This window comes from Lagenorhynchus albirostris, chromosome 4 (assembly GCF_949774975.1).
Source record: "Lagenorhynchus albirostris chromosome 4, mLagAlb1.1, whole genome shotgun sequence".
In the NCBI taxonomy this organism is placed as follows: Eukaryota; Metazoa; Chordata; class Mammalia; order Artiodactyla; family Delphinidae; genus Lagenorhynchus; species Lagenorhynchus albirostris.
The window spans coordinates 73,617,370-73,739,265 of record NC_083098.1 but is presented as its reverse complement, the minus strand read 5'-3'; the positions used below and the strand labels follow the sequence as shown (position 1 = coordinate 73,739,265).

General features: G+C 37.7%; 2 protein-coding genes across 2 annotated transcripts; both read right to left on the bottom strand.

The window, feature by feature from the left end:
* Window positions 1-669: 669 nt before the first annotated feature.
* On the bottom strand, window positions 670-48,213 carry PDCL2 (phosducin like 2). Its single transcript, XM_060147275.1, has 6 exons — window positions 48,190-48,213; window positions 32,542-32,662; window positions 31,864-31,954; window positions 13,125-13,268; window positions 4,301-4,509; window positions 670-827 (listed from the first exon to the last, which is right to left on the bottom strand). The coding sequence occupies exons 1-6, from the start codon at window positions 48,193-48,195 to the stop codon at window positions 670-672; spliced, it is 729 nt and encodes a 242-aa protein (XP_060003258.1). The 5' UTR covers window positions 48,196-48,213.
* A 1,399-nt stretch (window positions 48,214-49,612) lies between these two features.
* NMU (neuromedin U) lies at window positions 49,613-87,841 on the bottom strand. The gene is made up of 11 exons (XM_060147274.1): window positions 87,652-87,841; window positions 78,689-78,747; window positions 69,399-69,446; window positions 64,258-64,317; window positions 62,809-62,838; window positions 62,670-62,720; window positions 61,009-61,083; window positions 58,014-58,067; window positions 57,377-57,416; window positions 51,306-51,350; window positions 49,613-50,198 (listed from the first exon to the last, which is right to left on the bottom strand). Exons 1-9 carry the CDS (start codon window positions 87,758-87,760, stop codon window positions 57,381-57,383), a joined length of 522 nt encoding a protein of 173 aa, XP_060003257.1. The 5' UTR covers window positions 87,761-87,841; the 3' UTR covers window positions 49,613-50,198; window positions 51,306-51,350; window positions 57,377-57,380.
* Between the last annotated feature and the right edge of the window lie 34,055 nt (window positions 87,842-121,896).

Below are 121,896 nucleotides of genomic sequence, written 5' to 3'. Positions count from 1 at the left end.
ATAATATATTTTTCTCACTTCTCTTCATGATTTAGAAACTTACATTGTATGACTTACAATGTCATACAGTTCTAATGATTCTGTTGCCTAACTGTGAGTATACTTAGTAAATCAATATTTTCTAAATAATAGAACAACTATTAAAAACTACAATAATGAGTGGAGAAGTTTCTTGTGTACTTTTCAGAATCTTTAAATTGCATTTTTTCTATTGATTGGTTAATTTTTTTTAATAGGTAAGAGATTTCGAACAAAAGTCATATGGTCATAAATTTAAGTATTTTCATTCAAAGCCCCTAAATAATAGACTTTAATATTGATTGAAGTAAATTAAATGAAATTTCATGGTTCTCTTTCATCATTTTTATCCACAGGCCTCTTTGGAAGTGAGCAGGCAACACAGAGGACTTGTAATATTTTCGTTTTTGTCCAATAAGGATCCGAAAAAAGATAAATCACAAACAAATATTAAGGGTTCAGTACAAATTCTAGTTTTGTTGGAGGCAATGAATATTCTAAAATACCTGAAAGTTTTTATAATGACATATAAGCTATAATTCTAATATAAAAAAGAAATTTATTTATGAATTTTCTGATCTTTGATTATAAAGGCAGTGGCAAATAAAATATTCCATATATAAACACTTTAAAGCTATTTATTAAATATTTCTATTTGGCATCATCATTATCACTGTTTGAGCTATTAGTGTCATCATAAATAGAAGTGTTTCTAATTGAAGATACCATCACATCTACAATGACTCTTTTGGGGTTTTCTTCCAAATCAGTCTGTATTGCTCCAACTTCTGCTAGCTTCCATTCAAGTTCTGCAATAAATAATCCATCAATAAATCAGATAAAAATCTTGGAACATCTATATGAAACAGAAGTTGACTCTAATAAAATTAATTTGGAAATGATGACATATTTAGAACTAGATTACAATGAAAGTACTACAATATCAAGATACACATTGGATACAGCAAAGTTATACTTAAAGGGAGAAATTATGGTTAAAATGTTTATTTTAAAATGACTGAAAATAGTGCTTTGAAAGTACAAATCAAGAAGTTAGGAAAAAAATAAAATAAACCCAAAGAAAGCAGAATGAGGCATATAATGAAGAAAAGACTTTAGCAAAAGTAGAAAACAAAATCAGTAGAGGTGACCAACAAAATCAAAAGTTGATTCTTTGAAGAGACTAACAGACACAATTTGGGCAAAAATGATCACAAGTAAAGGAAAGAAACCAAATAATATAAAGATTTTACATGGGGAATAACCAAGATAAAGATTTTAAAGCCATGAGACTACTATGAGAAAAAAAGTATGCCAATACATTTGAAAATTTTAGTGGGAAAATTTCAACAAAAATGTGAATTATGAAAACATATTCAACAGGGAAACTGAAAAGAATTGAACTGATAACCAAAATCCCCCAACCCTGCAAATTCCTTATTTGTTAAATTTATTCCTAAGCACTGTATAAATGAACAGACCATTTATGAGGAAAATTACAAAATACACTTATGAGGAAAATTACAAAATATATTACATTATGAAAAGTAATACAATTGACCCTTGAACAACACAGGTTTGAACTGCAGGGGTTCACTTATACGTGGATTTTTTTCAGTAAATGTATATTATAGTACTACATGATCCATGGTTGGTTGAATTCACAGATGCAGAACCGCAAATATGGAGGGCCAACTGTAAAGTTATGTGTGGATTTTCGACTGCATGGGGTCAGTGCTCCTAACCCCTGTGTTGTTCAAGGGCCAACTGTAAATATATTATATTTATGAGGAAAACTACCAAAAAATGAAAGAAGACCAAAATAAGTGACATGCTATATCTTATTCATGGATAGGAACATTCACTATTATTAGGATATCAAGTCTCCAACAATTAATCTATAAATATAATTCTAATAACTAACCAACAGTATTTCTCACAGAACTTGACTAATTCCAACATTTATATAAAATTTTGAAAAAGACTTGCCCTACTAGAGACAACTAGATTGTTACAAAGGTACAGTAATTAACACAGTGCTATATTGATTCAAGAATAGACAAACAGACCAGTGGAACATAGTAGAAATTTCAGAAACAGATTGAAGCATTTTTTTTAATCCTGAAAAATGACACTGGAAATATTAAAAGCCAGTGGGGGAAAAACACATCACATACATTAGGATGGTTACTATTTTAAAAAACAAAACAGAACATAACAGGTGTTGGTGTGGACGCAGAGAAATTAGAACTCCTGTGTACTGTTGGTGGGAGTGTAATATGGTGAAGCCCCTATGGAAAACAGTATGCTGTCGCTCAGAAAATTAAAGTAGAATTATCATATGATCTAGCATCTCTACTTCTGAGTATACATTCAAAAGAACTGAAAACAGGGACTAGAACAGGTTATTTGCACGTCCATGTTCATAGCAGCATTATTCACAACGGCCAAAGACAGAAGCAACAAATCTTTCCATCAACACATTAATGGGTAAACAAAATGTGCTATAAAAACATACAATGGAATATTATTCAGCCTTAAAGCCTTAAAAAGGAAGGAAATCCTGACCCATGCTACAACATGGATTAACCTTGAGGACATTATGCCAAGTGAAACAAGCCAGTCACAAAAGGACAAACACTGTATGATTCACTGAGAGGAGTCAAATTCAGAGGTAGAAAGCAGAATGGTGGTTGCCAGGGGCTGGAGGGAACAGAGAATAGGGAGTTATTGTTTAAGGATATAGAGTTGCAGTTATGCAAGATGCAAAGAGTTCTAGAGATGGATAATGGTGACGATAGCAGCACAACAGTGAAAATATATCAATACTTAATGTCACTTAAAGATATACTTAAAAATGATTAAATAAAATAACATTATTTATAAATTAAGTCCCAGGTATGTAATGTATACCACAATAACTACAGTTAATAATACTGTATTGTATATTTTTAAATGGTTAAAATGGTAAATTTCATGTTATGTGTATTTTACAATTAAAAAAATTTTTTCAAATGTAACAATTTAAAAAAGCATGGACCAGATAACACACTATTCATGATAGTGATTGCTTAGTGAGGCAGAGAGGGGAACAGGATTAGGAATGGAAATACAGGCAACCTCAACAATATCTGTACTGTTTTTTTCAATAATAAACAAATAGCTGAAGCAAACATGAACAAATGTTCACATTTGTTATTTTTGGTAATGATTACATGAATATTTACTATATTATTTACTATATTTACTATATTTTACTATAATATTTACTATATTATTGTCTGTATTTCTATGCAGTTTTTAAATTTAGAGGATAAGGTACAAGCTGAAAAAACAAGGTAGTAAAACAAAGAGGGGCCTTAGAGACTGGGAGAAGGAAAATTCTGGAACAATCAAAATACTGGAGGCCTTAGTAAGGCCAAAAGCAGTTTTAGGGGAATGAGAGAGTGAAAGGAAAGCTGTTAAAAATAGCTATTCACAATGGCTTTAATACGATTGTCTGAGAGAAAGATTTTAATAATACAGGATTAAAGCAGTTCCAAGAAATGACTAACTGAAGAATATGGTCTTAGAACTAGGTTAGAAAGTAAACATTATTAAAAAAGGTAAAAATATAAAGTCCTGTGCTGTGTACTGTCAAAAAGAAAATAGTAGTAGGCATAGTCCTTGTACCTGTTAGGGAGACAAAACTCAAAGGGAATTGGTTAACCAACAAAATCTGACAGTATGTAGGTAAGTGGAAAATAAGTTGTATAGAGAATATATGCTATAGAAATTCAGTAGAGAAGATGAAAACAGATTATAAATTGGTCCAGAATCACATAATGGAATAAATGGTAACCTAGGAGACCCATGAAGGAATAGGGTTTGGATGGAAGAAAAAAGTAGGGTAAGGTATTTGGGGTATAGAAAAAGAGTATGAAACAAAGTATAAAGCCATAAATGAGTTAAGTGCATCTGGGGTAGTGGTTGAAGACCAGCCTGGCTGGAGCAGCAACTAGGAAGCACTGAGAAGTATAATTGTATAGATGGGCTGAAAGTTTCAAGCATATGATTCTGAATTTTTAACTTATTTGAAACAAGGAACCATTAAGGATTTAAGCAAATGAGTGTTATGACAGTATTACTGTAGGAAAATTAATCTGGAGGCATCTAAGAAGAAAAAGAAGCAAGAGAAAATAAGAAATAAGAGGAAAAACTTCATGTTTTATGAAAATAAACTTTCATGATATATGTTAATTTATAGAATTTTTACAAATGAATTTAAAAGTAACATCATTACCTTCTAGCTTGAGATTTATCCCTCCACATTCTATAATTCCAATGAATTTGCCTTCTATCTGACCATTTTTATAAACAAAAATTGTTGGTAAACAATTGTCGTGGTAGTGTTGAATACAGCTATTCACAATGGCTTTAACAAATTTAGTTTCAGGAAACTTTCTTGCTAGGAGACTAAGATGCTGGTTAACCAACGAACACATTGGGATGCTAAACAGAGAAACAGTACACACAATGTTGTTAAAAAACAAGACTACTCATCTCAATCTAATAAAATAAGTGAAACATCTCCATGACAAAAATATATCTTTAGATATTCTTTTAATATAAGAGCATATCAATTGCTATCCTCTATTTTTACCTTTAGTAAGGATGAACTATAGAGTTCTCTGATTTTTAAAAAAATATATTTATTTATTTATTTGCCTGCACTGGGTCTTAGTTGTGGCATGCAGGATCTTCGTTGCAGCATGAGGGATCTTTTAGTTGCGGCATGCAGTTTCTTTAGTCGCGTCTTGTGGGATATTTAGTTGCGTCTTGTGGGAGCTTTAGTTGCACCTTGTGGAATTTTTAGTTGCATCCTGTGGACTCTTTAGTTGCATCTTGTAGGATCTAGTTCCCTGACCAGGGATTGAACCCAGGCCCCCTGCATTGGGAGCACAGAGCCTTAGCTACTGGACCACCAGGGAAGTCACAAGTTCTCTCATTTTTATTACAAACACCGTCATAGCCTGGGAATGAAGCTTGCTACCACGGGAATTTGCTGCCTAACTGAAGCTAACCACATCTGACTTAGCATCAATTTAATCGAGCCAGTTCCTAGTTTATAGCACATGGAGGGGGTTGGGGGGCAGTGGGGGGGGAGGAGAAAGAAAGAAAAAAGAAAAGAAAAAAACAGGACATATCTAGGGACTCCTTAGCAGCTCTGAATTGAAACAAGGGGATCCTAACTCTTCATCAAGGGTTTATTTCCACATGAGATCATCACATCTGAAGTTATTTCAAGCTTCCTTGAATTCCTTTACTCTAACAAACTTCATCCATCCTTCTCTTTGACATGCCACATCCTGTTCCCCATCATCCAGAACTATTCTTCATCAGAAATTTAAAATTGATTGGAAATGTAACCAAAACCTACAATTCTTCCTGCTCTATCACTTAACTCTCATTACACTCACACGTTAATTAGTCCCTTTTCTCTCAGTCTATCACTCACTCACAGATTTATCAAATACTTTCAAAGCTAATCCTCTGCTTTATCCCACACTCTTTCCATTTCCTATGGGGCCTTTATTTGTTATTCTGCTTCCCTCTCTTCCTGTTTTCTTAACCTTTCCTTCTCCACTTTACATAAAATTACTAAATTTTTTAAAAAGTCCCTTTTAACTCTCCCTCTAATAAACTACTCTCTCTCCTTCTGGTCACAGCCTAGATGAAAAAGGTAAAAAAAAAATCTCTATGTTCTGTTCACTTCCCTTGTTAAAGAGTTCTCCTTTTTTGACTTCTGTGATAACACTTTCTATTAATTTCCTTTTTACTCCTTTGACTTCCTTCTTCTGTCTATACCTCAAATGTAGATATTCCTTGTAATTATGTCCTAGACCCTTTTCTAATTCTAGACACATTCACTGGGCAGTCTCACCCATTCTGATATCAACAGCTGATGAACTTCATCTCCCCTCCTCCCTCAAACAAACAAACAAAAAAATCTGATCTTTATCAGTATTTTCTTTAAAAAAAATAAAACACTGAATTTGATACATGTATTTCTCCTTTGTATGCATTTTCTCATCATTCATATAGAGCATATTTGAAACAACAGTGTAAAGAAATATTTGTGTGAACTGATGTTAATTAGGGAAAAGTTCTTTATACAGACAAAATTAGTACTTTTTTCTCTTGTACTACCCTTTATATGTCCTTTCAAAATATATATATAATGTTTAATTGGTCTCTTGTACTATACCATAAAAGCATCTTATTCCCCTTTGTATTCTCAACTCCTAAAACCTGTCACACCTGTAGTTGAAGTCGAAGCTCTATTAACTGAGTGGCTCATGCCAGGGCATACTGCATGCCCCAGGCAGGTGGTAACCCTTCTGGACTTTTGTCTGTTTTTTCCCTCTACACCTATTTATGCCCATTGCACATTTTATTATAATTAACAAATAAATAAAAATAGGACAACAAAAATCATTGTAGTTCTTAAGAAAATCAAATGCATGCTTTGGAAAAACTTGATAAAGCTGAACCACTAAGAAAAAAATTGCAGTTTAGTTCATTGTAGGCCAGACAAACATAAATGATAGAGGAAGAATAAGGATTTCTGCACTCAAATTGCTTCACATGTACTTTTGAGTTCTTGCTCCATTTTTAAACAAACCCTGAAAACTGAAATCAATGGTAATGTGCTAGGTCTTATCAATATTTGGGGGAAGACTTGTATATTTTTTAATTTGGCTTTTCTTTATCAGTTTCTGGCTTTTATCCTCAATATATTTTGCTAAACTTGTTTCACAAATTAAAAAAAAAAAATCTCAACAAAGTGGGTATAGAGGGAACGTATCTCAACATAATAAAGGTCATATATGGCCAGCCCACAGCTTATGTCATACTCAACAGTGAAAAGCTGAAAGCCTTTCCTCAAGATGAGGAACAAGACAAGATTGCCCACTCTTACCGCTTTTATTCAACGTAATATTGTAAGTCCTAGCCAGGGCAATTAGGCAAGATACATAAATAAATAAATAAATGGCATCCAAATAGGAAATGAAGAAGTAAAATTGTCACTATTTGCAGATGACATGATATTATATGTAGAAAACCCTAAAGATGCCATAAAAAAAAACTGAATAAAGAATTCAGTAAAGTTGCAAGATAAAAAAAAATCAATCCACAAAAACCAGCTGTGTTTCTATACACTAATCATGAACTATCAGAAGGAGAAATAAAGAAAACAATCCCATTTATAATTGCATCAGAAAGAATAAAATACCCAGGAATAAACTTATCCAAGGATGTGAAAGACCTGCATATTGAAAATTACAAGACATTAATGAAAGAAATTGTAAAAGAAACAAACATGAAAGATACTTTGTGCTCATGGATTGGAAATTATTTTTGTTAAAATGTTCATAGCACCCAAAGCAATCTACAGATTCGATGCAATCCTTATCAAAATGCCAATGGAATTTTTCACAGAAAGAGAACAAATAATCCTAAAATTTGAATAGAATCACAAAAAATCCAAATAGCCAAAGCAATCTTGAGAAAGAACAAAGCTGGAGGCATCTTGCTTCCTGATTTCAAACTGTATTATAAAGGTATAGTAATTAAAATATTATGGCATTTGCATAAAAATAGACACAAAGATCAATGGAACAGCATAGGGAGCCCAGAAATAAACCCACACCTTATATGGTTAATTTATGACAAAGAAGGCAAGAATATACAATGGGGAAAGGACAGTCTCTTTAATAAATGGTGTTGGGAAACTGGACAGCCACATGCAGAAAAATGAAACTTGATCCCTATCTTACACCATACACAAAAATTAACTCAAATTGGATTAAAGACTTGAATGTAAGACCTGAAACCACAGAACTCCTAGAAGAGAACATAAGCAATGACGTAGGTCTTGGTAATGATTTTTTGAATCTGACACCAAAAGCAAAAGCAATGAAAGCAAAAGTAAATGAGACTACATTATACTAAAAAGCTTCTGCACACCAAAAGAAACTATCAATAAAATGAAAGTCAACCTACTGAATGGGAGAAAATATTTGCAAATCATATGTCTGATAAGGAGCTAATATCAAAATATATAAAGAACTCATATAACTCAATATCAAAAAAACAATCTGATTTAAAAATGGGCAGAAGATCTGAATACACATTTTTCCAAAGAAGACATACAGACGGCCAACAGGTACATGAAAATATACTCAACATTATTAATCATCAGGGAAATGCAAGTCAAAACCACAGTGAGATATCACCTCACACCTATTAAAAAGGCTATTATCAGAAGGACAGGAAATAACATGTTGGCAAGGACATGGAGAAAAGAGAATTCTTGTGCACTGTTGGTGGGAATATAAATTGGTACAGCCACTATGGAAAACAGTATAGAGGTTCCTCAAAAAATTAAAAATAGAACGACCATATGATCTAGCAATTCTACCTTTGGTTATTTATTTGGAGAAAAAAAACACTAACTCGAGAAGATACATGCACCCCCATATTCACTGCAGCATTATTTACAATAGCCAAGATATGGAAACAACCTAAATGTCCATCAATGGATGAATGGACAAAGAAATTGTGGTATATATACAATGGAATATTATTCAGCCATAAAAAGAACAAAAATTTGCCTTTTGGGACAACACGAATGTACCTAAAGGGTATTATGACAAGTGAAATAAGTTAGACAGAGAAAAGCAAATGCCATATGATATCTCTTATATGTGGAATCTAGAAAGAAAGAAAAAAAAAGCTCATAGATACAGGGCACAGACTGGTAGCTGCCAGAGGTGGGAGAAATGGATAAAGCGGGACCAAAGGTAAAAAAGTCAAAGCAGGGAATCACACAAAAATAATTTTAACTTAAATATTTTATTTTCATCTGACATATATAAATATACATTAATTTAGTAATCTTTGATATTGGCTCATGAGCTGCTCATCTATAGCTTTTCTCATCTAAACTATACCATAATACATTGTACCATAATACATCTGTATTTTCTCAGTGCACTCAGGCCAAAAAATCTCCCTTTCCTCTACAATATCTAATAAGTAATCAAGTTATATTGATTCTACCTCCTTATCTTATACCTATCCTCTCCTCTCTTTCTCTACTGCTTTCCTCCTTTCCTGTCTCATCTGAGCAACTTCAGATTGTCCTAAGTGGTCCCTGTGTTTCCAGTCATGGTTCCCCAAACCCATCCTAGACCCTACTGAAAAAGTTGGCTCAGCAGGAAAATCTCATCATGCAATAAATGCCCTTCCCTTGATTGTAAAATCCTCCAATGGCTCCTCACTGCCTTCAGGATAAAGTCTGGGCTCCTCAGGGTAGCTTTCAAGGTTCTCTGTGGTCTGGCTCCTGCCTATCTCTCCAGCATTATTGTCTGCCTGCCACCATATTACTCAAGGTCCTCTAAAGCAAGATGATCCCTCTTATTTCTGTACTTTTGTTCAAGCTGCATACTCCATCGGAAATACCCCATTCAGTCTGTCTACTTCCTCCAGCTCTGTAAACTCGGGGAATCTTTTCCTAATTTTTGAGGCCAAGACCAAGAATTATTTCACAGAAAGTCCTGTACTTCCACCCTCCAAGAGTTGAACTTACTACTCCCTCTTCAGTGCCTTTACTCTACTCTGTATAGAATTCAATCATAGCACCTAAAAGACATTATTATTACATCTAATTGTCTCCCTCTACTGAAATTTCTTTAATGGGAGATAGATTCCTTACATGCCTTTGCACCTCCAGCATCTACAAAATCCTCAGAATTCAGCTTAACACTAAGAGATGTTATATATCAATTTATGTAACAAAAAGCTAAGAGAAAAACAAATTAAATGCATTATATGTTTAATTTACATTTCAGAATATATGTATACATATATATCCTGATAAGTATAACCTGCTACAAATCTAGATACTGCTTTATTTTAGTGGATAGCATACTAAAGGTAATATTAGAAAAACATGTACTGCCTAACTTAAATCAGTTTTCCACACAAAGCAATGACATAAATACTTTATAAGCTTCAGTTTCCCTCAAATAAGTGAAATGCACCCACAAATATCTAATTTAGAAGAATTTTATGATTACTATCACAATGAGAGCTGAGTCAGTGGTATGACCCACTTATGGGGTGGGTGGTGTTAATGGCAGAAGGCAGGTGGGCATTGGTGGTAGCAGTGAAAAGTACAGAATTAGGAGAGTATGGCACAATAGACTGCAGTGCAGGGAGAAAGTGGCTACCTGAAGGCAGTTCTGACAGCAAGCGGTAGGGAAAAGACTTGGTGTTGGGGTTCAAGGGCCAAAATTGAACCTCAGAAGATCTGTAAAAACTAAGGGAGACCTCTGACATCCAAAAACAAGTTAAGGGCCTAGTTATGAAATTTGAGGTTCAAAATATACAGTTGGGTACAGGAATAATGTAGAAGCCCCAAATTAGAACTTGGACACAGGCGCAAGATTGAATAAAATCGAAAACAAGGCTGACTTGAAGTTAAGCCACTAGGTTCACTGGCCCAGAGTGAACTAGATCCCTTTAAGGTAACCTAAGCAGGCTGAGCCCATAAACTTAATGGCAAAGAGACATTAAAATTACAGAACTTAGGAATCTAGTTAAAAAACAAACTCTTAACCTCCTGTAAAATTTTTAGAAGGCAGCTAGAAACACAAATTTATCAGTTATACTTTACATTATTAAAAAGTTATTAAAAACTAGACTTTTCTAAAGAACATGTGTAACACAAATAATTGTTTTCTGTTTTATAACTTTGATTATAGATTAGTTTTCTTAATTTTGTACCAACACATTAATACATTTTCTTAATGTCAAGAAAACTAATTTTATTTTTTCTTGGCTGCGCTGGGTCTTAGTTGCGGCACGCGGGATCTTCGTTGTGGCATGTGGAATCTTTTAGTTGCAGCATGAGAACTTTTAGTTGCAGCATGTGGGATCTAGTTCCCTGACCAGGGATCGAACCCGGGCCCACTGCATTGGGAGTGTGTGCTCTTAGCCACTGGACCACCAGGGAAGTCCCAAAACACGTATTTTATGTAACTATCTTAGATTGCCCCCCCAGGAACTTTCTGAGAAGGTCATAAATACTTAAACTATTATGAAAACAGATTCTTACTCTTTGAGTCCATCAAAGCATAACAGTTTGAAACAGACTAGATGAGACTAAAACACATTCAACCTCTTTTATGAATTTTTGAAAATTATTGGTCAAAACTAGTTATTTATCTAGATATAACCATTAAAGTAAATTTTATACTATGGTATGAGCATTCAAAACTAACATCTATTCTGCTAATCAGAATGGGTCTCAGAAAAGACATTCAGTGAATCACTTCAGCATATAACATTTATCACACACAGATCCCAGTATTATGTCAGTGTTCCTCATACCTATTTGTGAAGAATGAAAATCAGCAGCATTTACACACTTGATTTTACCATATAAGTGGTATAGGTAAAATGGGAATTGATTCTTTTTAAGGCTTTAAACTACTCAAAAATTAATTATCAATCTTTTTAGTTACAATAAAAGTAATGTCTTCTTTTATGGGGCATGGTGTCCTATTAAAATTTGTTTGAGAAACTGGTGAGTTGGTGAACAGCAGGGTTCTAATTTGCCTAAGTTGCTCTGTTCAGAATTTCTCTGAGGATCTGAAGAGAGAAGAACTTTTTATACAGAGAATGAGATGAGGACATGAGGGCTACTGTCATGACCTCTGTTCTTATTTGGCTTGGAGCCCAGGCAGAGGGGCTGGGACCAAAAGCTAGAGGGGCTGTTTCCATGAGAGATGTGTGAAACTATGGGAGCTAGCAGCTCCTCTGGCCGGGAGTTAGGGAAAAGTCCACTCTTCCTGGTAACTGTTACAGCAGGCTGGTGAGGCCTGGGGACATATGGGTTATACTTAATACAACTAGGCACTCTAAAATTATCTGTTTTGGGGGAATAAGGGAATGCAAGGGAATTATTCAGTTAAAGGAGACTTAAGAGCTGAATTCCCTAGCAGTCCAGGGGTTAGGACTCAGTGTTTTCTCTGCCGTGGCCCCAATATCTGGTCATGGAGCTAAGATCCTGCAAGCCATGTGGCTCAGCCAAAAAAAAAAAAGAGAGAGACTTAAGAGACTTGATATATCTAAATGCACTGCATGATCCTTGATTGGACACTTGTTCAGAAATATATGTATTTATGAAAGATTCTGAAGTCAGTTGGAGAAATTTGAGTAAGGACTGCCTGGGTATTAGGTAAGAAAATGGTTATATAGAAAAATGCCCTTATATTTTGAAGATGCATGCTGAGGTACTTCAGAGTAAAGCATCGTGTAATTTATTTTGAAATGGTTCTACAAATACACACACGTACACATATAAACAAAACGATACAAATATGGCAAAATGTTCATTGTTGAATCTACCTGGCTGGTGTTTAGGGTGCTCATTTTATCATTCTTTTTACTTTTCTGTATGTTTGAAATTTTCTATAAGTTTTTTTAATTAACTGTCAAAGAGTACTTATTTTTCTAAGAAGTATAACAAGTTCTTTAAATTAGACATGAAAATATATTAAAATACCTAATTTAATCCCTGAAGCCAATGACTCTACACATATATTCTTCTCTATTTATTTTTGGCTGTGTTGGGTCCTTGTTGCTGCGCGTGGGCTTTCTCTAGTTGTGGCGAGCGGGGGCTACTCTTCGTTGTGGTGCCTGGGCTTCTCATTGCGGTGGCTTCTCTTGTTGCGGAGCATGGGCTCTAGGCACGTGGGCTTCAGTAGTTGTGGCACGCAGGCTCAGTAGTTGTGGCGCACGGGCTTAGTTGCTTCGCGGCATGTGGGATCTTCCCGGACCAGGGCTCGAACCCGTGTCCCCCACACTGGCAGGCGGATTCTTAACCACTGTGCCACCAGGGAAGCCCATATTTTTCTTTTTTTAATTGAAGTATGGTTGATTTACTTTATTTTTCTTGATTAATCTTTGTTATATGCTTTATACAACATTAAAACCAGAAATACGTATATTAAAAATTAGTATATTAGCCTTTTGCAAAAAGCTATGGTAATTACCTTGATCTGTATAGGTGAATTATAACCCACACATCCTTTTCTGCATTTGTGACTTCATTCACATACTGATTTCCAGAAATTTCTCTTAATTCCCCAAATTTTTGTTTTTTCTTAAGAGCTTTCCATTCCTGTAACCGCTTTTCTCTAGTTAAGAAAAAGAAATTAAATTACATAAGAATATTGTTATATTCTTAAGGCCATCCCCATATACAATAATAATTTAGAGCAATGAATGTAATGCTAGTACATATCAAACACTTTAAAGAGTAACTATTAACGGCTTTACAATGCCAGTTTCTCTTTTTATACGGGTATTTGCTTTATCATGGGTATTGTAAAGTATAAGAAATTAGCTACTGACTTAATTTTTGTTTAAGACTAAGTCAATCATAGCTATAGAGAGTTTATTTAGACATTGGGTCAACAAATTCTCATATACGGCTTAAATAAAGGGAGAGTATACATAATAACTAACATTTATTGAGGGCTTACTATGTTGCTAGGTGCTGTTTTAAGTGCGTTAACTAATTTAATCCTTGCAAAAACTTTACGAAGTTAGCACTATTACTATCCCCATTGACATGCTCTTAACTATCATGCTAAGCTGACTTTCAGTTCAAAGCCTTTGTGAATATACGCAATTAATTGTTATAAATGTATTGCAGGTAGAGAGGTGGTAGAGAAAGAGTGATTGAGTATGGACTCTAAGGTCAGACTGAACTGGCTTTAAGTGCCAGCTCCCACTTACTAGTGGCGTGGACTTGGGCAAGTTATTTAATCTTTCTAAGCTTCAGTTTCCCCCAATGTGAACAAAACTAAAATCTGCTTGCATGGGATTGTTCGGGATTAAATGTAAACATGTAAATTTCTTAGGGCAGTGTCTAGCACACCATGAGCCTTTCATAAATGTTACCTAGTTATTCATCTATAGAGAACCTTAAAACTTTGTTAAACAAATCTCAAAATTTACATACTTTGATTTAGCTGTTGAATACTTGAGTTTATGAAGCAAATCCAAATGGTTCTGACATATCTGCAAGTATGTTAAAAGTTACTGACTGTGTATCTCTAAGTACCTGGAAGTACTTACTCCCCTTCTTTCTCTGTGTATTAACTATATTTTCTTGTTTTCTGTACAGTAAGTCCTCTACCTATGAACAAGTTCCATTCTGAGAACACATTCATTAAATCCAATTTGTTTGTAAGTCCAACAAAGTTAGCCTAGGTATCCAACTAACACAATCGGTTATATAGTACTGTACAGTAATAAGTTTATAATACTTTTCACACAAATAATACATAAAAAACAAACACAAAAAAATAAAACATTTTTGATCTTACAGTACAGTACCTTGAAAAGTACAGTAGTGCAGTACAACAGCTGGCATACAGGGGCACTTTGGCATCTTTGAAAGTTCTCAACTTGAAGGTTTGTATGTAGGGGACTTACTAGATTCAGCTCTGGCATCTGGGGTCTTCCTGATCCTAGAGAGACTGCCCCTCTCTGAGCTAGCTAGTTCCCAAAGATAGCAAACACTCACCAGAAAGCACAGTCCTCAAATGCAAACCAACCAATCCAGAGCCCAGTCCCTCAACTACCTCTTTTACTGGGCTGAGCCACTATCCCCCTGCCCAAATCATCCCCTGGGCTTGGTACCAGACAATTAGAGATAGACACTACAGTCCAGAGCCTGCCAAATTTTTTCCAACTAGCCAATCCTAAGTCTGCTTACCCTGCCTAGCTTGTCTTTCCCACAGAAACTACATAAAGGCTCATATCCATCTTAGCCTCTCCCTCCTCCTGCCTCTTGACCAACTGGTGCTTCCCTGTGTGGCCCTGCATTGTGGGGCATGCCCCCTACTCTTGAGACCTGTGAATAATAATGGCAATTATCTCCTGATCTGTTGGCTCCACCATACCTGAATATATACAAAATCCTGGGTCTATTTTAAAACACTGTGTCCTTATTTCACATATTAGAAACATGTCCAGTAAGACCACTCACTTTATATAACAAGTAATCCAAGCAAAATTAAGCCTAGAGGAGAATGTCAAGAACAGTAATCCAAGTCTAGGGCCCTCTCAGTTTTCAAACTGAAGGTCTTCAATTTTCCATCTACTGGCCCAGATATTCAGAACTGACAGTCACTCCAGAGAGCTTTTGGGAGCCCTATTTTGTTTGCATTGAGTATTTGGCATCACTATCATTAATGTCCCTCAGTTTGATCTCATTGGCTTAATATGTTTCAGAATTTTCAAAAAGTTTTTGTTCCAATGATGGCACTATGCCCTACTTAATGGTGCAGCTATCAACTACTTTTCTTCTTCCTCCACTCTTCCACCTTCTCCTCATTTTTCTTTACTGTCAACAGAATTGGGCAGGGAAAGACATAAAAACCTGGGTTAGCTTTGCCATCAGGAAGTGACAGAGTGTTCAATGGCCTGCATTTTTCACCTAACAGTCATACCAGCTGTGATTCAGTCTCATAAACAGAAAGCCCTCTAGCTATTTTAAGCAGCAAGAAGCTTAATCTGAGGAATTAAGTGCTTTACAAACTTAATGGAAAGATGAAGGAGGAGGCTCCAGACTGGGCTACCAGGAAGACTCCCCGAACAACTTTGCAAAACTGGTCTGCCAAGGGAACAGCTTTCTCCGCTGCAATCCAGAAACTGGGGAATCTGGAACTAACGTTCCAATTGTGCCCTAGTATCCCCTACTCTGGTGATCAGAAAACCCCTGTAACAGTTGTCTCTAGGAACCTATCTTCTTAGCAGAGACTGGGAGAAAATATTTGCAAGAGCCGTATCTGAACTGGACTGTTATTTGAAATATACAAAACTCTAAAAACTCCACAATAAGAAAACAACCTGATTTAAAAAATGGGCGAAAGGTCTTAACAGACACCTCACCAAAGAAGATATACAGATGATAAATAAGCATATGAAAGGATGCTCCACATCTATGTCAACAGGAAAACAAAATTAAAACAATGAGAGGCCACTACACACCTATTAGAATGGCCAATATCTGGAACACTGATAACACCAAATGCTGGAGAGGACTGGAGAAACAGGAACTCTCGTTCGTTGCTGATGGGAATGCAAAATGGTACAGGCACTTTGGAAGACAGTTTGGCCATTTATTTTTTTTTTTTTACAAAACTAAACATACTCTTATCATTTGATCCAGCTATCAAGCTCCTTGATATTTACCCAGAGGTGTTGAAAACATGTCCACACAAAAACCTGCACACAGATGTTTACAGCAACTTTACTCATGATTGCCAAAAGTTGGGGACTTCCCTGGTGGTGCAGTGGTTAAGAATCCACCTGCCAATGCAGGGGGAACACGGGTTTGATCCCTGTTCTGGGAAGATCCCACATGCCACGGAGCAACTAAGCCCGTGTGCCACAGCTGCTGAGCCTGCGCTCTAGAGCCCGCAGGCCACAACTACTGAGCCTGCGTGCCATGACTACTGAAGCCCACGCGCCTAGAGCCCGTGCTCCACAACAAGAGAAGCCACCACAATGAGAAGCCTGCGCACCACAACGAAGAGTAGTCCCCACTCACCGCAACTAGAGAAAGCCCGTGCACAGCAACGAAGACCCAATGCAGCCAAAAATAAACAAATAAACAAATAAATAATTGCCAGAAGTTGAGAGCAACTAAGATGTCCTTCAGTAGATGAATGGATAAATAAACTGTGGTACATCCAGATAATGAAATATTATTCAGTGCTAAAAAGAAATGAGCTATCAAGCCATGGAAAGACATGGAGAAACCTTAAATGCATATTACTAAGTGAAAGAAGCCAATCTAAGAAGGCTACATACTATATGATCCCAACTATATGACAGACTGGAAAAGGCAGAACAGTGGAGACAGTACAAAGATCAGGGGTTGGCAGGGGAGAGGAATGAATAGGCAGACCACAGAGGATTTTTAGGGCAGTGAAAATACTGTGAATGGTACCATAATGATGGATATATGTCATCATACATTTGTCCAAACCCAAGAATGAACTGTAATGTACATTATGGACTTCGGGTGATTCTGATGTATCAATGCAGGTTCATCAATTATAACAAATATATCACTCTGGTGGGGAATATTGACAATGGGGGACGTTATGTTATGTGTGGGGCAGGAGGTATATTAGAAATCTATACCTTCCATCAATTTTGCTGTGAACCTAAAACTGCTTTATAAAAAAGTCTTAAAGGTTTTCTTTTGTCATTGCTCTTTTGTTTTGGCTTTAAATGAGGGATTTGCTTTAAATCAGCACTATCAAGACTACTACAGAATTTTCTCTTCTTAACAATAAGTAAAATTTTAAAAGGCTACAGGTTCCTTTTTCCTTAGATCCAAAGTGAGAGCAGAGATACTGAAATAATACTAGAATTTGGTGACCAGAATTAGAGTTGTACTTCTGATGTGGAATATGCAAGGGAAAGAAATTCTGTGTGTAATATCTCTTTAATCTCTGTGGCAGAGACTGTTTGGGTGCTCATCAGTATAGCTTCCTCTTCCAGGACTCACAGGAAGACTATATTTGCCAGCATCCTTGGCAGTTAGATTAGGGCCATGAGACTGGATTACGTCCAGTGGAACATGTGTGAAAATGATATGTACATTTCTAGGACTTATTTCTGAAATGTCCCATCCCATCTTTCATACTGTCTTCCTGGTCCACAAGCCTGGATGTTAAGGATTCTGAGATGATGAAGCCCCTAATGAAATGTTCATTGCAGCACTATTTACATTAGCCAGGACATGGAAACAATCTAAATGTCCATCAACAGATGAATGGATAAGGAAGATGTGGTACATATATACAATGGAATATTACTCAGCCATAAAAAGGAACGAAATTGGGTCACTTGTAGAGATGTGGATGGGCCTAGAGTCTGTCATATAGAGTGAAGTCAGAAAGAGAAAAACAAATATCGTATATTAACACATATATGTGGAATCTAGAAAAATGGTACAGATGAACTTATTGGCAGAGCAGGAATAGAGACGCAGACGTAGAGAATGGACTTGTGGACACAGTGGGGGAAGGGGATGGTGGGATGAATTGGGAGATTAGGTTTGACATAAATACACTACCACGTGTAAAACAGATAGCTAGTGGGAACATGCGGTAGAGCCCAGAGAGCTCAGCTCTGTGCTCTGTGATGACCTAGATGGGTGGGACGGGGTGGGGGGGTGGGAGGGAGGTCCAAGGGGGAGGGGATATATGTATACATATAGCTGATTCTTTTCACTGTACAGCAGAAAGTAACACAACATTGTACGGCAATTATACTCCAATTAAAAAAAAAAAAAGAGCCCAGGTCCCTAGTCATCACCTGGAGAAGAGCTGCTCAGAAGAAGCTTGTAAAACATGCATCCTCTGTGAGTAAGGAACTTTCTTGTGTGAAACCACTAAGATTTTGCACTTGTTTGTTACAGCAGCTAGCATTATCTTAATAAATTCTGCTGACGTGACTGTATCAATAGATTTGTGATTATTGAACGATCCTTGCATTCCCTGAATAAACCCTAATTATTCACTATATATGATTATTTTAATACACTGTTTTATTTGCTAATATTTCATTTAAGACTTTTGCATCTATGTTTCAAAAGTGAGATTAATCTAAGGCAGTATTTATCAAGTTGAGGCATGTGGACATCCCACATGAGAATTACTTGGGAATGGCAGGTTCCACAGACGGGCATATTCCTGAGACTCAACCCAAAGTTACTGAATATTACCTCTTGGTACTGGTCTCAGGAATGTGTATTTTTAACTTCATATTATGGATGGTCATTAACACTTACAGTAGTAAAGCGACCCCAGATGTGTGCATCTTCCATCAATAATTTCTATGGCCAATTCTCTTTCATCTCAACCCCCACTAACTCCCCATTTCAAGGGCTATTTTGAAGCAAATATAAGACATCATGTCATTTCATCTGTAAATATTTCATTATATATCTCTAAAAGACGAGGATACTTTAAAATTTTTAATTCACATGGCATAATCATATCTAAAACAATGGTAATTCCTTAATATATTCAGATATTGTTCAAATAATCCTATTTTATCCACTTAAAATTTTTATTTAATTGTTACAAAATATCCATAACATAAAATTTACCATGTTAACCATTTTTAAGTGTACAGTTCAGTAGCATTAAGTTCTGGCCCCATTTTTAAAGTTTGTTTATTCAAATGGGAATCCAAATTAGATTTATAGAGTGGTTATTATATCTCTTAAATCTCATTTAATACATAGATTCTTTTCCATCTATTTTTCCCCTAGAAATTTCTTTGTTGACGGACACTAGATTGCTTGTCCAAACTTTCCCATGGTCTGAATTTAGCTTATTATATTATCATGAAATCAATTCACACAAGAAATCAAAATTTTTAGTAGTAAAGCTAGGTGATTATTTTGACTAACCAACTTAAGATCCATGAGTCTATTATTTCCCGTCTGTACTAGCCTTGTCTGATTGTGACAGTAAGATTATATTATCAATAAATGTAACAATGTCATATGCAATTTATTAGTAAGCTTTTCATCTTAATAAAAACATAGGGATTATCTGTGCCTTGAAAAGTAGAGAAAAATCAGCTATACAATAAATTTTAGGAAGCAGGTTATCTTCTTAATTATGCTTTTCTCTCTCTTATTGTATCAATTTTGGAAACTATTTTTTCATTTTAAAAATGATGTATATGATCATGTATCAGATACTCTCCTGTGTCTGGCTTCTTTAATTCCATATAATGTTTTCAAATTTCACCAAAGTTTGTGTGTATCAGTAGTTTGCTTACTTTCTTACAGAGTAGTATTCCCTTTCATGAATACACTACAGTTTGTTTATTCATTCATCTTGCATTCATTTATCATGTTGATGGACTTTTGGGTTGTTTCCAGTTTCTGGCTATTATGAATATTCATGTACAAGTCTTTGTATTGACATATACCTTCAATTCTCTCAAGTAAATATCCAGGAATTTAACTGATAGGTTATGTGTTAAATGCATATATAACTTTAGAACAAATTGCCGAACTATTTCCCAAAGTTATCATATTATGAGAATTCCAGTTCCTCCAAAATCTTTAGTTTTAAATTGTAACATAATTCATATACAATAAAATTCAACGATTTATAGTGTATAACTCAGTGATTTTTAAAATAGTCACAAAGCTGTGCATCCATTACCACTATCTAGTTCCAGAATAGTTTTACTGTACTAAAAGAAACCCCATATCCATTTGTAGTTATTCCCTATCCCCCCATCCCAGGCCCTGGAAATTAATAATCTGCTTTCTGTCTCTATAAATTTTCCTATTCTGAATATTTCATATAAGTAGAATCATATAAAATGTGACCTTTTGTCACTGGCTTCTTTCCTTAGCATAACATTTACAAGGTTCAGTCCTGTTGTAGCATGTACCAGTTCATCATTTCTTTACATGGCTGAATAATTTTCCATCATATGAATACACCATATTTTGTTTATCCACTCACCAGTTGATGGACAGTAAGTTTCTTTGTACTTTTTGGCTACTGTGAATGCTGCTGCTATGAACATTCATGTACACGTTTTGTGTTTTTGATTCTCTTGGGTGTACATATCTAGGAGTGGAATTGCTGGATCATGGTAATTCTATGTTTAATATTTGAAGAAATTCCAGACTGCACCATTTTACATTCCCACCAGCAATGTATGGTGGTTCAAAATTCTCCACCTGTTCACCAACACTTTTGTTATTTTTCTGTCTTCTTTATTATAACCACCCTGGTGGGAGTGAAATGGAAACTCACTGTGGTTTTGATTTGCATTTGCTTAATAACTAATGATATTAAGCATCTTTTCATGTGCTTATTTTCCATTTGTATACCTTCTTTGGAGAAATGTCTATTCAAGTCCTTTGCATGTTTTTTAATTATTTGTTTTTTTGTTGTTGAGTTTTATGAGTTCTTTATATATTCTTGTTAGTAATTCCTTATCATATATCTAATTTGCAAATATTTTCTCCCATTCTGTGGGTTGTCTTTTCACTTTCTTGATAGTGTCCTTTGATGCACAAATATTTTAAATTTTGATGAAGTCAAATTTATCTATTTTTTCCTTTTTGTTGCCTTTTGTTATTTTTGGTGTCATCTGAGAAATCATTTCCAAATCCAATGGCATGGACATTTTCCCCTGTGTTTTGTTTGAACAGTTTTATGGTTTTAGTTCTTACATTTGGGTCTTTGATCCATTTTGAGTTAATCTTTATATATGATATGAGGTAGGAGTCCTACTTTATTCTTATGCATGTGGATATCCAGTTTTCCTAGCACCCTTGGTAGAAAAGATTTTCCTTTCCCCATTGAATGTTCTTGACACCGTGTTGAAAAATCATTTGACTATTTATGAGAGAGTTTCCTTCTGGTCTCTCTATTCTATTCCTCTGGTCTGTATGTCTATCCTTATGTCACTATAACACTGTTTTGATTACTGTTGCTTTGTAGTAAGTTTTGAAAACAGGAAGTATTGGTCTTCCAACATTGTTCTTTCTCAAGATTGCTTAGTTTCCAGGATCTGGATGTGTTTCTTTTTATTCATTATGCCTTTAATTTTAGACTACTTGGATTAATTTAAAATCCATATACATTTAAAGTATGTAATGTAAGTGCCTGACATTAAGCTTTTGATTACTGAGGCACCTATTTCAAAAGACATCCATCTTGAAAACCATACTGCCAACTGTATGACACAGCTACTAGCAAAACAACCAGATAAGGAATTAGGCTGCTCCCACCCATGAAAGTCTTTCTTTCAGAGAGCCCTGGGTAACCTAGATAACTGACCACTTGAGTGACCCCTCTTCTCCCTTCCTGTGCTCTAATTCCAGCTCTTATGCTCTACATTAGCCAATAAAGAGTCAACCCGTGAAACCTAGATACCCCATCAATGGACTCTAATAAAGGCACAGACCCAGGTCCCACTCCCACCCCTCCACCAGACCTGGCTGAGTGGCCCTCAGGCATGCTGTGTGTTCTTCAGGATTTCTGAGGAATAAATCTTGTTCCTCGGAGTTCTCTCAAAGTTTCTTGCTGAAGTGCATCCTACAGTCATAATACAAACCACAGGAACCGGTCCAATCACAGCTATGAGTAATACAGGAGGTGAGTGCCTCAGGCATTCCTAGCCAATAGCATCACTACTGATAGGCTGGGACTGACACAACAAAGTAATTACTGAAAAGGAAGGACTTACTTCTGCCATTTAGCTATTTTCTGTATTTCTATATCTTACATGCTTTTTGTTCTTCAATTCTTCCATCATTGCTTCTTTTTGTATTTTTGTATTGTGGTATACCATTTTGATTTCCTTTCTCTTTCCTTTTCTGTATGCTTTTAGTTATTTCTTAGTGATTACCTTAAGGATTAAAATTAATATCTTACAATAACCTACTGTGAATAATGCCAACTTAGCTTCAATAGCATACAAACACTCTGCTCTTATACATCTTCATCCCTCCCTCTTTATCTCATTATTGTTACAGACTACATTGTTATATACTGTGTCCATTAACACTGATTTATAATTATTGTTTTATAAACTTGCCTTTTAAATCATATAGAAAAAAGGGAGTTAAAAACCAAAAATACAGTAATATTGGCTTTTATATTTACTTATACAGTTACCTTTACCTATGATATTTATTCTTCGTATGGTTTTGAGTTACTGTCTAGTGCCCTTTAATTTCAGGCTGACAGACTCCTTTAGCTAATTTTTAGGGGAATTCTAGTACAGTAAGTCCCCGACATACGAACCTTCAAGTTGCAAACTTTAAAAGATGCGAACGTGCATTTGCATGTCCAATCACGTAAGTTAGTTCATGTGTCTTGTGTACATTGTCACAGGCATGCATCCTCTACAAGTGGTTGTACTTTTGGTACTTTACTGTACAGTACTGTATACAGTACAGTAGTACAGTATCTTTATTTCAAGCCCAGGATGTCCAGAAACAAGCGAAAAAGCAGCAGTGATGTAGCTGGTACTGCTAAGAAGTGCCAGCTGTTGTTCTATACTACTGTACTTTCCAAGGTTAACATTAAAAATGTTTCCTTTATTTTTTGTGTTTGTTTTTTATGTTTTGTGTGAAAGGTTTATAAACCTATTACAGTACAGTACTATATAGCCAATTGTATTATTTGGGTACCTAGGCTACCTTTGTTGGACTTATGAACAAATTAGACTTATGAATGTGCTCTCAGAATGGAACTCGTTCATAAGTAGGGGACTTGCTGTAGTAACAAACTCACTTAGATTTTATCTAGGAATGTCTCAATTTCTCCTTTATCCTTGTAGCATAGTTTTGCCAAATATGGAATTCTTGACTGACAGGTGTTTTTTATTCCTCTTGCAGCCTCTAAGATTTCTGAGGAGAAATTGGCTGATAGTCTTTTTAAGGGATGTGTCTTTGTGTGGGTCTCTGAGTTTATCCTACTTGGAGTCCATTGAGAACCTTGGATTTGTAGATTTATGCCTTTTGTCAAATTTGGGGAGTTTTCAGCCATTATTTCTACAAATATGATTTGTGCCCCTTTCTTTCTCTTTTCCTCTGCTGGGACTCCCATACCATATATTCTAGTTCACCTAGTAGTGCACCACAAGGCCAGTTAGGCTCTGTTCTCTCTTCTTTATTCTCAGATTCAATACTTTCAATCGTCCTATCTTCAAATTTTCTCTATTTTCTGCTGGTTCATATCTGCTTTTGAAGCCCTTTAGTGTATATTTCAATTCAATTATTGTACTTTTTAGTTTCAGAATGTCCTTTTGGTTCCTTTTTATAATTCCAATCTCTTTATTGTTATTCTCATTTTGTTCATATTATGTTCTCCTGTCTTTGTCCATGTCTTCCTTTAGCTCTTTGAGCACCTTTAACTAAGTTGTCTTAAAGTCTTTGTCTAGTAAGTCTGACAGTTTGGCTACCTCAGGTATATTTTGTATTGATTTATTTTGTTCCTTTGTCTGGGCCATACTTTCCTGTTTCTTTTTACACCTGATTTTTTTGTTGTTATTGAAAACTGAATATTTTATTCAATTGGTAACTCTAGAAATCAGATTCTTCTTACAACCCATGTTTTTGTTTTTGTGTTTTTACATTGGGTGTGTCTGTGCCAGGATCAGCCTCAGGTGAAAGCATAAGGTCTTCTCAGGTCTTTTCTGAGCCTTCAACTTTCCCAAGGCTTTCTACATTCCCCCATATATATGGTTGTTTTTGAATGTTAAAAAAAAAGAAACCAGAAGTGGCTCCTTAAAATCTCCTGGAAGCCACTTGAGCCAGTGAGGGTTGACACAATGAATGCCAGTCTCTGGGTCTGTACCTCTACATTCAGAGCAGCAATCTGCAATCAGATCACAGAATCCTGATATTTCAGGACAAAGTCCTTATTGCCTAACCTGGCTCCAGCAAGAAACACAAGATGCTGTTGAAACAGCTGCCTGCCATGGGGCTGGGGGGTGAGGGATGGATAGCTGTTACTACACCCAGAACTGAAATCAACCAATACTAACTGAAATTTACCAGCCAAGCTTTATGCTGTAAGCTACAAGCGTTCAAATACACTCCAGAGTTCCAAAGCCATAATTTCAGACCGTTTCTGCCAGTACAATTGCTACCTAGGTGGACAGATGGATTCTTGGAGCTTTCTACTTCACCTTTCCTGCTGTCCACTTGGCCAGTCATTTTTGGAAAATCCCTCAAATTTGGGTTTCTATTTAAACTTTCACCCACTCATTTTAGCATCTAGCAGCAGATCTTGCCCATGGAGGATTATTACTATGGTGTTTTAATGATGATCTTTCTATTTCCCTCATTCTGTCTACACTTATTAATTGGAATTCTTCAGTGAGGAAGAACTGTTACTTCCTCTAAATTTGTTCATGTACTCATTTACTTATCTATGTCACTATAGGATAAGGACTCAAGGATAATTATTTTATTACTTATTTTATAATTCAATATTATAGTAATTAATTTTGTTGTTCAAGTTGTTCCAACTCTGGCCAATCTGAGATCTTTCAGTATGGCTCCTGTGCCTTGAAAAAAGTTTTTAGCACTGCCTTAACTTTCTGATACTACAAAGTGCCCCAGACTCATACTGTTCTTTCTCAACTCACACTGTTGAATAAAGCAATACATTAAGAATCACTGGTTCCGGAGGAGACCTTCAAGATGGCGGAGGAGTAAGACGTGGAGATCACTTTCCTCCTCACAAATACATCAGAAATACATCTACATGTGGAACAACTCCTACAGAACACCTACTGAAAGCTAGCAGAAGACCTCAGACTTCCCAAAAGGCAAGAAACTCCCCACATACCTGGCCACGTGGCTGAAAGGGTCTTGGTGCTCCGGCAGAGTGTCAGGCCTGTGCCTCTGAGGTGAGACAGCCAAGTTCAGGACATTGGTCCACCAGAGACCTCCTGGCTCCACATAATATCAAATGGCAAAAGCTCTCCCAGAGATCTCCATCTCAATGCTAAGACCCAGCTTCACTCAAAGACCAACAAGCTACAGTGCTGGATACGTTATGCCAAACAACTAGCAAGACAGGAAGACACCCCATCCATTAGCAGAGAGGCTGCCTAAAATCATGTTAAGGTCACAGACACCCCAAACACAACACCGGACATGGTCCTGCCCATCAGAAAGACAAGATCCAGGCTCATCCACCAGAACACAGGCACCAGTCCCCTCCACCAGGAAGACTACCCAACTCACTGAACCAACCTTAGCCACTGGGGGCAGACACCAAAAACAATGGGAACTATGAACCTGCAGCCTGCGAAAAGGAGACCCCAAACACAGTAAGTTAAGCAAGGTGAGAAGACAGAGAAACACACAGCAGATGAAGGAGCAAGGTTAAAAACCCACTAGACCAAACAAATGAAGAGGAAATAGGCAGTCTACCTGAAAAAGAATTCAGAGTAATGACAGTAAAGATGATCCAAAATCTTGGAAACAGAATGGAGAAATTACATGAAATGTTTAACAAGGAACTAGAAGAATTAAAAAGCAAACAAACAATGATGAATAACACAATAAATGAAATTAAAAATTCTATAGAAGGAATCAATAGCAGAATAAGTGAGGTAGAAGAATGGATAAGTAACCAGGAAGATAAAATAGTGGAAAAAACTACCACAGCGCATAATAAAGAAAAAAGAATGAAAAGAAATGAGGACAGTCTCAGAGACCTCTGGGACAACATTAAATGCACCAATATTCGAATTATAGGGGTCCCAGAAGAAGAAGAGAAAAAGAAAGGGACTGAGAAAATATTTGAAGAGATTATAGTTGAAAACTTCCCTAATACGGGAAAGGAAATAATCAAGTCCAGGAAGCACAGAGAGTCCCATACAGGATAAATCCAAGGAGAAACACACCAAGACACATATTAATCAAACTATCAAAAATTAAATACAAGGAAAAATATTAAAAGCAGCAAGGGAAAAACAACAAATAACACAAAAGGGAATCCCCATAAGGTTAACAGCTGATCTTTCAGCAGAAACTCTGTAAGCCAGAAGGGAGTGGCAGGACATATTTAAAGTGATGAAAGAGAAAAACCTACAACCAAGATTACTCTACCCAGCAAGAATCTCATTCAGATTTGATGGAGAAATTAAAACCTTTACAGACAAGCAAAAGCTGAGAGAGTTCAGCACCACCAAACCAGGTTTACAACAACTGCTAAAGGAATTTCTCTAGGCATGAAACACAAGAGAGGGAAAAGACCTACAATAACAAACCCAAAACAATTAAGAAAATGGTAATAGGAACATACATATCGATAATTACCTTAAACATGAATGGATTAAATGCTCCAACCAAAAGACACAGGCTCACTGAATGGAAACAAAAACAAGACCTGTATATATGCTGTCTACAAGAGACCCACCTCAGACCTAGAGACACATACAGACTAAAAGTGAGGGGATGGAAAAAGATATTCCACACAAATGGAAATCAAAAGAAAGCTGGAGTAGCAATCCTTGTATCAGACAAAATAGACGTTAACATAAAGACTATTACAAGAGACAAAGACGGACACTACACGATGGATCAAGATATCAATCCAAGAAGAAGATATAACAATTGTACATATTTATGCACCCAACATAGGAGCACCTCAACACATAAGGCAAATGCTAACAGCCATAAAAAGGGGAAATCAACAGTAACTCAATCATAGTAGGGGGCTTTAACACCCCACTTTCACCAATGGACAGATCATCCAAAATGAAAATAAATAAGGAAACACAAGCTTTAAATGATACATTAAACAAGATGGACTTAATTGATATTTATAGGATATTCCATCCAAAAACAACAGAATACACTTTCTTTTCAAGTGCTCGAGGAATATTCTCCAGGACAGATCATATCTTGGGTCACAAATCAAGCCTTGGTAAATTTAAGAAAATTGAAATCATATCAAGTATCTTTTCTGACCACAACTCTATGAGACTAGGTTATCAATTACAGGAAAAAATCTGTCAAAAGTACAAACACATGGAGGCTAAACAATACACTACTTAATAACCAAGAGATCACTGAAGAAATCAAAAAATACCTACAAACAAATGACAATGAAAACATGATGAACCAAAACCTATGGGATGCAGCAAATGCAGTTCTAAAGAGGGAAGTTTATAGCAATACAATCCTACCTCAAGAAACAAGAAACATCTCAAATAAACAGCTTAACCTTACACCTAGAGCAATTAGAGAAAAAAAAACAAAAAACCCCCAAAGTTAGCAGAAGGAAAGAAATCATAAAGATCAAATCAGAAATAAATGAAAAAAAATGAAGGAAACAATAGCAAAGATCAATAAAACTAAAAGCTGGTTCTTTGAGAAGATAAACAAAATTGATAAACCATTAGCAAGACTCATCAAGAAAAAAAGGGAGAAGACTCAAATCAATAGAATTAGAAATGAAAAAGGAGAAGTAACAACTGACACTGCAGAAATACAAAGGACCATGAGTGATTACTACAAGCAACAATATACAAATAAAATGGACAACCTGGAAGAAATGCACAAATTCTTAGAAAAGCACAACCTTCCAAGACTGAATCAGGAAGAAATAGAAAATATAAGCAGACCAATCACAAGAACTGAAATTGAGACTGTGATTAAAAATCTTCCAACAAACAAAAGCCCAGGACCAGATGGCTTCACAGGTGAATTCTATCAAACATTTAGAGAAGAGCTAACACCAAACCTTCTCAAACTCTTCCAAAATACAGCAGGGGGAGGAACACTCCCAAACTCATTCTACGAGGCCACCATCACCCTGATACCAAAACCAGACAAAGATGTCACGAAGAAAGAAAACTACAGGCCAATATCACTGATGAACATAGATGCAAAAATCCTCAACAAAATACTAGCAAACAGAATCCAACAGCACATTAAAAGGATCATACACCATTATCAAGTGGGGTTTACGCAGGAATGCAAGGATTTTTCAATATATGCAAATCAATCAATGTGACAAACCATAATAACAAACTGAAGGAGAAAAACCATATGATCTTCTCAAGAGATGCAGACAAAGCTTTTGACAAAATTCAATACCCATTTATGATAAAAACCCTCCAGAAAGTAGGCATAGAGGAAAAACTTACCTCAACATAATGAAGGCCATATATGACAAACCCACAGCCAACATCATTCTCAGTGGTGAAAACTGAAACCTTTTCCACTAAGATCAGGAACAGGATACGGTTGTCCACTCTCACCACTATTATTCAACATAGTTTTGGAAGTTTTAGCCACAGCAATCAGAGAAGAAAAGGAAATAAAAGGAATCCAAATCAGAGAAGAAGAAGTAAAGCTGTCACTGTTTGCAGATGACATGATACTATACAGTGAGAATCCTAAAGATGCTACAAGAAAACTACTACAGATAATCAATGAATTTGGTAAAGTAGTAGCATACAAAACGATTGCACAGAAATCTCCTGTATTCCTATATACTAATGATGAAAAATCTGAAAGAGAAGTTTAGGAAACACTCCCATTTACCATTGCAACAAAATAGCTAGGCTAAGGAGACAAAAGACCTGTATGCAGAAAACTATGAGACACTGATGAAAGAAATTAAAGATGATACCAACAGATGGAGAGATATACCATGTTCTTGGATTGGAAGAATCAACACTGTGAAAATGACTATACTACCCAAAGCAATCTACAGATTCAATGCAATCCCTATCAAACTACCAATGGCATTTTTCACAGAACTAGAACAAAAAATTTTACAGTTTATATGGAAACACAAAAGACCCCGAATAGCCAAGAAATCTTGAGAAAGAAAGACAGAGCTGGAGCAATCAGGCTCCCTGACTTCAGACTATACTACAAACCTATAGTAATCGAGACAGTATGGTACTGGCACAAAAACAAATATAGATCAATGGAACAGGATAGAAAGCCCAGAGACAAACGCATGCACATATGGTCACCTTATCTGTGATAAAGGAGGCAAGAATATATAATGGAGAAAAGACAGTCTCTTCAATAAGTGGTGCTGGGAAAACTGGAGAACTACATGTAAAAGAATGAAATTAGAACATTCCCTAACACCATACACAAAAATAAACTCAAAATGGATTAAAGATCTAAATGTAAGGCCAGACACTATCAAACTCTTAAAGGAAAACATAGACAGAACACTCTATGACATAAATCACAGCAAGATCCTTTTTGACCCACCTCCTAGAGAAATGGAAATAAAAACAAAAATAAACAAATGGCACCTAATAAAACTTCAAAGTTTTTGCACAGCAAAGGAAACCATAAACAAGACCAAAAGACAACCCTCAGAATGGGAGAAAATATTTGCAAATGAAGCAACTGCCAAAGGATTAATCTCCAAAATTTACAAGCAGCTCATGCAGCTGAATATCAAAAAAACAAACAATCTAATCCAAAAATGGCAGAAGACCTAAATAGACATTTCTCCAAAGAAGATATATAGATTGCCAACAAACACATGAAAGGATGCTTAACATCACTAATCATTAGAGAAATGCAAATAAAAACTACAATGAGGTATCACCTCACACCAGTCAGAATGGCCATCATTAAAAAATCTACAAACAATAAATGCTGGAGAGGGTGTGGAGAAAAGGGAACCCTCTTGCACTGCTGGTGGGAATGTAAATGGATACAGCCACTATGGAGAACAGTATGGAGGTTCCTTAGAAAACTAAAAACAGAACTAAAGGAACTAAGATTCCTTTTCTAAGAAACTAAGGTTCCTTAGAAAACTAAAAACTACCATACGACCCAGCAATCCCACTACTGGGCATATACCGTGAGAAAACCATAATTCAGAAAGAATCATGTATCACAATGTTCATTGCAGCACTATTTACAATAGCCAGGATATGGAAGCAACCTAAGTGTCCAATGACAGATGAATGGATAAAGAAGATATGGCACATATATACAATGGAATATTACTCGGCCATAAAAAGAAACGAAATTGAGTTATTTGTAGTTAAGGTGGATGGACCTAGAGTCTGTTATACAAAGTGAAGTAAGTCATAAACAGGAAAACAAATACCATATGCTAACACATATATATGAAGTCTAAAAAATAAAAAAGGTTCTGAAGAACCTAGGGGCAGGACAGGAATAAAGACGCAGACGTAGAGAATGAACTTGAGGACACAGGGAGGGGGAAGGGTAAGCTGGGACAAAGTGAGAGACTGGCATGGACTTATATATACTACCAAATGTAAAATAGACAGCTAGTGGGAAGCAGCAGCATAGCACAGGGAGATCAGCTCGGTGCTTTGTGACCACCTAGAGGGGTGGGATAGGGAGGGTGGGAGGGAGATGCAAGAGGAAGGGGATATGGGGATATATGTATATGTATAGCTGATTCACTTTGTTATAAAGCAGAAAGGAACACACCATTGTAAAGCAATTATACTGCAATAAAGATCTTAAAAAAAAAAAGAATCACTGGTTCCTTTTATTGGAAAATAGTATTGTGAATCAAGAGCTGAATTCTAGGTGTGTTCATTGCTACCAGAGTATTGCTGCTTCTAACACAATTCACTGATTTTTTTTCGTGTGAAAACAACCTTGTATTCCTGGGACCAATCCCACTTGATTGGAATGTATTCTTCTTCTTTTAAATTGCTGGACTTAATTTGCTAATATTTTGTCAAAATTTTTCGTACCTATATTTATAGGAGATATTTTTCTGTAGCATTCTGTTTTTGCAATTTCTTTGTCAAGTATTTGTATCAGGATAAGTTGGGAAACCGAGGCACCTGTTCTAATTTCTGAAAGAATTTGTTTATGACTGGTAATTATTCATTAAATGACAGAAACCCTTGACAAACATCAGGCTAGAAGGAAAACCATGGCCCTCTTTTTATTGGCCTTCTATTGATATTTTCCACTTTATTCACATGTAACTTGATGAAGTTCTACTGTATATTACTGAATAGTTTTTTATTTAAGCAAAGGCAAAAAAGGTAAAAAAATCCATCTTATATAAGGTGAGTTAATTTTAAAATGTTAAAAGTTAGTTTTGTTCTTTGTAAAATACAGTCTGTAGACAAAAAAGGACTTTTTCCTTAGTTTCATTCTTACAATACTTCATTCAAAAACTCATAAATTATCCAAATGAATCACTGTACCTATATATTTCAATAGCTCTCATATCTTCATCATCAAATTCATCTTCAGCTTCCTTCAACTGTGCAAGAGTCATCTTTTCGTATGGTTTAACTAAAACAAAATAAGTTGTAGATAACTGAGTTATTTAAAAGCCAATTTTACTTTAGAGTCACATGTCTAGAAAAAACAATATATTAGATAAATGGAGATCAAGAATATCTTTAATGTTGCAGTTTCTCCAGCATATAAACTATATTGTGGCTGACTGCTTCAGGTTTGTTTAAAGTGCTATTACTCCCTCAGAGTTCACAGAACTACCAGGCTGCATTTAAAAGCAGATGTGAAAATCAATTAGACCTCATAAATTTAGACTTCCTCAAGTACCTGGAAACTTTAACAAATAATACATTTTATATAGAATGATCAAAACAGAAAGTAATCACAAGGTAGAGAAATATGATAGAGGGAAAAAAAGCTCACTAGATTAGATACCAGGGCATTTCAGCTCTGATATTAACTAGCATGTAACTTTCAACACATGAATTAGAAATTTTAGGGGTCAGCATCCTAATTTCAAAAGTATGGGTGGGATTTAAATTATTTCTAATGTCATCTCTCCCTCTAAATTCATGAAATACATGATCACTGTCATAACTGTATTATTCCCTTCACCCAGCCCACCAAATGCACAACTATACCCATTGCTTCTTTCTGTAAACGTAAAACCATTTCTTCAATTTCATCTTTTGGCTCTTCTTTTGGAGGAAGAATGCCAAAATCTCTTAAAATGTCATTCCATTCTGTATCTTCATTTGGATCCTATATAAAAAAAATAAAAAATCTATTAGCACAGTTGTGCATTTTAATATCTGTAAAATCGATTTCCAACCATGTAATTGTTCATGAACTCTACAGGTAAACTAGAAAATTAGTTTCAAAGAATAGAACAAAATGGCCTACTTTTTTCCCATTTCCCATTTCCGTAATGCAACTACATACTTTGATAAAAAGAATACATCCTCTACCCTCAAAGTTACACTGAGATGTTTAATAAAAAATAAATCTGAAAAACATATATCAAATGTTAATGAAGAAACTTTTAAGTCACGTTAAATTCTCTGAAGACTATAATAGGCAAAACCAATTCACATCATGCAAAATACTGTTTTCTTTTTCTACATAAGCATTGAAGACCTCAAGGTGGACTTGCTTCTCTTCAGCTATATAGCTTCATGGAATTCTTACTCCCAAGTTAAATCTTAGAAGAGGTTAGGAATCATTTCATAGTTCAATTTTTGTCTAACCATAATTTCTTTCTTTGAAACTTAATCTTGTTTTCCATGTTACTTAGGCTTTGATGTTTTATTTGCTGCTCTTCCTGAAACTGTCTGTCATATATCAACTATATTGTCTTTCTAGTCTGCTGTCCCTTTTCTCTGAGCTTTTCAGAGAAAAGGAGAACTTAATTATATACATGAGTAAATACTGCTGCAAACAAAGTAAAGGATAGCCTTGAATGAGCTCCACATCCGGGTATTCACATCCTGCATAATCCCCTCTCCTTGATTATGGGTGGGAACCATGGTATGCTTCTAATCAGTAGAATATGGCAAAGGTAAAGGAATATAATTTCTTTGATTTCATTCCATAAGATCGTAATTTCCATCTTGCCAGCATTCTCTCACACTTGCTGGCTTTGATAAAGCAAGCTGCCATACTGTGAGGTCCCCCATGGAGAGAACTATGTGACAAGGAAAATGTAGTCAACAATCAGCTAGACGCTGAGATCCTCAGTCAAATAGCTCCAAAAGAACTGAATTCTGCCAACTACCATGTAAATAAACTTAGAAGGGGATCCTTCAGATGTACTCTGTTGTACCTTCAGATTCAACCCCAGCTCTAGCTGACACTTTAATTGCAACCTTGTTGGAGACTCTGAAGCAGATGGCCCAGCTAAGCAATGCCTGGATCCTTGACCCATAAAAACTCTGAGATAATAAATGTGTTATTTTAAGTCACCAAGTTTGTGGTGATTTGTTATGTAACAATGGATAACTAATACAAGTATCATCTTATTTCTCCTCTTCATCCTATTCTTTGGGCAAAGTTTTGGTTTTTTATTCACACTGGTCTTTACTGGTCTCTCTATCCACAAAATCTTCTGATCTTCATTCTTTCTATATGTCTTAAAACAATTAAGTCACCATCAGCAGGAGTTCTGCACTTGGTAATGGCAGACTAGATAATTTGGATCAAGCCTCTTACTGAGAACAGCTAGTAAAACTGGACAAAATAGATGAGAATTAATTTGAAGGCACTGAAGAATCAACAAAGCAGTGAAGAGAATTATGGTAAGAAAATCCTGGATGAGAAGTAGACCCAGAGAAAGAAGCTCTATGTTTGGGTCCATTCCCCTTCAATCAACTACCAATTCTGAAAGAGGCCAAGAGGCTGAGAAATTGAATAAAGGTGCACAGATTCGAGCATAGTGACCAAAGACAGAAATCAATAAGAAAATGATAACTAGGAGATCATCATATATTTGGAATTTAAAAAAAATTCGAAATGACCAAAGGGTCAAAGAAGAAATCACAATGGAAATTTAAAAGCATTAGGAATTGAATGATCATAAAGCCACGTATCAAAAATATGTGGGTTGCAACGAGAGCAGTTCATGAAAGGAATTTTACACCCTGAATTTAACATATTAGAAAATGGAAAAGGCTTACAAATTAATATATAAGCATCCAACCTAAAAAGCTGGGAAAGAACATCAAAATAAACCAAAGGTAGAAGGAAGGAAATAATAAAGATGAAAACAGAAATTAATGAAATAAGAACTGAATATATAATAGAGTGGGTTAACAAGGCCAAAAATTGGGTCTTAGAAGAAGACTAATAAAATAAACACTTGCCAAGACTGATAAAGAAAAGAAGTGAGAAGACATCACCAGTATTAAAAATGAAAAAGGGGAACTCCTGACAGATAATACAAATATTTAAAAAGAGAAGCCTCTCTATTGTGTTTTGCTCATATTTTTTTCTACTTTAAGGTGGAAGCTTAGATCAAACTATAAACCTTTTTCTTTCTTTTCAAGCACACACAGAATTTTATTTTTAGAGTCCTTTTTTAATTAAAAAAAATTTTAACATCTTTATTGGAGTTCTTTTCTAATCATAACCACTTAAAGCTACAAATATTCCTTTAACAAATTATTTAGCTGCATCCTACAAGTTTTGGTATGCTGTATTTTTATTATTATTCAGTTAAAAATATTTCTAATCTTATGATTTTTTGCTGACATTTTTGTTTGGAAGGATACTGCTTAATTTTCAAATATTTTGGACTTTTCTAGGTATCTTATTAATAATTTCTAAGTTACTTCTGCATGGTCGGAAAACATACTTTAAGGTTTTGATTTTTTGAAATACATTTACTTGTTTTATGACCCAGCATATGGCATATCTTAGTGAATGTTCTACATAGTGTGAAAAGAATGTGTATTTTGCCACTGATGGGCTTTTTTCTCCACAAATCAATAGATTGTTGACAGATTTGTTCAGATCTTCTACTCTGTGATTTCTGTATCTAGTTGTTCTATCAATTACTAGGAGGAGGGGTGTTAAAATCTCTAGTTATGATTGTGGATTTGTCTACTTCTCCATCAGTTTTTGCTTTATGTGTTTGAAGCTTGATTATGCAAATCCTCAGCTATATTTATGATATTTTCCTGATGAATTTCTCCTATCATTATAAAATGTTCCTTTTTATTTCTAGTAGTAATCCTCATCTTGATGTCTATTTTGTTTGTTACTAATATAGTTTATACCCCTTATTCCTAAGTACTGTTTAAATAACATGTCTTTTCAATCCTTTTACTTTAACCCATCTGTTTCTTTGTATTTAAAGTGTGTCTCTTTTAGCAATATGTAGCTATGTATTGCTTTTTAAACTATTCTGATAATCTCTACTTTTTAATTTAAGTGTTTACTCCATTTACACTTACTGTAATTGTCTTTTTAATTTTTATAGGAGTATAGTTGCTTTACAGTTTTGTGTTAGTTTCTGCTGTACAGCAAATTAATATAATTGTTAATATTAGATGTAGAGCTACTATTTTCCTGTTTTTAATTAGTATTGTTTGCTTTATTGTTCCTCTGTTCCTTTTTTGCCTTCTTCCGGTTAATTAAATATTTTCTAGAATTATGTTCTTTGCAACTGGCCTTTTAGGTATACATCTTTGCATTATTGCTTTAATAATTGTTCTAGAAATTATAATGGTATCTTTAACATATTACAGTTAATATTGTAGTATTTTACATAAAATATGGGAACCTCACTTATTTCCATTTACCACTAACCCATCCTTTGCCTTACTGCTGTTATATATATTAACATTTACAATATATTTGAACCCCTAAAATACAATGTTACAATTTCTACCCTCAACAATTATAATGTCTTTTAAGAAAACTGAGAATAAATATATTTAGTTTTTAGAATTTACCCACATATTTATCATTTAAGGTGCTCTTCACACTTACTTTTAGATCAAGTTTTCCACCTGATGTAATTTCCTTTCAGTCTGAAGAAACTTCTTTGCATTTCTTACCCTTCAGGTCTGTGGAACCTAATTCTCTTAGTTTTCATATTTCTGAAAATGTCTATTTTTTCCCAGTTTTTTTGACGGATAGTTTAGCTGGATATAGAATTTTGGTTTGAAAGTTTTCCCTCCAGGATTTAAAGCATTTTAAAAAGCCTTCTGGCCTCCAATGTCTCTGATGAGAAGTCAGCTGTCAATCATATTGCTGTTCTCCTGTATATACAAAACATACACACCTTTACATTATGTCTTTTCTCTGGATGTTTTCAAAATTTTATCTTTTGATTTCAGAAGTGTGTCTCTGTGCTTGGTGTGGTTTTATTTGTATTTACCCTCTTTGGAGTTCCCAGAACTTCTTAGATTGTTAAGTTTATGTCTTCCCTCAAACTCTGGACAATTTTATCCATCATCTTTTTAATTTTTTCCTGCCCCCCCACCCCATCCTTCCTCTCCTTCTAGGATTTTTTTTTTTTTCTGGTATGCAGGCTTCTCACTGTTGTGGCCTCAGCAGCCATGGCTTATGGGCCTAGCTGCTCCGCGGCATGTGGGATCTTCCCAGACCAGGGAACGAACCCGTGTCCCCTACATCGGCAGGCAGACTCTCAACCACTGCGCCACCAGGGAAGCCTCCCTTCTAGGATTTTTGACAGGATGTTACATGTATGTTAACCATATATTACAGTTAGATGTATGTTAACCAATTTAACGATGTCCCTTCAGTTCACTGAATCTCTATTCACTTTTAATATTTTTCTCTCTGTTCTTAACAGACACTTTCTATTGATGAATCCAAGTTCCCTGACTCTTCTGCCATCAGCAATCTGCTGTAAAGCCCATTCAGTGAATTTTTTATTTCAGTTGTTGATCTTTTCAGTTCAAGAATTTCCATTTGGAGAGACGAGGGGAAGATGGCAGAAGAGTAAGACACGGAGATCACCTTCCTCCCCACAGATACACCAGAAATACATCTACACGTGGAACAACTCCTACAGAACACCCACTGAACGCTGGCAGAAGATCTCAGACCTCCCAAAAGGCAAGAAAGTCCCCACGTACCTGGGTAGGGCAAAAGAAAGAAGAATAAACAGAGACAAAAGGATAGGGACGGGACCTGCACCAGTGGGAGGGAGCTGTGAAGGAGGAAAGGTTTCCACACACTAGGAAGCCCTTTCACGGTTGGAGACTGCTGGTGGCGGAGGGGGAAAGCTTCAGCGCCGCGGAGGAGAGCACAGCCACAGGGGTGCGGAGGGAAAAGCGGAGAGATTCCCGCACAGAGGGTCAGGGCCGACAGGCACTCACCAGCCTGAGAGGCTTGTGTGCTCCCCCACCGGGGTAGGTGGAGCTGGGAGCTGAGGCTTGGGCTTTGGTCAGAGCGCAGGGAGAGGACTGGGGTTGAACACAGCCTGCAGGGGGTTAGTGCACCACAGCTAGCCAGGAGGGAGTCCGGGAAAAAGTCTGGACCTGCTGAAAAGGCAAGAGACTTTTTCTTCCCTCTGTTTCCTGGTGCACAAGGAGACGGGATTAAGAGCACTGCGTAAAGGAGCTCCAGAGATGGGCGCGAGCCGTGGCTAAAAGTGCAGACCCCAGAGACGGGCATGAGACGCTAAGGCTGCTGCTGCTGCCGCCACCAAGAAGCCTGTGTGCGAGCACAGGTCACTATCCACAGCCCTCTTCCAGGGAACCTGTGCACCCGGCCACTGCCAGGGTCCCGGGATCCAGAGACAAGTTCCCCGGGAAAACGCACGGAACACTGCAGGCTGGTGCAATGTCACGCTGGCCTCTGCCGCGGCAGGCTCGCCCAGCACTCAGTACCCCTCCCTCCCCCTGGCCTGAGTGAGCCAGAGCCCCCGAATCAACGGCTCCTTTAACCCCGTCCTGTCTCAGCGAAGAACAGACGCCCTCCAGCGACCTACACACAGAGGCGGGGCCAAATCCAAAGCTGAGCCCCTGGGAGCCATGAGAACAAAGAAGAGAAAGGGAAATCTCTCCCAGCAGCCTCCGAAGCAGCGGATTAAAGCTCCACAATCAACTTGATGCACCCTGTATCTGTGGAATACATGAATAGACAACGAATCATCCCAAATTGAGGAGGTGGACTCTGAGAGCAAGATTTATGATTTTTTCCCCTTTTCCTCTTTTTGTGAGTGTATATGTGTATGCTTCTGTGTGAGATTTTGTCTGTATAGCTTTGCTTCCACCATTTGTCCTAGGGTTCTATCCGTCCGTTTTTTTTTTCTTCTGTTAAAAAAAAATTTTTTTTCCTTAATAATTATTTTTTATTCCAATGACTTTATTTTATCTTACTTTATTTTATCTTCTTTCCTTCTTTCTTTCTTTCCTTCCCTCCTTCCTTCCTTCCTCCCTCCCTCCCTTCTTCCTTCCTTCCTCCCTCCCTTCTTCCTTCCTTCCTTCCTTTCTTTCTTTCTACTTTTTCTCCCTTTTATTCTGAGCCGTGTGCATGAAAGGCTCTTGGTGCTGCAGCCAGGAGTCAGTGCTCTGCCTCTAACGTGGGAGAGACAACTTCAGGACACTGGCCACAAGAGACCTCCCAGCTCCACGTAATATCAAACAGCGAAAATCTCCCAGAGATCTCCATCTCAACACCAACACCCAGCTTCACTCAACGCCCAGCAAGCTATGGTGCTGGACACCCTATGCCAAACAACTAGCAAGACAGGAACACAAGCACACCCATTAGCAGAGAGGCTGCCTAAAACCATAATAAGGCCACAGACACCCCAAAACACACCATCAGACGTGGACCTGCCCACCAGAAAGACAAGATCCAGCCTCATCCACCAGAACACAGGCACCAGTCCCCTCCACCAGGAAGCCTACACAACCCACTGAACCAACCTTAGCCACTGGGGACAGAAACCAAAAACAATGGGAACTACAAACCTGCAGCCTGCAAAAAGGAGACCCCAAACACAGTAAGATAAGCAAAATGAGAAGACAGAAAAACAAACAGCATATGAAGGAGCAAGATAAAAACCCACCAGACCTAACAAATGAAGAGGAAATAGGCAGTCTACCTGAAAAAGAATTCAGAATAATGATAGTAAAGATGATCCAAAATCTTGGAAATAGAATAGACAAAATGCAAGAAACATTTAACAAGGACTTAGAAGAACTAAAGAAGAAACAAGCAACAATGAACAACAAAATAAATGAAATTAAAAATACTCTAGATGGGATCAATAGCAGAATAACTGAGGAGGAAGAACGCATAAGTGACCTGGAAGATAAAATAGTGGAAATAACTATTGCAGAGCAGAATAAAGAAAAAAGAATGAAAAGAACTGAGGACACTCTCAGAGACCTCTGGGACAACATTAATTGCACAAACATTTGAATTATAGGGGTTCCAGAAGAAGAAGAGCAAAAGAAAGGGACTGAGAAAATATTTGAAGAGATTATAGTTGAAAACTTCCCTAATATGGGAATGGAAATAGTTAATCAACTCCAGAAAGCACAGAGAGTCCCATACAGGATAAATCCAAGGAGAAACACGCCAAGACACATATTAATCAAACTGTCAAAAATTAAATACAAAGAAAACATATTAAAAGCAGCAAGGGAAAAACAACAAATAACACAAAAGGGAATCCCCATAAAGTTAACAGCTGATCTTTCAGCAGAAACTCCGCTGCCAGAAGGGACTGGCAGGACATATTTAAAGTGATGAAGGAGAAAAACCTGCAACCAAGATTACTCTACCCAGCAAGGATCTCATTCAGATTTGATGGAGAAATTGAAACCTTTACAGACAAGCAAAAGCTGAGAGAGTTCAGCACCACCAAACCAGCTTTACAACAAATGCTAAAGGAACTTCCCTAGGCAAGAAACACAAGAGAAGGAAAAGACCTACAATGACGAACCCAAAACAATTAAGAAAATGGGAATAGGAACATACATATCGATAATTTCCTTAAATGTAAATGGACTAAATGCTCCCACCAAAAGACACAGATTGGCTGAATGGATACAAAAACAAGACCCATATATATGCTGTCTACAAGAGACCCACTTCAGACCTAGGGACACATACAGACTGAAAGTAAGGGGATGGAAAAAGATATTCCATGCAAATGGAAACCAAAAGAAAGCTGGAGTAGCAATTCTCATATCAGACAAAATAGACTTTAAAATAAGGACTATTAAAAGAGACAAAGAAGGACACTACATAATGATCAAGGGATCGATCCAAGAAGAAGATATAACAATTGTAAATATTTATGCACCCAACATAGGAGCACCTCAATACATAAGGCAAATACTAACAGCCATAAAAGGGGAAATCGACAATAACACATTAACAGTAGGGGACTTTAACACCCCACTCTCACCAATGGACAGATCATCCAAAATGAAAATAAATAAGGAAACACAAGCTTTAAATGATACATTAAACAAGATGGACTTAATTGATATTTATAGGACATTGCATCCAAAAACAACAGAATACACATTTTTCTAAAGTGCTCATGGAACATTCTCCAGGATAGATCATATCTTGGGTTACAAATCAATCCTTGGTAAATTTAAGAAAATTGAAATTGTATCAACTATCTTTTCCGACCACAACACTATGAGACTAGATATCAATTACAGGAAAAGATCTGTAAAAAGTACAAACACATGGAGGCTAAACAATACACTACTTAATAACGAAGTGATCACTGAAGAAATCTAAGAGGAAATCAAAAAATACCTAGAAACAAATAACAATGGAGACATGACGACCCAAAACCTATGGGATGCAGTAAAAGCAGTTCTAAGAGGGAAGTTTACAGCAATACAATCCTACCTTAAGAAACAGGAAACATCTCGAATAAACAACCTAACCTTGCACCTAAAGCAATTAGAGAAAGAAGAACAAAAAAAACCCCAAAGAAAGAAGGAAAGAAGGAAAGAAATCATAAAAATCAGATCAGAAATAAATGAAAAAGAAATGAAGGAAATGATAGCAAAGATCAATAAAACTAAAAGCTGGATCTTTTAGAAGATAAACAAAATTGATAAACCATTAGCCAGACTCATCAAGAAAAAAAGGGAGAAGACTCAAATCAATAGAATTAGAAATGAAAAAGGAGAAGTAACAACTGACACTGCAGAAATACAAAAGATCATGAGAGATTACTACAAGCAACTCTATGCCAATAAAATGGACAACGTGGAAGAAATGGACAAATTCTTAGAAATGCACAACCTGCCAAGACTGAATCAGGAAGAAATAGAAAATATGAACAGACCAATCAAAAGCACTGAAATTGAAACTGTGATTAAAAATCTTCCAACAAACAAAAGCCCAGAACCAGATGGCTTCACAGGCGAATTCTATCAAACATTTAGAGAAGAGCTAACACCTATCCTTCTCAAACTCTTCCAAAATTTAGCAGAGAGAAGAACACTCCCCAATTCATTCTACGAGACCATCATCAACCTGATACCAAAACCAGACAAGGATGTCACAAAGAAAGGAAACTACAGGCCAATATCACTGATGAACACAGATGCAAAATCCTCAACAAAATACTAGCAAAGAGAATCCAACAGCACATTAAAAGGATCATACACCATGATAAAGTGGGATTTATTCCAGGAATGCAAGGATTCTTCAATATACGCAAATCAATCAACGTGATACACCATATTAACAAATTGAAGGAGAAAAACCATATGATCATCTCAAGAGATGCTGAGAAATCTTTCGACAAAATTCAACACCCATTTATAATAAAAACCCTGCAGAAAGTAGGCACAGAGGGAACTTTCCTCAACATAATAAAGGCCATATATGACAAACCTACAGCCAACATCATCCTCAATGGTGAAAAACTGAAAGCATTTCCACTAAGATCAGGAACAAGACAAGGTTGCCCACTCTCACCACTCTTATTCAACATAGTTTTGGAAGTTTTAGCCACAGCAATCAGAGAAGAAAAGGAAATAAAAGGAATCCAAATAGGAAAAGAAGAAATAAAGCTGTCACTGTTTGCAGGTGACATGATACTATACGTAGAGAATCCTAAAGATGCTACCAAAAAACTACTAGAGCTAATCAATGAATTTGGTAAAGTAGCAGGTTACAAAATTAACGCACAGTAATCTCTGGCATTCCTATACACTAATGATGAAAAATCTGAAAGTGAAATTAAGGAAACACTCCCATTTACCACTGCAAGAAAAAGAATAAAATATCTAGGAATAAACCTGTCTAAGGAGACAAAAGACCTGTATGCAGAAAATTATAAGACACTGATGAAAGAAATTAAAGATGATACAAATAGATGGAGAGATATACCATGTTCTTGGATTGGAAGAATCAACATTGTGAAAATGACTCTACTACCCAAAGCAATCTACAGGTTCAATGCAATCCCTATCAAACTACCACTGGCATTTTTCACAGAACTAGAACAAAAAATTTCACAATTTGTATGGAAACACAAAAGACCCCGAATAGCCAAAGCAATCTTGAGAACGAAAAACGGAGCTGGAGGAATCAGGCTCCCTGACTTCAGACTATACTACAAAGCTACAGTAATCAAGACAGTATGGTACTGGCACAAAACAGAAAGATAGGTCAATGGAACAGGATAGAAAGCCCAGAGATAAACCCACACACATATGGTCACCTTATCTTTGATAAAGGAGGCAGGAATGTACAGTGGAGAAAGGACAGCCTCTTCAATAAGTGGTGCTGGGAAAACTGGACAGGTACATGTAAAAGTATGAGATTAGATCAATCCCTGACACCATACACAAAAATGAGCCCAAAATGGATTAAAGACGTAAATGTAACGCCAGACACTATCAAACTCTTAGAGGAAAACATAGGCAGAACACTCTATGACATAAATCACAGCAAGATCCTTTTTGACCCACCTCCTAGAGAAATGGAAATAAAAAGAAAAATAAACAAATGGGACCTAATGAAACTTCAAAGCTTTTGCACAGCAAAGGAATCCATAAACAAGACCAAAAGACAACCCTCAGAATGGGAGAAAATATTTGCAAATGAAGCAACTGACAAATCTCCAAACTTTATAAGCAGGTCATGCAGCTCAATATCACAAAAACAAACAACCCAATCCAAAAATGGGCAGAAGACCTAAATAGACATTTCTCCAAAGAAGATATACAGACTGCCAACAAACACATGAAAGAATGCTCAACATCATTAATCATTAGAGAAATGCAAATCAAAACTACAATGAGATATCATCTCACACCAGTCAGAATGGCCATCATCAAAAAATCTAGAAACAATAAATGCTGGAGAGGGTGTGGAGAAAAGGGAACACTCTTGCACTGCTGGTGGGAATGTGAATTGGTACAGCCACTATGGAAAACAGTACGGAGGTTCCTTAAAAAACCGCAAATAAAACTACCATATGACCCAGCAATCCCACTACTGGGAATATATCCTGAGAAAACCATAGTTCAAAAAGAGTCATGTACCAAAATGTTCATTGCAGCTCTATTTACAATAGCCCGGAGATGGAAACAACCTAAGTGCCCATCATCGGATGAATGGATAAAGAAGATGTGGCACATATATACAATGGAATATTACTCAGCCATAAAAAGAAACGAAATTGAGTTATTTGTAGTGAGGTGGATGGACCTAGAGTCTGTCATACAGAGTGAAGTAAGTCATAAAGAGAAAGACAAATAGCGTATGCTAGCACATATATATGGAATATAGGGGAAAAAGTGTCATGAAGAACCTAGGGGTAATACAGGAATAAAGACACAGACCTACTAGAGACATAGGGACTAGAGACATACATAGGGACATATATACACTACCAAACGTAAAATAGATAGCTAGTGGGAAGCAGCCACATAGCACAGGGAGATCAGCTCGGTGGTTTGTGACCACCTAGAGGGGTGGGATAGGGAGGGTGGGAGGGAGGGAGACGCAAGAGGGAAGCAATATGGGAACATATGTATATGTATAACTGATTCACTTTGTTATAAAGCAGAAACTAACACACCATTGTAAAGCAATTATACTCCAATAAAGATGTAAAAAGAAAAAAGAATTTCCATTTGTTTTATTACTGTTTCTATTTCTGTGTTATGATTCTCCAACTGTTAATTCATTTTCCTTTAAGTCCTTGAATATAATAGCTGCTTTAAATTCTTCATTTGCTAATATCAGCATCTGGATAGTGTCAGGATTTGTTTCCATTGGTTGCTTTGCTTTTGAATACGAGTCACATTTTGAATATGGCTTTTCAATCTTTTTCTTTTTGCTTATATAATTTTTATTGCATACTATACATTCAGGACGATAAATCATAGAAATTTATGATTTTTTTTATGTTCCTCTAAAGTATGTTGATTTTCATACTTGAAGGCAGTTAACTTCGTTGGTCTCAAACATCAAACTACCTCAGTTGAAATGGGCAGCAGCCAAAACCTCAGATCAGTTCAGTTCTTTGACCTTCTAATGGCTGCTTTTTGCCAGGCACCTTGGGACCTCCTATATATATATGGAGTTTGGCTGACAAATAAGGATTTGTGTGGATTTTATATGCAGAATTTAAGGATCATCCCTTCTGTGTTAGTTTCCTTTCTGAGACTTCCTCACGATTCTCCCACCACTCTACCAGCCCAGGACTTTGCCCTCCAACATCTCTATTAAAATGGCAGTTTTCTGCCACCCCATGCCATATGATTGTAAAACGCTCTCAACTATATCTAATCTTCTTTTAAACTATTGTGATAATTTTAAAATATATTCACAAATTCTTTCATGCACCTTTTTGAGAGTTGAAGCTTAACCCACTTCCATTGAGTATAAGCTGAACCTGCTGTCTCACTTCTAATAAACTGAAAATATGATAGAAGTGACACTACGTGATTTCTAAGACCAAGCCACAAAAGGCACTGCTGCTGCTTTTTCCTCTCAGTCTCTCTCATCACTTGCTCTGGGGGGAAACCAGTTGCCGTGTTTTGAGGACACTCAATCAGCCTGTGTTAGTCTGCTTGGGATGCCATAACAGAATATCACAGACCAGGTGACTTAAATAGAAATTTATTTTCTCACAATTCTGGAGGCTGGAATTCTAAGATCAAGGTGCCAGCAGGGTTTCTGCTGGTGAGAACTCTTCTCCTAGTTTGCAGGAGGCCACCTTCTTGTTGTGTGCTCACATAGCCTTTCCTCTGTGTGTGTGCAAAGAGAGAGAGCATGCTCTAGTGTCTCTTCCTCTTCTTATAAGGACACTGATCCTATCAGCAACATTTTGTAGTTTTCAGTGTACAAGTCTCTTGCCTTCCTGTTTATGTTTATTCCTGAGTATTTTATTTTTTGATGCAATTATACATGGAATTGTTTTCTTAATTTCCTTTCTTATTATTCATTGTAGTGTATAGAAATGTCTTCATCAAATTTTATGGTCACTTTTTACAGTCTCCTACTCTTTGAAGATAATTTCAATTTGGTCTTTCGTTTTTTTAAACATAATAAGCATAGTTATTTTATACCTGTTTCTGATCATTCAGATAACTGAAGTCTCTGCAAGTCTGTTTTTGTTGGTTCATACTTATAGTGCCCTGTTCCCTTGTGCCCTGTTCCCTTGTACCCTGTTCCCTTGTGCCCTGTTCCCTTGGTTACTTTTGACTGATTTCTGCTTGATGTCCTTGAAAACTTATCTCCATGAATTCTAACATAAAGATGTCTTCCTGCACGAGGATTTGCTATTTCTTCAGGTATTTACGAGCACTACAGTATATAACTAATTTATATCAAATTCACAGTTTGAAGTTTGTTGGATCACCCAGACAATATGCCTTAGGTTGCAATCTATGTGAGAGCTCTCTTGAGCCACACCTTCTTGGGGATAGGTTGTACTGCTTTTCTTTTTCTCCCCTGCTCCACTAGGCATCAAGATGACCTTCCCTGAATTCCTCTAGACATGGGTTTATATCTGGTTCACACTCCCATTAGTTTCCCATGCTTTCATGGACCATACCCTTTGATTCCTCGTCACCCTGTGATTACACCCAGGAAGAACTGCAGAGTGCTAAGATGGCCTTGTGGTAAAACTGGCTTTAAAGCTCTGGAAATCCATTCACCTGCTTTTCCACTTTCCCTTTGATTTTGGTCTCATCGTTTACTATCACGTTATCTCTGATGCTTTTAAGGAGATAGGTTTTACATTCTAGCCAGCATTTTTACTTGTCTTCAGCAGGAGAGTTGGTTCAAATAACTGAGCCCTCTCTTATCAGAAAATCCAGCAGTCACCTGTTTAAAAAACCCTCCCTGCACTTTGCACCGCCTACCACCCTATCTCTCTTTTCTCCTTCCTACTCAGACTTCATAAAATAATTGTCTGTATATGCTGTAACCACTTCCACCTCCCATTCACTCTTCAACCTACTCTAAATTTGGCTTCTACCTCCAACACCCCTTTCAAAACTGTTCTAAGGTCACCTATGAGCTCCATATTGTTATTTTCAATGGATTCTCATTGTATTTGATCTCTTAGGCAGAACTGGGGAGAGTGTGTCATTCTCTTCTTGTTAAAACACTCTTTCTTGATATTCATGATATCACATACTTATGGTTTTATTCATACCTCTCCGCGACTGCTCTTCCTTAACTGATCTGGGAGTTAGTTGCAATGGGAGTTAATAGTAAATGCTCTATACTCTGATCTTCCCTTCACTTTTAGAAATTATCTATGAAATTGTAATAAGAGAAGTAGAAATAGGCACCGCAATCTGTTTGATAAAGGTATTATGGCATTTATTATGACACAGTTATATCTGACTCTCTCTTATTCCCCCACAGTAAGCTCTTTTAGAACAAGTCCACAACTACACATAAGCACTGAATAAACTGGCTATTGAATAAATCAATGAATAAATAAATGAACGAAGATTAATATGCTGTCATCTCTACTCTCAATTACATTTCAGCCTATTTCTTGAAGAGCAGACAAAAATCAGGACAAATTTGCAATGTTTTTACATAGGGAATAAAATGCACTTGCTAGGAATCTATTATTAACACAAAAGGAATATCCTTTAAAATTATATGTAATTTGTGTTCAAAATATCCTAATAAATTATACAGCATAAACGATTTCCAAAATTAAATTATATGTAAAACTAGAAAAATCACAGTGGTTTTAATCTGGGATAGCAGGTGGGAAGCAGCTTTTCTGAAGTTGGAAATGAGAATTTTACTCTGATTAAAAAAAGGAAATAAAAGCACAGCCTTCTGCTTAATAATGCAGCTTTAGATAGAGGAGCAACCTTCTTACGAATTAATGGAAGTTTAACAGAGTTTTTGTGATCAGGTAGGAGAAACTCCAGGGACAGCTGGTCTTTCTCAAGACAGATGCGACTTATTAGGGTTTCCTCTCTGACCTTTTTAAAATGTAGTGGGGCAGGATACTTAAATTTAATTACACTTGGGCTAAAGCTGACGGTCTATTTCTTAAGTCAGAAATAGCGCAGCAGTAAGATTTCCAGGATATAGGTGTGAAACGCAATCCAAAGGCTTTCTCCAGCGACAAACGGAAGTCTTTCTTGAGTGTTGAAAAAACGGCGTTATCCTAGAGGTAATTTGAATTTCTCTCCAATCGTGACAGAGACGCAAGCTGAAAACAAATGTTAGAACCTAACCCCTGTAGGCCGCCCTCCCCATCGTGCTCAGCCTCAGGCCCAGCCAGGGACCCCGCCGGGGTGTCCAGGCTCGCCGTAGGCTGCGACTCCCACCTGCATGGTGTTCCGCCTCGCCCCTCACACGCCGGTGTCGTCTAACTCCTGGCGGGGACTCCTGGCTCCGACGTCCCCTCGAAGCCACAGGGGAGCCCGCCGAGGTCCTAGCTGTTCCCACTGCCCACGGGGAGGGAGACGGGAGAACAAGGGCCTCTGACGCACGTGCGCCTGGCGCAGCTCTGTTGCCAGGCAACGCGGAGGCGTGGCCTAGGAGGTGGCTGTGGGTACTGACGCACCTGGTCTTGGGCATTTATCCCAAGCAGCGCCTCTTCCGTTCACGATACTGGTGCCGGCATTCCTCCCACCCTTCCCTCCACCACCTCCAAAATCACGCGTTGTTTCCGTGCCTCCGGCACCGTTCAATCCCTGAGTCCTGTCTTCATGGAGAAGTAACAAAATCCTGGGGAGAGAACTCTTCAGAGTAGAAGTTCTTAACGTGGAACCCATAGCCTATATTTGGATGGACTTCAGGGGGTGCCTAGCCCCAGCCCTCGATGCACACATAATTGTGTTGTATGTGTAAATTTTGGGGGGTATTTAAGGACCAGAGCTTTCATCAGATTCTCAAATGGCTCTCTGCCACCACCTTAAAAACCCATTGCTTTAGGAGACAGAAGCTCAGACTTTAGGTAGGAAACCTAGGCAGTTTGGTTCCTTGGTGTTTAGTTGAAGGGAAGGGTGTTTACTGGGAGCTGCCAGGAACATGAGGAAAACATATGATGTTATTGCCAAATAAGGTTATACCCATGGTCACAAAGATGCGAAAAGATTTGGAAAAGAAGAAAAAGTGTTTTTAGTGACACAGTTTTAAACTTGGGCTCAGCACTGGACTACTCGGTCTGTAGTGCCCAGTTAATACAAATCGTACACTCCTAATAGCCTATATGTTTTGTTTTGTGTGTAAAATATTAATATTAAATATAAAATATTTTAAAACATCACACTATTTTTGTAACCATGTTTTGTTAAGTTTTCTTCTTTTTCTCATTCCCCTCCTCCTCCTCTCCCCTCCCCCCTTCCTCCCTCATTCCCCTTCTACTCCTCCTCTTTCTTCTTCTTCTCCTTCTTCTTTTTAATAGCAGGGGAGCCCCCCAAAATGTAAGCGGCCCAAGTCTCTCTAGATTCCTGACAGACCCTGGGAGCTGCTGCTTGAATTAGCAGTCAACTCCCTTTCTTATTTTGACAATCTAAAATCCAGGCTAGTTGAATTACTGTGCATAGCACTAGCTAACACTGCCTATGCATTTAGAGCTTTAGAGCCCTTTTGTTACAGAATTAAGTCCTATAGACCCTGATCAGCCCCTAGCTGGGCAATGGCTCTCTGCCTTGGCGGAGGGAGGGTTCTTTTTCCATTCACATTCGAGCAGCCAAATAATGAAGCCAAAGCTGAGATCAACGCAGCACAAGCTTTATTCAGTGGCCAAAGAATGGAGAAGCAGGAACTAAGTTCACAGATCTACTTCTTGCCCACGTGTCCAGAGGGCTTTAATTTTAAAGAGTAAAGACAAAGGGAGGAGGAGTGAAGTTAATGATGGGGAGGCATATGCATTAGTCTCCTGGGGAAGAGGCAGAGTTTTTTTCCAAGGGAATGGAGTGCCACCCTTTTTTATCCTTTTTTGGTCCTTAATATCCAGTCTTGGCCACCAGTAGGTGTGTCATTTAATATGCAAATGTAGTAAAATCAGCATATAATGAGATTCAGGGTCTGTTGGAGGTCAGATCTGTCACCATCTTGGTCCTAGCTGGATCCATCTGGTTTTTGTTTGTTTGTTTGTAGCTTCCTTTTTTATTTCTGGACCCTTTAAAGATTTATGTTAACTCTTGCTAAAAGTGGGGGTTGGCAGGTTTTGAGCAAAGACCTGGAGCAGCTCTGGCAACATTCTCTGTCTCAAGTCTGCATCTCATCTAGGCAATTCATTTTTTTAAAGAAGACACTTTTTGTTCTCTTCTGCTCCTTCTTTCTCATGTTCTTCACGTGGGTTGACAAGAAGTGAAATTCAGGGACTCTGTTAGAAAAAGGCATAATTTAAGCTATAATCAGGGGTCATCATTAGGAAGACAAAGGCTTGTTAGGTACTCTGAACAATGTAAGAACTAATCCTATCCACACAGAGAGCCAGCCTTCTCTAATCAGCCGGCAACCGGCTGGTAGAGTAGGCGGTTATCCAAGAGGCCAGGTCAGAAGGGAAAATCCAGGGGAATCTGAAGGGAAAACCCAGGAGAACCTGAAGGGAGAGAATCTCAACATCCATATGAGGTTAATTGTGCCCACTAGACACTGATTTGATGTAAAAAGTTCACCCACTGTGTTCATGATTCTCTACCAGGAAGATTGCATTCTTTTTGGACAAGGCTGGTTGCCTTTCAGATGCTGCAAGGTGAAACAACTAGATAACTAAGAACCTACTGTATAGCATAGGGAACTCTACTCAATACTCTGTAATGACCTATATGGGGTAAGAATCTAAAAGAGAGTGGATATATGTATATGTATAACTGACTCACTTTGCTGTACAGCAGAAACTAACACAACATTGTAAATCAACTATATTCCAATAAAAAAAAGATAAACTTAATACTACTACCTGGTAGAAAAAGCTGGCCTCCTGTTATGTTAGTAGCAATAAGACATCTCTTTTACAGTGTATATATCAGAACTTGTTTATTGGAATATTGGATGGATCATGGCCAAATCCTCCAACTAGTATAGTTTTAGTTGGTATTCATGTTCTAAGATTGTTGGCTATTTGGCATTCTGGTATTTTGTAAGAGCTGGTGATTTTGTCACTGAAGAAATCCAAATAGAATAAACTAAATTCGCTCATTAAAACTCAGTTCTACTGACTGCCTTTAATAAAAATATCAAAAGAGCATTGTATATGAGTACCATCAACAGCCTCAAGGATCTAAGGAACATAATTATTCACAGCTTTATTATACACTATCTATCATTACAACACTAAGAAAAAATATTTTAAGATGCTTTTTAAATTTTCAACAAATTAAACATTTCAATCTCAATCAACTTTTACTGAGAATGCTTACAACACAGGGATTCTCAAACATGTTAAACTTAGCAAGGATTGTTTTTCAGAAGAAAAAAATGTCAGTACATCTTGTATTCCATAGCGTTGTTTCTGCAGAAAATAGTTGGCATTCTGTTAAAAAAAAAATTGAATTTAGATTCAAGTATAAATGGGTATATGAATGTATGTATATAATGAGCATATATACAAGTCTATATACACTTCCTTTATATAGAGACATTTCTATAAATATTTTGTCATGTATGATAAAATTGACATCTGAGGTATTTCTCAGCTATACTTCAATCTGCATATTTTTAATTATCATTTAATCTCTCTCTGATGAAATGCTTATTCTGTATGCCAGTATTTTCCAAAGTTTTACAAAAATTACTTAACTGTATAAAAGTAGTTTCCTAAAGCTCATTGATGCCAATAAGATTTATGAATATGTTGCATTTATTCCTCATGTATTTGTGACTAAATCATCCTATTTTATATCTAACCATAGTCTAAATAAATATAAGTCACCAGGACAGAGTAAGATCTCAGATAATCAGATGAGAAAAACAAAGAAAAATTATTATTGAAGTGTTTCTCTATTGACAAGATAAAATGAAATCCTGAGTGAATTAGTATATGTGGGCCCTAATTTTGGAAACAATCCAAATAAAGCTATTTTTCTCAGTTTCAGAGAGAACTTTTTGCTAACTTGATCAAATCATGGATTAAATTCCATTTCACATTTATGAGCACTCTAACACTTAGTTTAGTGTTAAAATCAAACATTTTTTCCATTTAGTATTAAACTATTTTTTGTTCACATTTTATAAAATGCCTCAACATTTGTAATATTATAAAATACAGTTCTTTTCCATTAACTTTTTGTTCTTAGTTCCTTGAAACAAGAAAAATTAGGAATATGATTGTTCATATTCTTTTTTTAAAATAAATTTATTTATTTATTTTTGGCTGCGTTGGGTCTCTGTTGCTGCACACGGGCTTTCTCTAGTTGTGGCGAGCAGGGGCTACTCTTCGTTGTGGTGCACGGGCTTTTCATTGCAGTGGCTTCTCTTATTGCAGAGCACGGGCTCTAGGCACGCGGGCTTCAGTAGTTGTGGCACGCAGGCTTCAGTAGTTGTGGCACGCAGGCTTCAGTAGTTGTGGCTCACGGGCTGTAGAGCACAGGCTCAGTAATTGTGGCTCACGGGCTTAGCTGCTCTGCAGCATGTGGGATCTTATTGGACCAGGGCTCGAACCTGTGTCCCCTGCAATGGCAGGCAGATTCTTAACCACTGAGCCACCAGTGAAGCCCTGCTCATATTCTTGATGTGAACATAACAAGCCTTTGTTGAAACATGAGTTAATACCAAATATAGTTTAAAAATTCAAGTTCATAATTATGCCCCATGAGAACATAAAATTTTTTCTTCACTTTTCCAATATTTGTATCTTTTATTACTTTCTTGTCTGAGCTGGCTAATGCATAAGAACTATATGAAATAAAAGAGAACAGAGCATCCTTGTTTTGTTTCTGATGTTAATAGAAATACTCTAAAATGTTTTACTATCAAGTCTTCTACTGACTTTGTTTCAGACCATTATATAAATATTGTTAATAAAGATTCATCTCTTTCTACAGGATCTTCTTTGAAAACATTAGAAATTGACATGGAACTTCACTGAAAGCATCTACAGGCATACCTCAGAGATACTGCAGGTTCAGTTCCAGTGAATATCTCAATAAAGCAAGTCATACAAATTTTTTAGTCTCCTGGTGCATATAAAAGTTATGTTTAGGGGCTTCCCTGGTGGCGCAGTGGTTGAGAGTCCGCCTGCCGATGCAGGGGACACGGGTTCGTGCCCCGGTCCGGGAAGATCCCACATGCCGCGGAGCGGCTGGGCCCGTGAGCCATGGCCACTGAGCCTGCGCGTCCGGAGACTGTGCTCCACAATGGGAGAGGCCACAACAGTGAGAGGCCCGCGTACCACAAAAAAAAGAAAAAAAAAAAAGTTATGTTTACACTATACAATAGTTTATTAAGTGCACAGTAGCTTTATGTCTAAAAAGACCAATGCACATACCTCAATTTAAAAATACTTTATTGCTAAAAATTGCTAACCATCAACTGAGCCTTCAGAGATTCATAATCTCTTTGCTGGTGGAGGGTCTTGCCCAGATGTTAATGGCTGCTGAGGGATCAGGGTATTAGTCGCTGAAGGCTGGGGTGACTGTGACAATTTCTTAAAATAAGACAACAATGAAGTCTGCCACATTGATTGACTCTTCCTTTCAGGGACAATTTCTCTGATAGCATGCAATGCTGTTTGATGGCATTTTACTCATAGTAAAACTTCTTTCAAAATTGGAGTCAATCCTCTCAAACCCTGCTGCTGCCGCTGCTGCTTTTGGCTGCAGGATCTTAGTCCCCCACCAGGGATCGGACCTGCACTCCCTGCAGTGAAAGTGTGGAGTCTTAACCACTGGACCGTCAGGGAAGTCCCCCTGCTGCTGCTTTATCAACTAAGTTTATGTAATATTCTAAATCCCTGTCATTGAAATTGTTGTCATTTCAACAATTTTTACAGCATCTTCACTGGTGTAGATTCCGTCTCAAGAAACCACTTTCTTTGCTCAGCCATAAGAAGCAACTGCTCATCTGTTAAAGTTTTATCATGAGATTATAGCAATGCAGTCACATCTTCAGGCTCCGCTTCTAATTCGAGTTCTCTTGCTATTTCTACCACATCTGTAGTTACTTCCTCCACTGAAGTCTTGAACCCTCAAAGTCATCCATGAGGTTTAGAATCAGCTCTTCCAAACTCCTGTTATTTTAACCTCTTCCTATGAATCAAAAATATTCTTAATGGTATCTAGAATGATGAACCCTTTCCAAAAGGTTTTCAATTTATTATACTTTGCCTAGATCCACTGGAGGAATCACTATCTATGGTAGCTATCACCTTACACAATGCATTTCTTAAATAATAAGACTTGAAGGAATTATTCCTTGATCCATGGGATGTTGTGTTAGAAGGCTTGAAAACAATCTCGCTGTACATCTCCATCAGAGTGCCTGGATGACCAGGTGCATTGTCAACGAGCAGTAATATTTTGAAAGGAGTCTTTTTTTCTGAGCCGTAAGTCTCGATACTGGGCTTAAAATAGTCAATAAACTTTGTTGCATAAGATATGCTGTCATCTAGCTTTTGTTTTTCCATTTTTAGAGCACAGGCAGAGTAGATTCAACATAATTCTTAAGGGCCCTAGGGTTTTCTGAATGGTAAGTGAGCACTGGCTTCAACTTACAGTCACCAGCTGCGCTAGCTCCTAACAAGAGTCAGCTTGTCCTTCAAAGCTTTGAAACCAGGCAGTGACTCCTCTCTAGCTTTGGAAGTCCTAGATGGCATCTTCTTTCAATAGAAGGTGGTTTTGTCTACATTGAAAATCTGTTGTTCAGTGTAGCCACCTTCATTAATTATCTTAGCTAGATCTTCTGGATTCTGCTACAGCTTCTACATTAGCATTTACTGCTTCAACTTGAACTTTTACGCTACGAAGACAGCTTCTTTCCGTGAATCTCATGAAACAACCTCTACTAGCTTCAAACTTTTCTTCTGCAGCTTCCTCAGCTCTCTCAGCCTTCACAGAATTGAAGAGAGTTAGGACCTTGCTCTGGATTAGGCTTTGGCTCAAGGGAACATTGTGGCTGGTTTGATCTTTTATCCAGACCACTGAAATGTTCTCCATATCGGCAATAAGGCTACTTCAATTTCTTATTCACGTGTTCACTGGAGTAGCGCTTTTAATTTCCTTCAAGAACTTTTTCTTTGCATTCACAACTTGGCTGTTTGGCACAAGGGGCCCAGCTTTTGGCCTATCTCGGCTTTTGACATGCCTTCCTCACTAAGCGTAACCATTTCTAGCTTTCAATTTAAAATGAGAGACGTGTAACTCTTCCTTTTACTTGAGACCTTAGAGGCCATTGTAGGATTATTAATTGGCCTAATTTAAATATTTTTGTGTCTCAGGGAATAGGGAGGCCTGACGAGAGGGAGAGTGACCGTGGAATGGCTGGTCAGTGGAGCAGTCAGAACACACATATTTATCAATTAAGTTTGCCATCTTACATGGGCGTGGATCATGGCACCCCAAAACAATTTCAATCGTAATGTCAAAGATCACTGATCACAGATCACCATAACGAATATAATGATAATGAAAAAGTTTGAAATATTTTAAGAATTACCAAAATGAGACATAAGACACGAAATGAGCAAATGCTTTTGGAAAAAACAACACTGATAGAACTGCTCAACACAGGGTTGTCACAAACCTTCAAATTGTAAAAAACATAATATCTGTGAGGCACAATAAAGCAAAGCGCAATAAAATGGAGGTATGCCTGTACTGAGTTGATTGTATAATTTTTCTTTTAATGGTGAAAATATTTTCATAGACTCCCTGATATTGAACCATCTTAGTTGCTGGAATGAACTTCACTTCATGGGGTCATATAATTCTTTCAATGTATTGCTGAATACTATTTACTAATATTTCTTTTAAATGTTTGCATTGATATTTATAAACAGGATTGACCTACAGCTTCCTTTCTTATGCTAACTTTGTAAGGTTTTGGTATTAGTATTTGCTGACTTCATAAAAATATTTTGAAATTTTTCTTCCTTCTCTGAGCTAGAAAAATCCGAAATTCCTGGTCCTAGTACTCTTGAGGGGAGAGTTTCTAGATAACATTCTCGATTTTTTTTCCAAGCCCATCAGTATGCTTAGAATATTTTTTTCTTTTTTCTGAGGTCAATTTTGGTAGTGTCTACTGTATTGTATATTCTCCATTTTATCTAGGTTTTCAAACTGATAGGCACAGAGATTTGAAAAGAACTCTTATGATTCCCATTTCTTCTGTATCTGTTTTAACTTCCCTCTTTTCATTTGTATTTTTGTATATTTATGGTTTCTTCTGTTCATTGATTAGGCTAGGAAAATTAGGATAGTTTATTTCATTTTTTATAAAGAATAAGATTTTGATAAGAATAAGATTTTTGGTTTATTTACCAATTGTTGTATTTTACTATTTTATAATTAATTAATTTCATCTTTCATTTTATAATTTTCTTCCTCTGCTTTCCTGAGGTTCACCTTGTTGTTCTTTTTAACTTAATGACAAATTCCTAATTCACTCACTTTTTCTTGCTTGATAGTGTTTAAAGCCTTAAATTTTCCACTAAATATGGTTTTGTCAGAGTCCCATAAGTTTTAACGTGTAGTGTTTTCATTATCTTCATTTTCTAGATATTGTATAATTTTGGTGTTATCTTCTTTAGTTGGAAATAACGTGTTTTGATTTTCGTTTCTATGAGAAAATATTAAGAATTTTACATTCTTAAGCTAAATATGTATGTATTAAAGGGTTGAGATAAATTATATGAATGCAATATTTGCAAAAATATGTTCAGCATAGAATCTGCATTGAGGATTACATACAGTTAGTAGAATATAGTTTTATTTCTGTGGTGTAAATTTATCAATGTGCATTTGCATTTAATTTTAAAATTCATAGCCTAATAAGTTATTAAGATTAACATATTTATTAAATGTGTAGGGCCATTCAATAGCTACTAAGTGTCTACTGTATCTCCAGCATTGAGGTGGAAACTCTGGGAGTCCCAAAGTAGAAGTCATGCTTTCATGTCTTTCCACATTTTCTTAGTTCTCTGGAAATGGTAAATCACAGCTCTTATAAAGAATCTTTGAATATAGGTCATTTGGAAGTCAGAAATGCATCCAGTCTGTAAGTTATGGCCCACTATTGTGGACACTGATTACCAAAATAAGAACATGATCCCTGACACATTCTACTTGCACAGTAAATGATGATTAGGTCAGTGTCAGCAAAACTGATGACAACTATTGTGACATAGTGTGAGGAATGCATGACATGGGCAAAGCAAATCTGGCCCTAAAATACTAGCATTTTACATCATATGAAGTCCTCACAGCCTCTATATTTGCAGTATTTATATAGAATATTAATGTACACATGCAATCAAATAATAGAAATAAACTGAGCATAGGTTAACTTGTGAAGATCTGAAAATGACAGAAATTTTCAAACTGGGTTGAATTGTGATGCACATACCATTTTAAATGTAACCTTCTGACCTTCTTCCATTGCGTGGCTGGAAAATAATAAGTGAGAAACAAATCAATGTAACTAAGGAGAGAAGTTAATTTTCATAGAAAGCAGCCTAATGATCTCGTTGAGTGGTATTATTTCTTCCTTATCTATATCTGTTATTTTCCTCCTTCTTTCAGTCCATTCTCCTCCAATTTATTGTTAGAATTAGTTTCCAAAATGCAAATCTTACCATGTAGCTCTCCTTAGACTTTATAATAAAGTTGTAATTGCTTAGCTAAATATTTCATTGGCTAATATTTCTTTAGCTAAATATTTCATTAGAACTTAAGGAGTAATACATCTTTCAGACACTCATTTCCTACATGAAATGTTATGGAACTAAACTGTGAAATAGGTGAATGTCATTTGGGGTATTTACAAACATGAGTAGTGGATTAGAGAAGAGATCAGAGATGCCATGATATTAAGGCAATAAGGTGGCGACAGAAGTGAATCTCAGACTGTAACACTTGCTGTCAAATATCTTTAGATAAACTATAAAACTTAATTAAAACTTATGAGTTAATGTAAAGAAATGCACAGTGAAAGCATTTTTCAATGTTGATTGATTTTTTTAAAAAATATAGTATGTGCATACCCTGAATAAAAAGAATCCTCTACTTTGGTCTATAATAGGACCTTGGAATTCTTCCTGGAAGAGAAAATGAGGGCATTACAAATCAAACAACAGTAAAAATAAGTGCAAATGCTTCGTGAGAGTATAGTTATTTTCAGCTATCATAATTAAACAATGAGGGAATCAAGGACTTGAGTATATAATTCATATCAATAAGTAATTTTTGTACCTCTACTGGAAGAATTTTCAGTGATACTAGCAATATCATCAGCGTGTTGTATTTTAAGGTAATTTCCTTATTAGTCTAACAGATACTATTTTCATGAAATTTGTCAGTTGTACATATATTCATCAATAAGTAGGCAGAGGACATTTCATAGATAATTAACTATATTTAAAATCTCCCCTCAGTAGTTTGTTAGAATGAAATGATTTCTTTACAATACATATTGTATGTGCTAACACATGAACAGGCAAAAATATAAAACAGAATTGTGTCATAGCTAAAATACATAATATATCTATAGAAATTTAAATTGAAATTGAGGGACAAATTTGGTAAACTATATTTATTCAATGAGACTTCAGAAGAGATTTTTCCCAATAAAATTATATTAACAGAAATGGTAATGAAAAAAAAAACCAAATAGGAAGAAACTGATTATTCATAATGGATGTATTTTGAAGTGTTTCTTTTCTCAAAATATTTCATTTCAAAGTTAATGGAAAAAAATATTTAACATTTTATGATTTCCATAAAGTCGTTTCTTATAGCTTCCTATTTTCAATAGCAAGTTATAAAAGTATCAGGACAGCAATTATATGAAATTCGTCATCAAGACCTTTTTCAAGTATTCCATAATATAAGTACAATCACATTTTTAGATTCTAAGAAATGGCCCTGACATCTATTAAAATTCTAAAATCCCTTCTTTACAACAAATGTATCTTAAATTCTCAACATTCTATATCTAATTCTCATCCTGATTATTAAATGCCCCCAAATTACTTTAAAGATTGAAATTTTTAATATTTAAAAATGTACACATAGAAACTTTATATGGTTATATAAGAACAGCTGTGTTTTTTATATTACACAGAAAAAAAGAAAAGTGGGACAGATGTAACTTAAAATGTGCCCAAATTTAAAAATTTCAAACTCAAACATACAGGTCTTTTTAGTCTTATTGGAGATAGAACAGTATATAAAAGAATTTGGGTGGTAGAGCTGAAAAACATGTGGGGATGGAAGTGAGGATGTCTAGCAAAGAACATGTAAGAAAAGGGTTTGAATGCACTAAAATCTGAAAACTCATTTTATTTAAGAACCCAAAATATTTCACTATCAAAAATATGGTTTAAAATTAGGTGACTTAGGCCCAGCAAAATTAATACTTTACTGCAATTTTCTAAAATTCATGTTTTACATTTTTTTCTCTTAGAGATTCCTAGAAAACCTGGCTTGCTGCAAATTACTTTTAAGAGCTATCATTTGTCCAACAAGATATTACTACTAAGTCAGAGTTCACACTTCTATATAGTTATCTGTAAATATAGATAGTCTCACTCAAGGTGGAACATTTAAATAAAGTACCAAACCGCCCACAATACTGAGTAGCTTTGATTTTGCAAATACTAACACTGAAGTGTCGTAGTAAACTAATAACTTGCTGGTGTATTTTAAGAAACTGGATCTTTAAATTGAAATCTTACACTATTCATAAGTCGGGAAGATGCTTCAGAACGTAAAAGTTAATTCAAAAAAGCATATATTACTTCTAGAAAGTTTGATGAAAACTGATTTGATTTTTTTCATATTGGAAATTCTAAAATTTTAAGGGGCTACTACAGTTCCTCTTACATTTCTCATTAACGTTGGCAGCAGTATTGTCTTCCATGATGGAAGCTTAGTTCAATGATGTTAAGAATTTAGGGAGGAAATAGTGATCATAAAAATAAATTTTGATGAATTTATTTGCCTAAACTGTATGTGTTTTTAAAAGTATTTGCAAACTTTTGGTAGTAGAATAAAATTAATATGGTATTTAAATTAAGAAAAAGTTTAACAGTAAAATAATAGAAATATTCAAGATTAGACTACAAAGGAAACAGCATAGTGAAAAAAAAAAATTTGCCTAGACTGGAAGTCAAGAGATTGTTATAATCTCTAATCCCACTTACTACTATGATCTTGGGAAACTCCTTTAACTATTCTGAGTTGTGTTCCTTTTTGTAAACTGGGGATAACAATACTTGTTAAGTGCCAACAGAGTTGTCAAAAGAATAAAATGAGATCCTATAAGACTAAAAACTATAAGGCATTCCAACAATGTAAGGCATTACTTAAAAATAATGCCTAGAAACTTTCATCATTGAAAGAGTTAGGATTCTTTTCAAAGGACAATAAAAATGCCACAGTTTCTAGTTTAAAATGTGTTAACTCATTTATGTTCCTCTTAGTTATGTTCATCTTAAACACAGACACTGAGTTTGGGCTATATTTTTGTTAACTGTGGAAAAAACTAAATACCTACGTTTAATGTCTGATATATTTATAATACTTCATGAGCCTTACTCTTGTTAATGTTTTAATACCTGGATAGAAAGCTTGTCATTCCAGCCATCTGCCGACCTGTACACAGAGGGGCAGTAAATGGTCCTTGATCTTTTCTCCTATTCCTATGTAATGACTAGGCACACTGCCATGTCCTTTCTTAAACCAAAAATGAATAGGTTTCCTCACTGGGAGGGGCACGGCCCTTGGAAGGAAGTCTAATCCCGGTTTTCCTCACTGCCCACAACCTGGCTTAGAAGGGACATATAATGGGGAGGAGGACAGTTCTCTTCTTCCTGAGTGTGATAACACTTCTGCGAACAGATGCTCTTCTGTAGGCTACCTGGGTGTTACATGAGGCTTACCCAGAAGAAGATCTTATAAACCACCACCACAGGGAATGAACAGAAAGGGCTGCCACACACAGAGTGGCGAAGCAAGCATGCAGTTTGTGTTACATACGTCCACTTTGAACCTCTTCATTCTTCTCTCATGCAGTTGTGGAACGAGCTGCAGCAGCGGATGCAGGACAGATGACTGAGAGACACGAACACACATACGTGATGAGCACAGAGGTTTCTCAGCATTGGGCATAAAGACGGCTTCCTATTTGTTTTTGTTTTTACCCACCATCCTTGCTCCAGACAAAAAAGAACAAGAAAGATGTGACCTAAGACAGTCCTTTGTGAGGATTTCAAAGAGCTGTGGAGAATAACCAAGAGATGGAATAAAAGTTCCAGTTTTATGCTGGGACCTTGGTCATTCTATTGACAATGCTCTTTCCTGAGGGCCTGAGTGCCATCTGCAGCAGCCAACAAGAACACCCACCTGCATCTTTGAGAAGCAAAAAAGCTGTCTGTCTGTTTCTAGACTTACTCAGAATGATTTGGGACACATGAAACCAACTCTGTGAGAATCAGTTTTCCATCATGAACATTTTTATCTGGAAGATTATACTGTACACACATCTAGTAACCTTCTTTATAAAATATATATTTGATTTAAATTGAACATGTGGAACAGGACAACAGGAGACACAAAAAAATGGCAATGTGTCATTGCTAGTGAAAAATGTGACTAAGATGCATTTTCTCAAGATGTAAAGATGCCGAGCAGAAGAAAATGAAAGCACATTTGAGACATGCGGCTACCTGATAACAGTTTCATTTGAAAGGCATGACTTCAATTGAACCTTCTCACAAATATTAAATTCATTCATCAAATGGACTACTATAAGCCCCATATAGTGGTTATTTGTTAATCAATTCAACTCCTATTTCATTTGAAGCCAGTATAACCTAACTTTCAACTCCTCACATGTAAGAATATTCAACGGGATAAACATTTAAAACTGAGTTTATGGTTACAGTTACTTTCCCACAGGTAAACACATGTTTAAAATATACTATGCTCCTCGTTTCATAAATTGGTCCATGGTAGTGAGTCACAAGCTTAGAAAGAATATTATAGTCAAGTAATTATTAAGTATTCTAGATTGAAACACCAAAGTAGATTGGTTAGCATTTTAAAAATCCATGCATACAAAAAGAAAAACTACCACTAAAACTACACAATTTAGAAGTAAAATGAATTCAAGTTATTGGTATCTGGCTAATCTTAGAGAGTAAATTCTCAAATTAAGTGCCTAGTTACAAATAAGGCGCTCTTAGGAATACAAGTGGTATTTCTAGTTATATTTAAATACATTTTTGACAATCATCTTTTAAAATAATTCTTAAAATGACTTTGCATAAGTCTGTTTTTCCCTTGCACTAATCACCATCTAAAACAATATGTTTTATTTGATCATTTGCTTTTCTTTCCTCTAAAATGTAAGTTGCATGGCATTTACTGCTATATTTCTAGTACCTAGACTTGCGCTTGGCACATAGTAGATACCCAGTAAATAACTGTTGAATGAATAATTGAATGAATTTAATATACTTGTAGTTATTGAGATATAAAATAAATGTATAATAAATATTGAATTCCATTTGTTTACCCACCTGTAAACTTTTAAAGAAAAAAACATGAATTTTGATCTACTCTATTAAGATAAACTGCAAAAACAGGTTTAAAAAAAATACTAGTGATTACTAATAAGAAGTAATTCTACAACTTACCACAGCATTTGAATTGGCCAACTTTTGTGTCTTCGAATAATGAAATAAGAACTGTTAAAAAAATAGTGAGCTTTACTATAGATAATTAGTGGTTTCCTTGATTATTTTCTAATGTATATATTTATGGAAATCACCTTACCCTTTTGGTATTATCTTTTTCATCTGTTTCCTATTGAAAATAGAGATATAGAAATGTCATTATATTATATTAGAAAATCATAATATGTATAATATAAATGTATAGTTTAAAATTTATAATTTATTATAAGATTATATTATATAATTTTAAAAATATATGACACATGTTATACATAAAACATAAGACTGCAATTGGTTAAGCATATATTACCCTAAAAATAAATGGGCAATTAATCAAAAGCTTTATAAATAAAAGTATGTTTATAAATAAAAGTATGAACAAAGATCTTCACTACAGCATTATTCATAAGAGTGAAAAACTAGAAGCATCCTAAATGTTCAGTAGTGGTGGAATAGGAAATACTGATATGATCACAGGATAGAAATTTCAGGGAAAAAGACCAGAAGGAATCACATCAAAATATTTGTAGTTGTTATCATGAAAGAACAAGATTATCAGTTATTTTTGCTTTCTTCCATAAACTTTTTTATAGTCCTCTCTCCCTACAAAAATCTGTCTTTAAGGACAAGACATATCATTCATTTTTTGTTGTTCTTTTTTTTCTCATTTGCTTTTAAAATAAATAGAAACTCATGGATAAACACCGTTGCCATTTATTTTCTCTTAATTAGGAAAAAACTCAATTAAGTGTTTTGGAAAATGTCACTATTAAAAACATTGGGAAAAAATACAGTTGTAAACACTTATTTAGTTTAAGAAAACATTTATGCTTTCAAAATATCAAGTTTTCTTTGAATTACCATATGTGAAAGTCATGGAAGTCAGACCAAACCTGTGATCAGAGGTTAAACTGCTAATGAAAAATACATTCTAAACCTAAGGCTCTTATCCTTAATAAGGTAATTTTAAAATTACTTTACCTATAAGATACAGAACATAACTGAGGTATGGTACCTCATGCCACTTTTCAAGTTCCCATTGCCTCACTTTGGGACAAAAAGTTTTCACACAAGAATCAACTAATAATTTTAATAAAAACCAAGACATCACAGTAAGAATATAATTTTCAAACCGACATTGACAATATAGTTTGCTTTTTTTGCATTCTTAATGTCCTCTCTGACAAAGTACACTGTCCTAACCTCTGGGCTTAGAAAAATTCATCTGTTCTCCAATTGTAGTATGATTCAAGAAGAGAGAAAGAGCCAAAATGACCTCAAATTTCCCTCATCAGAACTAGGACACATCTTATACTTGAACGGGACATACCATTTTCCAATTAGATGATTGCAAACTCCATTAATATAACCCTAAATTCTCAGGCATCAAAGAAACTGAAGTATTTGTTTCTTATCCAAAGTCAATTTATGCTCTTCTAGTTCCTCTTGGCATGCTTCCTAAATTGGGTATATTTTCTTCCAGGAGGAAATCCAAGATACCACTGAGCAATTTTTTTTGCCTACAAATTAAACACTATTTGAACCTTACCTGGGGCTTTGGTAGAGTCCCCATAATTATGAAGCAAAGCTCCTCCAATGCATTGGATGCCTAATGGAAATGGGAAGATATATAGGCCATGCTTCTGCGTTATCATCATTTGCATAGAAGAGATAACCATAAAATATTAGGATCACAAGGACATTCCAACCGTTAGGAGAACCACTGACCGAAACTGCCCGCCCTGGCCAGGCACCACAGTAACCACTTGCATGAGTTATCTTACAACAGGAGGTCCTGGTAAGAATGTGGAACTAACAAGCTAGTACCAACCGGAAGAATTCAGGAAAGGTCAAAAGGAGAGAAGAGACTCCAGTCCATATGTTACTGAGTCCAAGCTCGCTCCGCTTGCCGCACAACAGGCCAATAAATCGGAGACGAGGTGTTGAGGCAAGGAATACGACTTTATTTGGAAAGCCGGCAGACCAAGAAGATGGCAGACTAATGTCTCAAAATAACCATCTTATCGGGGTTTGGATGCCAGTTTCTTTTATAGCACAGAGACGGGGAGGAGATTAGGAAGTAAAAAGGCCATACGTTTTGCAATAACCCCTGGAATGGCCAGCCTCACGGAGGGGATGTGTTAATTTCTTCTTTCTTGCAGCCATCCACAGGTGGACAGGGTCTGGATGTTTCCCTGAACAAAGGCACTTTGGTTTAACATTCAGGCAGAGGGGCAGGGTTCCCCGAGGCAGGCCATTATGTAGAGACAATATCCTTTTATTGAACAAAAGCAATGGGAAGCAAAGGTTAAAGTAAAACAAACAGATCCAACATGTAGTCAGATTTGGCTTTTCCCTGTTACACATATGTCCTACCAACCTCCCAGTATCCTTCTCGCTGGAATCCATCTTGGCTGAGTGATGCGCGCGCCACCAGGAAGGACCCTGAGTCAGAGTGATTGGCCAGAGATAACCCGGAAACTAGCTCCATTACCATAAAACCCGAGACTGCAAGCCATGTGGCAGAACAGGTCTCCTGGTTCCCTTACCCAGCTGCTCTCCGCCCGGGCTCCTCTTCCCAATAAAGTCTCTTGCTTTGTCAGCACATGTGTTTCCTCGGACAATTCATTTACGAGTGTTAGACAAGAGCCCACTCTCGGGCCCTGGAAGGGGTCCCCCTTCCTGAAACACAACTACACCAAATAGAATCCTTGTGGCCCACTGACATTCTGTTGGAATCCCTTGATTTCTCTCATGACAAAAACTTGGCTCCTAAAAGTAAAACCTTTCTTCCAAAGAGGAAAAAAAAAAGTTACATATTGTCTATATGCACTGATTAAGGCTTCCACTGTGGGTCCAGATACAAAATTCTCAGTATTGGGGGCTTCCTTGGTGGCGCAGTGGTTGAGAGTCCGCCTGCTGATGCAGGGGACACGGGTTCGTGCCCCAGTCTGGGAAGATCCCACATGCCGCGGAGCAGCTGGGCCCGTGAGCCATGGCCGCTGAGCCTGCGCGTCCGGAGCCTGTGCTCCGCAACGGGAGAGGCCACAACAGTGAGAGGCCCACACACGCACCCCTCCAAAAAAAAAAATTCTCAGTATTTGCTAAAATTCTATGAAACTCTGTGACTGAGAGTAACTAAGGCAGTGCCAAAAAAAGGATTATTCTTCCCACCTTGCAGCAAAGTCTGAATCTACATGCCAAAGTGGTGAGCCTTGCTGAATAGTACTCATTACTGGCTAATCTGAAAATCCTTCAATTGCTCTCAAACAATGGGAGTTTGGAGGAGAAGAAGCCTGTATGGTGCACCTAATATGAGTTCCCACCCTTCCAGGCTGCTGACTGCATACCCCAGGGTCAGGTTTTTCAAAGCACCTGAGCACAGAAGCAGGGCAGGGCTCTTGTGGTTTGCAGCCAGCTGGGTGTGGTGAGGTGGAGCCCAACTGGACAAGCAGGGGCGAAACCCACCTTGCACGGAATTCAGCATGGTCGCACCAGGAGTAATTGATTACTTAATAAATACATACGGGAAATAATGAGGAGCTGAAACCGTGTGGGAGTGGGGTAGGGCTGTGGAGTTGAGCGGCCTGCAACTCCAGAGCAGTGCAAATTCCATTTCTCCTCTTTATTAGCTGTGTGACCTTGGGCGGGTTACCTAACCTCTCTAAACTTCAGTTCCTGCAGCCGTAAATCGGGGATGACAACATCAATGCAGAATTCTTGGAAGGATTACGCGTAGGTAAAGCTCTTAGCACAGTGCCACATACAGAGCAATTAGTTAACAATAGTAGCGCTGAAAAATGTGTGACCTGTAAAGCTTGGTTTAACAACTGCAGTTACTGCTAATTCAGAAGACGTGTCATAAAGGATTGCTCAGGGCCAGCAAGATCCTCACCCTTTGAACAACAGCACATGTTTAACAGGATTGGCTATAGTTTAGGGATACAGTTGGAGCCATGAAACAGCGTCTCTGAGCATCCCACCTAGCATGTCAAAGGCCTGCTTTGTTCTCTTCTATTTGTTTGCCTGCCCAATGCAAATTGTTGGGATATTTATTAATAGTATTACATGGCTCATAGTTAAGTAGTATTTCAATAAATTATCAAACATTTTCATATACATAATCCACACTTTGTCTTTAAAACACAGCTTGACATATACAGGATGGGAACTGTTATTCTCACATATAAAGCAAGTGAGATTCTAAGAGACTGTCACTTGCCCAATACTACACACAGCTAGGTCGTCTGATCTATAGGTATCCCTGTGTTGCACTGGTATTGACTGTTAAGCCTACGGTTGGGAGTTGGATGAGAGAAAAAGTAGAGCGTGAACACTGATACATCTTTTCTCACTTTTTCCCTTCAGGATTGGGTATGCAGCTCACCCCCAGAAAAATCTAGAAATAAATCCCTGAAAATTCCTCTTATGGCCCATCTAGAAATGCTGAAAAAATACAAAATAATTTTTTAAAAAATCTAGTGATACCACGTGTCTCTTAACTCAAAGAAGAATAAATTTAGTTATATGAGTGTCTCCTTAGAAAACAGCTTCTAAGCCAGCTGAGGCTTGGCAACAAGACTGAAGTTTGACAGAAAAAGTTTCAAAACAAATTGCATTTTCTCCAGCAACTTTTTACATGAAGCCATTATTCACTGAGCTACAACTATTCTTTAAGGATTTTTCTCATATGAGATTTTTAATATTTTATTTTTTATTTGTGGAACTTTTAAAGAGCCTTTATTTTCTATTTGGTAAAAATGTTTTGAAGAACTATTCAGATAATCACATACATACTATAATAATAGTTAACAGGAAATTAATGATTTTTAAAAAATGGTATCAGTTAGTGTAAAAGGTTTCATAGTAAATTTACAAAGCTCTCCTCAAAAGGGACAGCCTCCAAATCCAATAAAAGCTTAGTTTACCTTGATGGGGTTTAGATGAGTGCTTTAAAATTCATCCTTTTAATTTTGAAGACATAAAAGTGATTCTGAGGGTGTTCCTGAATTTCCAATGGAATGCAAAATCTTGTGTGCTGATTAATATCCACCACATGTTATATATCCGTCAATGCTCCTCAAGCAATTTGAAATATCATTCATAAGTGTTGTCTATTATGATTCTGGTCTTGCTTTATCACTTAATGCCTCTAACTTGCTGCAAGTGATCCTCTGCAGGCTGAGGAACCGGTCGAGGCAGGAGAAAGGCTGCTTCTCCACACTGGCCAGGATGACATTCTGGAAGGACTACATGAAGGACAGGCATCGCGCCCTGGCCAGACCATGTAGGGGTTCGCCCCAGCCACACAGCTGACTGTGTTGAGAGGGTTGAGCCAAGAGCCTCTGCTGAGCCCTCTCCTCTGTTCAGGAGACTTAGGGATGCTGATTAAGAAAGTTAAGACACCAAGCCTAACACTGCTACACCTGCACTCAGAGACAGAGCTGCAGACAGAGGGAGCAGCGTCCAGTAGAGACGTGTAAGAAGGACACACTTGTTTCCCACTGCTTGTGTTTCTGAGACTGCTGGGACCTGGGACCCTTTGCTGCAGTGCTACAAGGCGTGAACCTGGACACACCTCTCCTTGACCAACAAAATAGAAAGAAACCATGTGGGACTAAAAATAACTGAGTGTATGCACAGTTGGGGCAAATTATGAACAAAAAGATACAAACAGACCAAAAAACCTTACTGCCACTTCTGAAGAGCTGGGGGCCAAAAACAGGGTGTGGGGAGCAAAAGCAGGGTACAGAGCATGCTCCCTGGACTCAACACCACCAGAGGAGTGGGCCAAACACTTACGCCAGTCCTCCAGCCTGACCGCGGGACACACCCCTACCCTCACCCCATATAAGGAGCTAGCTCGCCCCCCTCGGAGAGTGAGCAAGGGCACCTGTTACTCATTCTAGCTCCCCCTGCTGCAGCAGGGGCCCCAGTAAAGCTTTGCCTGAATTTCTTGTCTGGCCTCTAGTCAATTTCTATTGATTAGGGAAGGCCAAGCACACTGGTCTGTATCATTTCCAGGTATAGAAGCTAGACTCTTTCCCGTGGGAAAAGGAGTGAGTTACCTGACAGATGATTGAGAGGAGGAAATCGGGCACGCTCTGTTGAGCCCTTTCCTCTTAGAGAGCCAACACCCTGGCCAGTTGTTCTTGCCTGACTGCTGCCCCGTGGCAGAAAACCTGATTCTGGCAGGAGGCTTGAGTCACAGTCTAACCTCAGTTTAATTCTGGGGGTAGTTTTAGCAGACACACTTAGCAGCAGATCTAAGGCCACATTCACAAGTTGACTTTTCAGTTACAATGATATTTTGATCTCCTAAGTCTGACTCTGTAAGTTCATCTCTCCATGGGTTGCAGACTCATTTGAGGGCCAGGATATTAGTCCCCCAAGAGAGCAATGGATTCATTATTTTTAATCTAACACAGAATTTGATTTTGAAATTAGCATTTTAATTTCAAAAATATGGGTATATTATCTGCAAATCTATTTTTCTTAGAGATAAAAGCCCTAGCACTTTACACCATAAACTCAGAGCACTCATTATTACCTGCAGATGCTGTAATAATTTCTAATATGTTGACACTTTAGTAAGTCCATAAAATAATGATGGGTCCAAAGGGAGAGATGGAGTATTTCAGCATGACACAAATGCTTACATCACTGTGAAACACCTCCATTTGGAATTACCTGAGGCAGAGGATCCATGGACAGGAAAGACGAACAAGCATCATCTATCTGTAGAAAACAAAAATGCCAGTTACATCTTGGAAACAGAGAGAAGATAGCGAAAAATGGAAAGCAGATTTTACGAAGTCAAGTTACCTGTGCAACATTAATTAAAGTTCCATGACTGTTCAGGACTCTGGATTTGGGAGGCAGGAGCCTTTTATACTATCTAAGGAAGTCCTGGAATTGGGATTTCCCCAAGATGCACCCCCAGGCACAGGGATATACATCCCCATTAACAGTCAGTAGGGATCATCAGAGCATAAAGATGCTTCAAACATTGAAGGGAAAAACTTATGGTATTATCGGCCTGAGAAACCCGAGTAGTGACTAAAGAATGGCCTCAAAATTAAGGAGCACCCTGCTATGTGGTTCTTTAAATCTAATCATATCTACATATAAATCTAATCACATCATCTAAATTAACATGATAATAGCATATGTGCTAAATGACAAAGAGTGTAAGTAAAAAGTTTTACACAACATGGGCCATCTTCCCGTTCTCTACCAAGAAGCCAGCATGAGAAAATAGTTCTATTTTACAGTGAAGGTTTACTGAACTATGCTTGCCAACTAGCTGTCCTTGGCTTTTTGGGGTTTTTTTTTGCCAACTCATTTAATTTTTATTTTATATTGGGATATAGTGGATTTACAACATTATGTTAGTTTCAGGTGTACAGCAAAGTGGTTCAGTTATATATATACATATATTCATTCTTTTTCAGGTTCTTTTACCATATAGGTGATTACAGAAGACTGAGTAGAGTTCCCTGTGCTGCATAATAGGTTCTTGTTGATTATCTATTTTATATACAGAAGTGTGTAAATGTTAATCCCACACTCCTAATTTATCTTGAGGGCTTCTTTCTGTGGAGTTATTTTTTTAAATTAATTTTATTTATTTATTTTTGGCTGTGTTGGGTCTTTGTTGCTGTGTGCTGGCTTTCTCTAGTTGCGGCGAATGGGGTCTACTCTTCCTTGCGGTGTGTGGGCTTCTCATTGCGGTGGCTTCTCTTGTGGAGCATGGGCTCTATGCATATGGGTTTCAGTAGTTGTGGCTTGTGGGCTCTAGAACGCAGGCTCCATAGTTATGGTGCACGGGCTTAGTTGCTCCGCGGCATGTGGGATCTTCCCAGATCAGGGATTGAACCCGTGGCCCCTATATCGGCAGGTGGATTCTTAACCACTGAGCCACCAGGGAAGTCCCTCTGTGGAGTTTTGATGAGATGTTTAGGAGGCCTTGCCAAAGACCTTGTTTCCACTGTTCTGCACACACATTTGTGAAGCACTTTCTGCTGAATGTTATTACAAAGCTCTGCTGGGGGTACACCAGATCTTGGTAATGGTCTCGTGAAGGTTGAAAAAAGGATCCATTTCTTCAATTTTTGTTGCACATTTAGGGAAGAAGCCTTCAGAGAGAAAACTTGGACCCTCTAATGCTTTGATGTCCTCATAAGTAAACCTCACGGTGGGAACTCCAAGATGGTTGATGAAGTAATCGGCATCATCTTGCATCTGTACAGAACTGATATTTGTTTCTGGGCACTCATCTCTTCTGGAACAGTTGAAATTATTTTTCTCAGCTACCAGTTGCTGAAGAGATGGTGAAGCTACAGGGTAGAGACTTGAGTTACCGCTTACAGGACTGTGGAGACTAACATAAGCCACAACATTTTTCTGCAGAACCTTCTTGAAATCCTCTCCCCATTCATATGAGCCAACATTTCCAAAAGCTGTTCCACCCCATGAACAGAAAACAATAGTGCGGTCTGGTCTCCACCCTTTCTTGACTCTTAACATCAAGGCCCGAATAAAAGCTGTGACGATGGCAGTGCTGCTGGCCCATTCTTGTCCATTATAACTGTATGCGGTATGATGATGGCTGCCAACTATGATATAACGGTCTGGAGATGTCGAGCCTTTTTTTGTTTGTTTGTTTTTGTTTTTGCGGTACGCGGCCCTCTCACTGTTGTGGCCTCTCCCGTTGCGGAGCACAGGCCTCCAGACACGCAGGCTCAGCGGCCATGGCTCACGAGCCCAGCCGCTCCGCGGCACGTGGGATCTTCCCGGACTGGGGCACGAACCCGCGTCCCCTGCATCGGCAGGCGGACTCTCAACCACTGCGCCACCAGGGAAGCCCCGAGCCTTTTAAATATCCAACAACATTAGTAACTGTTTCAAATTTTGTGACTGTCTAAATCTGCATGCTGACAATTCTTTCCTCATTATTTGGAAGTTCTAGAGGGCTACAGGCAGTGTGTGTGATTCTATCTTTCAGCGAAGAGATGAGTTTTGCAACGAGAGATGCTGAGATGGGGTGCACTAGTAGAGAGGTGAGGTTTGATCGGTTTTGTCTAAAGCTTCCATCTGCTAGTGTTGGAGGGTCTCCTGCAGAGGCGGGGGGCGGCTGTGGCTCACCGTGGGGACAAGGACACTGGCAGCAGAAGTTTTGGGAAGTACTCCTTGGCGTGAGCCCTCCCAGAGTCCACAATTAGCCCCACCAAAGAGCCAGGTAGGCTCCCGTGCTCTGTCCTCAGCTTTTATCCTTAAAAGAAACCTTGAAAGATCTTAAACTGTAGTATGAGATTTATACTAATCATTAAAAAACTGTGCTGAGAAGTTAAGCACTAAGCTAGGTGTCTAGAGTTATCTATGGCATTTATTTCTTTGGCGGCCTTTTAAAACGGGACTGGAAAAAATGGTACTGATTCTTGTCTGTCTGGGATGATTTAGGTTGAGTCCTATTTATGGCATAACATCTCAGGGGCCCCCTTCTAGTTTCAGAATTGTTTGTTGAATTTAATTTAATTGCCATTCTCACACTAAACTGAAGGGGGATAATCATACCCTTTAGTCGTAATTTCTCAAGCTCCTCTGGTTTCCAAGTTGAACATGAACTAATATATATAATTCTGTAATTTAGAGAATAACAAAGGTATACGGTATGATAGAAAAGCATACGTTTATGTCTCCTTTTTATGTTCACAGAACTTATCCTCTCTATATATCACAAATACTGGGAGAATTGTTTTATTCTATTTGTCCCTTGTGTCCATCCACCTGCTCCCTCTTCCATGCCATATAAACCCAGAATCATGGATACAAACACACACAGACAGTGGTAAACTTCTTGAGGGAAGGGGCTACCTAATGTGCCCAAATAAGTGTTCAATAAATATTCTTTAATTAAATTGCATTGAGTTTGTGGGGAAAAAAATAAAAAGAGAAGTCAATTGAGAAGGGAAAGCGAAAAAGATACCCTTTTAAGCTTCAAATTGTGACTAATGCTTTATGTATCACCCCCAAATGTGATTTAATTTGCTCTAGTAGGGTAGGAGGAAGTGGTCCCTCTCGAAATTGTGGTGATGTTTAGGTATCTGAAGACTTTACATGCTCAAGGGGAAAGCTGTCCACCCCCAGCCCAGGCTGCTCATTTGTATGAGGTGGCTGTGTCCAAGGACAGCGGACCCTTGAACTTCAGGGCTCACTAATCAGTGCATCAATATGGCTTGGATAAAAACATCAGAATAAGAAAAAACACCAATTAATCAAATTAGGAGATAACTGCAAAGCTTTTCAGTCTTTGTTCTCCTTTCTTTAAAAGGCATGGCTGCACTGCCCACCCACTCTCCCTTTGGGTAAGCATTTGTTCACTTCACTCAGCTTATGGCCCTAATGGTTTTAAGTGCCACTAATGCTTTTGAGAACTCTGTGGAGTCCATCGATGAACCCGTTTGGAAATGGTTAGGTCTCTGTATACGGTTTGAAAAGTATGTGTTTCTAGCATCTGAATAGCCATGTAATATTTAAAACCTCCAGCAGAAAGCTTAACTATATGTTCTTAGCATCTTCTTTAAGTATCTTTTTCTATAAAAGAGCGTACAGTGCTTTTACAGCTCCATTTGAGTTTTTTCCCCAGCATTATCATCTAAAAGTTTTTTTCAAAGATTTTCCTCAGAAATATAATTTCAAGCCAAACTAAATGTTTCTGTACTCTACATTCATATCTGTTTTTAAATTATTCTTCATCTTGTTTATATTTTTCTAGCATGTATTATGATATACCAAGGCAGAGGCCCTTAAAATAGTCTTACAAATTTCTGTGCTATTTAAGACTCTTTAGTACTTGGCCCTTATCATCTGTCTTATCTTTGCCCTTATGTATTTTGTTAGGGGGTGGCTTAGGTATAAAGGGTATTCTCCTCAGTTCATAGCTTTCTATCATCACTGGACTCACTTTCTTTATCCTTTTATATTTCCATTTCATACTCCTATACCATCCTCCCATCAGCAGCTCTTCTAATGTATTTGATGTGTATCCTCTGTTTATGTTCTTATAAAATCTGTACTGCTGTTTGCTGTGCACATATGGTATTTTCTTACTTTTTTTTTTTTTTTTTGCGGTACGTGGGCCTCTCACTGTTGTGACCTCTCCTGTTGCGGAGTACAGGCTCCGGACGTGCAGGCTCAGCGGCCATGGCTCACGGGCCCAGCCGCTCCGCTGCATGTGGGATCCTCCTGGACCGGGGCACGAACCCGTGTCCCCTGCATCAGCAGGCGGACTCTCAACCACTGCGCCACCAGGGAAGCCCAGAAATCTTTACTTTTAATGTAATTCAAGTCATGAAGTTTGGGGCCTTATAATTTATGGTGGAAGTTTTTTATGGAAAAACTTATGGAAATTTTTTATGGAAAAACTTACTAAAATTTGTGGAAAGAAGCCTTTCCCTGCTCCTAGCTCACAAAGATGTTTTTCTAATAGAAAAGATATTTCCTAATAACTCTATAATTTTACCCTGTATGTTTAGACCTTTAATCCACCTGGAGCCCACCTTTGTATGGGGTGTTAATTTTATGTTTCTCTATACAGTGAGCCAGTTTCTCAACCCTCATTTGCCGAACAATCTGTCCTTTTGCCTCTGAATTTTAGTGTTACTTCTACTATAAGTTAAGTTTTTGTGCACATGCATTTGTCTCAGGTTGTCTTAGGTTGGGTTCCCCCAGAAACAGACCTTGAGATAAGGATGTGGATATGAGTAGATCATTTGGAAGATAACCCAAAAAGCACTGGTAGAAGAGTGGAGAAGTAAAACAGGGAAGGGAAGGAATCCAATCAAGGGTATGTTATCAAGCAGGTTACCACCATTGTAACTGGGATCAATCTGCCTGGGGTACTCTGAGACACAATGCAGAATACATCTCAGAGTTATCCCACCTGAGGGGAGAGGCAGCTAAGGTATTCATCCACCAACTCTCTTGGGTCACCAACTGATGGCTATTCCTGTGGTGGGGGCATTTGGTCCCAGGCACTTCTGGTCTGTCCTGAGCATAGGCCAAACAGGCAGAGTCACAGGTGCTTGCAATTAGAAACAGTAAGTTTGGAGTGTGCTAGAATGGTGAATGACAAAGGGATATGGCAGGGCACTGACAGTGTCTGCTAAACTCTCCAAGCTCTAGTCTCAGTTCCACTGGTTCATTCATCTATTCTTACGCCTTCACCATACCTTTATTATGAGTACAGTTTCTTAGTATATCTTGAAATCTGGTAGGGCAAGTTCTGGCTCTTAGCTCTTTATATTTAAAATTTCCTTAGCCATTTGTAGACCTTTATTTTTCCACATCAATTTTAGGTTAAATTTATAAACTTTCCAAAAAGAAGTTAAGTGGAATTCTGATTGGGTTGCATTGATTTTATGGGGTTTACATTGACTCATTTAGGTAGAATTGATATTTTTATTACATTAAATTAATTGTTCCCTCCAAAAGCAAAGAACGTCTCTCCATATATTCACATTATCTTCTAATTCCTTTATTAAAATTTAATTTTTTCTCCATAAACTATTGCATATTTTTGGTTAATTCCTAGATACTTATAGTTTTTGTTGCCATTGTGAATGGTGTAATATTTTCACATTACTTTTTCCTAGTGAAAAGAAATGTTATTGATTCTTGTATATTGGTATTATATCCAAAACTCTTCTGAATTCTCATCTTAGCTCTAATAGTTTAAGAGCGAGCAATTTATTAATGTAATTCATCATGATTATAGATTAAAGGAGAAAAGGCATATTGCTTATCTCAATATTGGTGCAGATAAAATATTTGATTAAGTTCACATTTTATTTAGGATTAACGAAACTCTTAGGAAGATAGGAGAAGAATAGAAGTTCCTTAACTAGGTAAAGGTTATATAACAAAATTCTAGAGCAAATTTATACCCTATGGAGAAGCTTTAGTTACCATTTATTTGTATAACATAGTACTGGAGGCCTTTGGCCAATGATTAGAAGGAAAGAAGAAATTGTTTCTTCAGTGCTTATTGTATTACTATAGCACCTTTTTGGCATCAGATATTTTTCTAGGAATTTATTCATTTCATCTAAGTTTTCAAAATTATTACCATATAACTGTCCATAATACTTTGGCAGGGGTAATAGCTTATTGAAATATAATTCAGATTCTGTACAATTCGCCCATTTAGAGTGTACAATTCACTAGTTTTTTTTTAAGCTATTATCCCATTTATCTAGAAAGAAAATAACAGCTTGATATAATAGCCTTCTAGAGAATATATATGTACACACAGAAATTAGGCTTGTGGGTCAGGATAAATGTCAGAATTTAACCCTGACGGTAGCAAGAATTAGCTTACCTCAGATGAAGGCTATAACTCAACTAGTTAGAGCAGAGAATGCCTTAAGGTAGTAGAACAGCTGCCGCTTCCCAGTGCCCTTCTTTTCCCTCCCTGAGATATGCCCTAAATCTGTGGGTTTATGGGACTAACACAGGATGGGAGTCCCACCAGATTAGAGGGGCACTGAGTCTCCTCAATCTGTTCTTTTTTCTTTATCACTTTAGAGGGTGATGTCATTGATAGGTAAAGCAGTAAATCTATACTCTAACTACCTTGTTACTGGACCTAAAGTTCATGTTTTGAATACAGACCTTCAAACTGAACCACAGAATATAGGAACTCTCTGGTTCAGAGCTACAAATAACAAGGGGTCTTTCCATAGGGCCTTTGCAGCCACGGACTTTTTAAATTACAAGTCATGACCCACCACTGTCCACCCCTTAGTTGATAACTTTTGTCTAGACCAGTATGATGACTCCAGACCAACATGACACAATTCACTAGTTTTTAGTGTTATTTACTGAGTTGTGCAAACTTTGCCAGTCAATTGTCCAAATACTTATTTAAAACATTAAAATTTTTTTTGTTTTTTATTAATTTTTATTGAAGTATGGTTGCTTTACAACCATATGGTATGTAAACCATATGGTTGCTTGTGCTAGCCTCCACTGCACGACAAAATGAATCAGCCATACACATACAGATATCCCCTCTCTTTTGGACTTCCCTCCCATTTAGGTTACCACAGTGCATTAGGTAGAGTTCCCTGTGCTATTACAGTATGTTCCCATCAGATGTTTATTTTATACATAGTATCAATAATGTATATGTGTCAATCCCAGTCTCCCGATTCCTCCCACACCACCACTTTCCCCCTTGGTATGGACGGATAAAGAAGATGTGGTACTTGTATACAATGGAATACTACTCAGCCATAAGAAGGAATGAAATTGGGTCATTTGTAGAGACACGGATGGACCTATAAAGTGTCATACAGAGTGAAGGAAGTCAGAAGAAGAAAAGCAAATATCATATAAAACATTTTTTAAATCTCTCTTTTTCTTGGTGATCTACCCTTTTTCAGTGTATGTCTTTTTTTTTTTTTTTTTTTTTTTGCGGTACTTGGGCCTCTCACTGTTGTGGCCTCTCCTGCTGCGGAGCACAGGCTCTGGACGCGCAAGCTCAGCGGCCATGGCTCACGGGCCCAGCCGCTCCGCGGTATGTGGGATCTTCCCAGACCGGGGCACGAACCCGCGTCCCCTGCATCGGCAGACAGACTCTCAACCACTGCGCCACCAGGGAAGCCCCAGTGTATGTCTTTTTTTATCTTTATCTTCTCCTCTGCCTTTTTAAATCAGTACTGCCAGTGCTTATTAACATTTCGAAAGAACAAACATATGATTTTGTTAATATTGTTGAGTTTTTCTCTCCTCTCTCTTTTTAATATTTATTTCTGCCCGTATTTTTATTATTTACTTCATTCCTGTTTCTTTGAATTTTCTCTGTTGTTCTTTTCTCCCACATTTTTCAGTTGAATGCTATGCATATTTGTTTTTAAATTTTCTTTTTTCCTGATAAATATATATGAAGTTAAAATTTCTTTCTAGCTACTGTTTTAGTTGTAGCATACAAATTTTGACTCATAATATTTTTATGTCATTCTTTTTCAGTCTAGGGCTATTTACCAAAATTCCACTTATTTTCCTAACAGATGGGATATTTAAGTTATACTTTTGTTAATAGTTTCTAACTTTATTGCATTATGATTGCAAAACATTTAAAATGGATCCTAAGTGATGAAAACTTTCTTTGTCTTCTAAGACATGGCCTGTTTTTTTAAAATGCCCCAATTTTTCTCAGAAAGAATGTTCATACTGTTTAGTACAGGTTTTTAAAAAATATTTCTAATAGTTCAAATTCAAATTTATTAATTGTACTGTTGGGTCTTTGACATATCTACTTGTGTGCTATTTGCTTTAACTATCAGTTTTGAGAGAGGAATATTAAAATATCCAACTACAAATGTTCATTTATCTATTTTCCCCTGAATTTCTATCAGCTGTTAAATAAATTTTGAGATTGTTCTATTAATATATATTAATGATGGCTGTACCTTTTTGCTCTGTTGTTCTTTTACAGCATATAAGATCCTGCTTTGTCTGTTAAAATGGTTTGTGTATTTGAATTCTATTTTATCAGATATTAAGACTGCTACTCCAATTTTCTTGCAGTTTATATTTGCTTGGTATGTCATTTTCCATTCTTAGCCATTTTTTGTTTTCTGCTTTCAGTGTGACTCTTACAGAGATCATATTGCTAAATCTGTTTTTAAAATCCAGCCTGAGAATCTCTTTTAAGGGGTGTAGTTTAGCACATTCATATTTATTATAATTACTCTATTATTAGGACATATTTCTGCCACCTTAATTTACCACTTACTGTATTTTTGGTTTCTTCTTCATCTTTCCTTCTTTCACTTGATAAAGAGAATAATTCTGCACTCAGAATGTCAGTAAAATCACAGTTGTCCCAAAGCTCAATTACATTATTTCACTTCACCATGATAATTTTAAAAAGGGTCAAGTTTCCACTAGTATGCGTAAGGATAATTCTTTACCTCATTCCACAACTGTAATTCTTGTTCCAGCTGTAATCCTTGAGGCAATATTGGAGCACCTAAAAATAAAATTTTGGATGATAAAGTTTTGATTTACTTTTGGATGATATTTCTCATTTTTCACTGTACATCACTACCCTCCTACTTCAACTAGATATTTCAACATCTGACTTAGTATAAAGAGACATAATTATTAAATAAACCTTAAAACATTACAAAGACATTACTCTCAAGAGTGAATTTCTTATATGTCTATACAAAAACTTGTACATGAATGCACATAGCAGCATAATTCATAATAAGCTCAAAGCAGAAACAATGCAGATGTCCATCACCTGGTAAATAGATAAACCAAATGTAGTACATCCACACAATAGAAAATGGTTGGCAATAAAAAGGAATGAACTACTGATATATGCTTCAACAGAGACGAATCTCAAACACATCATGCTAAATCAAATAAGCCAGATACAAAAGGTCAAATACTGTATGAATCCATTCATATGGAATGTCCAGAGAAGGCAAACCTATAGTGATAGAAAGACGAGTGGTTGCTTGGGGCTGATGGTAGGAATGCGAATTGACTGCAAATGGACATAACAGATCTTTGGGGGGTGATGGAAAATTGTATTGTTGTGATAGCTGCACAAATTTTTTTTTTTTTGGTGGAGATGAAACAATACTTTATTTGTTAAGGAGGAGTAAAAGTACAAAAAGGCTTATACGACAGAACATAAAAAAGTGAGAAATCCATTGTACTTAATTCAGAACGCTTGAAGAATCATCTGTGCCACTATGTATGAATAACGCAGGGGCAGAAATTTATTACAGACACATATATTTTGGTTTGGATTTAGTGCTGGACCTTGTTTGACTTAAATCTTGTAAAGAATGATATTCAACTAACTGAAATAACATTTTTCAAGTAAGACAATGCCTCCAGGGTATTGCCAGTGTGATTCTGAAACAGAATTTGGATGATGAAGAATCAGATAAAATTTATGTAAATGGTATGATGTTGTAGCACGTTAACTATGATGAGTGAGGATCTTTTTTTTCTTCTGCTTTTTTTCTTCTCAGTTTTATGAAGATGTAATTGACATATAGCACTGAATAAGTTTAAGGTATACAGCATAATGATTTGACTTACAGATATTGTGAAATGATTATCACAATAAATTTAGTTAATATCCATCACCTCATATAGATACCAAAAAAAAAAATGTTTTTTTCCTTGTGATAAGAACTCTCAGAATAGACTGTCTTAACTTTCAAATATACCACAGAGCAGTGTTCACTACAGTCATCATGTTGTATGTTACATCCCTAGTACTTACTCATCTTATAACTGGAAGTTTGTACCTTTTGATCACCTTCATCCAAACTTATCTTACCATAAATCACAAATTAATTTAAATTAAAAGACAAATGAAAACTTCCAAAATGTATGAAACATATTTAATAAAATGTAATGGTAAATATCCTTATAATATAGAACTCTTTCAAATCAATACAGAAAAGAAAACATTAATAGGCAAATGACTGCCCAACTCCTTAAGTCTACTTAAAAATCACTGAGTTGCAACATAATAAAGGCCATGTATGACAAACCCACAGCCAACATCATTCTCAATGGTGAAAAACTAAAACCATTTCCACTAGGATCAGGAATAAGACAAGGTTGCCCACTCTCACCACTGTTATTCAACATAGGTTTGGAAGTTTTAGCCACAGCAATCAGAGAAGAAAAAGAAATAAAAGGAATCCAAATCAGAAAAGAAGTAAAGCTGTCACTGTTTGCAGATGACATGGTACTATACATAGAGAATCCTAAAGATGCTACCAGAAAACTACTAGAGCTAATCAATGAATTTGGTAAAGTAGCAGGATACAAAATTAAGGCACAGAAATCTCTTGCATTCCTATACACTAATGATGAAAAATCTGAAAGAGAAATTAAGGAAACACTCCCATTTACCACTGCAACAAAAAGAATAAAATACCTAGGCTAAGGAGACAAAAGACCTGTATGCAGAAAACTCTAAGACACTGATGAAAGAAATTAAAGATGATACCAACAGGTGGAGAGATATACCATGTTCTTGGATTGGAAGAATCAACATTGTGAAAATGACTATACTACCCAAAGCAATCTACAGATTCAATGCAATCTCTATCAAACTACCACTGGCATTTTTCACAGAACTAGAACAAAAAATTTCACAATTTGTATGGAAACACAAAAGACCCCGAATAGCTAAAGCAATCTTGAGAAACAAAAACGGAGCTGGAGGAATCAGGCTCCCTGACTTCAGACTATACTACAAAGCTACAGTAATCAAGACAGTATGATACTGGCACAAAAATAGAAATATAGATTAATGGAATAGGCTAGAAAGCCCAGAGATAAACCCACGCACCTATGGTCACCTTATCTTTGATAAAGGAGGCAAGAATATACAATGGAGAAAAGACAGTCTCTTCAATAAGTGGTGCTGGGAAACCTGGACAGCTACATGTAAAAGAATGAAATTAGAACACTCCCTAACACTATACACAGAAATAAACTCAAAATGGATTAAAGACCTAAATGTAAGGCCAGACACTATCAAACTCTTAGAGGAAAACATAGGCAGAACACTCTTTGACATAAATCACAGCAAGATCTTTTTTGATCCACCTGCTAGAGTAATGGAAATAAAAACAAAAATAAACAAATGGCACCTAATGAAACTTAAAAGCTTTTGCACAGCAAAGGAAACCATAAACAAGACGAAAAGACAACCCTAAGCATGGGAGAAAATATTTGCAAAGGAATCAATGGGCAAAAGATTAATCTCCAAAATATATAAACAGCTTATGCAGCTCAATATTAAAAAAACAAACAACCCAATCCAAAAATGGGCAGAAGACCTAAATAGACATTTCTCCAAAGAAGACATACAGATGGCCAAGAAGCACATGAAAAGCTGCTCAACACCACTAATTATTAGAGAAAGGCAAATCAAAACTACAATGAGGTCCTCACACCAGTTAGAATGGGCTTCATCAGAAAATCTACAAACAACAAATGCTGGAGAGGGTATGGAGAAAAGGGAACCCTCTTGCACTGCTGGTGGGAATGTAAATGGATATAGCCACTATGGAGAACAGTACGGAGGTTCCTTAAAAAACTAAAAATAGAATTACCATATGACCCAGCAATCCCACTACTGGGCATATACCCTGGGAAAACTGTAATTCAAAAAGACACATGCACCCCAATGTTCAGTGCAGCACTATTTACAATAGCCAGGTCATGGAAGCAACCTAAATGCCCACCGACAGATTAATGGATAAAGAGGAGGTGGTACATATATACAATGGAATATTACTCAGCCATAGAAAGGAACGAAATTGGGTCATTTGTTGAGATGTGGATGGATCTAGAGACTGTCATACAGAGTGAAGTAAGTCAGAAAGAGAAAAACAAATATCGTATATTAACACGTATATGTGGAACGTAGAAAATGGTACAGATGAACTGGCTTTCAAGGCAGAAATAGAGACACAGATGTAGAGAACAAACGTATGGACACCAAGGGGGGAAAGCAGCGGGGCGTGTGGTGGTGGTGGTGGGATGAATTGGGCGATTGGGATTGACATGTATACACTGATGTGTATAAAATTGATAACTAACAAGAACCTGCTGTATAAAAAAAGAGAAAACCTGTTTATTAGGTTTATAGACATGTGTGCAATTAAAAAAAACAAACACTACTGTTACCTTGAAAAAAAAATTGACCAACTCAATGAAACCTTGTGAATACAATGTTAAAAAGTATAACTATGGGGCTCCCTGGTGGCGCAGTGGTTGAGAGTCCGCCTGCCGATGCAGGGGACACGGGTTCATGCCCCGGTCCGGGAAGATCCCACATGCCGCAGAGCGGCTGGGCCCGTGAGCCATGGCCGCTGAGCCTGCGTGTCTGGAGCTTGTGCTCCGCAACGGGAGAGGCTACAACAGTGAGAGGCCCGCGTACTGCAAAAAAAAAAAAAAAAGTATAACTGTGAATCATAAAATTTAAATTTAGTATGAAAAGATAAGAATGGAAAATTATATTGAAGCTATGTGGAACTATGTTTATAGACAACAGGAAGAGAAAATAAAAATGTAAATATTCTTGATAGGATAATGAGATTAGAGGTGGTCTTTTAAATTTTTCATTGTTATGCTAATATAATACCTTTAAAAAACTAAAAATCGTCAAACAACACATTTTTAAAAAATTGTGGTAAAATACACAAAACAGAAAATTTATCATTTTAACCATTTTAAAGTGGACAGTTCAGTGATATTAAGTCAACAAATTTTTAAAACTTTCAGATGGCACCTGAATAAAAGATGTGTTGTCCATTGGTGATTTTAACGTATCTGGAATAGAACTAAAGTCACCACAAAACTTTTTCTGGGAAATTGGCAGATCATAAACATAAAAAATTTATTTTGCTTTATATTAAACCTTTTTGTTTTACTCCTCAAAATTCAAATTTACTCACAAGAAAGAGTCAGTTTCATATTAGATTTGGTTTCACAAATGCTGCTCCTGCTATTCATTCTTATCACCAGGAAAAAAAAGACTATTTGTGACTAATGATAATATGCTCCAGAAAATAAAGAGTTAAGGTCCCTTAGAAACAATACAAACGTTATCAGTAGAAGTAAATTATAGCAAATTTATATATTCAGGAGAATGTGAAACTTATACCACTGACTGTTAAAGGGTTTTAAAAGCTTTTTATTACATTTGGTAACAAAATTATAGGCTTAGTTGTAAAATCCAGGGTTAACTAACATTGGGAAAATTAACTATACATTACAGTAAACATTTAGAAAATGTTTTTCTAAAATGTTCAATCTAGGTCAATAAAATTGTCTGTAGAAGTAAAAATAATAATAAAATAAAATGTATCATGTCCTTTAACCTTCATACCAACCTTTTAAGTTAGCTATTCTACTTATTCCCATTTTAAGATGAGGAAATTGAAGGAAGGAAAGATTAAGTAATTTGTCTCAGGTCACCAAAATATATACATGGCAGAAGCAGATTTCAAACCAGACTCCAAATCCTGACAGATTTTTTTTTCTAATTCTACCACTTTTCAGATGTCTTGCCTTGAGTGCACAAAAATTTGTGCTAGTATTTAATCTATGTTCTAATAATAGTAATAGTATTTTGCTACATTTTCTGTACCCAGCATTAGAAGTAACTTACAGGGGTCATGTAGTCCATAGTAGAGAGTTGATTTGTTTGAATCCCCTTTCATGGGACAGCTATTCAAGGTGGACAAATGAACTTACACACTTCTCAATTAAATATTTCCCACCCTAGCACAAATGTATATCCCAAAGTCACTGTTGTCTGGTGGATATTACTTTGAGCTGATTCTGTTTTCAGGAGGGGATAAAGCTTCTCAAATTTACATGCAAAACACCTGGTGATCTTACTTAAATGAGCTTCTGATTCAGTCATTCGGGGACAGGCCCAAGAGTCTGCATTTCTAGCAAGCTTCCCGGTGATACCTGATACCGATGCCGCTGGTCTATGAATAACTGTGAATAGCCAGGGGGAGTGAGCACCGCATTGTAGAAAGAAACAGAGGATGCCTCTTATTTCACAGAACTAGGGAGCTCAAATAAACATTTTAGGTGTAACCTTTTTAACAAGTCTGAATATTTCCAAAAGAGGTATATGAATGTTGTCATGAAAAAAATCTAAAATCCATAGGCCCATTCCTTACAGCTTGGATGCATTACTCATCTGTTTTTACTAAGAGTGCACAGCTTTGAAAAATAGGAAGGTAAAAGAAAGAGGAATGGAGGGAGAGAGCAGTATTTGATTGAAGAGAACCAGAGTCAAGTATGATGCAGGGAAATGCACAAGGAATTCCATGTGTTGGATTCAGTCTTCACCTGCCTGTACTTCTGATTTCTCCACTCAAGGTACCATGGTTAATCTCTGTTTGACAGGTCATTCCTGTTTAAAGAATACAGTTTCCTATTATTTCTTCTTCTGACCAACCCCCATCCTCCAGTAAAAGTGGAAGCTCCCCCTCCCTCCTGCCTTACCAAGAGCATGGAGAGTTTGCCTCCTTCCATGTCCCCAAGCTTGCATGGGCCACACCAAAATTGCCATTATGTCTAACCTAGTCCCAAGCACTTATATAATCGAAATGGGTTACTTTGGGGCTCTTACACGAAACACAGTCTCAGGGTAAAAAGGTTAGAGAAGCCAAAATTTCAAAATGTTTATCTATAATTTATAGAAAACCATTAACATCCTATGACTGAATCCAAGGGAAGAATTTTCCCCCTTTGTCTATTTGTTAACTGAAGTTGATGTGATTTTCCTCTCAAGATACCCCAGATGTGGGCTTTATACTAATCACATAGCCATACTAGATACTTTCGCAAGTATTGTCAGGGACGGTGCCGCTGTCATCTACAGCCTAAAAACTGCACTGTTTTTGATCAATCAGTTTCAAGTTAAGTGAAATCTTTAGTCTTATACTGTACAATCTACCTAATGCAAATAATATGGATAGACAGCTTGTGATCTGTAAATATGTCATGTGTAAGAGAAAGAAAAACAGACTTGATTATTCTAAAAGTGGTATCAATTTTCTTTTCTCATTGCTAGTACTTAACTAGTGTAGTGTTTGGAAGTCAGAAACTGTTACTGCTGACTGAATTTTAAGAATTGTTCCATGAATAAGGGCCTGAGTAGGAAAAGACACTTCTCAATTTAGTCTTGGGCACTTGATCACTTATTGTCAGAGGCCACATCACGCGACAGTTTGTTGCAGATATACAAATGTGCCCCTCTTTCAGGAAATGTCCTTCTTTATTTTAATGTTCTCTGAATAGTAAACCATTTCCAGCCACCGAAACTGTGGCTGGTCCTTTATCTTCCCATTGCTATTTTATGCTCTGCTAACTCATTTTTGCCAAGGACGTTGTACTTATTGACATGATTTTTTTTTCCTCTGGCATTGTGGCATTTGCTTTGTTGTTTTTCAATACATCCACTTGCGTGTTGTGTAACGATTAATCTTGGTAGATTATCTCCCAGTTTTGCTTATGTATGTCATGCTTCCCCTCCAGTGCTATCTTTAGGGTCTCAGGACTAGGGCAGATCAGACTAGGAAAAATTCACCCTCTTCCCTCCCCATCACATTTTTAGAGAGATAAAATTAAGTTTTTGGTATCAAGAGCAGATCTGAAGGGGAAAGAAGACAGAAAAGGGTAGTCTATGGGGTCTCTGTGTAGGGAAAGAGGTATCTCATCCCTTTGCTTGAGAAATATTGGGGATATTTATGAGATGATTGGTCAACCACCAGATATGCTCTTTTGAAAATAAAACCCAAGACTTGCCTTTTTTAGAAATCAGCTGCTGCTTTCTATAGTTTCTGCTCAATCACCAGAAGACTGAAAATTCCCCTGCCTCCCCACCAAAAAGAAGTTACCTCCCACTGATGCAAAAATCACTGCAAGCATATAGTACGTAACATGCATGGAAAGTACATTTGCTTTACAGAGGAAAAAAAATAAACTATGATTATCTGCTTCCTTAATAAGGTAAATAAAAATTACCAAACTAATTTTACCAATAAACGATTAATATTACTTTGCATAAGTCATGCTGTAGCACTGCTGAATATGTGATGGAGAAGGTTTAGGTCTCCTAGCTTCTGACTGCTTAGATTTCATAGCCAAATTACCTTGCTTTTCAAGCACGGGTGTTCCCACCTCCCTACGTCTCCAGTTCCTTAAGGAAAGGGGGAAAACAATGAAAGGACAGAAAACAAAAAAATTAGGAAAAGAATAATAGTTTCAGTTCCCCCACCTCTACCTGAAGGCTGGGCTACGTGCTAAGAAAGGTCCCTACAGTTATGGTTTCAAGTCCCTAACATTCTGAGCAATGATGAAACAGTCAGCCCTCCTTTATCCTACTGACAGGAAGGAGAGCAGAGGGAAACTAAGAGGACCTGCTGAGAAGCTAGAAAATTCATGATCTTCGTAGGTCAGTGGCTGTCACTGGAGGGGCCCTGGCTCAGAGCTGGGAGATGAGGGATGGTCCCCTCAAGGTACCTGGAAAGGTAACCTTAAGGGAACAGGGAAGTGATCTCTCCACTGGAACAAGTTGCATCTGCTCTACACTGTCTCCCAAGCTTCAGACACCCCTTCCTGACCTTGCTTTTGCTTTTCCCACACCTTTCCTCTAAGCAAAGCTCAGGAAGTCCCTACTGTTATCAAACCACATCTGCCTTCACTGGCTTTAGCTGTAGCACTGACTGAAAGCCCGGCTTGCACATTTGCTTCTCCAACTCCGCATTGTAAGAAGGTCTCTATTCCTTTTCCTGATCTGGTCCCTGAAAACCTATGAGGCACAGAGCTGACTCTTTCCCCATCTATACGGCCAGAACGGGGCATGTTATTGCTCGGGATTATCTGCACAGACAGGAGCTCATTCACCAAGGAAGTTGAGCACTTTGCAAGTTGACCTCGCATCAGCAGGGGAAGTATCAAACCTACTCTAGTTTTGCTTCACTGTCAATCCCTCCAGTGATTGCAGTCAAAGGAAAAGCATTTTCATTTTCACTGTTTTAACTCCCATTACCCGAGGGAGCCCTACAAGTTTCCACCGACCTCAGGCTGCCCGGCCTGGGGATTTAGGCCAGGCCCAGTTCCGCGCTCGAGCCCGGACACTGGCACCTGCGCCGCTGGCTGCCCTGGGGCGCCGATCCGCTCCTGTGATTAAGAGCGAGAACTTGGGGAGCCCTGCGGCACGAGGGGGTGGCAAATCTCAGAAGCCAAGAGAAGAGGCAAAAAAGGGAGGGAAGAGAGCGCGGCGATCACAGCGGGGAGGAGTGGCGCGGGACCAGGCGGTGGCGCGGGTGCCCTGGGAGGCACGGGGTCGGCTTACCTCCGCAGGTGTCCGCGCAACAAGACAGCAGTAGTAGCAGGAGGAGCGGGGACGCAGCGGCCACCTGACCGGGGGGCGGCCCGGGGCGACGGCTCGCGGCTCGCAGCATCCCGGGACCCTGCACGGCACCGGCCTGCGCTCCAAGCGATGCTCTGGCTGAGCCTCCGCGTCCCTGGCGCGCTGTTCGCCCAGTTCGGCCGCCAGACTGACCCACCCGCACTCTGCCAACTTTTAAATCTCGCGGACACGTGGGCTGAGGCGGCGAGGTCCCCGCGCGCGTCACCTCCCCGCCCCCGGCCTCCCTCGCGTCACTCCCAGCCCGCTGCCGGCTCCCGCGCCCCCTTCACAAGTTTCTGACTCAGAGTACCACTCATTTTCGTCGCCCCCACCCTAGGGTCTCTGGGATAGATAAGAATGGAATTAAAACGAGGCGAGTCTCTTCCCTTCTTTGGAAGCAATGAATAGGAGCTGGAGGGAAATGGCAAGCCAGGCGGCCCGAAGAGGCTGGGATGCCGGTTTTTACGCTGGACGGTGGCGATGCTCTGCCTGGGACACCCCTTATGCACCTTCCTCGGGAAGCCTTCTCTGCCCCTCCCTCCTGTCCTAGCGCTCCAGTCACCACCTCGGTGCAAGCACCTCTGTTCTGTTCCCTTGCTCATCCTCAGCTCCTGGCCCAACGCCCGGGGCACGTTAGAGCAACACAGGTTCATGGAGGTGGTGTTCCCCAAATTCCTACCTGGTCTGAGACCTTTTAGGGAAAAGCAGTTGTCTGTTAAAGACGGTTAAGAAGAAAGGGCTGCTGAGGTTTGACCACACCACATTTCTAACAGTTCTAGAAGGTCTCTGGCTGTCCTGTGGAATTCCAGTCCTAAGGTAACTCCCTTTCGTATGCATTTCTCCTGCTGTCACTCCCTACCTGTTGCATTCTGATTTCCAGAGTGACCTGACTTCTGCTATCCCTCTCCATACTTTCCTTCTTAAGCGGAAACATCCACGAAGCAGCCTCCTCCAGGGCACCAGCTGATACAGTTTTAATTTCCTTCTCCAGAAAGATGGAAGACTGATCTTGTTTGACCTCCTTTTGAAAGGAACGCTGAGGAAAGGGTAGAAAAGGAAGTACATTAACATTTCTTAAGGGACATCTTTATGTCAGGCACTTTCCCGTGCTATTTCATTTAAAATGCACAGCACCTCTGGGATATGAAAGTATTATGATTTTCATTTGATGACGCTTAGAGATATTAAACAATCTAAGGGTATCAGCATGTGAGGGAGCCGCTGGCCATTCTACTCTCTGAAGGTGCTTCTCCTCTAAATCAGGGATTTTAATGTATCAGAACATGCACTGTGCAACCCACCATATGCAAGACATGTCCTTAAGAATACAACATTTAGTAATCTTCCTAAAGGAAATCACAATTTAATAAAGGACCCCAAACCCACACTCAAATAGCTGTATTACAAGGCCCATTGGGATGGTGCTCTGGCAGAAATACAGAGAGGCAAGAGAATAACCCTGATAGATAAAGTGAAAAAAGAATGCCTACCACTTTAAAGTTCCTTGTACCCATGAAGCATGTGAACAAGGCCAGATTACAGAGTCTGGTCCAGGTTCAAAGATGGATGAGAACAGATTTGAGTCAAGACTGTGTGTACCTTGATTTATCCCCAAAGTAGTAAAAAAATAGTGCAAAGACTGTAAATGAAATAAGGATGTTGGCCGGGGGAAGAAGGCTCTGGTTTCCCATTGCCTTCTTTTGTCCCCTGGAGGCGCAGTGAGAGATCACTAGTCTCAGCCACTTGTGTGGGGTGAGCTGTCAGTGAGAGCAGAAGAACCTGAAAATACTGGGCTTGATGCTTTTTATACCCCCAGCAGGTCAGGAGAAGAAATGACTTGTGTATTACGAGGTTTTTTCCTGAATGAATCAGGCTGCTCCGGATGTTCCTGTACAGGGCCCTTGGTACACATATGTAAGAGTTTTCTGAGTTATATACCTAGGAATAGAGTTATTAGGTCATAGGGATATCTAGTTAAACACTGGATTGTTTTCCAATATGTTGTACCAATTTACACTTCACTAGCAGCGCATGAAGTTTCCATTGCCACACATCCTTGCAAAAACCTTTGCCACCCTGGTGGGTGCGGTATCTCACTGTGGATTTAATTTGCAACTCCCACTACTAATGAGGATGAGTATCTTTTCACAAATGTATTGGCCATTATTGTTTTCTCTTCAGTGAAATGTCCATTTATCTCTGTTGCCCATTCTTCCCCTTTGGGCTGTTAGTTTTTTTCTTACCCATTATAGAAATGCTTTATGCATCTGGAGCTTTTGTTGGTTAACTGTGTGGCAACTATTTCCTCCCTCTATGTGGCTTTTCCTTTTACTCACTGTATATGAGTTGTTATTTTGAAGAAATGCTTAAGAAATGCTTAAAATGACTTGCAGACAAATGGTCGTGCTATTGTGTGACTTGGATGATAAGAGAAGATGGATGAGGGAATGAGGGAAAATAGATACTTTATTTACCTAGGAGCTAAGTGGGGTGGGGGTGGGGTGTGGAATTCCACAAATATCTAAATGGGAAGAAGCTGATTCCCAAGGTTCCCTTTTGTCCAAATATTCCAAAGAAGCAAGTTCCCAGATCTCTACAGTGGAGGCTTAACAATTTAGTTAGGAACATTCCAATCTGTATTTAGTTCACATTCATCTAACATGAGCTTATACATCAGTATCTACCACCAGGTATAGTGCAGCATCGAATGCATTCCTACTTACTCTGTTCAAGACTGAAAGTTTGATTCTTGGTACTATGCTGATTCCTCTCACCTATTTATCTCTTGCAAATTGGCAACTGGACTGTGCTTTCTGTTTACAACCTGTAAGAATGAAGGCTAAATTAGATCGTGGACCTACAGATTAGTGAGACCTGCTAGCTTGTGACAGGGGTATCTAGAAAAGTCATCATGGAGAGCATTAGGAAGGGGGGGATGGTTGAATGTCAGGAGAATGGGAGAGTCAGCAACAGATGGAAACTCAGGCAGGCAGTAGTTGGCAATAGCTAAGTCTAGTGAAGTCTAATAAAGAGACCCAGCTTTAGGAGCTGAGAGTAGGGGCAAGATCTGGAAGATTTAGGAGTTCTAGGCAAGATAGCCATGCATTCCTTCAAATATTAATTGAGCACCTTCTAGGCTCCATTCTAGAAGCTTGGGATATAGCAGAGACCAAGTCAGTTAAAGTCTCTGCCTTCATGGAGTTGACAGATTTTCAAGGAGAGGTAGATAATAAGCAAGGAAAGAAAACAGAACAATTTCAGATAGTAGTAAATGCTATAAAGAAAACAGGGTAATGAAATGATAGAAGGTGACTGGGAGTTGGGGGAAAGATACTTGACACAGGATTATCTAGGGTTGCCTCTCTGAGGGGATGATATGAGAGGCCTGAAAGATAAGAAACCAGAAAGATCTGTGAAAAAAGAGCCTCAGGCAATGGGACCATCAAGTGCAAAGGCCCTGGGGCAGGAACTGAAAGAAATGCCAAGGCTGAAGTTTCCAGGAGCAGAAGGAAGCCAGTGTAACTGGCGCAGAACTGGTACAGAGTGAGTAAGTGGAATATGCGGAGCTGATGCTGGGAAGTAGGCAGGGTGGGGTCCTGATCATTGAAAGGTCTTAGAGACCATGGGAAGGAGTTCAATTTTTTTCTCTAAGTAAAATGGGAAGTCTTTGAAGGATTTTAAGTAGAAGAGTGAGATGATTCGATTTACATTTGCAAAACATCACCCTGGCTTCAGTGAAGAACAGACTGTGGAGGACCCCAGTAGAAGCAGGGAGAACATGGTAGAAGTCCACACCAGAGCCATAAAACTGGAGGAAGTACTGATGCATGCTACAACATGGATGAACCTTGAAAACATTATGCTAAGTGAAAGAAGTCAGACACAAAAGGTTTCAAATGGCATGATCCCATTTATACGTAATATGCAGAAGAGGCAACTCCATACAGACAGGAAATAGATCAGTAGTTTCCAGGGGCTGGGAAGAAAGAAGAGTGACTGCTAATAAGAATAGAGGATTCTTTTTAGGGGCATTCCTTTTAGGGTGATAAAAAGTGTGCTGGAATTAGACAGTGATGATGTGAATATACTAAAAATCATTGAAGTGTACACTCTAAAAGGATAAATTTTATGGTATGTTAATCACATCTCAATTTAAAGAATAAAAGAAAGACGTTCAGGCCAGATACGATGATGATGACCTGTGGCAGAGGATGGTGGCAGCCTCTGCAATTTAGCTATTTGTCTATTTTTGTCTATTTTTGGCATTAAATATCCAAATTTTGTTATTTAACAAATAACAGTACAAAATAACAAATTTTGTTATTTAACAAATAACAGTCCTGGATGTTCTTGGTAACTATGAAATTCTCCTCTAGAACTTTGTGAAGGCATTCACCTAAGACATGTCTGTATCATGCTATAGTCATTAACTAATTTTTTCAGGGCAGAAAATATATACTTCATAAAACCCAGATGGAGAATGTTGGTCTTAATAGTCACTTTGATATAACTGTTATTTATGAATAGCATCATTATATAAATAATGGCAAGTGGATTTTGTGATGACCTGTTCTAAACGGTTTATAGGACACTCACTCATTCAGGAAACATTTATTAAGCCAGTGTCACCTGTAAGATTTATAGACTAACAAGATGCTGAAAACTCTGCGTCTTGTTTTATCTTTTCTAAGACCACCTGTACCTTGTCATGCATCTTCCCAATTTTCTGTTACTTGCTGCTTAAGTTCATGCAGGATGATCCACATAGAAATACCACCCTAATATCAAATTTGAAATTTAGAGAACAGTTTTTGCTTAAGGGTATCTAATACTGAAGAGTAAAGTTCTGTTGAGATTATGGAAGTTAAAAGCAAACTGCTCCAAAGACTCAATTTAGCCTTTGGTCTCTAAATAGAATTCAGGGGAGAAGCCAACTGTGGGGTTACAGAGCACAGGTTCAAGGCGAGAGGGTCATTTGTGGCAATTACAAGAAAATGACCAAATGATTGGGGGTCTATTTGCTTCTGAAGATGGGTATCTATTATTTAGTGACAAGGATACTTTTCAGCTCTTTCCACAAACAACTTTGGCATCTGGATGAAATTCCCAGTTTATAACTTGAGTTTGCCTTCTCTTTGAACAATAGTATTTCATACATTTTATAATAACTCCAATAATCCTAACTCTTCCTTTTCCCATCTGTGCCTTCAAACTAGGTAGATATCGACCTCTCTGCTTCCAGGAAAATCTCTCGACTCAGAAAGACTTTTGGATGAACTACAGTGTACTGAGAAATCAACGCAGGAAAAACACTCTTCTAAGAGACAAGAAAAGAATAATGGATACAAGAAATGGAGGACCACAGACCAAATACATCTACATTTCTTAAGGCTTTCTGTTGTAGGATAATTAACTTTGCCCTGATAATGATGTAGCAGCTCACAAAATTTAAGAAATGCAACATCATCCTTTACAGGAGAGGGAAACTCTTCTTATTTTCTCTAATTATTTGATAAAATTTATTTTAAACAGTTTACAGGAATAAAAGTCCTTCCGCTTGAGGTTGTTTTTCAGGTTCATCCGATGCACATAGTGAGTGAGATGTGGACTAATGGTGAATAAAAGATTTGTATGTTCAAGAGACATTCTTGCTAATGTCTTCGCACAAGGATCTAACTTTCATCTCTTCAATCTCTTGCATTCAGGAGGAGCTGTGGGTGGAGATACTGTTGGTGAATTCTCTAAGTACAGGCCAGAGAAGGTTGCCATGCAGCCTGAAAGCAGCATAGATTTATTGCAGAGAGACTTTAGAGATAAATTCCTTTTGAGAAAAGTAATAAGAGAATTTCTTAAAAAGCAAAAAGTCAATAACTTTTTGCAGTTACACTGGTGCCCACAGGGCTAGATTTTCACATGATAGATGTTCCGAGGGTAAAGCCATTATAGAAATGCAGCACTGTTATTACTAATTTGAAACATGACGTTAAAAAAAATTCCAATCCGTTGAAGGCAGAACCTTTCTCTGTTCCTTAAATTGCAATTAAAATATTTATACACACTAATGAAAGATTTATTAGATTTTCTTGACATGCTTATGAATCACATCTTGGCAAGGCTGGCAGCAAAACAGATACTTCCAGACACAGGAAGTTTTATAAAAATGGAACCTAAAATTAAATGACAGTTAAAAAATACAAGGATAAAGTAAAATTTATTATTTCTACACAATAAGTTGTACAACAATTTTTTATCACTAGACTTGTTTTTCAATCTATTTAAAAATGAGTCAAAACAATTATATTTTCTAAAGACATCTGTATTTATGAAAAAATACGTAATTTCTTTACATAGGTGTGTTAAAATAAAATTTTTTACTGCATTTGGTCAAAGGTAATTGAAAGAAAGGAAAAGAAAATTGATATTATTTGATCTTTTAAAAAATGCTAAAATAAAATAATCAAAAGAGACCTGGAATGAGTTTCTGAATATAAAAATAAGCACCATTTCAGTTAGTATCATAAAAGGAGTAATGACTACTCATTTTATCTCTAGTGTCTCAAATACTTTTAGCTCTGATTTTTTAAGTGGACCATAACAGATAACTTGAGTTTGGTCAATGTATATGGATGTATGTCATGTTGTATATGGATGTATGTCATGTTGCTCTAAATTAAATACTAGAAATTTAAGACATTTCTGAGAAGAATAAAATTAGTCAATGTTGAGTAGTTCATTCTCTTTGTTCATCTATGAAGTGATCAAATCCCTTTTTCTCAAAAATTAATCACAGGTCCTTTTTTATGTTTTCACCCATTAGTACATATGTAAGCTACTTTCAATCTTGAGTTTCAACCCTGATTTCAGAGTTTTTAAACAGCTTAAAGGGAAAAAGCAGAAGTAGGCAAAATAATAGATTTACTTCTTAGAGAAAACTGAAAAATAAAATTAAGGCAATCATTGCCTTAATTCAGTGTGTTTCCAAGCAGATCAACCCTGATATTCTCATCATGACATCCATATGTTTAATGGTTTAACTACCACTTGATTTGTGGCAATTGTAGTTGATCAATAAAAATAATTTGAGCTTCTTTTTCTCATCCTTCTATCCTCCTGTACTTTTATTCTCTTTAAAAATATACCAAAGAATTGCCTTCAACTCCTTTCCTATCCTACCACATTATACTCTATCATATAATAGAGACCTTCAGGAATGTTGAGTAAATTCTATATTGGGCAAAGCACTCAAGGCAAATATGTTACATAATTGATGATGTCTCCCTTCCCTGATCCCTGGATAGTAAATAGCACCCTCTTCCTCTCAGCACTTCCTGTCTCCTTTACACACCTTTTTCTCCTTAACACTTATTACCACCTGACATCATACTAGATACTTCTATCTATAGAGTTGTTGGTTTGTTTTTTTATTTGTCTCCCTTTGCTAGGAAAATACCAACTCAGGTTTTTAATCCTTTTATCCTTTTAAAAACACTTATGGTCACTTTCATATTGTTCTATAACTCAAGTTCTCGGTGTTAAGAGTACTTGGCATGTAACAAGCACAAAAATATATATACATGAATAAGGAAAATAAAAAACTGATCTATAAAACTTTCATTTATAATAGTGTACAACCTTTAAGCATATATCTACTGTATAAATGGTGATACACCCTATAACTATATTGGAATGATAAAGCGATCTTTCATTGTCTTGGGTTCTGTTTCCTATTCTGACCTAGTGAGTGTGGGAGACTTGAGAAGATGGAATTTATAAAGAAAGGAGTCAATCAGCATATGGTAGAAAATAAACATAAATATAGAAATGCTGTTAGACACTGGGATTATGTAACCAGGAGAGCAAGAATTCTTGGAGGCAGTATGACCTCATGATTGAGAACTTGAGCAGAGGACCTAGACAATCTAGCTCTTGATTCAGAGCAGCACCACCTACTGGCAGCAAGACGTTGCAATACTAATTGACCTTTGAAAGATCCAGTTTTGATTATCTGTAAACTAAGAGTGCATAAATTTTTTTTGCCTGCATAACATCCCTTCCTTTTTCTGTAAGAATCTCACATGATTCAAGGATTGATCCCTGAATTTGCCTCAGAGCTATAGCAAAGGCTTTCTCTTTCTCTGTGAGTCTGACATACATGGACCATGTGGGTTACCACATGCAGAGAGGCTGTCTTGGAATGATACCAAGTAGCCATGAGAAATGGAGAGACACAGAAAGAGAGAGAGATGGAAATTGTTATATATGCTGACATCTGGCCAGGCCTGAAGCCAGGTCATCCTTTGATGTTCAGAGTTAAGTAAATCAAAAATTTCCATTTCTTTTAAGTTGGGATTCTTACATTTGCAACAGTGACCGGCATGAAATAAGTGCACAGTAAGTTTTACTATGCTGGTGATGACTAACAAGTAGATGAGGAAGAGAAATCATTAAATAGAAGAGAGGGTTTTGAAAACTCCTTCTAAAGTTTTACTCCATTTTTGTGTATTTCATAATGAAGACTGTCAATGCCGAGAATAGGAAGAACAGACACAAGAAGGAGAATTCATTTACTTCCATGAAACTTTCAAGATTTAGACCCACCAATTTTTCAGGAAGGCAGAAGGAGGAGATGGGACAAATGACTACAACGGTCTTTTACCATCCAGACCTCTTCCTAAACACACAGCCCAAGCTCTCATAAAGTTTATAAATTTTTTATTTTGAAATAATTATAGATTCACAAGAAGTTGCCAAACAATTTACAGAGAAGTCCTATGTGTTCTTTGCTTATTTTCTCCCAAAGGTAATTTCTTGTATAATTATAGAACAATATCAAAATCAGGAAAGTGACATTGGTACAATCCATAGAGCTTATTCAGATTTCACCAGTTTTACGTGTACTTGTGTGTGTGTGTGTGTGTGTGTGTGTAGTTCTATGTAATTTGTGGTTCTATGCAAATCTGTGCAATTTATGAATTGCACAGATTCTTATAACCACCATCACAATCAAGACACAGAGCAATTCCATCACCACAGAGCTCCCTTGTACTACCCTCTTTTAGCCATACTCACCCCCTCTCCTCACCCCTAACTCCAGCAGCCACCTGCTTTTCCTTTGTTATTTTAAGAATGTTACATAAATGGAATCATATACTATGTTACCTTTGGAGAATGTCTTCTCCCCCACACTCAGCATAATTCCCTTGGGATCCATTTAAATTGTTATATATTACCAGGAGGTTGTTCCTTTTTATTATATTACATTTAACCATTCACCTACAGAAGGGCATCCAGTTTTGGGCTATTGTGAATAAAGCTGCTGTGAACATTTGCATACAGTTTTTGTGTTGACATAAGTTTTCACTTCCGTGAGATAAATGCCCTAGAGTGCAATTGCTGGGTCATATGGTAAGTGCTTATTTAATTTTATAAGAGATTGACCAACTATTTTCCAGAGTAGCAGTACCATATTACTTTCCCATCAGCAAAGAGTGATCCAGTTTCTCTGTACCCTTTCCAGCATTTGATGTTATTGTTATTTTTGATTTTATCTCAGCCATTCTGATGGGTGTATAGTGATATCTTGTTGTGGGCTTAATTTGCACTTTCCTAATAGCCATTGATGTTGTGCATCTTTTCACTTGCTTGTTTGCCATCTGTATGTTCTCTTCAGTGAAATGTGTGCTAATGTCTTCTGCCCATTTTCTAATTAGATTGAATTTTGAGAGCTCTTTCTGTATTCTAGATACAAGGTCTTATGTTGAATATGTGATTCACAAACATTTTCTTCCAGTTTGCAGCTTGGCCCTCCTCCTCCTCATAAAGAGCAAAATTTTTAATTTTTTTGAAACTAGAATATTTTAATTTTTATTAAAAATTTTCATTGAGGTATAACTGATGTACAATATTATATGTTTCAGGTATACAACATAGTGATTCACAATTTTTAAAGGTTATACCCCATTTATAGTTATTATAAGATATTGGCTATATTACCTGTGTTGTACAATATATCCTTGTAGCTTACTTATTTTATACATAGTTGTTTGTAACTCTTAATCCCCTATCCCAACTTGTCCCTCCCCTCTTCTCTCCCCACTGGTAACCACTAGTTTGTCCTCTATATCTGTGAGTCTGTTTCTTTTTTGTTATATTCACTAGTTTGTTTTATCTTTTAGATTCCACATAGAAGTGATATCATACAGTGTAAAAATTTTAATTTTGGTTAGATGCAATTTATCACATTTCTCCTTTTATGAGTCATGCCTGTGGTGTCAAGTCTGAAAGCTTTTTGCCCAGTGCTAGGTTCTGAAGCTTTTCTCTTAAATATAAAAGTTTTATATATATATATATATATATATATATATATATTTTTTTTTTTTTTTTTTTTTTTTTTTTTTTGCGGTACGCGGGCCTCTCACTGTTGTGGCCTCTCCCGTTGCAGAGCACAGGCTCCAGACGTGCAGGCTCAGCGGCCATGGCTCACGGGCCCAGCTGCTCCGCCGCATGTGGGATCTTCCCAGACCGGGGCACAAACCCGCGTCCCCTACATCGGCAGGCGGACTCTCAGCCACTGCGCCACCAGAGAAGCCCCTGAAAGTTTTATATTTTTGTATTTTATTTTTAATTAAGTCTGTGATTATTTTTAAGTTAATTTTTACATAAAGTATAAAGTTTAACTCAAGTTCTTTGTTTTTTCTTTCTTTCTTTCTTTTTTGCCTATGGATGTCTAACTGCTCCAGTACTGTTTTTTGAAAAAGCTCTCATAAATTTTTTTTAACAGTTTTTTAAAAATTTATTTTATTTATTTGTTTTTGGCTGCATTGGGTCTTCGTTGCTGCATGCAGGTTTTCTCTAGTTGCTGTGAGCGGGGTCTACTCTTCGTTGCAGTGTGTGGGCTTCTCATTGCAGTGACTTATCTTGCTGCAGAGCCCCGGCTCTAGGCGCACAGGCTCAGTAGTTGGGCTTAGTTGCTCCGCGGCATGTGGGATCTTCCCGGACCAGGGCTCAAACCCGTGTCTCCCACATTGGCAGACGGATTCTTAACCACTGTGCCACTAGGGAAGCCCTATCATAAACTTTTAAGAATATTAAGTTGCCTTTGATTGTGTTTTCATCCTTTTGGTATTATTTTAAAAGCTGTTCAGAAAGTGGGATAACCACTTTTTATTCAAAGTCAATTTAGGATAATATTGTTTGCTTTGATTAGATTTTACTGTATCTGCAGCCTCTGAAAGCCATTTTTGCTAACAGATCAATTGCATCTCATTACATCTCAGGAAAGGGAACAGCAGCAGCGCCCCCCCGACCCCCCCGCAAAAAAAAAACAAAACAGAAATGCTGTGAACTTTTCCAGACCAGAGAAAAATGCTGCTTGTAAAAGTAATAATATCCATGTCCCAAGGGTCCCATCATTTAGCCTAGTTTCTTCCTCTTCAACAAAACCTGGCATTTTTATGGGAATTAATGCGATCACAAGAAAAATCAACACCTCAAGCATTACATGGAAACTGTTTTCAAAAAGCCCATGTAAGGAATAAGTCAGTAAACTGTTTCCAAAAAGCCCATGTAAGGAATAAGTCAGTTTACAGTAAGCGTAGATCAAAACATATGCTGGGACAAGACCTCATTTTCAAGAAAACATACTCCGGTTGGAACTTGAAAATGTCAAAGGAAGGAACTGTGTGATCCTTCTGTCAACTGGAAAATTACACTGGAAAGTGAGTATGGGTCTGGAGATGGATGGAATAATAGTCTCTTTCCCCCTGCATCCAACACAAAGACCTTTACAATCCTTGGGAAAATTTGTGCAGGTTTGTGAATACCCTAGAGAAAGAAATCAATCCGTCAGAAGACAGGCGAATTACACACTGCTGCTGCACACATGTATGTCCTTTGCCTAACTGTGGCTTAGATATGAACACGATAGAATAGCATCAGATAGTATGCTTGGGGCTTCAAAATCCAATATGGTTGATTTACTAAGATTTATAGCTGCAAATTTGACCATTTCCTCAGCAATATATGCCTGTGAAATGATGATGATGATATAGCACTTTATATATATTATTTCACTAAGAGGCGGTTGCAAAAAAAGATAAAAAGAAATACACCAAAATGGTGATTGTGATTGTTTTTATTTTCTCTCAATTTCACGCGTTTTACAATGTGGCCAATTTACCTTTTAAATTAGAAATACATGTTCATATTCAAAAGATCATCAAGCTATACACTGAACACTTTGCATTTTATCATATGTAAGTTATTTCTTTAAAAAGTACTGAAAAAATGGAGTGAAGGAAATGCATGTGCAAAACACGCACTACCTATAAATCACCTTTGTTATTTTTCTTGAGGAAAAAAAAGACTTGAGAGACATACCAGTTAAGGGCAATGTATGGAATTTGTTTAGATACTAATTCAAACAAATCAATTATATACAAATAAACAATTAGGGGATTCAGAACTGAATATTCTATAGTATTAAGGGAAGTATTGTTATGATTCTAATGAATGTATAATTTGCATACAATAAAATGCGCAGATATTAGGTGCGGTGTGACCACTTTTAATAATTGTATCTGCTTTAACAATTTGGGTAGCCACCGCCCAAAATAAGATAAAGATGTAGATGTAGAAAATTTCCATCACCCCAGAAAGTTTTCTCCTGTTCCCTTCCAGTCAATAACCCCCAACTCTTACCTCAGAGTAACCAATTTCTAGCTTCTAGCACAACAGATTAATTTCACCTAGTCTTGTACTTCATATAAAAAGATCATACACTAACATACTCTTTTGTATCTGGCTTCTTTACATATCATTACATATCATTAAATTCCCCCACTCTAAGTATACAATTGAATGACTTTTAGTAAGTTTACCAAGATGTGCAACGATCATATAATCCAGTTTTAGAATATTTTATCACCCCAGTAAGATCCAGTAGGCTCGGGCTCCAGATGGCACAGTGGTTAAGAATCTGCCTGCCAATACAGGGGACACTGGTTCGAGCCCTGGTCCGAGAAGATCCCACATGCTGCGGAGCAACTAAGCCCGTGTGCCGCAACTACTGAGCCTGCACTCTAGAGCCCGTGAGCCACAACTACTGAGCCCATGAGCCACAACTCCTTAGCCCTTGTGCCACAACTACCAAAGCCCACGTGCCTAGAGCCTGTGCTCCTCAACAAGAGAAGCCACTGCAATGAGAAGCCTGTGCACTGCAATGAAGAGTAGCTCCCACTCACCACAACTAGAGAAAAGCTCATGTGCAGCCAAAGACCCCAGTGCAGCCCAAAACAAACAAACAAATAAATAAAAAGAATCAGAGCAGAAACCAAAATTTAAAAAAAAAAAAAAGATCCAGTAGGGTCATTTTCAAGTAGTCCCCATTTCTGTATCTAACCCAGGCAGCTACTAATCTATTTTCTGTCTCCACGCATTTGCCTTTTCTGGACAACTCATATAAACTGAATCATACAATTTGTGGTCTTTGTGTCTGGCTTCTTTCACTTGGCATAATATTTTTAGGTTCATCCATGTTGTAGCATTCCTTTTTATTGGCTGAATAATATTCCATTGTACAGATAGACCATATTTTATTTATCCATTCATCTCTTATTGAGCATTTGAGTTGTTTCAAATTTGGGGCTAGTGTGAAAATGCTGCTGTTAACACTCACATGTGAGTTTTTGTCCTCATATATGTTTTCATTTATCTTGTGTAGATAAGTAGATGCATTACCAGGTCATATGGTACATTTATGTTTAACTTGTAAAGAAGCAGTCAAACTATTTTCCAAAGTGGCTATGTCATTTTACTCTCCCACCAGCAAAGTATAAGAGTTTTAGTTTTTCCATATCCTTGTCAACATCTGTTCCTGTCTTTTTGATTGCATCCATTCTAATGAATATATATCAAATAATGTTTTTGAGATCTATCCATGCTGTTGCATATACTAGTAGTTAATTTCTATTTATTGTTCAGTAGCATTCCATTGTATAAATATGCCACTTTAAAAACAATCCATTCTCCTGTTCATGGACACTTGGGTGGTTTCCAGTTTGGGGTATTATGAGTAAAACATTATCAACGTTCTTGCACAGGTCTTTCTGTGCACTCAGATATTCCTTAACTTAGGATGGGGTTACTTCCCAATAAACCCATTGTATGAATATATCATAATTCGAAAGTGAATTTAATACATCCAACTTACCAAACATCATAGCTTAGCCTAGCCTACCTTAAACATGCTCAGAACACTTACATTAGCCTACAGTTGGACAAAATCACCTAACACAAAGCCTATTTTATAATAAATTGCTTAATACCTCATGTAATGTATTGAACACTGTTTTGAAAGTGAAAAACATAATGATTGTCTGGGTACAGAATGCTTTTAGTGTATTGGTTGTTTACTCTTGTGATCACATGGCTGACTGGGAAATGTGGCTCACTGCTTGGCCCAGCAGCATGAGAGAGGATTGTACCACATATTGCTAGCCTGGAAAACATCAAAATTCAAAATTCCAAGTATGGTTTCCACTGAATGCATATCACCTTCACACCATTGTAAAGCTGAAAAGTCCTAAGCCAGGACCTTCTGTATATGTTTTTGTTTCTTTGGGGGTAAATTCCTAGGAGTGAAATTGTTAGGTGATAGTGTAGATGTATATTTAACTTTATAAGAAGCTGTAAAGTAATTGTGCTATTTTACACTCCCAGAACCAAGTTATGAGAGTTCCAGTTGCTCCACATGCTCACCAACTTTTGATATCAATCATTTTTCATTTTAGCTTTCCTAATATTATTACTTTTTAAGGTGATGATAGGATTGGAGTTAATTTTTTTGTGTGGCCTTATACTTTAGTGATAATGCTGAAATTTTTACAAATGAAATTAAATGTTATCTTGATTCATAATAATCCAGTGGGGGGAGGGGCAGGGAGTGAGGTTGAGTTAGATGGAACATGTTTTGATGGTTTTGTAGCTGGGGAATGAATGCCTAGGTGTTCATTGAACCTTTCTAATCATGTGGTTTGAAATAGTCCTAATAAAATGTTAAAAAAGTAAAAAAATTTTAAATATATGTATACATTTTAGAAAATGAACCAAGTATTTAAACTGTTGAACCAGCCACAATATTTCACTTGGGAACATCTAAAATTTGTTCCTTAGGTATTACTTAGCAAATAACTGCCTCAGAGTACTAAAAGTTAATAGAGTATAAGTGCCTTACACACAACTTCTCCTTAAAAACTACCCTTCTTGTATAAAAGAATATCATTTTTACATTTAGTAATATAACAGCTCTATTGTCCCATGATTTGATTATTTCAGAGAGAAACAAGTCTTTTTTTTTTTTTTTTTTTTTTGCGGTAAGCGGGCCTCTCACTGTTGTGGGCCCCCCCCTGCCCCGGTGTGGAGCACAAGCTCTGGACGCGCAGGCCCAGCGGCCACGGCCCATGGGCCCAGCCGCTCCATGGCATGTGGGATCCTCACGGACCGGGGCACGAACCCGTGTCCCCTGCATCGGCAGGCAGACTCTCAACCACTGTGCCACCAGGGAAGCCCAAGAAACAAGTCTTAATAACGAGGAAATGTTATCATTTAGAGCTTTTCTGACTAACATGGGTGATTCTCACACAGGCTAATTCTTGTGAAATCCTGATGGTATCAGTTGTACCATCTAAGAAAAATCTACTGGCAAGAAAATAGAAGCATTCATAATAACTTTTTTTCTCTGAGTACTTTGATTATCCTAGGAACATGGAAAACTATTTAAAGTCACTGTAATCAATGTAGTAAGTGCTCAATAAATATTTCTTGAATGATGTGCCACCCATGATTGATTGGTGGACAATAAAATAGGTATAGCAAAAACCTGCTGACCAAAGTTCAATTTCCTTAGGCCTTAAATTGAATGACCTGGTGTTGGGATCCTGCTTTTCAAGTAAAGTTTCTTTTAGAGCTTTGTGTATGTCAGCTTGGAGTCTGCCATTTGGGGGGATGGTTACCCTGTGTGCCATAGTTTACTGTGAATCTGGGATGTGAACATAAGCTCAGAGGGCTGTGAGGGATCATGGATTTAATTTTATTTTGTGTCTCTGTATATAGGGGAAATTACAATACAATACATACTTTTTTTGGTAACAGTTTAACACCAAATTTATAAAGATATTAACTTGAAATCATGGTTCCCTAGGTTTCCTGGCAAAGTGTGGAAATCTTTTAATTAAGCTTTTTAGTGATGGAGTGTTTTCAGTCTGTAAAGTGTGATATTCAAGGTTAAAAGGAGTGAAACAGGTTGTGAGGCTTTAGGTAGGTATAACTCTTCCTTCTAGTAAGACTTTCCAAAAAACAAATTGGCTGTAAATGTTGGACTATGTTTCCTAAAAATAAACAAAAATTTATCAATTATAAGAAATATTGTTTACATGTAATTTATATTGTATAGAAACTACTTTAAAAGATTTTCTCCTCAATATTTCAGAGAAAAAAGAAGAAATCTTGGAAATGCTTCCTAGAAAAATTGTAAAAAGTACTACCACTTGCCCTTGATTTCAACTACATAAATCTATAACCTCCTATTGGATACGTTTTCTTACCTGTTTTGAAATCTCTTTGTAAGATTATTCACATTTCTACTAAACAGAATTTTGTAATCATAATCCTGACATTACACACCTGAAACTCCTGTATATTAGACTAAAAAATGTCAGGAACGCATATTGTGATATAAAAAGATAGGCATTAACCAGTAAAATAAACGTCAGAAATTTTTCTCTTTAAACGTTATCTGTCACTTTAAGGAAAATGTTTAGAAGTGTAATTGTAAACATTAGAAAACTGTCAGAATAAAAGAAAATTGAAATCTAGAAAAACAATAAAGTCACTGTAATCAAATTATTATTAAATCATTAGCATTATTTTCAATAACTTAAGGAGACTAAATAACTTGTCCAGATGACAGATGAATAAATGAGAAAGAAAATTATCTTTGGATATAGATTTCTAATGTATTATTTTTGTTCTTATTTGTTACAAGTTAGTTATAATATTTATTGGTGATATCAAAACTGCCAAACATTAGCATTCTCATTTATAATGGTTCCTATCAGTAAGGACACACTCAAAAAGGACACCATCTAGACCCAGTCACACAAGATAACTGATCACTCTTATGTCAAAGGACAGCTCAGAGAACACAGCTCATTCTAAACATCATCCCTAAGCATTATTAACATTCTCTTGGGACAGAAGCAAAGAAGGCTCTCATTGCCTGTCAGTAGCTCTGATGGCCAGACTTTCAGTTCCAAGCACACACTGTGCTTATTTAAAACATAAAGATATCAAGTGGATAATGTCTCCTTTCTTCTCCAAGGTTTGACTGATGATTTCATTCTGTGACTTTCTACTCTGTGAGGATATGATTTCCTGAGAGTCATTTTAATTTTCCAAGAGAGAACTGAAGTGTTACTTTTTTGTTATTAATAGTGAAATCTTAAAATTCATTTGACTCATTTTTGAATCTTATACACCAAAAAATGACACACTCCAGGCATCCTGAATTATTTTACTTTATCCTGTACAACTCTAGATTCATGAACTGTACTTAACTAAGCTCAGCTGGACTGTGATTATGGTAAATGTAAATGGCTCTAGAGATGCCCTAAATCCTGTATCTCCTCAAGTGAAGGATCCTTAAACATCACAAAAGTACCTGAAAATTATATGCCTGTCATGAATTATATCAAAAATAACATCAGCAGAATGTCTATTTCCAAATGCTTTTTTGTACAGAAATACAAGTAACAGAAAAGTGAAAATTTTAAGTTTATAAAAGTTTGTTTTATGAACAAACCTTCTGCCAACTTAGGTATTTAAAGTGCCCTTGCTTTGGCAGACATTATTGAAAATATATTTACTATTTTTTCTCAATCTCTTGGAGAAATTTTCATTTCAAATGATTGAGTTATTTGATGTAAATGACTACTCTTTTCAACACTTTCCATGCACATTTTTTTCTTCTAGTAGTGACCTTCAAACAGCATTTTCTTTCATGATATAAAAAGTCCAAGCTAAGCCTCATATTTTTCTTTCGTATTTGGATGTTTCTCGTGGATGTGTCATGCCCAAGGCAAGACAGAGCTGCACATAAGGAACAAAGTGTGTCTCCCCATAAGTGACTAAGAGATGCTGCATTAGAGGCAGCCAAACATACCAACAACAGTCATTTTTGTTCCAACTGCCTTTTGAATAATCATTTCTTATGAGCTCCACCATCCAGACCTCCCCACTACTTGTAACTATCAACAGATTAGCTAGAGGATAAGCAATGGGGTTCAGTAACAATATACTAAATTTTGTGAGGGAATTTATATTAGCTAGAGATATTCATGAGTTTGTAGTTTCATAAGTTCTTAAGATATATCATGGGAGAAGGCCAAGGGTCCACAGAGTTACTATACGTATTTTATATATGAGAAAAGAACGTTCACGGACAGTAAGTGACTTTCTCAAGTCTGATTCATACCCACATCTGTCTAACAAGAAAGCCTATTTCCTTCCGCCATGAGTAGGACCTTCTAAGCAGTGACACTTGAACAAACATTCTGGGTACAGGTGATATTTGCCCTTTTAAATCCAAGTTTGAGCTATGTAATGATAATAATAATAATACAGTCCACAAACCCATAACTGCAATTTTTAAGTCACAAAAGCCCAAACTAGGTTTTATAACTCATTTGGCAGAGGAATCTGACATGACCTGAATTAATTTGGTGGCAAAACTTGGCCTGAAATGTGAAGACTACTCATAGCCCTTATTTATACCATTTACTTTGAGTATTCAACATTTTGCAGCAGAGATATTTATCTGTTCATTACAGGATTCTTCCCCAGACCAAATGGGAGTTTTTTTGTAATTCATGGTAAACATATGATGTTATTTTTCAAAAGCCAAAAAATTCTGAATTCTGACACACATATTCTCCAAGGGTTTTAGGCAAGGAATTAGAGATCTGAATGACAACAGCAACAATAATAATAACACTGATAGTAAAAGTTGAATTTTACAGTTTTATATCAGCTTTTTTATAAAATAATTTCATATATATATATTTATTTATTTATTTTTGGCTGTGTTGGGTCTTCGTTTCTGTGTGAGGGATTTCTCTATTTGCAGCGAGCGGGGGCCACTCTTCATCGCGGTGCACGCGCCTCTCACTGTCGCAGCCTCTCTTGTTGTGGAGCACAGGCTCCAGATGCGCAGGCTCAGTAGTTGTGGCTCACGGGCCCAGTTGCTCCGCCACGGCATGTGGGATCTTCCCAGACCAGGGCTCGAACCCGTGTCCCCTGCATTGCAGGCAGATTCTCAACCACTGAGCCACCAGGGAAGCCCTCACATATATTTTTATTGCATTTGTCATCATAATGTGAAAACTTCCTAACTTCTTTGAATAGGTTTGCCCTGATTATCTATTTAGAGGGAAGAAAAAACATGACTCAGCTCTTGACTCCATGAAGTCTCGGTCATATGTAACCTGACATCAAAAGACCTGGCTTTTGTAAAAAGTGCTGCAAAGAACATCAGGGTGCATGCATCCTTTCGAATTATGGTTTTCTCCGGATATATGCCTAGGAGTGGGATTGCTGGGTCATATGGTAGCTCTATTTTTAGTTTTTTAAGGAACCTCCATACTGTTCTCCATAGTGGCTATACAAATTTTTTTTTATTAATTTTTATTGGAGTATGGCTGCTTTACAATATCGTGTTAGCCTCCACTGCACAACAAAATGAATCAGTCATACACATAGAGATATCCCTCCCTTTTGGACTTCCCTCCCACTTAGGTTACTACAGTGCACTGGGTAAAGTTCCCTGTGCTATACAGTATGCTCTCACCAGTTGTCTATTTATACATGATATCAATAATTTATGTGTGTCAATCTCAGCCTCCCAATTCCTCTCACCCCACCCCTTTCCATCTTGGTATCCATACATTTATTCTCTATGTCTGTGTCTCTAATTCTCCTTTGCAAATAAGATCATCTATACCATTTTTCTAGATTCCATATATATGCATTATTATATGATATTTGCTTTTCTCTTTCTGACTTACTTCACTAAGTATGACACTCTCTAGGTCCATCCACGTCTCTATAAATGACCCAATTACATTCCTTTTTATGGCTGAGTGATACTCCATTGTATTGGCTTCCCTGGTGGTGCAGTGGTTAAGAATCCACCTGCCAATGCAGGGGACACAGGTTCAAGCCCTGGTCCAGGAAGATCCCACATGCTGTGGAGCAATTAAGCCCGTGCACCACAACTACTGAGCCTGTGCTCTAGAGCCCGTGAGCCACAGTAACTGAGCCCGTGTGCCAAAACTACTGAAGTCCGTGTGCCTAGAGCCCGTGCTCCACAACAAGAGAAGCCACTGCAATAAGAAGCCCACGCACTGCAACAAAGAGTAGACTCCGCTCGTCTCAACTAGAGAAAACCCACACAGAGCAACAAAGATCAATGCAGCCAAAAATAAATAAATAAATTTATAGAAAAAATATTCCATTGTATATATGTATCATATCTTCTTTATCCATTCATCTGTTGATGGACATTTAGGTTGTTTCCATGTCCTGGCTATTGTAAATAGTGTTGCTGTGAACACTGGGGTGCATGTGTTTTTTTGAATTATGGTTTTCTCTGGGTATATGCCCAGTAGTGGGATTGCTGGGTCATATGGTAATTCTATTTTTAGTTCTTTAAGGAACCTCCATAATGTTCTCCATAGTGGCTGTATCAATTTACATTCCCACCAACAGTATATGAGGGTTTCCTTTTCTCCACACCCTCTCCAGCATTTATTGTTTGTAAATTCTTTGATGATGGCCATTCTGGCCGGTGTGAGGTGATACCTCACTGTAGTTTTGATTTGCATTTCTCTAATAATTAGTTGAGCACCTTTTCATGTGCCTCTTGGCCATCTGTATGTCTTCTTTGGAGAAATGTCTATTTAGATCCCCCCCTCATTTTTTGATTGGGTTATTTGTGTTTTTGATATTGAGCTGCATGAGCTGTTTGTATATTTTGGAGATTAATCCCTTGTTGGTTGCTTCATTTGCAAATATTTTCTCCCATTCTGTGGATTGTCTTTTTGTTTTGTTTATGGTGTCCTCTGCTGTGCAAAAGCTTTTAAGTTTAATTAGATCCCATTTGTTTATTTTTGTTTTTATTTTCATTACTCCAGGAGGTGGATCAAAGAAGATCTTCCTGTGATTTATGTGAAAGAGTGTTCTGCTTATGTTTTCCTCTGAGAGTTTTATAGTGCACTATTTACAATAGCCAGGACATGGAAGTAATCTAAATGTCCATCGACAGAGGAATGGATAAAGAAGATGTGGTACATACACACAATGGAATATTATTCAGCCATAAAAAGGAATGAAATAGTGCCATTTGCAGAGACATGGATGGACCTAGAGACTGTCATACAGAGTGAAGTAAGTCAGAAAGAGAAAAACAAACATCATATAATATCACTTGTATGTGGAATCTAGAAAAATGGTACAGATGAACTTATTGGCAGAGCAGAAATAAGAATCACAGATGTAGAGAACAAATTTACAGTTACCAAGGGGGGAAGGGAGGGTAGGACAAAATGGGAGATTGGGATTGACATATTTACACTATTGATACTATGTACAAAATAGGTTACTAATGAGAACCTACTGTTTAGCACAGGGAACTCTGCTCCATGATCTGTGGTGACCTAAATGGGAAGGAAATCTTAAAAAGAGTGAATATATGTATATGTATAACTGAGTCACTTTACTGTACAGCAGAAACTAACACAACATTGTAAAGCAACTATACTCCAAAAAAAGACCTGGCTTTTAACTTCTTAAAATAGAAATGAATTCAAATCAGAAACAGAGAATGCTGGGGTGTGTGTGTGTGTGTGTTTCTTTTTTCTAAGTTTTTCTTAAATAGAAGCCTCTCTGGTGATTTGATTTAAAGAGGAATGGCACTAAATTTTTATTTAGTTGTCTTAATACAATTTGACCACAGTAACAAATTAAGGGCTTTAGTGACCAGTGTTGTGAAATAGGGTTCTGGCAGATATTAAGAAAATGACAGGATATAATTCTCATATAAGCATAAAAAATGTTTCTTTGCCTCATAAATTATGGATGATCAGTTGTACATATTTAATCAAGATATTTCTTTACTCTCTAGAAAATTTTAAATTTAAATCAAGTTTTCAAAGATTAGTGGTTTTCTAGATCAGTAGTTTTCAAGCTTCTTTTTTCTGCCTCAAAACACAGAGGGATACAACATATTCCCTTCAGTAACAGCAATTCACAAAATATTTACACAGCCAGCAACAATTCCTATGCCTGGAGTCCAAGAGAACAAGACAGTGTATCAGTTTGGGTTTTAAGAAACATCCAATACATTTCATTTATTTCCTTTTACACGTTCTAGATGCTCACTTCTTATAGCTTGAACTTTGCTAGCCTAGGTTGCAGGCTTAGGGTGAGGGGAATCTAGAATGGATGATAGAGGAGGTAGATAACAAATATCAACTATAGCCTTGAGATCATTTGCAGCAGTAGGGAGTGTAGCTTGTTCCATTAACTGTCCTGACTTGAGTCTTTTGTAGGGATTGTGGCCAGCCACCATCTTGAGGGCTCTGGATTGCACTCAATGTAGGGTCGGGCCTCAAGCATATAAAAATACTCTTTTCAGTGAGTATATTCTAAGGGATCAGAGGTTATCTCCTAGGAGTTAGTCAGGGGTCAGTCCTATAGAGATAGGCTTTCTTTGGAATGCACAGGTTTAGGGAAACCCAGACCTGCTAAGTTAACCTTTTTACTGCACACATGTATTGGTTTTATCTTCCTAACTAGAGCACATGGTCCTCAAAGAAAAGGATCATATATTTACACAGTTTTACCTGAAGTGAATACATACTTGATTGTCTCTTTGCCAGAATCAGAGCAAATCAGCATTTCAAAATCCCTGAACTTGGGCTTTCCTGGTGGCGCAGTGGTTGAGAGTCTGCCTGCCGATGCAGGGGACGCGGGTTTGTGCCCCAGTCTGGGAAGATCCCACATGCCGCGGAGCGGCTGGGCCCGTGGGCCATGGGCGCTGAGCCTGCGCATCCGGAGCCTGTGCTCCGCAACGGGAGAGGCCACAACAGTGAGAGGCCCGCGTACCGCAAAAAAAAAAAAAAAAAAAAAATCCCTGAACTTAGTTTTCTCCCAAGAACATGTTTCAGTATTACATTTTGAAAAATACTCTGGAACTGCTCTATAAAACTGGTTTGACACCCATGTTGGTTGCATGCAGTTATTATTTACCTCCGTGAAAAGCTCAAGGATCCCCACTCTTGTTGACTTTCTACTCCAAATGTGGATCAGGGTCAAGGGCAAGGTTATTTTATTGGATCACAGTGCCAAGAAGGAATTTCATTGTTAATGCAGAGGAGTGAAAAGTCCAAGCTTTCCCAGAATCATGTCTTTCTGACGCTTCCTTTTTGGCTCTCTTCCATAAACCCCAAACCAATTAAATCAGAACATCTGGAATTTGGGACCAGGACCCCAGGCGATTGTAATGTGAAGCTAGGGCTGAGAACCAGCTATGTAGAGGGCCAAGATTCAGGTGAGGGGGCTTCCCTGGTGGCGCAGTGGCTGAGAGTGCGCCTGCCGATGCAGGGGACACAGGTTCGTGCCCCGGTCCGGGAAGATCCCACATGCTGCGGAGTGGCTAGGCCCGTGAGCCATGGCCGCTGAGCCTGCGCGTCCGGAGCCTGTGCTCCGCAACGGGATAGGCTACAACAGTGAGGGGCCCGCGTACCGCAAAAAAAAAAAAAAGATTCAGGTGAGGGCTCAGACAGGCAGGTGTGGAAGAATCCTTCTAACCTGCTTAGACTGGTTCCAGCCTAGACCTCACTGAAATGTGGTCCATGGATCAGCAGCATTGACTCTACCTGGAAGCTTGTTAGAAATGCAGAATCTTAGGCCCTATCCAGCTAGATTAAGTCAGAATCTGAATTTTAACAAAATATTTAGGTGATTTATTGTATATTAAAATTTCAGAAGCGGTGACCTAGGCAAGAGGACTCCTCCTTATACCCCAGGGCTCCATATTGAAATTAGACACCAAATCTCTGGCTGATAAGTGTTCCTTGGTCTGGCGCATTTCTTCTTGTAGATGGTGGGTGAAGGATGGAATCAGGTTCCTATCATTTCCATCTCATTCAGTCTATCATCTTAACTCTATTTAAAGTTATTTGCAGGGGATAAAGAGAAGAATGGGAAGATGCCAGAAGCTAGTCCATTAATTACATCAGCTTATGTAATTAGGAGATATGTTCACAGTGGGTTTCCACTATACTCAAGAGGCTTATTTTACAAAGTAAAGATAATAAGGTTTCAGGGAATTGGCTAAAAATCTTCTGTGACTTTTAATGAGTAAAATTTGGGAAAAGAGAAGTCAGTAATTACCATCCCATGGTCATTACACTTGGCACTAAGCTACTAAATGGCAGTCTATGCCAGGTCTAGACCTGCCTTAAAGGACTTTCAGCCAAATCCTTCCACCCCAGGTGCTCTGAGCTGACCAGCCTTGTCTCTGGACCATTCTGCCAGCAACAGCCTTAGAGGAAGACTTGAGATTTTAAGATAATGGCTTACAAAACTCAGACCCTGAAAATGATGGTAATGAATCATTTTTGAGTACTTACTATGTGCTAAGCATTGTTCTAAGAGCCTTAAAAGTATTAGTTCATTTAATCTTCACGACTGTTTGAGATACTATTATTATTCCTCTTATACAGGTGGGGAAACCGAGACACAGAGAAGTTATATAAATGGTAAAGCAGGATTCAAACCGAGGTGGCCTGATACCTCCAACACAAGGCAGTAGACCTTACTATATAGAGAATCAATATAGTAAAAGGGAAGGAGGCCATTGGACTCTCTCTTTTGCTCATCTGGGGAGTATTGCTAAGTTCTACAAACAATTAGATAGATGTAGACTCCAAAATCTTACTTCAGTAATATTTTATCTCTCCAATGCAACACCTTTCAAACTTTAATGGGCATATGAATGAGCCAGGAATCTTTTTTAAAATGCAGATTCTGACTCAGAATATCTAGAGTAGGGCCCAAGATTTTGCATTTCTAATAGGCTCCAACTTAACGTTAATGTTGCTGGTCCAGGGTCCACACTTTGAGTAGCGAGGCCACAGGATGCATAAATATATATTTTTTAATGCATAAAATCACAGTCTCACCTCTTGCTAAATAGATTATGTAGCAAGCATTTCATCCTACAAGTCTGTGAGGTTGCTCCAATCTAATTGTTAGTAGGACTTAGAAATGCTCCGCAGAGGGGCAAAGGGAGAGTCGAATGGTTTCTGATACTCCGTGGTGAGAATCTGAATTTTTGTACTCTTGTAATTTGGTATCACTGGTATGTTTAGCATGAAGGTATTCTAAACTATGTTTCTTACCTCACTGATGATAATAGTTTGCTAATGTTATTTCCTTAGTTGATACTTAACCTACTTAATGTTTCAAATTTTACCTAAAATAATAAACACATGAACCAAATAGATAGTAAAAAATAGTAATTTAATTTCCAGATTGTAGACACAAGTGAATTCTCTTTTATTGCACTCTGTCATAGTGAAACAAACAATAAAAATATTTTATATATATTATTTTGGAAAGATGCTGAAGTTTGGATTTAAAAAGTGGGCTACAGAATGTAGATCAAAAATATTTACTGCCTACATGGCACAAGGGAGCACAAGTTGCAAAATGATAACTCACACCTATCCTTTTAAAGTGAGGCAAATGTCAAAGGTATTTGCATAATATGATGTATTATTCAAAAAAGAAAGTACACAGTTTTCAGACCAGCATATATAATTTGATGTCAATAGTACAGACAGGGCTTCCCTGGTGGCGCAGTGGTAGAGAGTCCGCCTGCCGATGCAGGGGACACGGGTTCGTGCCCCGGTCCGGGAAGATCCCACATGCCGCAGAGCGGCTGGGCCCGTGAGCCATGGCCGCTGAGCCTGCGCGTCCGGAGCCTGTGCTCCGCAAAGGGAGAGGCCACGGCAGTGAGAGGCCCGCGTACCACAAAAAAAAAAAAAAAAAAAAAGTACAGACAGACTCACACACATAAACACGCATACACACATTCAAGCAAGAGCCAAGAGTATGTACTGAGATTATCAATACCAGAAAATGGCCCACCAGCTCCTTGTGAACATGAAACTTCTTAAGACTCAAGTTCATCATGTTTTATTAAGAAAGTTGAATTCCACCTCTTCTGCTTGCCTCGGGGTGGAAGACTCAGTGAAAAGGACAAAAATCAGGAAGGATATATTGAAGCAAGCAGTATAGTCATGCAATGGTTTTCTGAAAAAGTTATAATTAGTTCAAATTATGAATATAAAAATTAAATCATAATATCAGTGCACTTCTCTCTTTTCAGACCTCATTTGTTTCCAGAAATTTGAAAGTTGATCTCTAATACAAAATGGTCATGGATGCCTAGAGCTCACATTCCTAATTCTGAATCTGCAATTTCATCAGATGTCTGGATAAAAAACTTAATAACTTTTTACTCCACAGTCCCCATTGTCCCTCAAGATGTCATAGCTTCAGTTGGGACATTCGCTAGAACTTGAAGCTTCAGGAGTAAGGGCCTTCCAGAAGGAAACTCAGCAGCTCCTTCCCCAGACAATCAAAGCTGTGTGAATCTTCTCCTTGGGCTGAGCCACGTTTTCTTGTTTTTTTTTTTTTTTTGCGGTACGCAGGCCTCTCACTGTTGTGGCCTCTCCCGTTGCGGAGCACAGGCTCCGGACGCGCAGGCTCAGCAGCCATGGCTCACGGGCTTAGCCGCTCCGCGGCACGTGGGATCTTCCCGGACCGGAGCACGAACCTGTGTCCCCTGCATCGGCAGGCGGACTCTCAACCACTGCGCCACCAGGGAAGCCCCATGGGCCACTTCTTACTTGCTCACTGGAGTCTCCACAGACAGCCCCATAGACAGCAGCACAGAACTTCCTTGGAGTCAGGTACGTCAGACAGATGCTGCTCCAAATCCTGATCCTGAAACTCACGGCTGGTTTTATGCTTTTTTTTTTTCCTTCTAGGTTCTAAGACCTAGAACACTGCTCAGGTGCCTTGACAGCTGAACAACTTATCCTAACTCCTTCAGCACCTCCACCAAAGGACAGCTCTCCACAGGCTCTGGTCTAGGTTGGACAGCTTCTTCAGTGGACAAAAATTCTTAGAGCTGTATAAGGGAAGTAAGGCTATGGAGTACTGCACCATATCAGCCTCCTACCTATCCTTCAACTAGGGCAAGTGCCTGCCAGAGATGTTGTGCGGTAATGTCTGAACTCAGATGTAGGGGAACTTAGGCAAAGCCATAGATTCCCTTTCATATGAGCTCCTCTGAGAGCAGAGGGGCGTTTAATAATAACAATAGCACTTACCCAGCACCTGTTACCTGCTATGTACCAGGCAGGCACTGTTATAAGAAGTTTACACAAACTATTTCGCAAGGAAGCTACATAAAATATTGTCACAAAAGTAATATTTTATTAATGTAAAGTAACATTGTCTCCATTGTATAGATGAGGAATCTGAAGGGCAAGTGACTTAATAATTGAGTACATGTAAAGGACTTAAAACTGTGCCAGGCACATAGTAGACTCAATAAATGCTACTTATTTCTCACTAAAGAAAGTCATTAAACCACAAGGGAATAGAGAAAGGAAGAAGAAAGGAACAGAGAAGAACTACAAAAAACATTCAGAAAACAATTAATAAAATGGTAATAAGTTCATATCTATCAATAATTACTTTAAATGTAAATAGACAAAATTCTCCAGTCAAAAATCATAGAGTGGCTGAATGGATAAAAACAAACAAACAAACAAATAAAACATCTATATGCTGCCTACAAGAGACTCACTTCCAAAATAAAGACACACACACAAACTGAAAGTGAAGGGATGGAGAAAGATATTCCATGCAAATAGAAATAAAAAGAAAGCTGGTGTAAGTATACACTTATCAGACAAAACAGACTTTAAAACAAAGACTTTAATGAAAGACAATGGGCATTATATAATGATAAAGGGGTCAATCCAGCAAGAAGATATAAAACTTATAAATATACATGCACCCAACATGGGAGCACCAAAATATGTAAAGCAAATATTAACAGACTTAAAGGGAGAAATTGATAGTATTAATAGTAGGGGACTTTAACACCCCACTTACATCAATGGATAGATCATCCAGACAGAAAATCAATAAGGAAACATTGGCCTTAAACAACAGATTAGATCAAATGAACTTAATAGATATATGTAGAATATTCCATCCAAAAGTAGCAGAATATACATTCTTCTCAAATGCATATGCAACGTTCTCCAGGATAGATATTATCAGAAAGACAAGAAATAACAAGTGTTGGTAGTAAAGGGAACCTTCATGCACTGTTGGTGGGAAAGTAAATTGGTGCAACTACTATGGAAAACAGTGTGGAGTTTCCTCAAAAAATTAAAAATATAACTACCATATAATCCAGCAATTCCACTTCTTGGTATCTATTTGAAGAAAACAAAAACACTAATTTGAAAAGATATCTGCCACCCTATGTTTATTACAGCATTATTTACAATAGTCAAGATATGACCACAACCTAAGTATCCATTGATAGATGAATGAATAAAGAAAATATGATAGAGAAAGAGAGAGAGAAATACTACTCAGTCATAAAAAAGAATGAAATCTTGCCATTTACAGCAACATGAATGAACCTTGTGGGTATTATGCTAAGTGAATGGTCAGACAGAGAAAGAAAAATACAACATTATTTCACTTACATGTGGAATCTAAAAAACAAAACAAACAAAACAAAACATAATCCAGACTCATAGATACAAAACACAGATTGGTGGTTGCTAGTGCAGAGGGGAGTTGAGAGGGAACAAATGGGTGAAGGGGATCAAGAAGTACAAACTTCAAGTTATAAATAAGTCATGGGGATGTAATGTACAATATGGGTAATACAGTCAATAATATTGTATTAACTTTGTATGGTGACAGATGGTAACTAGACTTATTGTGATGATCATTTTGCAATGCACACAAATGCTGAATCCTTATGTTGCACACCTGAAACTAATATAATATTGTATGCCAAATATACTTCAATAAAAATCTTTTAAATGTTAGTTATTTTAATCACACAATTAGTAAGCGGCAGGGTTGGGATTCAAAAAAGGCATCCCACGTGTTAACAATTCACCTTCTACTGTACCTTCTATGTAAACTGAGCTCTGAGAATAGCCTTAAGTATCCCATAGTTACTCCATATATACCTAGAAACAAGATATTCTAATACAAAAATATGATCATGTTACTTGTCACTTGTAGGATAAGGCCAACTCTCCTTAGCATGGCATTTGAGGCTTCTCACCATCTCATCCCAGCCACTGTTGTTCCAGCACCCAACACCCCTTGTTCCAGCCCATTGTTCCACTCACAATGGCAGTATTCCTGGCTTGTTCAAATCTCTCTCTCTCCCTCTCTCTCTGTATGTGTGTTCACGATCCTCCTTTTGAAGTGTTCTCTCCCAACTTCCGTACCTAATACCACTCCATCGATAAAGCTTTCCCTAAACCCCTCTTTCACTCCTAATCTCATCCTGTGGAACTGCTGCCTCACATCTTCTCCTGCAGGAAGTTTCTCACACCTCCCTATAGCACTAACTACACAATACTAAAGTCTCATGGTTTATATATCAACCTCTCCCACTGGATTGGGCACTCCTTGAGAGGTGGACCGCAAACAGTGATAATTTGGAAAGCATTCGTAAAACAATTATTATTCAGTACCAGGCTCTATGTTCACTATAGTTCATCAGCTGTAACTTCTGGATATTGATTTCTTTGGCCCTTTGGCTAGGAAGTTTCCTCTTCTCCATTATATCACGCCTCAGTTTGGGCTCAGAAGCAAATCCTGAGATAAGGATTGCAGTGAAAGCAGTTTGGGAGGTGCAGGAAGCACCAGCAGGGGATGAGGAACTAGGACAGGGAAAGGAAGGAAGCAGTAAAGTAAAAAAACCCTAGAGGAAGGGTTGTTGGGTATTTGTACACCATGTCCCATCAGTCCTTGGTTGAGGGTGTTTGGGGTATTAACTCCCCTAGCCCTCCCTTTATAACTGAGAAAAGCATGTGGCTCTGGAAAAGCACTTAGTCAAAGAGGTGCAGATCCTGGCATCTGGAAGCGGGCTAGAGCGTGCCGCAGTGGCAGGGGAGGAATCTAGGTGTGGCGCTGACAGTGTCTGCTAGGAAGCCACTCTAAAACACCCTAGGACTGGGAGAAAAGCAAACCCTGTACACTGATGATGGGAAAGGAAATTGGTGCAGCCACTATGGAAAACAGTATGGAGGTGCAGAAAACTAAAAACAGAATTACCATATGACCCAGCAATTCCACTCCTGGGTATATATCTGAAACAAGAACACTAATTCGAAAAGATACATGCACCCCAATGTTCATAGCAGCATTATTTACAATTGCCAAGATATGGAAGCAACCTAAGTGTCCAGCAACAGATGAATGGATAAAGAAGACGCGTTATGTGTAGAATACTATTCAGTCATAAAAAAGCATAAAATTTTGCCGTTTGCAGCAACATGGTTGGACTTGGAGGGCATGATGCTATTATGCTAAGTGAAATAAGTCAGACAGAGAAAGACAAATACTATATGATATCACTTATATGTGGAATCTAAAAACTACAACAAACTAGTGAATATAACAAAAAAGAAGTAGGGCTTCCCTGGTGGCACAGTGGTTGAGAGTCTGCCTGCCAATGCAGGGGACACGGGTTTGAGCCCTGGTCTGGGAAGATCCTACATGCCACGGAGCAACTGGGCCCGTGAGTCACAACTACTGAGTCTGCGCGTCTGGAGCCTGTGCTCCACAACAAGAGAGGCCGCAATAGTGAGAGGCCCGTGCACCACCATGAAGAGTGGCCCCCGCTTGCCACAACTAGAGAAAGCCCTCGCACAGAAAGGAAGACCCAACACAGCCATAAATAAATAAATAAATAAATAAATATTTTAAAAAAAGAAGTAGACTCAAACAAACTAGAAAACAAACTAGTGGTTACCAGTGGTGGAGGGAAGGAAGGGGTTGGGGAGTGGGAGGTACAAACTATTGGGTGTAAGATAGGTTACAAGGATATATTGTACAACATGGGGAATATAGCCAATATTTTGTAATAACTATAAATGGGGTATAATCTTTAAAAATTGTATTAAAAAATTAAAAAAAAGAAATTCCCCAAGGTTGTGGAGGAGAAATGTGAGTTAGAATTCTAGAAGGTTTCCAGCCATTCTCACTTGATAGTAGTTTCTTTCTTTCTTTTTTTTTAAAAAATTAATTAATTAATTAATTAATTTATTTTTGGCTGCACTGGGTCTTCGTTGCTGCACGTGGGTTTTGTTTTTAGTTGCGGCGAGCGGGGGCTACTCTTTCTTGTGGTGCACAGGCCTCTCATTAAGATGGCTTCTCTTGTTGTGGAGCTCGGGCTCTCGGCACGTGGGCTTCATTAGTTGTGGCACGTGGGCTCAGTAGTTGTGGCTCGTAGGCTCTAGAGCGCAGGCTCAGAAGTTGTGGCGCATGGGCTTAGTTGCTCTGCGGCATGTGGGATCTTCCCGGACCAAGGCTCGAACCCACGTCCTCTGCACTGGCAGGTGGATGCTTAATCCCTGCTCCACCAGGGAAGTCCCGATAGTAGTTTCTTAACTCCTAGAACACAACACAAATTCCCTATCTTTGGAACTGAAGAACATAGGTGGTTGGAAGCCTGCAAGTAATATGAGATTGAACCCATGGATAAAGTCTAATATAAATTGGTACCAGGATTATGTTTGCATTATAGATGAGGTTATAACTTCAAGGAATAGCTGAATATCCACTATACGTCAAGAAATTTTAAAAAATGTTTTAGTCAAAACAAGATGAGCACAAACTGCAAATGAAGAACATGGCCTTCAGTCATGGAGAAGTCAAATAAATATAAAGACATTTAAAGATCAAGTTAATAAAGAAGTCAGCAAATGGGACCTGGGAGAGTACACCTCAAAGGAAAAAAGGTATTTAAGAGCCTGAATAGCCATACAATGCAACTGTGCTTGTGGTCCAAAGATCTCTGGGTTTTCTTAAGGGAGTTTTACAAAGAACAAGCCAATATAGGAGAAAAATATAAATGGCTAGAATCTCTGATAATAGCTTATGGGGAGTAGTGCTATGTTATTTCTTTAATTTCCCCAAGCAGTGTTTTTACAGCTATCTTAGTAAGCAAAATGCAATTTTAAAAAAGTAACTTCTTGCAAGGAGTTCTGTGAGTTACCCCCTTCAGATCAAGCCATGTCTGTGCGGGCAGTACAGTGTAGGTAGGGAAAGGGGGTAAAGAATGGACTTGACTGAAAAAAATCAACACATACGCCAAAGGTAGCCAAAATTTTTAAGAAACGGATTCTGACTCAAAACCAGAAAAAGTGAATTTATCTGGGTGATATTAATATCTCTTAATAAGGAATGTTTCAATATGAGACGGTAGTCTACATGAAAATATAGAAATGGGGATCAGAACAGCTAAAGTTGGCAGAGTTCATCCATGTAACATTGCTCAGGGGAAAAAACACTGACCCTAAGGAAAATAAATATGCTTACTAAAGGGCAGTGCCCTGCTCTGAGTTAGAAGCAACTCACTTAGCTTCCCGAGAGTTCCGTCTATACTATCAACCTCCTTTGCTCTTTGTGCTCATAGAGCAACCACCTGATTTATGTCCACACAGGTTTTAAGATATTGTGAAACCAGGAAGAGCTTCCTGGAGGGCAGATGCGTATGTGTCATGGTGAACGAACAGCCCCCATCATAAACTGATAGCTTGGTAAGTGTTGTTAAGTTTAAGTCTGACCACTTGCGTCAGATGACTTTTTTGGTAGGCTGAGAAAGGGAAGTTCCTGGGTCACAAAGCTAAGAACCAGACTTGGGAGTCCGGTGACTTCACCAAGGTTAAGGTTAATCTATGACATCTTTCTAGACAACCAGTGAAGCAACCCTCACTCTGATGATTTCTGTACCTTCAAACTGGATAGTATTACCCACATTAGTAGTAAATGTGGAAAAACATCTCCAAAAGAGAACTTTCTCAATACACACGGGCAAAGAGGGCCAGTACAGCATGAAGAGGCCAGACTTTGCGGGGGAGGATAACCAGGACACTCTGTACACCTTCATCTGTAAAATGGAAATAATTATAATATCTGCTCCTGGCAGAGCACCAGAACTTAAACATACAAAAAACTACTGTCTTCCGAATTCATCCTAAGCACCTCTATGTTCTTTGTAAAAAAGCTACTCTTCAAAATGCTTTTTTGGAACTTTACCTTGGAATTTTCCCTCAGAGACATTCTACAGGCCACAAAACAAACTCTGTCTCATTTACCAGGGTCAGACCTCAGTTCCCAACAAAAAACAACTTTTCCCAGTCTAATCACCCGCTTAAGCCATCATACAATGCTGAGAATGACACCCTGGTCAGTTTACAACTGTGAACTTCAGACTCCCCGGCCCCTGGCTCCTTTCCCACAGCCCAGAAGCACAACCAGTCTCTGCACGTTGTTTCACTAGCTCTAGCTCTATTTCTCTACCCTGCCACAAACCCTAGAAAGAGCAGTTTGCATTTCTCCTTCTTCATTCCTGCATAATTACTCACCACCGATGACCTGGCCTCCAGTTCCTCTACTTTACTAAATACCCTCATCAAAGATCACCAACGGCTTTCTACAAACCAAACTAAAAAGCTCCTCTTGGGCTTCCCTGGTGGTGCAGTGGTTGAGAGTCCGCCTGCCGATGCAGGGGACACGGGTTCGTGCCCCGGTCCGGGAAGATCCCACATGCCGCGGAGCGGCTGGGCCCGTGAGCCATGGCCGCTGAGCCTGCGCGTCCAGAGCCTGTGCTCCGCAACGGGAGAGGCCACAACAGTGAGAGGCCCGCGTACCGCAAAAGAAAACCCAAAGAAAACACAAAACTCCTCTCACCACATCCTGTTTCTCTAGAGCATCTGACCC

Bases quoted from the DNA above. Each gene is read 5' to 3' on its own strand.
- PDCL2 (XM_060147275.1), bottom strand. The intron at 31,955-32,541 runs GTATAGTTGTGC...ATTTTGTTTTAG, and splicing joins TTTACAGAAAGAAGCAATGG to TTAAACCATACGAAAAGATG. The intron at 13,269-31,863 runs GTACAGTGATTC...TTTCTTAACTAG, and splicing joins AGAGCTATTGAAATATATAG to AGAAAAGCGGTTACAGGAAT.
- NMU (XM_060147274.1), bottom strand. From the start codon at position 87,760: ATGCTGCGAGCCGCGAGCCGTCGCCCCGGGCCGCCCCCCGGTCAGGTG. The intron at 78,748-87,651 runs GTAAGCCGACCC...TTTTATTTTTAG, and splicing joins TTGCGCGGACACCTGCGGAG to GTGCTCCAATATTGCCTCAA. The intron at 64,318-69,398 runs GTAATTCCAAAT...CATTTCCATTAG, and splicing joins CCATGGATCCTCTGCCTCAG to GCATCCAATGCATTGGAGGA.